Source organism: Urocitellus parryii, chromosome 9, assembly GCF_045843805.1.
Source record: "Urocitellus parryii isolate mUroPar1 chromosome 9, mUroPar1.hap1, whole genome shotgun sequence".
NCBI lineage: Eukaryota > Metazoa > Chordata > Mammalia > Rodentia > Sciuridae > Urocitellus > Urocitellus parryii.
In genome coordinates this window covers 52,429,212-52,573,390 of record NC_135539.1, presented here as the reverse complement: position 1 = coordinate 52,573,390, position 144,179 = coordinate 52,429,212, and the positions used below count along the sequence as shown (strand labels likewise).

Below are 144,179 nucleotides of genomic sequence, written 5' to 3'. Positions count from 1 at the left end.
AAATATCATGTAGACCATATTTTGAAATATTGAAAATATCTCTGAAATTCAAACACATGTCCATAACTTGAAATATTTACTTTTATGTTTTGAAACAATATAATCAAAGACTACATTGTTGAGACAGGGCTTATAGACTGAGTATATGAATAATAGAAATATGGAAGTACTTTTCAAGAGAACAGTCTAACAAGGTATGCACATTTGAAGTTAAATATTCTTAAAGCTGATATGTATAAGAAAAAGAAATTATAAATAAAATATTAAAAAATAAAATTTAAAAAGCTATTCAAAAACAGATAAGATGAAAAAAATAGAAACTATATGTAACATATTAATCCCTTAACTATCAGTACTTAATTAAATATATGTATTAAATACTCTATTTAAAACACAAAGATCATCACACTATATTTGAAAACACATTTTATTTTAAAGACACTCAGCCAAGTCACAAGAATACAAAAAATTGAAAGTAAAATCTTGAAAAAAAAGTGTGCTGTGCAAATACTTACATGAAGAAAGAGGCTATGTTAATATCTGATAAAATGGGGTAAAAGCAAAAAGTTACTACAAAACATTCATCATAAAAATTAGTTTCAGTGAAGCAAAATATGATAATTTAAAATCTAAAGATTTAGAAGCATAACAGTTGACAATACTACAAAAATATTAGAGAAATAAGTAATTACAGTAGATTTCAAATACCTTTATCATAAATGATAGGATAAACAAGAGAACTTCAATGAGGTTAAGAGCACATGAACAACATAATAGACTTGAACTACTGGAGTATATAAGAACACACACATGTAAACATACATGTTATATTTGTGTACATATTAATGTGCATATATATTACCTATAAAATTCATAATTATGATTAAATGTATATTCATGAGCTAAACTGAGAAATTTAATTAAAAATTATAATTCAATATCCTTCATAATTTTACTTCTATCAAGTCCCACTTTTCTAGCAGTACTAAGTTTCTTAATTGGAAATGGACTTTTAAGATTAAAATTCTTCTGAACTATCAGAAGAGAGACATTTAATCCAATGTAATGTGATATAGCTTTATTGTGAAGGCTCTGGATTATTAATATATACCAAGAACTAGTCAAATTTTTCTTGTCAGTTTTATAACAATTTAGGCAAACCAATACAACTGAAATAAATGACAAGGAAATCTCACCTTTAATGCATGTTCTAAAGGGACCATAAAAGTGTAAAAAGTGCTTTTCCTGAGTATCTGGATTCAACTTGACCATAATTGCCCCATAGTAACCCTAATTGGTTTTTCCTGTATAGTTTCCCAGCAAACTATAAGTAGACAAAACTATTTACAACAGGACTCTAGTGCAAAAATATTAAGATAAACCAGGTGCATTCTGGCTTAGATGTAGTGAATAAATAAATAAATAAATATCCTTCTGACCCAAATTGTGAGAATTCAAAGGGTCTTATTGCTGTCCAAGACCACATACTATCAAGATATCCCCCAGTGAATTGTGCTTTGTGTAATCATAAGTTTCTGGGCCTTTCTTCAGTTTCATGGCACCTCAGGGTGCCTCACACTGTAACCAGGTTATTCCAAAACTTACTAACTTCATGCAAACACTTTGAAGGTTGAAATTAGGTTATTATACTAAGGTTATTCACATTTTGAAGAATGTTAAAACATTTTATCATATGAGTGATTGATTTTAAAATTCCAAAATAAGGAAAGAAATGAGATAGAAAAAATTTAGATGTGGTAGGAAATATAGTACCTTCCCAAAATATTTGAATCCAAATATATCAATAAGTACAATAATTATAAATGGCTTATGTATTCTAGCAATGAACAAAGATAGTCACACTGAATTTATAAATAATTTACTTACAAATTATTCATAAGACATCACTAAATTATAAGAGTATGGGAAGTTGTAAAATAAATGGGTAAAAAAGAGATATGACATAATAATATTAACCAAAATAACTGCACAGTTACGTCAAAATATACTTTTAGTCAAAAACCCTACTGGAGACTAAGATGGTACACCTTTTCATAAAAAGAAACAACATGTTGAGTTCAAAATAACTATCTTATTTTTATATTTGTATACACCTAATTATGAATAGTACCAGGAAAATGTACAGAACTATAAAAATAAATAAATACATCCACAATAGTAGTAGGGAAATTTAAAATACACCTCTATATAATTGGCAAAACAAACAAAATTCAAGGACATCAAGATATAGAACATTTAAATGATACAATTAAAACAATATATATCTGTATATCTGTGTGTGTGTATATCTATATCTATATCTATATATCTGTAGAAAATATACATCCATAAACAAAATTCTACTAAATTAAATGATTAGTATAATTAATTTAGTAACAATTATTATCAAAGTAATTTAATAATTTTATCACATTTATTGTGGATTTTTTTTTCTTTCTAGAAGTTCCAGTTTCAAGCAATAGATTTTTCATGTGCTATCTTATCTTTGTCTGGACTATATAAGAAAGGCTCTTGAAAATACTAGAGAACCATATCCTTAGTGAAATGCCTAGATTTATAATGTATGTTGATTGCCCAACAACATTTTATCTCATATTTTAGTGATATAAATGAATAATTGTCTAGCAAATAAATATATTGGGTCTGGGGTTATGGCTCAGTGGTAGAGTGCTTGCCTAGTATGTGTGAGGCACTGGGTTCGATTCTCAGCACCACATAAAAATTAAATAAATAAAGGTCCATCAACAACTAAAAATTAAAAAAGAAAATATATATATATATATAACTATAATGTGAATGCATTTTTTACATATGCATATAAAAGCAACCTGTTACTTTCTAGATACAGAGGTATCAAAAGTATATTTAATTCATGTATGTTATAAATTATATATTCACTATTTATAACATTATTATGCTTAAACTGTTCTTTAGTTTTCTTACTGAATTCACATTTTAAATCTTTAATATTTGGGGCATCAAATATGATTAGAGAAAAACACAATGATAAAAACAGAGCAAAAAAGAGTAAAACATTTCAGAAAAAAAATGGAAAGAGCCAAGAAAATAAAATAATACATCTAAGAATATCAATAATTTAATTATAAATGAGTATAAATACAAATGTCATAAGAAATTTAAAAGTACATACAATTACAATTTTTTTACAAGAGACACAGCAAAATAATCAATACAGAGAAAAATTAAAGTAACAGATGGAAGTAATTTAGCATGCAGATACTAAACCAGAAGAAATCTTGTTGAGCAACACTAATAGCAGATAAGGTAATTATTGTGGAAAATAAACAAAAACTATAAAATGATGAGATGGTTCCCTTTATTAGTACTGTTGTATCCTTGAAGAATATGAATTTGGAGTTTGTATGCCCATAAATAATATAGCATTATAAAGTATAAAGCAAAACCTATCCAACTACAAGAAGAAATATAAGAAAATCCAGAAAATGTAATATTTAACATGTGCAACTCAGTAGCAATCATAAAAGAAACAAACTAACTATAAAGATCCAAAGTATAGTGCAAATGATTACCAAAAGATGTATATGGTTGAAGGCATATTCATGAGTCCAAAACAAAGTTCTTCGGAGTGTAATTAAAAGTGATTTATAAGATTTATAATTAATTAATTACCATTGAGATATTCATTTCTTAATCTTTTTGTACATTTAAAAAAATTACTTTTATTTTTTAAAAAAAAATTAGATACTCATTTCTGATAGTTCCAAGTTTGTTAGTTTGAGATCGACTCTGGTGGTTTCTTAGGAATGAATGAGATTGTTTGATTGTATTTGTTCATGCTATTTCTACTGGTTAACAAGCTCAACTGAACTTCCCCATGAGGCCATGTTGATCAGTCTGCAACACAATCCAAATCTTTACTGAAAAATCATGAAGATTGGGAAAAGTGACTACTACACAGATAGCAATAACCAACTAGCAGAAGAGTGATGTAAAACTAATAATCATGCGCCTTTTTCCTAGACCATTTGGAAAAGATCTCTGGGTCTGGTTATTCCAACAATTATATTTTGGTCAGCTTTTTTGTTGCTATGACAAAAAGACGTGGGGAGATGGGAGGTTGCATTTTTTGAGCCTCTTGGATATTGGTTTAAATTAACTGTGATTACAATTTAAATTATAATCCCTGACACCACGATGAGAGAGTTATGGGTTGAATTATGTGCCCTCCACACAAAATGTATTGAAGTCCTAACCTTAAGTACTTCAGAATATAACCTCAGAAAGAAAGGGGAAGGGCTACAGGGAAAGTATCTTTCGACTTAGAGCTATGCAAATATTGTCAGTGACAGAAACATGAATATAAAGGATTTTCCAGTCAAATCTCAGATGGAAATGAAGAACATTTTATTGGAAACTGAAAAAAAGTCAATTTCTATTATAAAATGTCAGAGAACTGATTATGTTCTCTTGGGTAGAAAGTACTCAAAAACAGTAAAACTTATATAATAGTACAACTTATAAGTCATGAATTCTAAGATTTAGCAAAGGATATTTCCAAGTGAAATATTTCTGGCACAGCCTGATTATTTCTTTCTGATAAAACAAGTACTAAAGAGGATCAATTAAAGAAAGAATAAAAAGTAAAAAGGAAACAAATATTTGCAAAGTTCTCAACCTATCCATGTTTAAAAAAAAAGAGAGAGAGAATACATGTTCTAGAGTGAACATCAAGGGTATGGCTAGACATATAGACTGGATCCAGTCAACCAACACAACAGAAGGACTGCCAGCTTGGACTAAAGGAGCTAGAGACTGGATGAATTAAAGGAGAGCTGTCAGACTTCTAAGAAATGGGTCAATAGAGCTACTCTGTTGTGAACTTGTGCTACCCTTCCAGAAAAGATAATTATGACCCTAAGTTAAGATGACAGTGAGGCATTTGTTGCCACCAAAGGCCCAGGAGACAGGCCAGAGAACTGACTGGCTTTTGCCTGTTCTGATGCAGGTCACTACCTAGACCCAAGGGGGCAGGCAGGGCCATAAGAGGACAGGCATCAAGCCAATTAGCATTAATCTCAAGACTTAAAAATCTAAAGAAACTTGCCCTGCCCAATCCTGGTTTGATTGAGACTTGTGATCCCCTGTTTTTCCTTCCTTTTTGGAATGGGAATATGTGTCCTATGCCTGTTTTAGGAGAAGAAATCTTGATGTATAGTTTTACAGGTTCATTGGTGGAACACATTTTTTTCCTCAGGTTGAATCATAATCCCAAGGCTCACACATAATTACTTTAATGATTTAGGTGATAAGTTTTGGAACTTAAAGTTAATGATTTTTAGATGAGATTTTAAAATTATAGCTGAACTTTGGGGGATGTTGGATGGGTTGGATGTATTTTACATGTAGGAAGGATGAAAAAATATTTGGGGGTTGAAAAATAGTTTGGGGTTGAAATGTCTTCCACCTCTTGCACCCCACTGTGAATATACAGAATTTATAAACTCTAGTGCCTCAGAATATGATTTTATTTAAAAATAGGCTCTTTAAAAAATATTCAAGTTAAAATGAAATCATTAGAGTAGGCCTTAATCCAATATGAATAATATCTTTACAAAAACCAGCTTTGGGGATTAGAGACATGTACACTAAGAGAACGTCTTGAGAGGATCAAGCAGAGATTGAGGTTCTAGAACTACAAGGCAAGGAACACCAAATACTATGGCAAACTACCAGAAACTAAAACAGAAGCTCTTAACAGATTCTCATTAATAATCTCTCAGAAGGAAACAACTCTTCTGATACTTTCCTTGAGATCTATCCTCAAGAATTCTGAGACAATGACTTTCCATTGTTTAAACCACTCAGTTCATAGCATTTTGTTATGAAAGCGCTGGGAATCTACTATGAAGGAGAAACAGACAGGGTTCTTTGGTTCAGCTGGGAGGCCAGTACTGCTAGCATCCCTACCCAGACACAAGTATTACAGATTGACAAAAGGACTATTGCTCTGTTGAGCTACATGCAGCAACACCACTAGATCAGGGATCTAATATCCAAGTGAAATTCAGGGTATGATTGAGAAAGAAACCCAAAGTCTTATTGAAATAGACCCTCTTTGAAGTTAAAAGCAACTTCACAAAAACTACTTTCACTTCCTCCATGCTGGGGACAGACACCAAGGAGTTAAAATCAACATATTCTCTGGCTAAGCACAGCCTAGCTAAATCTATATATGCATGTTTCCTGCCTTTTATCCCATTGCACCTCTTTTCTTATAAAATTTTCTGAGCCCCTGAATCCCTGAAGAGGGAGATTTGAGACAGAAAGTTCTCCTTTATCTTCCTCAAAGCTAGCTTTGAATAATCCCATTTTCCTTGTCTACTTGTCTCCAAAGTTATAGTGCAATGATGAGCAGTAAAGCCTTGTCTTCCCGGTTTCAATTTTGTTGCTTCTCCCCAATTTGATCTAACTGCATAAAATTCATTTTTTATTTGCTCATATTTGCTCATTTCTTATAGCAAGCAGCCAAGTCCAGCCAGCCAGGATTCAGGCAGGCTCTCTGGCTTGATTACTGGTAATATTACCTCAGAGAAAACAACAGTCAATAGTCTACTGTACCCAGCACAATACGAAGAAGTACCAGGACTATTTGGTTACTATTATGTCCACATTATCTAAGCAGGGATCCAGATGATGTAGATAAACTGAATTACCAGGAAGGCTACTAATTTTTATTAGTGTCCTAACAAATAGAGGCTTTCCAAAGAGCCACCCTGTGCCCTTGCTCTGAATCCTTTGAATTTACATCCTCCTTCTGAGTTATAGGACTTGGCATCTTCTCCCTTCACCAACTGGAAATTATGGAAGAACTGCCAGAGGTCAGAGTTTTTTTTTGAGTTTTTAAATTCACTATCTCCTGAATTTGGCTGAAAGCTACATTCTTTTCAAGAGAAAAATATTGGCCTATTATTGAAGTTTTATGGGTACTGATCTTATAACACTTGGCTCTGAAATAGTGTTATAAACAAAGTTCAACCAAAGATCATCGATACTAAGGCTCTTGTTCTCTAGAAATCTTAGGGTATTATAATTAGTTCAAAGCATAAAGTGTCTATAAAATTTATACTCAGCTGGCCATGGTGGCACACACCTGTTGTCTCAGTGACTCAGGAGGCTGAGTCCAGAGGATGAGAAACCTGAGGTTAATTTCAGGGACAACATCTGCAGCTTAGTGAGACCCTGTCTCAAAATAAAAAGTCAAAAAGCCTAGGGATATAATTCAGTGGTAAAGAACTCCTGGCTTCATTCCCCGTACTGGAAAAATACACATATATATGACATATACACATAAACACACACACACATTGAAATGCTAAAGAAAAAATAACCCAACTTAAAATATCTTCTAATGAGTCTAAAATAAAGTTATCAGTAATTATTATACTTAATATCAAGCCTTTCCCCTCTAGAAATTCTTAGTTCCTTTAATTGCTGTTGTATTTTCAATACTAACTCTTAATGCTCAAGCATAACATTTTCATTTGTATAAGAATGGGCTGAGCTGTATAAAGAAATGCATTTATTTCACCAAATAGAAAAACAGATTTATTGTGCAAACTCTATATTTCACATTTACAACAATTATATACCAATTTTTTTCTCATTTTGATAAAATTATATGTAGATTACCACAAAGCTAGATCTAAAATTAAAATTGTGAGAACATTTTTAACATGTATGTGTGTTGAAGAAAGCTCATTAGGGCTGGGGATGTGGCTCAAGCAGTAGCGCGCTCTCCTGCCATGCGTGCGGCCTGGGTTCGACCCTCAGCACCACATACCAACAAAGATGTTGTGTCCGCCAAGAACTAAAAAATAAATATTAAAAATTCTCTCTCTCTCTCTCTCTCCTCTCTCACTCTCTCTTTAAAAAAAAAAGAAGAAAGCTCATTATTTCATTATCCTTGGGTTATGTGCACATTAGGTTAATACATATTCACATATTCATAGATTTATATTATGAAAATGCATGTATATAAGATTCTTCTTTATTCCATTATTAATAGTTTCAAAATAGTTAAAAACTAACTAATTGTATTAGCATAGAAGTCTGATTGAATAAATTAAGGGACACACTACAAACTATAACATAGCTTATATAAATATGTAAATAAATATATAAAAATTTTAACATGACTCATGGTATATCTACAATATAAAAAAGCACATCAATAAACACATATCAAAATGTTTCTAGGAGATAATTTTAAGAAAAAGTAAAATGCTAATGTGCTAACTATTGGGAAAGAAAAAAGGGAAAATGGGAAAAATTATAAGAGAGAAGAAAGAGGTACTTATATTTACAAACTGAAATACAAGAAATATATAAGAAATCACTCTGGTTGTGGTCGGAGACAGGAGGACTGGAGAATGCAGCAGGAGGCATTAAGGAGGTATTGATACTTCTTAAAGTATACATTATTTTCATGTAAGTTTAATATTTACCATAGTCCAAAGATAAAATTAAGTTAAAAATTAAAAAGGACTAAAACTAAAAAGCAAATTAAAGAAATGAGCCTCCTAAAGGAAAAAATAAAACCACTAATCCAAGTAATCCACTAATACATCATCTGTCATAGATAATGCATCACAGCACCATAAAGCACTATTGGAGAGTTCTAATAGATTGTTTTCATAAGATTCTCAGTGTTCAGGGGAATCATTCATCCTTTCCCTATTCCAGGACTCACTAGTTGAGCTCCTGAGATGTGTCAAATTAGAAAAACAACAGAAGACCATGGTGTTCCCTCATTGTACAATGAGGGCATGAGAACAAAAGATAAGATTGTTGGCCAGACACAGATTTAAAAAAAAAATTATATATATATATATATATATATATATGTTGTAGTTGGACACAACACCTTTATTTTAGTTCTTTATTTTTATGTGGTGCTGAAGATTGAACCCAGGGCCTTGCACGTGCTAGGCGAGTGCTCTACGGCTATGCCACAACCCCAGCCACAGACACAGATTTTTAAGTTCATTTGTTTCAATCCTGCTGGTCATCAAGCTCAACCAAGCTACTCTTAAGGTCATATCATTCTATCAATGACACAATCCAGATCTTTGATAAATTTGGGGTGCCCAGGTGACATCCCAGATAGCAAACAATGACCAATGAGGTGATATAAAAATGGTAATTGTGTCCTCTTCTGGGCAGTGCAGGCAATGACCTTATGAAAGAGAACCATGGGACTGGTTACCAAACAAAACAATTAGACTGATGGATTCTCCACCAAAGACTGAAGATCGAATAATGAGCCATCGGGGTCCCAGCAGTCACAGAGATCTACATTTGAAGGCCACTACAGTTAACTACAAATGTTATCCCCACCACTCTGTCAATGGATCTTGAGACTTGAGTGGTTTGCCTCCTTGATGAATGAAGTAATCTTGAAGTAGCACCTTGTGAGGTCCTTCATACAGAACCTATTTTATTCAGACCTCTCAATATTCATAAGTGAACATAACTAGGGGTTAGGCGAAGTTCCCCAGGCAACTAAGAACCAACACCAAGTTCAAAGTTCAATGTGGAGGCAGAAGGAAATTGCATTTCCTGGATACCAGTAAATATGCATTTTTGGATACAAGTAAACAAGTCACCATGATCCTCACAATTTTTATCACAAGGATGAGGAAGAAAGTGATAATTTTTTTCTAATTATTACTCTAGGGCCTCATTCTACCTTTGTCCATTCACAAATTTGACTGGATCCTTTCAGGCCACTACAAATTTTGTTATGGCCCTTACTAATAAATGTATTACTGATTAAATGTGTTTTTCCATATGAACACACTGTGGCATTTAATCCCACCCTCTGATGAAATATGCTGCAGTTAAGATATTTTAGTGAAGCCAGGCATTGTGGTGCATGCCTGTAATCCAAGCAGCTTGGAAGGCTGAGGCAAGAGGATTATGAGTTCAAACCCAGCCTCAGCAAAAGCAAGGGGCTAAGCAACTCAGTGAGACCTGTCTCTAAATAAAATACAAAATAGGGCTTGGGATATGGCTTAGAGGTCAAGTGCCTCTGAGTTCAATCCCAGGTACCCCGCCCCATAAAAAGAAAAAGATATTTTAGTATATACTCAAATACATATTTATGAACCAAAGAAAAAAGTTATTCTAATGAATTTAGTTTACAATAATATAAAAATATCTATAATCAGTAACTTACTATTAAGTTCTTCTCTGGAAGTTTTTTGCTTCTTTGATTGCACTTGGGTTTTGGGCACTGAATCTTGATCTTTCATTTCATTTTCATGTGGTACTTCTTCATGAGCTATGTTAAGAGAGACATTTAGTCCTTCAGTAGAAATTTAGTCCTTTAATTCAATAGAAATTTAGTTCTATAATCTCCAGATTTCAAATTTATACTAAAGGGTAGCAATACTGTCTTTCATTTTATAAAGCTGTAAATAAATTACTATGATACTAGATCTGGTATAAAAACTATTAGAACATTTTCAATGTGTTGAAGATGTATTGTCACTTTGTAAATACACCTAAACATCAAATGTTTTATATTAGTACATAATTTTTTTAGGATATTTATATTTTAGGTTAATACCTGTTCACAGACCAACAAATGAAAATGTGTATGTACCAGATTATTCATTATAACATTATTTGTAATTGCAAAATATTCAAGATCAGTGAAATTTTCGAATATTAGAAATTTGTTGAGTAACTGATATGTATATCACATACTATGGCATAATATCAATTATGGTATATAATGATGCATGTGTTTGTATACATATATGTATATAAATACATATAGTATACTATGGTTTGGATCTGGATTGTCCCTCAAAGGTTCATGTGTCAAATGCTTGGTCCCCAATGCAGTAGTTTTCAGAGGTGGGCCTTGAGAAAGTGACTGGATCACAAAGCCTGACCACATTAGTTGATTAATCCATTGACAGTTGATTGAACACTGGAAGGCACCAGAGACTGTGGAGGGTGTGACCTAGTTGAAGGCTGTGATCCATAGGGACATGCCTGCAGATTACATCTTGTTCTTGATTCCTTCTTTCTCCCTCTCTCTCTTTCCCCCTTTCCCTTCCTCCTTCCCTCTCCTTCCTAATGGTGGTCATAAGGTAAATAGCTTTACAGGTTCCCTTCTACTTCTGTCTTACATTGGGTACAAAGCAATGGAGCCAGCCTACCATGAACTGCAACCTATGATATCATGATCCAAAATAAATATTTTCTCCTTTAAAATTGTTCTTGATAGGCAGTTTGGACACAAACTGCAACCAAAAGCTAACACAGAAAATAGGTACCACAAGTGGAATATTACTGTAACTATATATGACTGTATGGTTCAGGAGACTTTGGAACTAGTTTGTGTGAGGGGTTTGGAGATACAGGCTAGAGAAGCCTTAAAATGATGTAGGTGAAACAATGAGCAATTCTGGTAGAAGTCCAGATGATCAGAGTGCTGGTAGGAATGAAACCAGCAAAGACTGTGCTCATGAAGTTTCAGATGGAAATGAGGAATCTATTGGGAACTGGAATAGAGATCATACATATTACATTCTGACAAAGAGCTTGACTACTTTTTGTCCATACTCTTGGACTTTCTGTGAGGCTGACTTTCTGTGATGGACTAACTAATCTTGTGGAGGAAATTTTAAGGCAGTACAACATTCAGGCAATGGAATTGGTATGGCTGCCTGCTTTTAGTCAGATTTATTAAGAATAGGGAGCAAAAATCAGAGTAAAAAGATCTGAAAACTTGAAGTTTGATCAGAAAATTGTGTGCAAAACTGTGACCACAGAAGGTGTGGTGCTGAAGAAGTTAACATCATTAAAGAGCAACCCAGAGCTTTGTGCCCTTATAATATTAAAGATGCCTTGAGGACATCTCAGAAATCAGCAAGACCCCATACATCACAAGCTTGAAGGTATAAAAGTGAAAACTCTTTTGAGACTTCATTTTGAGAATAACAATAACACTTGGGAATTTATATCCTCATGATACATTTTATTGTGCTCAGCCATCCAGGTACTCAGAGAGGTTGCTACAGTCATGGTTCAAGTGGGTCCAGGTACTGCTCAAGCTGGTGACAGACCATGGTGTCACTGTTCATGTGTTACTGGTTTTGCAGTAACACAGAATGTAAGTTCTTGCATGGCCATGGAAGCTTCCATTAAGATTTAAAAGGAAGGGCTGGGGATGTGGCTCAAGCAGTAGTGTGCTCGCCTGGCATGCATGCGGCCCGGGTTCAATCCTCAGCACCACATACAAACAAAGATGTTGTATCCGCCGAGAACTGAAAAATACATATTAAAATATTCTCTCTCTCTCTCTCTCTAAAAAAAAAATTTAAAAGGAAGTAAAGGTTGGAATTCCTGCATATAGCCCCTCGGAGGGTTATGCATGAAGTTATGAGAGTGAAGCTAAATCTGCTAAATCCAAAGAAGTTGGAGATGACAGAAAACATTGGTCAGGAAGCTACAGACAGCAAGGAGAGTAAGCACAAGAGAAAAGTACTGTGGGCTGTAATTGGAAATATGGTAGGTAGGGGGTGGGGCTTCCACGTCCTGCCACCTTGAATGCCTGAAGTCAAGCAAGGGTTATGGTCTTACTTTGGTTCCATCCTTCTTTTCTGTTTCCTATAGCTCCCTTTGGAATGGCAATGCTCTCCCTATACCATTGTATGCTGAAAATATGTCACTTGATTTTTAATTTTTACAAAGGCTTACAACTAAAAGTTTACCTTGGGTCTCATGGATACTTAATAATCTGGTAAAAGCACTATTCTCTATTTTATTTAGTTTATAAACACTAGCATTCTATTATACTAATTCACTGGGTCCAGACAAAGGCATTACCCAACAAGAACTGGATGCTATGTTAATTCACATGTTGCAACATGGCTAGGACATTTCAAAGACCCATGGATCATGTGACATTTCTAGGAATAAACTAGGAATAGTTAGTATGTTTTACTGCAGAGAGCCATGTTTTAGCTGCTTTCAGTTACAACAAATAAAAAGGAAGCCCAGTGATTAGTGGGACTATTGGGCTACTGGTGCTCTTGCTTTTCCTACTTTGGCTACTTAAGGGCCCATCCATCACTTTATCAAAAAGACATTTATTTTTGAGTGGGGCCTACAGACAGGATCTCTACATCCAACTAACCTCAAAGACAACCTTCTCCTTGCCCTCTCTGTTATACTTTTTTGAGTTACAGTTCTCAACAAACTTTTTGATTGCCAATTGGATTCCATGGTGAAAGTATACTGTGACCTTTGATGGTACACTTGGATCCATAAACTCCTATATTTGTCAGAGAGAACTGGTTCAGATTATTGACCAGTTATTGGGTCTTCTGGACACTGAGCACATAAGTATGCCAGAATATAGTCTTATGAAATTCCAAACAAATATTATATGGTATCTATTCTCTAGTTATTTTAGGGTATTCATACTTTTTGTCAAGCTGTAAAAATTCTATAAATTATATGCTCACATGTATACTTATAAACCAAATAAAATAGATCTGATGACTTTTTTAAATTTAAAATTACCTATAATTATTATTCTTACTATTATATCTTTAATTATTATATTATATCTTTCCTCTCTGAAAATTTTAATTTTTTTACTTGCATTTCAAGTTTTAAATCATGATGTTCAAGTTTTTTGTCTGGTACTTCATCAGAATCTAATAAAGAGATACATTTAGGCTCCTAATTAAAAAAAATCTACTGAGAAATCTCTATATTTCAAAAAAATTGTAATAATTACATAGTAGAATTGTGTTTCATTTTGATAGTTACAATTACCAAAATGACAAATGTGCCTTGAAAGTTTTGAGGATATTTTTAAAGGATGTGTGTTGAGGTTCATTATTTCATAGCATTTCTAGGAATCTATATTAGCCTCTAGTTTTCTTGGGTGGTTCATACTTCAGATTAATACATTTTCATAGAACTAAAAATAAAAATGTGTATGTACAATGTTATTATAGCATATTTGTAATTGTAACATATTGAAGGCCACATAAATACTTCAAAAGAAAGTGATTAAATAAACTAAGGTATGTGCCATACACTGTAGTATAACACAAATGATAGCATATAATGAAGTACAAATAGCAGTAAATGCAGCTATAAAATGAATGATATATGTATTTATAAATTGACTTGGAGGGATCTCTAGGAATAAAGTTAAAACAAAACAAAACAAAACCTGAAAAGGAAAAAAAAACACATATATTTAGGTATTCTGACCATAGAAATATACAGGGAAATGTTCTCCTGGTGAGCAAACTCCCAGGGGTAAATGGCACCCTGATTCCTGCGATTGGAATGCCCAGCAGTTTCCCCTTGAAGCTCTTAAGATAACTATGCAGGTGCACTATCTGGTTTCCATGGTAATGTCCTTGAAGAAAAGGGAGTCTGTGTTTGTATTAAGCTGGACCTTATCTCTTAGCTAGCACGTGGGGTTAAAGGAATACTAGTAGTTAGAATGTAATCTTGGTAACAGGAGCTTTGTAACTTTTTGGGGTTAATAAATGCAGCTGTGGAGAGGAGCAGCCACTTTGTCTTCTTTCCTCTGTACTATGTGTATGTATCTCTCTTTTGTTCACTTCTTTACATTTCCTTACTAGAATATTCTTTACACATATATGCTGCCTTTGGGCAAGACAGATTGAGAAATAAGAAAACAGAAAAAATATGGCTACCTTTACAAAAAGAAACATAAGACAAGACAGCAGGCATAATGTTGTTGATGAACTACAAAATGAGAAAGGAAGCCTGTTTTTTTTTTTTTAATCTTGGGAAAAGTTTCATATTCTACAGATTTCAAAAATAAAATCAACAAAGATATGAAGATGGAATAAAAACTTAAATTATTGAAGGAAAAAAATCAAAGCAGCAACTCAACAATATAGTATTTTACATAAACCCTCATTCTTGTACATGAGAATTTTTAGTTTTGTATTTTAGTGGCATGTGCTAAGCATTTCTAAAGCAAAAGGACTGGGCAGATGACTAGGGAGAGTGATGTTGTTCAGAGCTCTAGCTATCATGTTCTCATGGTCCATAAAACAGAAAAGAGCATTTTGTTTAGGGTTCTTTTAGTTGTGAGTCACCCAACCTCCCATGCCACTGGCAGTCTGCACTGAAGCATCTGGTTCTTGTCAAGTGCTGTTGTGTTGGGTAAAATGGAATATTAATGGAGCTGGGGGCAGCTCCTGTCTATAGTTTTCAATGTCTCAGTATGTGAATAATGGTTAATTGCTACTTTGACTTTGGTTTGTTATCTTAATAGACTAACTAAAAACTGGCATCTCTCTCTTACAAATTCTCTCAGAGACTAGAGGAGTCAATGAAGCACAAAGCCTTTTTGGAAGGAACACTTTTTTGAGAGGTGCTAGTGAGTTTGCAGGATACTCTTAGAAGGGGAGTGATGGCATGATGGTGCTACTGAATATTCTGCAAACTTCCATATAAGGTGTTAATTATGACACAATTAGATCTTAGCTAATTTTTGGGCATGGGATACTACCAAGATAACAATAACAATGTTTTTTGACCAATGAACAGATTAACCTAAAACTGTAATTGTATACCCATTCCTAGATAATCTAGATGAGGATTTTCCCCCAAGAAATCTCTGTCTCTAGTTACTCAACAATGGGGTCTGAATAGTGACCTCCCTCTTTACTAAGAATCTCTATGTCAGGGAGTGCACATAGGTTCTAGCATGATTCAAATTCAAATTATGGTGATTGCTATAACAAATAAAAGTGATTTGTACTATGTACCTCCCAGTATATTGAGATGAATCAGAGAGCCTCCACAACTTTTGTTCAGACCTCTCAGCCTTCAAAATAAATAAGATTATGGGGCAGGACAAAGTCCCTATGTTATCAGTGACTATTTGAGGATGTATGTTAAGATCAGAATTAAAAGGGAGAGTTGGAGTAAATTGCACATGTAGGATTGTTAGATACAGTGCATAGGTGTTCATGGTCTTTACAACTCTGACAGTAGAAACCTGGGAAAGGTGATAATGCTGCTTTTCCTTCTGAAGTTACTACCAAAAATACCCTATAATGAGTCCATCCTTTTGAGCCACTACAAAACTTCATTTTTATGGTCTGCTTTATTGAATGTATCATTGGTATGAAAGTATTTTCTATGTGAATCCTCATATGCATTCAGTCCAAATCCTGATGGAAATGCTGAATTTAGGGTTATTTTCATAGAACAAGGAGGACTTTTATTTGCTGACGACCTAGCATATTTGTTGCCCCGAACAACTTCTTGGGATGAAAAATAGTTTTTTAAAAATCTGTTTTCATGACTGCTCCACTTGGGCACTACTTGTGTGCCTAGACCACTTATGGTGAAGGGGAAGGAAGAACTTGAAAATATTTCTCCTTTCTGACTCAGTATTCAGGGCTTTTCAATCCTAGCCCTCCTGTTGCTACCTCCCACAGATAGAATCCATAGAACAGGAAGAACTTTTTGTTTTGGGCTTTTCAGCTAATTCTCCTCCACCCACATCTTACTTCCTTGAATATTCTGCACTGATATATCCGAGGTTTACCTACTATTATTCTGAAGGGAAAAATGAAACCTTGGTATTTTCCTGTTGAAACTTTTAGTTGTGCTATCACAGTAAGTGAATAGACACTGGTTTTTTTTTTTTTTTCAGTTTGGATTAATTGACTAACTAAAAAATTGGCATTCTTCTCTGAGAAATTAGTACAGCAAACAAGAGCAGTGAAGCATAATGTGTTTCTACAAGAAAAACTTTGGGAAGCTGTAGTGAGTCTACAGGGTACTCTGGAGTGAATAGTGTTGAGAGCCACAGCCAAAGGGGCCCCAGCAAACTTCCAGCTGCCAGCAAACTTCCAGCTGCCAGCTGATGATTGGCTCACAGCGGCCCCAGCAACATCTAGCTGATTGGCTCCTCTGCGGTGATGTTCATTGGGCTGTTTCCCTGCCCTTCAGACTGCCAGCTGATGATTGGCTCACAGCGGCCCCAGCAACATCTAGCTGATTGGCTCCTCTGCGGAGCTGCTCATTGGGAGACTTCTTTGGCTCCTCCCATGCAACCCAGCCAATCGGCCTCAAGAGCAGGAGGATTGTGGGAGGTGGAGAGGCTGGTGTGGGGGTGAGAGGCTTGTGGGAAGCAAGTGGTGGCAGTTGGGCTCTGAGGGTTTTTTCCTGAGGAGCTGTTTTATTTGGCGTTTGTAGTTCTAAAAATAAAGTTAGTTTCTTTTGACAAGTGGCTCCTGAATTGTGCCCAGCCAGACTGCGGCAAATAGAGTGATTCAATTACTGGAACTGAAGATGTCTAAGAGTCTGAAATATCCTGAATGCTTGAGCAGGTAGGCTGTTTAATGGAGAAGTAGGAAAGAACCCCATTTGGGGGTTCTTTTGGTTACTGGTACACATGTATCTGTGATCTCCATAACTCCTGATATCAGGATGAGGGAAAAACACAGTAAAGTTTTTTTCACTGGTTTTGGGTCTGCGGCCAGCACCAATGGGACTCTTACCCAGACCCAGCTATGGGTGTACCCTTTCAGGTCACCACACAACTTCACTGCTGGTGGTCTCATAAACATATGAGCTATAAGAATAGATGAACTGTTGGTGTAAACTTTTGTTCATATTAACTCCTAAGCTCTGGTGGGAAATGCTATATCATGATGTCTCTTTCCAGATAATATAGACAAGCTTTGGCCTTCTCTTCTCTAACAGGTCCAAGTTACGGAAGGTGGTACATGCTTATAATCCCAGTTATTTGAAACACAGAGGCAGGATAATTGCAAGTTAGAGGCCAGACTGGGTAACTTAGACACTGCCTCAAAATAAAACAAAAGAAGTCTAGGGATGTAGATATATAGTGCTTGCCTAGCATGTGTAAGATCCTGAGTTCAATCCATCATACTAAAAAGGAGAAAGTCTAAGCAATTGGTTGAGATGATTCAGCAACTTGTATCCTCTTTCTCCCTATGTGAACTCCCTAATGTAATGGTATCTAGCTATGGAGTTACCAGAAAGGTCATATCCTTTCAGTGGAGCTACAATTAAGAGGACATTTTGGAAGACCCCCAACAGGTTATCAGGCTACCCTTCTCCTGGGTGTTCTAATCCTCACTTCCTATTTGAGTTATAGAGACTATATGAAAAAGTCACTACCATAAGACAGAGTTTTTGAATCCATAATCTGTAAGAGTGAACTGAAATGTACACAGCATTTAAGAGTCTATTACTGGCTATTATTGGGCCTTAGAGGGCTTATTCTACAGTCATGAAATAATGATAGGACCAGAAATATCAGTCAAAACTACAAATGTTTTTTCCTTTATCTTCAAGTTATATAAACACATTCACACTTTAGATCTAAGTCTAAAAAATATCTGATAAGTTTAATTAAAAATAGTATAATGTTATCTATAATTATTATACTTACTAATCAATCTTTCCCTTTTAGGAGTTTTTTTTCCCTTTACTTTTGTTTCTGTTATTGAGTCTTGATGTTCAAGCACAAGATTTTTATTTGGTTCTTCATCAAAAGCTACATAAAGAGATGTATTTAATGTACAAAATAGGATATAAATAGATAAATTGTTAAATGTCTAACTTTAAAATTTATAACAAGGATATAGTAGCATTTTTTCCTCATGTAAAAAGTTTTAAATCAATTACTATAATGTGAGATCTGACATGAACATGGTGATAAGAGCTGCAAGTATTAAAGTTTTTTCCTTAATTCATAAACATTTCTTACATTAATTTTCTAATTAAGTCCTATCTTCATTGTGCTACATATACCTTTAGATTATATATTATATATATTATATAAACAATGAAAATATATAGGTTCAAAGTTGTTATAACATTATTTACACTTATAAAATATTCAAAACCATAGAAATGTTCAACTGTGGAGAATTAGTTAAATAAAAATTTGTACAGTATAAACTATAGTATATTTTATATTCTGGTTATTAGTGTAATACAGATATCTATAAATAAACTTGGAAGAATTACAAGGAGATAATGTTGGGTGAGGAAAAAACTGATAAAGATAACTTTTATGCTACCTCTTAATGAAGAAAGGTAAATAAGATACAGAGAGAGAGGGAGAGAGGGAGTGAATTGTGGTTGTGGCTCAGTGGTAGAGAGCTTGCCTAGCACTGGGTGAGGCACTGGGTTCAATCCTTAGTACCACATAAAAAGATAAATGAATAAAGGTATTGTGTTCATCTACAACTATAAAAATATTAATAAAAAAGAGACAAAGAGAGAAAAATGAAGAGATACCTTTATAAAAGAAAATATAGTAAAGATATTTTAAAAACAAAGTAAACCCAGTGGCTTGGGAGGCTGAGAGTGGAGGATAACAGTTTAAAACCAGCCTCAGCAACACAAGGTGCTAAGCAATTCAGTGAGACCCTATCTCTAAATAAGATACAAAATAGGGCTGGGGATGTGGCTCAGTGGTTGAGTGCCCCTGAGTTCAATTCCTGGTACCAAAAACAAACAAACAAGCAAACAAAAAAATAAGGATAAATATTGGGGAAGAAATTGTACTCCTCAAGGTATGCATATCTTTTTATAAATTTTTAAAACTTGGATAGGTTGTGGTTCTAACATATTCCCAAAATTCAATAAAATCAACAAGTAGAAAAAGAGAAGTAGATTCCTGAAGCTGACAGGGTAGAGAAAAGCTGCATCCCAAGTTGTGCCATAGCTTGGGACCAAAGCAGCAGGTGTACACCTTCTCAGTGAGATGAGAGAAAGAGGGTTCTCATTAAAAATTAATATTGGACATAATGGCATCCCCTCCATAACTGTTCTTAGACTATTAGCAAGAATTTCTACAAAAGAGTTAAATGTGGTTAGGCTTCCTATTTCCTGTTACCCTATCTTGCAATAACTAAATTTGGCTGCAGGCCCAGAGGAGATTAGCATTCCAGATTCTGATTACCCCTTACTAGTTTTTCACATTTACAGGCTATCTAGTGTCATAAATTTTCTAGTATAAAATGATATATGATTGTTAGTAAGAATTTTCAGGCAGGAAGTGTGTTTACAAAAGCAAAGTGCAATAAAGGAGTCTGCCTCCTCTTAGCAGGCCTAGAGCCTTCACAGGGGCATTTACACTTCAAAAGAAAGTAGTTAGGTACTAGGGAAAGTCCTTTACAATCCAAAAGGTAAGAGTGAATGTTGTTAATTGGGTTCCTTGAAAACCAGCCTGGGGGTGGGGGGCTCCCTTTCCCTAGCACTAATTTTTACAGAGTATACTTGGTTTATTTTTGTATTCAGGCCTGGGTTAGTTACCCACTACAGTAAAACAAAAACAAAAAGTACTTTTATGTAGACTTCTGCAAATTGTGAACTTCTGAGCTCCCCTCTTCCCCTATACACTGGGTATAAAATTATAAAAATTTCTGGACTCGGGGTTCTGAGGGATGGATTGATTTAGGCAAAGACACACACTTCTGGACCAGCTGCAGGCAATAAACCTGTTTCCTTAGGGTCCAACCTTATCTGTCCTACATCAAAGTGGTGTAGAGACTCAGAAATTTGGGTATAATAAACAAAGAAGAACACATCGGAGCCACTCTACTGCTCCATGGGTGCCACCTGCACAGATTCACCACAGTCAGAGAGAGGGAACACAGTTTTAGTACAAAAAAAAGCATGATATTAAAATATACTGCCTAATCTTAGCTGATCCAGAGGCTGCATTATGCACTGGTGTTTGAAATGCTTGCTCTGTATCTCAGCTTGTTTTGGAGAGCTGAGGCAGGAGCCAGCTTGGGGTGAGCACACTGCCATGGCAACTACAGAACCTAGGAGATGGGGGGGGGGGGAGGTACAGCCACCATATCCAGGAAGGTGCCTATCAAGTACCTAGGCTGAGTCTGGAAGAACTTATATAAAAAGTACAGAGTAGAACTTACCCAGGGGGTAATGAAGAGAAGGAGAGAGAAAACTCAAAATATTAAAAGCTGTGATGAATAGGAAATATCACAACAGACACTACATAAATACAAAAGACAATTGTCAGGTTGATGGTAGTGACTTAGGAACAATGCACCAAGCAGCCCTTGCTCACAAAAAAAACACCATCAGGCCTGACACCATCTGTCAATCAGGAGGGTCTCCTGGCCAATCCTTGGATCTCAGCCAGCTCGCCCCAACCCACCAATTCCAGTGGGACAAGGGACCCTAAAAACCCCCTTTTCCTGTCCCAAACCCTCCCTTCCTGTGCTAAGTCCAATAAAAATTCCAGTTTCTCCTCAGACCCTCTCCTTATTCTGCCGGTATGATAGAGTTCCTTGCTGGAAGTGAGATCTCAATTAAGACTCGTTAAGTGGCCTTTTTAAATCTATCTCCTCTTGGTTGCTGCTGTTGCCTGACCTTACAATAATTAGAAATTATTTTTAAAATTTGTACTTTAATAAAATAGAAAATATCGAAAATGGAGATTCCAAGATGGCAGGCCAGAGGGAGGCAGCATCTTGTGTTGCTCTGTGAACCAGATCTCACCTCAAGGGAATACTGCATCTAGAAGAGTGCAAGAGGATCCCTAAACAGTCACAAGTGCTGTGACCCCTGAGCAGGGCTCAGAATCTTAGTGTTCCTGCAGGATTCCGGGCCCTTGGCTCCCCAAACCCAAAGCCCACAGTTCTAGCCCACACACAGCTCTCAAGTGGCTTAGCAGAATCACCTATCAGCACCTCTGCAGAACTCCAGACTGTGCTCTGCTCCCATGCAGGTCACTCAGCTACTACCTACCCAGAGCAAAATGCCATCACCCGGCTCTCCCCACCTCACCAGACACCCTGGCACTGGAAGCAGACCAACTCCATCTTGGCTAACCTTTTTTGCTATATTTGGTGGGGGCAGCTCTCAGCATCTGGCCAGGTGTCAGGTAACCAACTCCCCCCCCCCCAGAGGTGATAACTCAGCACAGTGACCACTCAACATAAAAACAGCTCCCAATTGGGCAGGTATGCAGTATGAACAGGGTGCTGCCCACCTGGTGTGGGCTTGGGTGTGAGAGGTCCCCTAGGTGGAAACTGCTAAGTGAGAGGGGATAGGACTAAATTTTGGAGCCTAACAGAGAGACCAGAAACTGAGAAATCTCCAGGCAAGAGAGGGAGACAATACCGGGCTCTCAAGTGAGACAAGCAATCCTAAAAAAAGACCGTGAAGTGCACTCTCCCTGCAGAGACTGGCAGGTGGCACTCCCCGCTCCCAGACACCCTAAACCAGGACCAGTCTTCCCACCCTAGTTACCTACACCATCTTGAGAGCAGAGACACCAGCTTAAAACAAAAACCCCACCTACTGGATGAGAAGAGAAACAGAAAAGATACAGATCTCTAAAACTAGCAGCAGCAACCCTGGTTTCTTCTTTCGAGCATTTTTTTTTCTCTTTCTCTTCTACCCCTCTATCCTCTGACCCTCACATCCCAACATATGTGAAACCAAGAACTCTGGATGAAATAGGATTTTGAGGACTGAGTCAACTGAATATAGAGGTGTTGTGTATTCCCTTTTTTTTTGTCTTCATTTTTCTTTCCCCCTCCAAATTTTACTATTTTAACATCCTGTATTTTTTAAAATACATATAGGTGTTTATTTTATGTACTCTACTGTCTTCCCATGTACTTGTCTACCTTAAATTACTTCCTGTCTATTCTCTTGCTATTAACACTCTTCATTAGATTTCTCTTTCACACTTCCTAAGATATATTAACTCTATACCCTCACATCTTTCCACCTCAGCATATCATCCTAGGCCCACCCCCAGTTTATTGTCCACTATCAGAAACTGTAAACCTTTTTACAAAACTACTAATTATATTTTAGATAATAATCGACTCCAACATTTCTGTACATTGAGACTAAACTGTAAATGTCTTCATAACAACAAATTGTTCATAGGTGATATATTGTTGATATTTCAATCAGTTAACATTGTCCTTCCCATAAAGGAGGGATCTTGTAACCCCACAAGAGCACCATAAACCTAGAGGGTAAAAACAATAACACCACAGACCCACAGAGCTGGAAAGAAAAACACATGAACAACATGAAAAGACAAGGGAAGAAAGTACCACAAACAAATCAAGACACCACATCATTAGAATCATTGGCAGCCACAGAAGAAAAAATGACAGAGAAAGAGTTCAGGATATACATGGTTAAAATGTTCTGTGAACAAATACAAGCAGTGAAAGATCACTTTGACAAGAAGCTACATAAACAAATCCAAGAAGCAAAAAATCACCTCAACAGGGAGATAGAGGTTCTAAAACAAAAACAAAAACAAAAAACAACCAAACAAACAGAAATCCTTGATATGAAAGAAACAATAAACCAAATTAAAAGCTCAAATGAAAACATCACCACTTGGAAGATAGGACATCAGACAATGAAGAAAAAATTATAATCTTGAAAATAACATAGATCACTCAAGAAATATGGGACAGCATAAAAAGACCAAATTTAAGAATTATTGGGATAGAGGAAAGCATAGTCCAAACCAAAGGAACGAACAATCTATTCAATGAAATAATATCAGAAAACTTTCCAACATGAAGAATGAATTGGAAAACCAAATTCAAGAAGCCTACAGAATGCTGAATGTACAAAATCACAACAGATCCACATCAAGGCACATTATAATGAAAATGCCTAATATACAGAATAAGGAGAGAATTTTAAAAGCCACAAGAGAAAGGAATCAGATTACATATTGGGGAAACCAATTAGGATAATGGCAGATTTTTCAACACAGACTCTGAAATCTAGAAGATCCTGGAACAACATATATCAAGCTCTGAAAGAAAATGGGTGCCAACCAAGAATCTTGTATCCATCCAGCAAAATTAAGCTTTAGATTTGATGATGAAATAAAAACCTTCCATGATAAACAAAAGATAAAAGAATTTACAGTAAAAAACTAGCACTACAAAACATCCTTGGAAAAATATTCCATGAGGAGGAAATTAAAAACAATAATGAAAATCAGCAGAGTGAGGTAGTACCCTAAAGGAAAAACTAATCAAAGAAGAAAATCAAGTCTAGTTAAATAACAAAAATAAACAAATATGGCTGGGAATGCAAACCATGTGTCAATAATAACCTTGAATGTTAATGGCTTAAACTCACCAATCAAAAGACATAGGCTAGCAGACTGGATTTTTAAAAATGACCCCACAAAATGTGCCTCCAGGAGACTCATCCAATAGGAAAAGACACAAACAGACTGAAGATAAAATGTTGGGAAAAATCATACCACTCACATGGACTGGGAACCAAGCAGGGGTTTCCATCCTCAGATCAAATAAAGTAAACTACAAGCCAAAGTTAATCAAAGTTAATCAAAAGACATACCAATCATAAATATATATGCCCTAAACAATGGTGCAGCTATGTTCATCAAACAAATTCTTCTCAAGAGTCAAATTCACCATAACACAATAATCTTGGGTGACTTTAACATACCTCTCTCACTACTAGACAGATCTTCCAAACAAAAGTTGAAAATAAAGAATCTATAGAACTCAATAATACAATCAATAACTTACTTAACTGACATATATAGAATATTTCAACCTTCACCAAATGGATATACTTTCTTCTCAGCAGCAAATGGATCCTTCTTTAAAACATACCATAAGCCACAAAGAAACTTAGCAAATGAAAAAAAGTAGAGATACCACCATGCTTTTTATCAGATCATAATGGAATGAAATTGAAAATCAATGACAAAATAAAAAATAGAAGCTACTCCACCATCTGGAGACTAAATACTTTGTTATTGATTGAATAATGTGTTGCAAAAGACATCAAAGAGGAGATTAAAAATTCTTACAGGTAAATCAGAACACTGATACAACGTATCAGATTCTCTGGGACACTATGAAGGCAGTACTGAGAGGAAAGAACATTGCATGGAGTTCATTCCTTAAAAGAAGAAAAAGTCAACAATTAAATGACCTAACATTACATTTCAAAGCCCTAGAAAAAGAACAAATCAACATAAAAAGCAGTAGAAGACAGGAAGTAATTAAAATCAGAGCTAAAATCAATGAAATTGAAATTAAAGTAACAACTGAAAAAGTGACAAGTTAGTCCTTTGAAAAAAATAAATAAAATTGATTAAACCCTTAGCCATGCTAATGAAGAAAAAGAGAGAAAGCTCAAATTACTAAAAACTGTGTTGAAAAAGGAATATCATGACAGACACTACAGAAAGATAATTAGAAATTATTTTGAACATTTGTACTCCAGGAAAGTAGAAAATATCAAAGACATACACAGATTTCTACAGTCTTATGATTTGCCCAAACTGAATCAAGTTAAACAGATCAATTTCAAGCAATGAAATAGACGATCCCATCAGAAGCCTTCCAACCAAGAAAAGTCCAAGACCACATGGATACACAGCTGAATTCTACCAGATCTTCAAAGAATTAATACCTATACTCCTCAAATTATTTTATAAAATAGAAAAGATGGAACACTTCCAAACTCATTCTATGAAGCCAATATCACCCTGATTCCAAAAACAGGGAAAGACACATCAAAGTAAGAAAACTTCAGACCAATATCTCTAAAGAACATAGGTACAAAATTTCTCAATAAAATTCTGGCAAATCAAATACAAAAACATATCAAAAAGATAGTGCTTCACGATCAAGGGGGGTTCATCATCCCAGAGATACAAGGTTGCTTCAACATATGAAAATCAACAAATCTAATTCATCACAACAATAGACTTACAGAATCCTATGATCATCTCAATAGATGCAGAGAAAGCATTCAACAAAATACAGCACCCCTTCATGTTCAAAACAATAGAAAAAACTAGGGACAACAGGAATATATCTCAACATTACAAAAGATATCTATGCTAAGTCCCAGGCCAACATCATTCTAAATGGAGAAAAATTGAAAGCATTCCCTCTAAAAACGGGAACAAGACAAGGATTCCCTCTTTCACCATGTCTATTTAACATAGTTATTGAAACTCTAGTCAGAACAATTAGATGAAAGAAATTAAAGTAACACAGATATGGAAATAAAAACTGAAATTATCACTATTTGCTGATGATATGATTCTATACCTAGAAGATCTAAAAAATTCCACCAGAAAACTTCTAGAACTTCCAGATTTCATTTATTAATGAATTCAGGAAAGTATAAGAATATAAAATCAACATCCATAAATCAAAGTCATTTCTGTACATCAATGACAAATCCTCTGAAAAAGAAACTAGGAAAACTATCACATTTACAATAGTGTCAAAAATTAAAATAAAATATTTGGGAATCAAAAAAAGAGGTAAAAGACCTCTACAATGAAAACTACAGACCACTAAAGAACGAAATTAAAGTTGGAAAGATGTACCTTGTTCTTGGATAGGCAGAATAATATTGTAAAAATACCAAACTACCAAAAGCACTATACAGATTTTTAAAAATCCAATAAAAATTCCAATGGCATTCCTCATAGAAATAGAAAAAGCAATCATGAAATTCATCTGGAATTAGCTAAAGCAATCCTTAATAAGAAGAGTGAAGCAGGTGACATCATTCTACCAGACCTTAAACTATACTACAGAGCAATAGTAACAAGAACAGCATGGTATTGGAACCAAAACAGACTTATAGACTAATGGTACAGAATAGAGGACACAGAGACAATCCCACATAAATTCAGTTATCTCATACTAGACAAAGGTGCCAAAAACATATAATGGAGAAAAGATAGCCTCATCAACAAATGGTGCTAGTAAAACTGGAAATCCATATGCAACAAAATTAAATTAAGCCCCCATCTCTCATCATGCACAAACCTCAACTAAAAGCAGATCAAGGACCTAGGAATTAGACCAGAGACCTTGAATCTAATAGAAGAAAAAGTAGGCCCAAATCTTCATCATGTCTGCCTAGGATCTGACTTCCTTAACAAGACTCCTAAAGCACAAGAAGTAAAATCAAGAATCAATATATCAGATGAATTCAAATTAAAAAGCTTCAATCAATACATTGGATGAATTCAAATTAGTTACTTGAAATAGACTCTCTGAAAAATATAATGGTAACTTATCAAATTAATTTTTATATAGTAAAGGAAACAATAACTTATAAGGACAGATATCATCTGATTTCACTTAAGTTTATTATATAGATCAGGCAAATTCACTGAGACAGAAAATGGAATAGAGATTACCAGGGACTGTGTGGGGAGGGAAAGGAAGTTATTGCTTAATGAGATTCTTTTTGGAGTAATGAAAAGTTGTGCAATAGATGTAGAAGTGATGATTGTACAACACTGTAAATATAATTAATGCCACTCCTGGTAAAAATTTGAAATAAACTCAGAATAAATAAAAGAAAGCATTCTGATCAAAATAACCAATCATCATAGGTGAAACAGTAGAAGCATTCTCATTCAAAAACACAATAGAATATTAATATTCTAGCACCATACATCACAAACATTCCATTCTGTTTTGAAAGTATAGTCTAGTGCAATAAAATATAAATTGAATATTAAAGTTAGACATACTATAAAGAAATAACACATTTATTTTTGTTTTATAATATATTATAGAGCAAACACTTATTTATATCAGAAATGATCTTTTTTTCTGATTTTCACCTGATCTGATTTTGATATGATATTGTTTATACTAATAAATACACCTGTTTCATTCAAGCAAAGTTATTACTTATCTCTTATACAGACTTAGTTACTTGAAATAGACTCTCTGAAAAATATAATGGTAACTTATCAAATTTTTATATAGCTATCATTATTCTTCTAAACCACTGGATGACTAACAATTTAATAATATTCTTCCTTCATTTACTTCTAATTATAGCATAGGGACATTCATATTTCATATTACATGACAGGAAATCATTTTACCTTCAAATTCTTCTGCTGTTTGGTTTTGAGTTTCTGTTTGTAATTTCTCTTCTGATACATCAACCTTCATAACAAAAGGTACAGTAAGTAATTCCAAATTAAATATCTCAGAACTCTATTTTACCTTCTTTTAGAAAGAAAGCTAGTTTTTCACTCTCATCTATAATACATTGAAGAAACTATAATTTTCCTGAATGTATCAAATAAAAAACGTGGACACAATTAATGGATCAGAGAGGCAACTGTGAATACTGAATAGTACCACAGGAAACTCGGTAATAATATGATTCTCCCTCATAGATACTTCCAAACAAATTGAGTTAACAATTATTGATTACAATTCTTGTTTAGATTTGCATTTTAATAAGCTTCAATCTTTATACAAAGTTCAATGCTTGCAAAGTTTTTAAAAATAATTCTATGATAAAAATACATAATAGACACATATCAAGTATATACAGACTTTTTACCTTTTTTTCTTTTTCCCAGGATTTTTACCATAACAATTTCATAATTAAATACTTTTCTAGCAAAAGAAATTCTTAAAAATTTCTGTCTTCTTTAAAAGTATATAAAATTGTTTTAAAACTATTACGTGTTTACAATCACCTTATTATGGAAGTTTTTGTGTAGATGAATCTGAAATTTAAAAAATGTAAAAATTTTCCTTCTTTCAGTAATTATATTACTTTTATCACAACTTTGTGTCAATACCAATTAGAAATGTTTATAAGTTAAAGGTATCATATAGATTTCCAAATATTACCTTCAACATTCTAAATATAAAACCAGTTGTGTTATCGAAGAAGACTTTTATTCTATATAAGATAATATTGATGAGTTTTTAATTAACATTTATTCAAGATACTGAAAGAGTCTAATAATTCAGAATAAATACCTTTGAGTTTCCTTCATTAAGAACAGGAGGTAAAATCAAGGATGGTATCACTGTTTCTTTCTCATCAGGTAATATTTTGACAGATGGTGATTCTTGATTTTTTTTGCTGGGTGATTCTATTTTACGTGGTTTATCATGGTTCTCTGATGAAGATGTATGAAGTAGAGCTTCATCAGTTGAAACTTCATGTGAAATCTCTAAAAAAGCTGATTTATCTTGAGAATTGAGGTTCTGTGAAAGATCTGAAATAGCAGAGCTAGATCTTTTCTTCTCTGAGCTTTAGAATTACAAAACATCTGTTATTAGATTATGTGAAGAACATTTTATTTGCAACTGAAGAATCATTTTCATAATCAATAAGGATATTAAGTATGTGATCATAACTATTCATTAATTAATGGTAATAAATATGAAATTGAAATTAGGTAACAAGTTAAAGATAGCAATCTCTCTTCTTTTTTAATTTTCAGCGGACACAACATCTTTAAGTGTTTCATTCTGACCATTCCTGAGCATGACATGTCTTTTGGATTAAGTTGTCTAAAATGTTTTTCTGTGAAAATTCTTTAGTCCTTCTATGCAACCCTTCTAGTCAAATGTCTTGGATGAAAATAGAACATGACTTGTAAAAAATGTAAAGCAAATGGGAACCCTGATTCTGTAACACCCGGTGGGAGGGAACCTCTGTACCGTAGGAGGTCCTGGGGAAGAAGAGGCATAAATCATCTCTTTGTTTTTCAGAAATGCTCCACAAGTTTCCCTACTTTCCTGTGCTGCTTAAGCTACTAAGAGCACTTCCAAGTGAATACTGAACTCAAAAACACACTTGACAATGCTGATTAGGAGACAATAAAGGGTGGCCAATTCCTGCACTTTCTACTCAGAACACCTGCAGATGTCATCTACTTGCCAGGCAGATGAACTGAGTCACTGACAAAAGGAACTGATTGATTTCAAAAAGTTTTTTTTTTGTTTTTCTTAAACAAAGAGCTCAATTAAATCAATTGGACTGGCCTAGGAGACCTAAGGGAGAGGTACCACAGTGGGAGACCCACACATAGCCTCCATTAAGCTGAAATGCCTAACATATATCCTAACAATTGTAAAGCCTTTGTTTCCAGGAGTACCACTTGTGCTCTCTGGAATTATACTTCTTGTATATGTACTCCAACTATTATGATCATACCTCACTCCTAGTCAGCTTCAACTGACCAGAGTTGCCCAGAGTTGTGCTAAGTACCTGAATTGGTGCCTTAAGTCAAATAAAAAAGGTCAGCACAGAAAATTAAGGATAAATCCACTTGGCTGTCTAAGATATGGTTAAAGGAAGTTTTTAAATTACCTAAGTCCAGGACTCCTATGGGGCATAACTGAGATCAATAATGCAGAATGGTCTCACCTTGGAGTATGAGGCCCTAGTGATAATAATTTTAATGTAAAAATGTCTTGGCCAAGAACCACAGCACATCCTATAGAGGGAGAAGATAGCAGGCCTGAGACTGCTATCCTTAGAAAGGCTTAACTGCAAAGTTGACACTTAATTGGCACCTGGGAACTTTGGAAAGGTTCCAGCTACTCCCCAAACTATTAGAGTGGCTCATGTACCTATACTGTACAAAGAATGTAGTTTATGCTAAAAACCTGTTTATCCTTCTGAGTGACTGGAAGTTTGGAACTTGGCAGATAGAAAGTTCTATTTGACTAGCCTTTAGTAAAAACCCCAGACACTGAGTCAATAGTGAACTTCTCTAGCATTCACACATTTTGTTACTTGCTGGAGAAATTAAGAACAGCTTGTGACTCCAGTGGGAGAGAACACTTGGAAACTTACATCTTGTTTCTTCTGGATTTTTTCCCCACAGACCATTACCTTTTGCTGATTTTGCTTTGAATCCCCTTTTTTCTGCAATAAATGACATTAAGTTTTCCTAGTAATGGAACTGGTCTTGAGTATCCCTGACACACAAAGCTATTATTTTGTACTCTATTTTACTGTTTGCTGTTTCTCAGGTTACATAATTAATATGTGATTTCTTAATTATTAAACTTGAAACAGATACACAGCAATACTTGTTGGACAACTAACCTGTTAGAAACATCTATAATGGCTGATCTCATACATGATAAAAGTTGGTCATGCACATGGTAAAGAAGTGTCTGAACTGGCATTATCATTCAATAATATTGCATACAAAGAGGGTAAAAATAAATTACATTCCCATTGAAATATAACATGTAGGCAGGGATTCTATGTAATGTTAAAAACAAAACAAAACAAACAAACAAAAAAAACACTGGATACTCCATAGTGGACTACAGAAGCTTAAGAAAGAAATAAATAGCTCTATTTGATGCCCTCGTCTCTGTCATTATGCAAGCTATAGAACAAACTACTACTGTTACTAATATATATATATGCAGCTAAGGATTAGGCAAAACATGTAACATACCTAATCTTCCTTGAGATTATCTGAATTCCTGTCATAATTTCAATAGATAGGACAAAAAGTACCACAATGTGAACTGCTAACACTATTGAAACATTTGATTACATTGATGACACTGATCTGCCCTGAAAATGCATTGTATATTTGTTAAGTACATCAGATTAAAGAAAACTTTAAATAAAAACAAAATCTAGGACCTGTCATTCAACTCAACTTGGAAGCAAGAAGTCATCATATAGACAGCATCAAAAACACACATTCCATATCCTTCAAAGGAAGGATATTTATGGATTCTGCAACCCCAAACACAAATGACTTTAGTGGTGACATCGCATTCTATACCTGATTGATTCTTTAAAGCATCTGTATCAATGCAACTACTTTTATATGGAAGCCCTTACACTAAAAAGCTTTAGAATAAGTCCAGGAATCATGAAAACAAGTTTTAACTTTAGATTGTTATATCCTGTCTACTCACAAAATACAGATAAGTCTAAGCAACTTATCATGACTGAAGCCTTAGAAAATAATACTTCATGTTGTTGTCACCTCCTGGATCTTTGAACTCAATGACTTCCTTCTATTGCTAAATGGTATATTTTCTTTGGAAAGTTCCTGCTATCTTATTACTGAGCCTAACTGGGCAGGTGTTCTTAGTCTTCAACCCAACATTCCTATTCCACAAATAGTTTTTATAAAACCAAAATCTCCTAAGGAGATAAAAAGCCCAGGGAAACTCTATTAAAAGGTGGAGATATCACATCCTATCAGGGGCCAATCCTGTCCCATAAGACCTTACCCAAATTCACAAAATGTGGTCTTATACTTATTCAACACAGAGATGTCTCCCTTCTGTTTTTTTTTTAAAGTGGTTTTCTTTTATTTAGAGAGAGTGAGAGAGGAGAGAGAGACAGAGAGAGAGAGAGAGAATTTTTAATATTTATTTTTTCTTAGTTTTCGGCGGACACAACATCCTTGTTGATATGTGGTGCTGAGGATCGAACCCGGGCCGCACGCATGCCAGGCGAGCGCGCTACCACTTGAGCCACATCCCCAGCCCTCCTTTCTGTTTTAACCAACCATTGTCTCAGTAAGATCTTTGCCTGTAAGACTTGACAAATGACAATAAAATACTATTAACTAATGTGATAGCCTCTCTCAAAGGTGACAAAATCTTATGGAATACTGCATTCATCTACTATAGCAATAGTAGGTTGTTGACATTCCATGGCATCTGAATATCCTTCAAAATTGGGTGAATTTCAGGCATCATTCATGTCCATAGAGCACAAACTGCCTTAGAATGACTGAATTAAATTTGTACAATGTTTCATGAATCATTGCTATTGGACAGTTTCATGGTAAGGCCATTGGGACACCTATGACAGACTTCTTAAACACGTAGTTTTCTGAGGTATCTCCTGCCAAAGGAAATAGGCACAACAAATTAGTCACAAATCGATTTTTATTTTTAATATGGAGATACCAAGAGAAGGGACTGAATCTAAAGGAAAATATGAGACATGAAAAAAGCAGTCAAGAATGTATAATGACTACCTTATTGGGTTCCTGTTTGAATTCATAGCACAATGAAGGAAGAAAATGACATCTTTCAAAGTATTTCAAAGACATAGAACCCACCATCATCTATCAAGTTTATTTCATTTGCTAATTAAGCCAGCCTTTTTGAAAAACACCTCCACAGTACTTGTTGGTCCAGCATTCCCTGATAATTTACAAGCTATAGGTTGTCATATTATTTAAAGGCCCCTCCTTCATGTTTGAACTCCAAAGCATTTAGGAGTTAGGAGTCAAGAGGAATAATATACTCTTTTTTCTTTTTTTAACCCCTTGCTTTGACCTCAGTACATGATGAATACAACATATTGTTCATTTAAAAGACAGACACCGTCTTTATATCAGATGATTTGGCAGACCTCCTCTTCTGACACTGCAATTGAACTTTAATGGTACATGGTAAGTGGTAGGACGTTGCTAAATCAATCACTTCAAACAACAATATGGCTCATTTCTTGGAGAAATAATAAATGTTTTTTAGATATGAACTTGTCTGACCCTGGGAAACAGCCCTCAAGGGAGGTGAAAAATGACTTTCTCTTTCCTATTCCAGATATTAATAGAAATTCCCAAAACACTTTTCTGTGGCTAGCCAGGAATTAGAGCACATAATGTGAGTTTATTATTATTTTTAGCTTTGCACCTTTACCTAACCCACCTGGTGATCTTATTAATAATTTTCTCCTAGACAATACTGTGGAAATTAGCATATTCAGGACCAGGTAACAACCAGAGCTAATGGAGAGACTTATCAATGAGATTCCCAATGGTGGAGAGACAAGTCTTTATTTCTGGATGGCCCTGATGGCTCTCTCTCTTCTCCCTTTTGGTTATTCAGCAGAGCAAGCTTATCAGGACTATGCTATGCCCATTCCCCCAGTCAGGAAGCTCTCACTGCTACATGGTTAAGTAGGTCTTATCTATACTCTCCCAATTCCCCTAGAATTTCTATGGTGAATCCAGCTGTCCCAGTTCAAATATACCTCTCTGTGGAATAATATCACTTTAGGAGATATTGTACCCTCTACTGCTTTTCAGATTATTAGGTTTCTTCCAAAAATTTACCATATGCCTATAATGTAGATACCAGTAATAAGCTCCTTATAAGTGTAACAAAAATAGTTAAATATTATGAGATCTCTAGAGCTTTCAATGGTAATATAACTTTTCATTTACAGGAGTTTATTCTGATAAAAACTAGAAAAGAACAAAACATTTTATGAGATATTTTATTTCAAAATTAGAAATCCTCTTTGTCATTAAATAATACCTTCAGTGACTACCCAATCTAAGTTATTATTCCCTGTGACTCTTTGATAGGTATTTTTATTATTTTCACTTATTGACTTCTAAAATTATCTTGTTCATTTATTTTTATTTATTGTCTAACTTTCCTATTAAAATATAAGCACATAAAGGAAAGGGATATTATCTGCCTTACTTATCAACAAAACTTAATATCTAGAAAATACTTGGCATTTGAAGGTGTCAAAAACATTTGTTGAATGAATAGGTTTAATGACTAAATGAATGAGTAAATTTAATAATTAATTGTCTAGTATATGGAGAAAAATAGGCATGAATTAATGTTCTGCTTTTTTTGTATGTTTTTGTGCTTTATAATAACCCTAAATAATATTGGGGGCATACAAGTTCTAACAAAAAGATTTAGAAAAGAAGTATGTTGGATATGAATATCTGAAAAATAACCCGCCAAGAAATAGTTTATATTTTTGTTTCTTAAAGGTACAGCATCGAAATTCATAAGAACACATATGATGTGAAACAATAAATTATTAAAATCTATTGTTTAAATATTTGCCACTATTTGTTCCCTATGCCAAAATAAATTGTTAAATGCTGCAAAGTGGGAAAAAAACTGTACTTTATTGTAAGCAATACCATGTGTCTGCTCAGGTTGGGTCTCCTTACTTCACTCCCATCCACTCTCTGAAGGTTAGGAGACTTTTCCAAAGTATTTCAGAAATTCTATTAGGATCTAAGAAGTAACCCAAAATGAAGGTTGATGAATAATATTGTGCTTTGTGCTTTATATTTTGAACTTTTATAATATTTAGCAATATTTAACTTAAAGCTGTTATGGGCAATTCTATAAAACCTATCAAACTAAAACAGCCTATTTCATGTCTTATTTCCCATTATCGTCCTTAATCAAGACTTCAAACAAAATCAATGACTGGCCTTTCTCTAGCCACACTGTGTAGATTCTAAGCACCCTCATCTTTGCCTTGAAACAAAGTTCTGTCCACTTGGAAAATCCTTTGCTTATATTCCCTGTAAAATCTAACCTGACTCTTTTCTTAAATTAAATGCTATGTAGCCATAAGTAATCTAGAATATCTAGAAAATACTTGGCATATGAAGGTCTCAAAAACATCTGTTGAATGAATAGGTTTAATGACTGAATGAATGAGTAAATTTAATAATTAATTGTCTAGTATATGGAGAAAAATAGGCATGAATTAATGTTCTGCTTTTTTGTATGTTAAGATACAAAAATAACCATTCTTTTTTTTTTTTTTTTTTTTTTGTGGTGCTGGGATTTAACCCAGGGCCTTGTTCATTCGAGGCAACCATTTTCCCTTTTATAGAACTTTTTGGTAACTTCTTGTAGAATGCATCATTTTATTACACTCTACTTATTCTGTACATGTCTAGCCCACTTTACCAGATAGTTAATTCATTGAAGGCAATGGCCATATATTTGCCACCCTTTATATCCCACAAAATCTAGCACAATGCCTTGTGTAGAATGAACTGTTAATACTTCCTCATTAGAGCTCAATTGAATTGAAATGAATTAAAATAATCTTCCTCCTGAGGTTAGAGAATATTACATCAATCAAGTTTCTAGAGGAATTATTTGATATTAAATCAATCAAGTTTAAGAGGAATTATTTGATATTAATTCTATGCTCTTTCCCCCTAATCTTACATTCCTTATGATCCTCAGTCTGTTGTTACCATATGAAAGGTGACTGAGGCTGCTTTATTATGTCCTTTTTAAGTGTAGAGATTCTCTTTAAAATATATATATTTTTTCAATGCTGAAGATAAAACCCAGGCCTAGTGCAGGTTAGGCAAGCATTCTCTCAACTGCGCTGTGTCCCAGTCCTAAAATGCCTTCCCCCCCCCTTAAAGGCAATGTTTATATTTTCTGAGATGCATTAGTGTACAGTCTACCAAATTCATCAGCAACAACTAAATGCTCACAATGCTGACCATTCACATATAAAATGTAAAGGAATACATTACAAGAAAGCTACACATAAGTTTGCAAAGCAAAAAAGTAAACCAATGTTCAATTTTCTTTTGAAATATAAAAAATACACACTTTAAAAAAATATAATCTCTACAAACATGAAAAATGGAACTTTTCAAAGCTTTGACCATTAATCATCACACTTACTACCTAATACTTAGTAATTCATCTAGATATATAATCTAGAAATATTAAAAATGGTAATAAAGGAGAGAAATACATATTTGTAGGTAATTCTTTTTTCTTTTCTACATGGTAATCAAAACCAAAAAAATTTACACATTAGGCTCTGTAAAATTAAGGAGTAAACAAATTCCTCATGTATATTTGATTTGAATTCTCAATAATTTATGTCAACAAAAAAGGAAACATTGACACAATTTATTTTCACCAAATAACAATGTAACTCTTAATGACAGAATTTGCTGTTACTAATACCTGTAGTTCAGGCTTACTATTTCTATGGCTATTCATATTACTATTAATATGGCTAATCATACAGACTCACAATGGAATACTACAAGTTTTCTAACTGGATGAATCAATAAACTCAAACATTTATGTACATTTGTATGTATATAATACATAAATATAAACAATATATATTTAAATTTATATATGTTTATAAATATATATTAACACATATATATTTTTCAAGTAACTGAGAAAAAAATCAAATTCAAAAATGTTTTCAAGTGAGTTGTTTAAAAATATAAGTCATGACAAGCATGGTGGTGCACATCTGTAATCACAGTCACTCAGGAAGCTGAAGTAGGGAGGACTGCAATTTAGAGGGTCAGCCTTGACAACTTAGAGAGGCCTTGGAAAACTTAGCAAGATCCTTTCTCAAAATAAAAATAAAAAGGGTTGGGGATTTGGCTCAGTAGTAAAGTGTTCCTAGGTTAAATTCCCAGTATCAAAAAAAAAAAATCCTACTAATCTAGGTCATGAATTTTGATAACTAAACTTGAAACAAAGGTCAGGGGCAGTTCCTCTCTGGAAATTTAATTGCTTATGGTCTTACTTCAAATTTTTTATTTAAACTTTTTGATTTCTCACTGAATTAAAATTGTTCAGTCTTTGACATCTAAAGTTTCACACTTTTCTCTATTTAAAATGTGTTTCAAAAAAATGTACTTCACATATATGGGTACAATATTATAAGCAAAGATGTAAATCAACAAGTTTTAGACACTGGATTTTGATTGGATATTTTCATCACAGATGTATGAACTCATAAAATTAGAAAAAGAACAAAATTTTTTAAATGTTTTACCTTTCTTCAATTGGTCTTTGATTTTGGACGATTGGGATCTGTGATAAAGATAATAATACATCTTAATATACTAAATACATATAAAATATTTACATCAGATCATTTAAAAATATCATTCAAAATACTTTTCTTAATATGACAGTTGTGTAATACTAAGGTTATCAAAAAAAAGATAATAAATTACCATATTTTGTCATTGGAATAGACATTATAGGAGAACAGGTCACCAAATGATACTTTACTTCTCTAAATTAAAAGCAAAGAGGGCTTTACACTTTTAGTAAATAAAATTACTTTAAACGTATATTAATTATATAATCATTTTTCAACATCAATTTGGAAGAGTTTGTAAGGCTAATACATACAATATACAAACATAGTACTGCTTTTTATAAATTTTTATAAAATGTATGATCTGAATGCACACTATATTTATTGAGGTGTGTGATTAAAATATATAAAACCTGTGATTTTAAAAATGTGATTTCACTAATAGACTATCTCTTGGGAACATGATACATATTTCCCTACACCATAAATGTTGATTCTAGGTTTTACTCCAGGCCTGAATTTCATCTAACTTGGTTTCTTTTATGCAGAGATTAGCGGGCTTATCCTTACCTACGTGCAAATTTGTGTTTACCAAACTAATTTTCTTTTCTTCACATTGCTAGTATACATTCCTAAATTCCCCCTGAAGTTAAATGTGGCAAAGAGAATATGAAAGAAAATGATATGTTCCACTTCCACCCTTGTCAATGAAAATTACTCTTGTTTGTTCTTCTGATAGTTGATATCTATGCCTAGTGTGGTGCAAGACATCACATTTAAGATGGTAAAGACTGCACATGCCAGGATACCTGAATGGCCTTGGAGACAACTCTCTACCTTGAATACTGACCTTTAACTTCTTAAACTATTAGCACAAGGAAATAAAGTATAATGTTTGAGCCATTATACATTTTGTGTCTATATGTCAAAATGGTTAGCCTTGATACTAATTAACATATCAAAAGGGATTTTCCTACACTCTACACAGAAAACTAGGACAGAGCTAAATAATGATACAATAAAACATTTACATAGTGCTTCACAACATAGAAAAGCAGTTCATAAACCTTATTTTATCCTCATTATGTTCTTATAAAGTATTACTATATTTCACTAAGGGTTTGTATATAATCTTGATAGTTCTTAATAGAAGATGTAATAATTAATTTTAAAAAGATGGCTCTTCTACAAAAAAAATCTTAAAAGCAGATATGAAAACAATATAAGAACTACTTTTCCAAAATGTCATATATATATATATATATATATATATATATATATACACACACACACACACACACACACACACACACACGTGTGTGTGTGTGTGTGTGTGTGTGTGTGTATGTCAGACCTTTGTATAATATAATTTAGTGTCTAGTAGAAGAAATCCAAATATTTTCTTCTTTACCCCTTTTAGATCCCTTTTAGATTTTAGGCTTCCATTCCCCATAGCACAGGGTGACAAGCTAGAATCTCTGTGAAACCCAGATCCAAGAACATTGGATGTTTCTAACCTTAGAGAAAGCTTTATTTTGATACAGCAATGTCATAGCTTCCAAAAGAGTTAAATTAGCAAAAAAAAAAAATACATTTAAATAAGTTCATATTTACAATATAAACAAAAGACTTCATTAATTATAGGATCAATGAAAGAGAAGACTCCATCTGCCTCATCAATGGTATAATTACTTTCTATGTTTAAAAACATAGATCTTACTTATTATTCATTTACCTAAAACTTTCAGTGTTTCTTCCTTTCCTGAGTATTGAAGATCAAACTGCTTAATTTAGCATTCAGTTTGGGAGTTATCACAATCTCATACCAATCTATGTTTAGTAGGAAGCCTCTAAAATAGCCAGCTTCCATTGTTCCCTGCCTCAGGGTATTCATGCCTATGGTATATTGTTATTTGTGAACTGTTCATAATGCTACTACTTCTAAACTTCTAATGAAAGTGATATGATTAAAGTGATGAGATGTCATTTCTGAAATTAGGTTTAAGGCATTCTCTTCCTCCCTCCCTCACTCTCTTTCTCTCTCCATCTATTGATCTCTATGTCTCTCTGCCCTTGCTTGTATGTTGTAAGCTTTCTTATGGAGAAACCCCCATGAAAAAGTACTGATACCTCAAGCCAGCAGCCAGCAAGGATCTGAGGCCTAATGAATGTTGCATTCAAATGTGAGCCCAGTGAAATACTTGAAGTACTTTCTCCTCTACTTGGATCTTAAGATAAATGTAGTTAATATGTTGATATTAACATATCAACATATTAACTACATTTAAGATCTACTTGGATCTTAAGATAAATGAAGAATATGTTGATTAAATCTTTATGAGAGATCCTGAGCCATAGGACCCAGCTAAGGCAAACTTAAATTCTATTTTTCTTTTATTGGTTCCTTTTAGTTATACATCTGGATCCTTAACTTACAAACACTGTGAGATAATTAATACATCTATTGTCTGAACCACTCAATTCTGAGGTAATTTTTATGTAGCAAAAGATAAGTGAAATACTACTATTTTTTTGAGAGAGAGAGAGAGAGAGAGAGAGAGAGAGAGAGAGAGAGAGAGAATTTAAAATTTTTTTTTTTTGGTTGCTTTTGGGTGGACACAACATCCTTATTTTATTTTTATGTGGTTCTGAGGATCAAACCCAGCGCCCCGTGCATGCCAGTTGAGCACGCTATCGCTTGAGCCACATCCCCAGCCATACTACTACTTTTTGATTCTCATTTATTTTTAAACAAGATGAATTTTAGAAAAGACAAAGTGAAGAAACAGGGTTTCAAGAAAAGAGAATAAAATATTCAAAATCCTGAATGTGACAGGAAACAGTAATTTAAATGAATTTAAGTACAATGTAATTAAAGCATAAAGCGTATATCAGTGTGATACAACAAAATATTTATGATATGCATTACAAAAGCCTGTACAATGGCCTGGAGGTCAAGTCTGAACAAAGTTAAAAAGAGTTTCTAAATCTATTGTCTTCACAGAAACAAAAATAAGACATTTTTAAGAGTTTTTTTCTCCATAATTTTGAATTTATATTTAATTTTATTAATTTATAGCAGGATATCATTAGTTTTCAAACCGTGTTTTCTTCTGTTTCTCAAATATCAGATGCTTAAATGATCATTCAAAATCCAAATATACATAATTTATAATTTGTTATACAAGATAATAATGAATTGATAAAACTTTAAGAAAAAAGGCAAAAGAAGTAAGTAATGATATGAAAGATAAATTTGCTACAACACATACTACTATTTCTATTTTGGTTATCTCCTCACCTCTTGGATTATATCATTTGTCCTTTGTTCACCTGAATTTGAAACAAATGCTGCCCTTTTCTCTCTGTCCAATGGCATATTTTTTGAATGTTCACCTTGTGTTTTACCAAAACCCGTTTCCATTGTTTTGGTCTTCCCTTCACTTTTAATAAGCTCCACCCCTTGATTTAGGAAATAGTCAAGTTGAAGCTTACTTCTTTCTGCTTCCTGTTTTTAAGAAAGTAAAATATGTCAAGCATTGTTTTCTGTGACATTTTCTTGACAATACTACAACCTCCAGGAATCCACATTTATTTATGCCCATATGATTTCTCAATTTTAAAATATCTAATATTATTATTTTCATATTGACAGCTGAACTCAGAGATGCTCTACCACTCAGCTACATCACAGCTCATTTTATTTTTTGTTTTGAAACAAGGTCTTGCTAACTCACCCAGTCTTGCTTAGATTCTCCTGCCTCGGCCCTCAGAGTAGTTAAGAAGATGACAGGTGAGGCTACCACATCTGACTACTAAATAAAAATGACCTGGATGTGGTAGAGGAAACTAAGTTAAACCTTTGGTATAATGGATAGTTTAAAGTTTGATAATTAAAATTAAAAGCTGTAGAGCATTGTCTACTGCCTCGACACAGGCCCCAAATCAATGGGCCAATAGATCCTGGATTGAAACCTCCAAAACCAATGCCAGTAGGCCTAGTTACAGAAGTTCTGGTGTTGGATGAAATTTGTTGTATCTAAAATGTCTCCCAGAATGACTTCAGTACTATCCATCTGCATGCTAAATCACATATTCCCAGTACCCTGAGACCCGACAACTGCCATGACACAACTGAAAAGAACCAAAAAACGAGTGAAAAGAAGTGGTACCCAGATTACCAGAAAATCTTCCCAGCCCTAACCTCATTTCATTTCCCCTGTTATCTCTAACTTCTAGATCCTCAACAGGTAGAGAAATTTATTTGCAAATTTATCTCCCACTTTTTCTATTCTTGGCCAAGAATAAATATTCCTTCACTGCTAAAAATCGAAAACTTTCATTTATTATTATTATTTATTATTTTTACTTTTTTTGGGTACCAGAGATTGAACCCATTGAACCACATCCCAGCCCTTTTTTATTTTTTATTTTGATACAGGCTGGCATTGAACTTGTGATCCTCCTGCCTCAGCCTCCTGAATTGCTGAGATTACAGTATACCACCATGCCTAGCAAAACCTTCCATTTTTAAGGGCAATTTTTTAAAACATAAGTGTTTCTCCAAGTTTCTATCTTTTAAGACTCTATTATAATGGCAAAATAAAAATAACAAGTATTTATTATTAAAAGTGGTAGATAAGCAGGACAATTACCACCATAATAACAAAGAATGAAAGAAACTGGAAACTAAGCTATTTATTCCTTCTAGAAATAAATTTCTCTTTAAAATGTCTCTTTTTATAGTTTTTATTAGAAATAATATAAATAAAAATAAAATTCAAAAAAAGTCTCACCATGAAGAGAAAAATCACTTTCTGATGCATAATTTTTTAAGTTATTTCTAAATATACTGGTATATATATATGTGTATATTTAATTTTTATTTATATTGAATCATACTATACATAGTCACATAATATGCTAATATCATAGGTATGTTTCCATGACAATAAACATACATTTACCAGAGTAGATAACTGTTGAGAGCCACAGCCGAAGGGGCCCCAGCAAACTTCCAGCTGCCACATCCAGCTAATGTATTTAGTAATATACCATAATATATTTAGTAAATTCCTTATCAGTGGGCTTCTAAATCATTTCAAAACCTTTTCAGTTAAAAAAATATTACTTTACACATTAGCATAAAATTTCTGAACACTTTTTTCTTTTTGTAAATTTTTAGAACTTGCATAACAAAATGGCTATAGCTTTCCAAGACTTTTGCTATAAATTTTCTTTCAGAAAAATACAAATTCTTAGTGAAAACAGAAATATGTGAAAGATTATTCATTTCAGCATCCATTAAGAAATATAGGTATTTCTATTCCTTAAATTTTTACCAAAATGTTAGGTTTAAAAAAACCTATTCCACTGTTACTTTAAGTTGCATTGATTCAATAATTAGTGAGGTTGAATATATTTGTATGCCTTTATTAGCATTTCTGAATTATGTCTTTCCAATTTGTGTTATTTAAATATTTTAGGCAAAGGATGTCCATATTTCTTATATGTTTGTGAAACATCTCCATATAAAATAAAAATATTTTCCTTTTATCTTTATATCTTGTTCTTTATTATAAAAAGTTTTAAATTTATATAAAATTAAATTTATTAACATTATTGTGGGGTATGGTGCTTACTTTAGTCAATACCATTTAGCTGTTATCCAGTGTTTATTCTAATATCTTCATAGTTCATTTATTACTTTTGGATCTTAAAACAATCTGCAATTTAATGTTTACGTTGTGTGGCTACTGTATCCTTCTATGAAAACTTCTAATAACTAAAAGTATATAAAATGCTAAATTATTATATTTCTTTGAATTTGTTTCTGAACTTTCCATTCAGTACCAGAACCAGAATCTCAGTGATTTAATTATTAAAGATTTATTTATATGTTGATGAGTGAGTCCTCCTTATTTGCTCTTCTTTTGTATAATTACCATTTTCTTATCTCCTTTTATCTTATATTAACTTTTAAATTGTATGTAAAAGTAATTGTTTTAAGTTGGTATATCAATTTGGGTATATGGAAATCAAAATACTAACAATATCAATTTTCTAAAACCCATTATAAATTTTTATTTCTTCACTGTTCATCTGTAAAGTTCTGTAATTTTTCTTCATATAAAGCTCTCTGCATTATTTTTTTAATATGCTATCTTAATATCATGCTATACTAATTTTTATAATTTGTTAATTATAAAGGAATAATTACGTTTAAATAATTTTGGATAAAAATAAAATCTTTTGCTTTATTATTCTCTATTCTAAATCTTATTTTGTCCCAGCCAATTTTTTAATTTATCACTGTTATTTAAACTGTATATTTTTATAAATTTATTATAGCATACAAATCATTATATTTTTGTCTATCCATTTATTAAAACATTTGTGGTTTCTTTGATTTCTCATCTTAGTAGCTAGAATTTGAAAATTAGCATGAGAGTAAATATCTTCACTTTATGGAGTTTTGGAGGGGAGGGGAGGGGGGATAGTAGAGGATAGGAAAGGTAGCAGAATACAACAGTTACTAATAGGGCATTATGTAAAAATGTGGACGTGTAACAGATGTGATTCTGCAATCTGTATTTGGGGTAAAAATGGGAGTTCATAACCAACTTGAATCTAATGTATGAAACATGATATGTCAAGAGCTTTGTAATGTTTTGAACAACCAATAAAAATAAATAAATAAATAAATATAAAAAAAAGAAAGAAATGCCTGCAATTTCAAGTATATTTTCTTTGAATTTGAAAGAGATTGCTTTGTTTTATTACTTTTGTTGGGTATGGTGTTGCATGCCTGTAATCCCAGCAGCTAGAGAAGCTGAGGCAGGAGGATTGCAAGTTCAAAGCCGGCCTCAGAAAAAGCAATATGCTAAATAACATGGTGAGACCTTGTCTCTAAATAAAATAGAAAATGAAGCTGGAGATCTGGCTCAGAGATCTCTGGTACCCTCAACCCCTGAAAAAAAAAAATCCAGAAAGTATACTTTTTTCTAGTTTACTGATTTTGATAAGAGTGAATATTATATTTTATTAATATATTCACATTGCATAAAGTAGTATTTTAAAATTCATAGAATAGTATAATATATAAATCTATTTATTTATAAGGCTGCAATTATTCATTTGAAAAGTTCATTATGAATATGTTCTTCATTTATAATAATTTTCAAGTAACGTGATATCCTCTACCTGTAAAGCCTGTTTTAGTTGTTCCTGAAGAACTCTGTTCTCAGTTTCCAGAGCATCTGCTCGTTTCTAGGAAGTAATAAGAGAAAAAGTTCTTCACATGGGTATTTTTAAATTAATTTATTTTATAATTACTACTTTTCTAAAGTCCATAGAGAGTCAAAATAATGATTTGAACACACACATTTAACTGCATATTTCTCAGGCACAGATTTGGGTAGATATTAGCTAAAGATTTCCCATAGGCAATAAATTGATCAGAATCTGGTAAATTTGATGTACATTAAATACTTTATTTCTTCTTTTCTCTAGACCTGAATATTTAAATAGAAACATTCCAAATGAGTCTTTACACACCACAACATAAAGAGTTCTGGTTTTGTTTGAATGAATGAGTTCTATTACACATGAAAGATCTCAGAAATTGTCCATCAGATGAAAAATAGAGGAACATATCTAAAGTCCCCAGTTATGCTTCTGGTATGTCAGAACAAGTTTCCACTAAACAAGCCATGCTACAGCTAACAACCATAAACTCTGGACAAAAATGCAAATAAATACTGATGAGCAATCAAGTAGTAGGAGAGTTGAATGGAACGTGATACTTGGAAGAATAGTCCTAGGTAGGATTCAGATTTTTATGATTTTAGCTTGAAAGCAAGCCCTCTTGAAGTCATGCAAGGCATATAATAGCTGAAGAACAATTCAGCTGAGCCCAGTCAATTCAAAAATCAATGAGAAATAATTAACCACTGATGTATTAAATCTCCAACTTTTAGTGTTGTCTGTTATAGAACAATAGATAAAAAACAAACATGTACTTGATCATGAAGAAAATCTTTTAAAACAAGTAGACAGGAATAATTCCATAAAAGAGAAATCAACAATGAGAATGTGAACTAAAAACATTTTGAAACAAAAACCCTCAAATATCTATGAAATACAAATAAAGTTTTATTCAGTGAAATTTGTATAGTGTTTTGCTTGGATAGTATGTTACTACTATTAAGTAAAGCTTAAAATAAATGAATTAATTATATAACATAAAACAATGCAAATTATCAAAAAATTGTGGGAAGCCATTTCTGACACGTGATTGGGTGGCTCCCATTAAGGGTCTGAGGCGCTTTGGCTGTGTCAAAGCTTTCCTGGCCCTTTCTTGATGAGAGAGCCCATCCTTGTGGGGGTGTGCCTGACCACTGACCCCGGGGACCCAATCACTGACCCTGACCTTGCAGTGCAGCCCCCCCTCAACCTTCATTGGATGGAATTCTCCCCTGAATCTCTTGTTCCCCAATAAAAGGCTACTCCCAGGCGTGTTCAAACTCTCTCTCTCTCCTGCTAGCCCTGAGTAATCCTTGCTGCCCTGCTGGGCGGTTAGAGGAGGGAACCAGAGAGGTGAGCCGTCTCGGACCTGGCAATAGAAATAAGGTAACTGAGTCTGTGTGTTTTATTTCCATCTCATCTAGCTAACTTTATGCCTAGAACCTCATTAATGAAACCATTGTGCAGGCCGCATGGTGGAATTAAAAATGAACACTAAACAAAATAAAAAAGTAAAATCAATTTATAAAGATAAAGCTGGAAATAATTAAATAGAAAATAATAACAAGAAAGACAACAGTAAAACAACTAAATGAAACCCAAAACTGGTTAACTAAAAACAAGTACAGTAGGTAATCCCCTGAGATTTATTTGTTTATTTCCCTAAATAAAAGGGAAAGAAGGGAAGCAAACAAAACAAACAAATATTTTTGTAAATCGAAAAGAAGTGGAAAAACAATATAAGTATAGATACAAAAAGAGAACACTAATACAGAGTAAAATTCTAATGAACAAATTTGTAAAAACATTAAGATGGATGAATTTATATCAAAATTTACAAAGACAAATAGATTCATCAATTATCTCAAAATAAATTGAAAGAAGAAGGCTCTCACATTACTTTATAGGTAAATTGTATATAATCTTCAAAGTATTTTTCCCTTTTAAAAAATTTCTTTTTGAATTCTGATTAGAAATGCACTATATTAGTTTTAAATAAAATTAAATCTTCCCATTGGCAATAGTATAAATTTAGATTATAAGTAATGCTATTTATAATTCTATCTTAATAAATTTATATAATTTGGGCTGGAGATGTTTAGCATGCATAAGAGCCATAAGCTGATTGAAAAATCCAATCTATACTCCAAAATTTATCATTGATATAGTTGGAAGAATAATCTCAATAAAAAATACCAAGTGGCTCATTTCTAACATTCTTCAATACGACCCCATTTCCTACTCAATCAAATTCAAACTACTGATGTCATTAGTAAATGGCACCTATTAGGCTTCCTACTACTGTTATGTTTAATTCAAAACTCCTATCAGACTCAAGTACTGAATTTCCCTTAAGTAGTATTGCTACTTTATTTCTATCTTTCCACAGTGTTACTCAAACTCCAAATTCTTAGCTACTATGCCATTTATTTTGCTGGACCTAGTTGGAAACATTATGTTTCCCATGCTTATGTTCTATATTTCAGCTTCAAAATCCTTTAGCAACCTTAAATTCAGGGGAAAAAAATCAGCATTTTTCAGTTCTGTACCTCCTATATAATATATTATGTAAGATACAGGAAATTTATTCAATTTTATTAAGGAAATATAGAATGTAATTAAAGTTACTGTTTACATTTGCATTATAGACTTCACATTTGGGAGTAAAGAGTTTTTACAGAAAAACAAAGTTCTTGGCACTATGCATAGGATATATATATAAAAGTTCTGTCACTTTAGAAAGGTGATGACCCTTGAAAACAAAGGGAAGATCACATTTCAATTTGTGCTTGTAATCATTTTAGTGCCACCTACAAAAAGAAAGAGTCCTTAGACTATTTAGTCCAACCAGAGTATACTTGATAATTCTGTACACCTAGTCTATTTATTCCATATCTCTTCTACAAATATGGAATAAAAGTAACTACATCCGGGGTGTGAAAATATGGTGTACATGATTTAACCCATGGAATATTAAAATATGTATAAATATTTCCATTTTCTAAAAGTTTTTATTAAAATTCAATTATCTTTTATCTCCACATGATAAAGCTGCAAATCATCCAATGAGATGCTTGTCTACAATAAATGCACTCTATTTCTCTAACAAATAATCTGAAAATCAAAAGCTAATAGAATAACCTAATATTTGAATATCATTTTATCTAAGGATAATTTTTGTTAGGTGCAACTATGGTTATTGACTGCTAGTCGATAGAGTGACTTTGATGAATGAGAAAAAGAACTCTTCTAGGCAGATTCATCTCTAAGCCACAGTGGTAGGGAGGGGTACCAGGAATTGAATTCAGGGGCCCTCAATCACTCAGCCACATCCCTAGCCCTATTTTGTATTTTATTTAGAGACAGGGTCTTATTGAGTTGCTTAGCACCTTGTCATTGCTGACGCTGGCTTTGAACTCACTATCCTACCTCAGCCTCCCAAACTGCTGAAATACAGGCATGTGCCACCATGCACAATCAGCCTTAAGACTTCTAATATTAATAATTTGATTATTTAAAAAAAATTTGAGGCAGGATCTCCCTGTTATTGCCCAGTCTGGTCTCCAATTTAACAACTCAAATGACTTCCTGCCTCAGCATCTTAAGTAGCTGGGACTACAAGTTCATGCTACCATGTCCAGCTAATAGATTTTTCTTTCTAAATATAGAAAATACTGTGCTAGATAAAATAAACCATAGGCAGAATTCAAGGATAGCATCCTGATCTTCAGCAATATGGTAATGCTCTGTATAATCCACTTCCTTTGAAAGTAGGTAGAACCTGTGACTTGCTTCTAGTTAATAGCATATGGGAGTGATGGAATGCTACTCTCTTATGTTAAATTATATATCAAGGGTGACGGGATACCACCCCCATGATCAGTTACATTGTACAAGATTCTGAGTTAGCAGACAAAGAGATTCCTAGCTGGCATTAAAAAAAGGCATGATGCTATAATATGACATGCCTTTGGAAAAGTTCATCTAAGCTTCGAACTGCAGACTGCCTCTATGAATTGTGTGCCTGAGTTCTACAAATGCAAGGACATAAACTTATAGAGAGTGTGTGTTACCTGGACTTGAAACAAACTTTCTTTTACTTTAAGCTGGATTCCTTGAGACAACACCCTGTAATTAAAAATGTTTTAAAATGTAAATAATATTCTAAAATTCATCACTGCTTTGCTTTCTTAAAGAGAATTTTAAAGAATTCCAAATGAATAACAATTTTAAGAATTCTTAATTTTTAAAAGCTACTAAATCAATACAGGTTAAATGATAACAATTTAGTAACACATGTCAGGCTAACTTCTTACTGGTATAATCAAGAATATGAAGAAGGGAGATAAGAGAGAATAAAACATGAAGTGCTGATATTTTCAAAAAATATTGGTCATTTTTTCTTCTCTGATCATTTTTCTTCTCTAAGTCAAAGACAAAAATCTTTTGTCCAGTGAATTTTGTTATGGTTTATATGTGAGGTGTTACCCAAAAGCTCATGCATGGGACAATGCAAGAAAGTTTAGACAAAGTTACTGGATTATAAGAGATTTATATTAGATTATAAAAGGCTTAACCTAATCAGTGCATTTATCACATGAAAGGCATTGGTGGTAACTGTAGGCATATAGGGGTTAGCTGGAGGTTGGTATCAGGGAGCATGCCTTTGGGGTATATATTTTGTCCTTGTTCAGCAGAGTTCTCTCTGCTTACTGGTTCTATGTTTCCAGCTGCTTTACTCTGCCACTTTTCTGCCACTCACATCATGCCCCAAATAATGGAATCGTCTGTCTATGAACTGAGACCTCTGAAACCCTGGGTCTCAAACTTTTACTCCTTAAAATTGTTTTTGTCCTTATTCTTAGTCACAGCAGCAAAAAAGATGACTGAAACAAATTTCTTTTTAGCATTCATGGTACTCTTTAAAAATAAATTCACAGTTTCTTTTCAAAAACTATATTTTAAGATGTGAACAAATTAAAAATGGAATGATTATTTTATAATACTAATGAAAACATTCATTTAATAAAGTCATTTTATAATAATCCATATACATAAAAGTTTACTTTTTTAATGTTTCTGTATATTTTAATCATGTTACATTTTTTAAATAGTGGAATGCATCACAATCATAATTATCCATTCACAACACCATTTTTCATAACTCTGTATATAAAGTATGTTCATGCAAAATTATGCCATTATACATAAAAGTTAAATTTTATAAAAATAAATACAAATAAAAACTCCAGTAGAAAATAATAAATTCTGGGGATTTGATTTGGGGATTTAACAAAGCACAAAGCATTAATTAGATGATTTTTCCCATAATCATACCCTGGTCTTTTTATAAAGCTATTTCCTAATTTTATATTTTAAAAAACCCGTCGTGTTTATATGACCTTAAATTATTGGTATGTAATAAAAATAAAAATTTCAATTAATAAAGAAGAAAAATATTAGCATGTATCTTTGTCTTACCTTTCTGAATCCACTGGCTTTTCTTTGTCTTTTTTCTTTTCTATTTTTACAGTTTTCTTTGTTCGATCACTTACATGTTTTTTCTGTGTAATCTTATATAAGCCAGAAATAAATGGTTAAGTACACAAAAAATTGTGGGAAAATATTTGAAAATATACATTACTAAGGTTTCCATTTTACTCCAAGAGTCACTATACTATGTTTCAAAGAAACTTATTTAAACAGAAGCAAACCAAAATTAGTGATTATAGTTGAACTGTTTGTAATAGTATTTTTTGAATACAAAATGTATATAAGTTAATATATATTGAAATAATTTAGTCACCCTGATAAACTACAGTCAGTTTTGTTGTAATGTAGTGTATGACATTCTGAAAATTACTTTACTATGCAAACACATGCAATAAAACCTGCAGGATGTATGGGGAAAATGGGTTAGAAGCACATCATACAGACACCATCAATTATACACTTTGAAAAATAGAAACAGTAGTACTATGCCCTTCTATACAGTTAAATGGTTTAGAATAAACATTATAAAAAATATAGTTGGGACTGGGCCTGTAGCTCAGTGGTAGAGTGCCTGCCTAGCACATGTGAGGTACTGGTTTCAATCCTCAGCACCTTAAAAAAAATACATAAAGGTATTGTGACCATCTACCAACTAAAATTTTTTTAAAAAAATATATAGTCTTTTAAAGAAATCCTAATAACAAAATATTTGGGGGTTATATCAGATGTAGTAAAATGTATGAAAACAATAGCATAAAGACTGAGAAGGGCTAACATATTAAAGTTCTTATATGTCAAGTGATTTAATATCACTTGAAGGTAGATTGTGTCAAACACTATAAACCTTAAGGTAACCAAGCCAATAGAAAAGTAATACAGTTCAGGAAGCCATCCGTGAAATACATGAGGAAATTCTCTCTCAGAAAGCCAGAGAGATTTAGGTTTGACCTTGGGAACTATCTGTGGCTCTCTCACTGCAATAGATTGCCGAACGCACATGACCTTTATCTCTACTCTGCTAGGAACATTGCCCATAATAGCTCCAGAGATGGACATAACCTGTTGAGACAACCCACTTTCAACTTTTTTTGGTGAAGAACATTATATGGAAGGCCTTTGATGTTTCTTGATATAAATAAAGCAGGCACAGGTTGCATTTTGTCATTAGTCTAGAAGCTCAATCCATCTGAAACTACTTTCTATGTCCTGTGATTTTTTTGTTGTTCTATTTTTCCTAGCTTTTATTTCTCAGCAAGCTCCTGCACGGGATACAAGCAAGAATACAGATTTGGAGACCTGGAAGTGGGATGGTGCTATAACATAAAATCAAAAATGGGAAAGTGGCTTTGTAGTTGGGCAATATACATAAGACAGAAAAACCTAATGAAGCACTATAAAAATAGAAAATTGAGACAAAAAGAAAATAAAACAACCAGTTCACAGTAACACTGATTAATATTTCACAAGCAAGCACAGAAACCAAATATGTTTTTTGTTATCAGGCTTGGCTGTCTAAAAAATTATTGAGAGAAACTATTAAGTTATGAAAAGAAGGTTGGAAGAAAATTGGTTGTAAAAGTGCAAAATTACAATGCACACATGGGGGGCTGGGGATGTGGCTCAAGCGGTAGCGCACTCGCCTGGCATGCGTGCGGCCCGGGTTCGATCCTCCGCACCACATACAAAAACAAAGATGTTGTGTCTGCCGAAAACTAAAAAATAAATATTAAAAAAGTCTCTCTCTATCTCTAAAATAAAATAAAATAAAATAAAATGCACACATGGGCAAATTATATGATAGATTCTCAGCCTTTTTTGTGCTGATTTTCTATTTCTACTTGGTCTATACTTGAAGAGAATTATTTCTAAATTGAATATATACAACAGTCCTGATCTTATGTTTGATACTTGTATAGAATCACTACTTCTCTGACTGATTAAATTGCTAATCTCCTAGTACTATGTTGGCTTCTTCTTCTAGGAAGGAAGAAATATCAATATCCAACATTAGTGGATTCAATAATATGTTCATCCAACCACACAACTGGTGTTTTTAAGTGGTAAATAAAAATTTACTTCTAATCAATTTGACTTTGTTGTCGGTAACTTAAATTTATAAGCTGTATAAAAACAAGAAAATACTTTTTATCCTTGATGTATCTATTCACTGTGCTTGGCATAGTGAACTATGACAAACCATTAGTTAATTGCAGAGGAAATATATAATGCAAGTAAAAGATTCTTGAAAATTCTAACTTACTGATAAATTGATGAAGTTAAATATTTGGCAGATAAATATCTTTCAGAATGTTTTCATAGCATAATTTTGGTTTTGATAATTAATGTGATAATTTAGAAGATAACATTTTATTTTTAGAGTACAACTATTATAATTTTTAATTTTGAAAATCTATTATAAAATATTTAAATATCACTTTGATTCCTATCCTGAAATAAGCAGCTTCGTTAGGTACTATGTGTCAATTTTAGACACTAAAGTTTTACCAACCTCTATATCCTTCAACTTTTGTAGTTCATTTTCCAGCACTGATTTCTCCTCTGATAATAATTCAAAATCATTTTGCATCTGTTTGTACTTCTAAAGAAAAATAATAATAATGAAGACCAAAGTTTTCATTAACTCTTTAAAAATAATGAATTATTGCTATTAATCTGTATAACAAAGCTATTATTAAGGTTAATAAAAACTAGGATTGGTAATGAATGAAAATATTCTGAAGACTATATAATATTACATATTAAGATTTCATAAATGAAGTGCTTCTGAGTAATAATAAAGTATAGTAAAATTAAAAGAACATCCCAAAGCTTTCCAGCTTACATTTTCATAGAAAACTTTTGAGTAAAGTGAGCAAACATTGTGTCTCTATTTAGGATAATGGCAATTTCTAGAGGCTATTAAAAACTCATGGACAAGGTGCAATTTCAAATTGAAAGTGACATACTCACAGCTTCTAATAAGCTTTGATCATCTTCAGCTCTGAAAAACATAATATAATATCGTATTATATCTATCAGTAATGTGCTAGACTTTTATATTTATGTTTTTATTTATGTAAAACACCTAGATATTTTCTTTGTAAAGAGTTTAAAATAATACAATCAAGGTTAGAATACATTTCTGATTACTACTCCAAAAATCCATTGCTCTACTCAGAGATATTAATGCACGGCTATTATAGTTTCAGAATACATCTACATAACAGTGAATGTACCTATTCAGTAGTATAATTTTATTGCTGGGTTAGAGTTCCATGTCTTTTTTTTAAAATACAAATTACCACTCTACATATTACTCCAAATTTATTTTTTCACTTAACATAATGTTTGATATCTAATTTATTAATAAGCAAAGATTTTTCTCATTCTTTTAAAATGCTATTCCATAGCAAAGGTTGCCAAACATTTTTTTGTAAAGAGTCAAACAGTAAATGTTTTAGATTCTGAAGGCCTAATGGTATGTACCACAACAATTCAACATGCAAAATCAAATGTAGATGATAAAGAATGAGTGCTGCTGTGTTCCAATAATATTTAATTTATGAAAATAAGCTACAGGACAGATTTGACTTAGGGGTCACCATTTGCTAACATCTGTTTAATACTATGAATAAATCATAGATTTTTGACTAAGTTGGAATTTATAACAGCTTTAGTAAGATATAGTTAATATTCCATACAATTCACTTTTTTAAAAAACATATAACTAAATGCCTTTTAATATATTCACCAAGTGGAGCAACCATCGCCACTAATCTAGAAAATTTTAGTTATCAAAAATTAAACTTCATACCCATTAGTACTCATTCTCCATTCCTCCTAGCACAGCCTATATATATAAACCAGTGGTTTGCTTTTTTTATATAAATGTTTCTATTCTGGATAGTTCATATCAATAGAATCATACAACATGTGGTCTTTTGAGACTGGCTTGTTACACTTTGCATGTTTTCAAGGTCAATCTCTGTTGTAGCATATATTAGGACTTTGTTCCTATTTATTGCCCAATAATAATCTAGTGTGTGGATAGCCCACATTTTATCTCCCAAATCCTCAGATTATGAACATTTCAATTATTTCTCCTTTTTAACTCTTATGAGCTATGACATTATGAGCATTCATGTACAAGTTTTTGTATGACTATGTTTTCATTTTCCTCAAATACAAACCTAGAAATAGAATTCCTGGGTCATACCTCTGTATTCAGCATTATGAGGAAGTGACAATTTAAAAAAAAAACATTTTCTAAAGTGAATGTTCCATTTAAATTCCTACCAGAAATGTCTGTGGGTCCTACATACTTGCTAACAGTCGCTATTTGTCTTTTAAGCCATCCTCATGTATATGAAGTAATATCTCATTATCATTTTGCTTTTCAATTTCCTAATGACTAATGAAGTTAAAAATATTCTACAAGTTTATCAACTATTTGTATTTCTCCTTTGAAGAAATATCTATTCAATTCCTTACCCATTTACATTTTTATTATTGAGGTGTGTTTTATATATGAATCCAATGCATACTGTTTGAATAAACTTTCTATGAGTTGTTTTATCATTCTTTTATATATTGAATATATAAAGAATCCTTTATTAGAAGAATAGCTAGCAAAGATTTTCTCCATTGTGTAGAATTCTCTTCACATTCCTATTTTTTTCCTTGCTGTACATCCCATTTATTAATTCTTGACATTATTTCCTGAGCTTTATATGTCCTATTGAGAAAGTCATTGCCTATGTCTATATGTTGGATTATAGATCCTACATTTTCCTCTAAAGTTGATCTAATTCCCAGGTCTTTGATCCATTTTGAGTCATTTTTGTGGAGGGTGAGAGATAAGGGTCTAGTTTCATTTTTCTACTTATGAATAATCAGTTGTCACAGCACCATTTATTAAAAACTCTGTTTTTCTCTAATTTATGTTTTTGGTACCTTTGTCAAGGATCAGGTGACTGTAGATGTGTGGGTTTGTCTCTGTGTCTTCCATTCCTTACCACTAATCTATGTGCCTGTTTTTATGCCAGTACCATTGGAATTGATTTGCTCTTATTTTTCAAGGGCCTTGAGATGCAACATTAGGTTGTTTATTTGAGATCATTGTAGTTTTCTTATGTAAGTGTTCATAACTGTAAACTGTCTTCTTAGAACTGCCTTCATAGTGTTCCAGAGGTTGTGATATATTGTATCACTATTCTCATTTGAGTCCAAGGATTTTAAAATTTCTCCTTTAACTTCTTCAATCACCCATCCATCATTCAAAAGTGTACTATTCAGTTCCTTAGCCCATTTACTGATTGAATTATTTGTTTTGTTTTGTTTAAGTTTTTTGATTCTTTATATATACTGGAGATTAGTGCTCTATCAAATGTGCATGTGGTAAAATTTGCTCCCATTCTGTAGGCTCTCTCTTCACCTCATTGATTGTTTCTTTTGCTGAGAAGAAGCTTTTCAATTTGAATCCATCCAATTTATTGATTCTTGATTTTACTTCTTGTGTTTTAGAAGTCTTGTTAAGGAAGTCAGATCCTAAGCTGACATGGTAAATATTTGGGCCTCTTTTTCTTCTGTTGGGCTCAGGGTCTCTGGTCTAATTCCTAGGTCCTTGATCTGCTTTGAGTTGAGTTTTGTGCTCGGTAAGAGATAGTGGTTGGATTTCAGGTTGCTACATATGGATTTCTAGTTTTCCTGGCACCATTTGTTGAAGAGGCTATCTTTTGTCCAATGTATGTTTTTGGATCCTTGGTCTAATATAAGTTAACAGTAATTATATGGGTTTGTCTCTGTGTCTTCTATTCTGTACCATTGGTCTACAAGTCTATTTTGGTGCCAATACCATCCTGTTTTTGTTACTATTGCTCTGTAGTATAGTTTAAGGCCTGGTAGAATGATGCCACTTGATAAGGATCTCTTCTTGCTAAGGAACACTTTGGCTATTCTGAGTCTCTTATTTTTCCAGATGAATTTCATGATTGCTTTTTCTATTTCTATGAGGAATGTCATTGAGATTTTGATTTGAATTGCATTAAATCTGTATAGTGCTTTGGTAATTCAGTCACTTCTCAGAATAAGATATGCAGTCGATCAACAAATATATGAAAAAATGTTCAACATCTCTATCAATTGGAGAAATGCAAATAAAAACTACTCTTAAGATTTTTTTAAATCCAGTCAGAATGGCAGTTATTAAGAATACAAATAACAATAACTATTGGCGATGAAGTGAAGGGAAAAGGAACATTCTTACATTGCTGATGGACTGAAAATTGGTGCAACCAATCCGGAAAGCAATATTAAGTTTACTTAGAAAATCTGGAATGGAACCACCACTTGATCCACCTATCCCTCTCCTCAGCGAGCTTATACCCACAGGACTTAAAAACAACTTACTACAGTGATGCAGCCACATCAATGTTTATAGCAGCACAATTCACAATAGCTAAATTCTGGAACCAAACTAAATGCTCTTCAATAGATGAATGGATCTTTATCTTGATCTGTGATATATACACACAATGAACTATTACTCAGCATTAAAACAGAATAAAATCATGGCATCTGCAGGTAAATGGATGAAGTTGGGGAATAAGTGAAGTAAGCCAATCCTAAAAAAAAAAAAAAGGCTGAATGTTTTCTCTGATAAATGGATGCTGATCCATAATGGGGAAGAGGGGGAGCATGGGAGGAATAGAGGACCTTTGATAGGGCCAGGGGAAGGGAGGAAAATGAGGGGGAAAGGGGTAGAAAAGATGGTGGAATGATATAGATATCATTATCCTAGGTACATGTATGAAGACAAATGGTGTACAACCAGAGTAAAACAAAATTGTATTCCATATGTGTACTATAAATTGAAATGTATTCTGCTGTCATGTATAACAAATATATGAATAAATAATTTTTTAAAAAGTGTATTATTCAATTTCCCAGTGTTCATATAGTTTCTGTAGGGTTTTGTTCTGTTGATTTCTGATTTCATTCCATTATGATCTGATAAAATTCAAGAAATTTTATCAATTGTTTTACACTTGCTATGAGTTGATTTGTAGTTTAAAATATGGTCTTTTTGCAAGAAGACTATGAGCCATTGTGAGAAAAAGAGTATCCAGGTGTTGTTTAATAAAATATTCTATAGATGTCTGTTAGGTCCTTTTTATTTGTCATATTTTTCAGGTCCAAAGAGCCTTTACTTAGTTTATGTCTGGATGCCTATCACATGGTTAGAAAGGTGTATTGAAATCACCCAGTATTATTGTCCTGGCTTCTACCTGACACTACAATTTGAGTAGTGTCTCTTTTATGTAAGCAGTTGCACCCATGTTTAGAGCATATTTTTATTTTTATTATTATTATTATTTCTTGTTAGATTGTTCCTTTTGCAAGTGTCAAGTAACATTCCTTGTCTCTTCTTATTAATTTTGGTTTGAAGTCTTCTTTTGTAAGATGTGAGAGCAGTTACTCTTGCTTGTTTGGGGGTTCCATTTAGATTGTATATTAATTTCCAGTCTTTTACTTACACCTGTGCCTATCTTGCCTGTAAGGTGTATATCTTGCAAAAAACATAAGTTGAATCTTTTAAATTTATTCTGCCAATCTATGTCTTTTCATTTGAGAGTTGTGACCATTTACATTCAATGTTATTACAGATGTGTATATTAATTCTTGCCATTTTGATTTAATTATAATGTTTAATTTGGTTTTGTTTCTCATTTGCTTAGCTACTCTTCAAATGAGGTTTGTTTATTTATGAGCTCTTCTGTTTTCTTCTATGTGGAGTATTTCATTAATTAAGCTCGGTAGTGCCAGTTTAGTTGTCATGAATTCTTTTAATTTCTGCTTATCTTGGAATGTTTTTATTTCTTCTTTGATTTTTAAGAATAGCATTGCTGGATATAGCAGTCTTGGTTGACAGTTATTTTCTTTCATCACATCATTCCAAGTCCTTCTGGCTTTTAGAGTTTGTGCTGAGAAATCAGAAGTAATTTTGATTGACTTGACTATAAATGTGACATGATGTTATCCCTGGAGGTTTTAAAAATTCTATTCTAGTTCTAGTTCTGTATATTAGTCATTTTAATTATAATGTGTCATGGAGAGGTTTTTTGTTGCTCTTGGCTGTTGTGAATGTCTCCTGTATCTGGATGTCCATCACATTCTGAAAGTTGGAAAGATTTTTTATTATTATTTCCATGAAGAGTTTATCAATTCCCTTAGTCTGCATCTTACAACTATCTTCAACTCCACTGATTCTTAAATTTGTTTCTTAATGTTGTCCCAGAGGTCTTGTATAGCCTAATCATGTTTGCTTATTTTCTTTTCTTTAATGTCATCTGAATGTTCAAGGCCAGTCACTTTGTCTTCCAGTTCTGAGATTCTGCCTTTAGTATAGTTTACTCTATTAGAAAGACTTTCAACTGAACATTTTGTTTGATTTATTTTGTATTTAATTTACAATGGTTCTTTTTTAATACTTCTATCTGCTTATTGAACTTCTCATTCATATGATATACTGACTTCTGAATTCATTCAGTAGTTTTTCTGTGGTCCCTTGAAATTCACTGATCATTTTAATGTTTCTTTTGAATTCTTTATCTGATATTTCAACCACTTAATCAGTTGCTGATAAGTAACAAACTTTAGGAGGTGTCCTTTTACCTTGTTTTCATATTTCTTGTACTCCTATGTTGTGTTTTATGATTCTTTGGAAGATATTTCTCTTCTACTCTTATATGTGGCCATTTTAGGACACATTACCAAAGTGAAGTTCTGGGAAACTACAGCTAAATTACTGTGTTCACTTACCAAAGTGTCCTAGAGTAATTTACATTGAGAACCCCTCATAAGTGTGATATCCACAGTCTTTGTGCTAATTCACCGTTTTTGCTATAGCAGTGGATATTTGAAGATGGGACCTGGGGGTCCACACTTATCCATTTTTACTTGGGACCTGGTTGTAAGTTTGTGTTTCTTTCTCTTCTGGTCATTAAAGTACAGCTGAATTTGAGTGTCATTTATTTGTGTGTGGAGCAAGGTGTGCTGTTTAGGTTGAGTTTAGTTCAATAGCAGAGTCTCTATCATGTTAACTTGTAACAGAACTTCACAGAATAGAGTAAAACAAACAATAGCTACAATCGGTGCAAATAATATATAGCATTAAAATAAATACCAAGGACCTTATATGATATGTATAATATTAATTACTACCCAAACCAAAAAATGGTGAGATTAGCAATTTTCAACAGTAAAAACAATTACCATGAACTATATATGGTTTTAAAGCAAACAGCTTGTGTTGACTATGTTATCCACAGCAGTAATAATTGCATCAGATTTAATGGTGGGGGCAGGAGTTATATAAACCAATTAGTTCTAAAAGATGGTAAAAATACAGTTAATTAAGAGAAAAGAAAATATGCTAGGAAGGTAGAAAAGAGTTTAAAATTTCAAAAAGTAAACAGAATGCAGAAGAGATGTAGCAGTTAATAGTTATAAGGATGGAGGAGAAAATGGAAGAAACAAATAGGAGAGAGAGAGAGAGATAACAATAGAACTTTTCTGTTAGAAGAAAAGAAACAAATGACAACCATACAAAAAATATATAAACAAATAAAAAACTTTAATCCTCAAAAGACAAGGCAGGGAAAAATAATGCATTTAAAAATGCTAAAAATGAGGGGGATAAAACCAAATATGTATATTAAATATGGACTTAAACCAATCAGCACAGACATCTCTCCTTCCCTCCTTCTCCCTCTCCCTCCCTCCCTCTCTCTCTCTCTCTCTCTCTCTCTCTCTCTCTCACACACACACACACACACACACACACAAAGAGAGTGAGAGAGCTGCCAGTTGGAGTGGTTTAAGACTCAAGCTGATTGAAATAAGTCTCACCTTCCCTTCTCACCAACATGAGGTAGGATGAAGTGGAAAGCACTGTCAGTTGGAATTCTGTCCACACATATTGTTGCATTCCCAAGGTGGAGTTGCTGCAGAGTTCTACAAATGGAGTTCTGAAAGTTGGGAATTAGGTCTTCAGGCCACAGGGGCGTTGTTGGTGACATCTGCTCTGGACACATCAGATCAACATACTCCTAGGGCCTTGCAGTTGCTAATCTCTATTGGGAGTCTGGATCTCAAGAGCCTCCCAGGAATTCCAGTGCTGAGGCAGGTAAGCTAATCTTCCTCACACTTTGCTGCCCAGAAACATATTTGCTAGGCTTGATCCCTGAGTGTATTCACATCTAGCAGTTCAGATTTCCAATTAGCTTCAGCTGGTCATGTGAGCTGCCAGACTAAAAAGGAAAAGCAAGTTGGTGCCCTTTTCACTTTTCCAACTTGAATTCCACTGGGTACAATCTTTTCTGTGCCTATTTTACTCATGTTCTCCTAGACCATACAGTAGGTACCTAATGGGACAGTGTGACACTGTTTGCTAGGATGATCTCTTGGCTTCTGAAGCAGCAGCTGCAGTATATTTACTTCAAAATGGCTCCCACCTCAGCTCTCTGGTCAGTTGGAAAACAGAACTTTTCAAACACCAATGCACAGAGCATCCTCTGGATCAGCTAAGATCAAGCCACTTTTCTGATCTCAGGTTTTTCCATACCAAATCTATATTTCTCTCTGTATTATTCCTCCCTCTATACTGAACCAGCACCACTACCACTACTGCTGCCCCAAGCAGCTCTGCTCTATTGTACTCTTTCTTCTTCATTTAATGAACTCAAGTTACTCTGGCTGTCCAATATTAAATTTTAGTGAGATCCCTCTTTCACCCACCCCCTGAGGAACAGTACTCCCATTGTTTGAATCCCAAGCGATGGAGCAACTAAGAATGAAGTCTTTCTCTATTCCATCATCTTGAATCTCCCAAGCATGAAGATTTAAAACCCCAAATTAAGGTGTTTTCATGGCCACACTCCTTCTGAAACATCTAGGGAAGAAACTTTTCTGCCTCTTCTATCTTCTGGCATTCCTTGAATTGTAACAGCATAACTCCAACCTCTGCCTGAACCCTCACCTGGAAGTCTTCCTTCTGTGTATATCTATACTCTCCAATTTTTATAAGGATATCAGTTATATTAGATTAATGGTTCATCCTATCTCATTATGACTTCATAATAACTAATTATATCTGCAACAGTCTTACTTTCAAATATGGCCACTCTGTAGTAGCAAGGGTAAAGAATTTCAACTTTGGGGGGACACATTCAATTTTGAACAACTAGTATATAAAAATGCAACTGATTTTTTGCTTATAGATCCTGTATACATTCAATTTGATGAATTCATTTCCTACAGGTTGGGCTTCCTTTTTACAAGATGCTTGAGGCCAGAAGTATTTCAGATTTCAGGCTATTTCAGATTTGGGAACATTAACATAGATTTTACAAATTGAGCATCACTAATTAGAAAATCTGAAGTCCAAAATGTTCCAAAATCCAAAACTTTTTGAGCATAATGTTGGCACTCAAAAAGGTATGGTGGTGCATGCCTGTAATCCCAATGACTCATGAGGCTGAAGTGGGAAGATCACAAGTTCAAGACTAACTTCAGCAACTTAGCAAGATCTTCAGCAACTTATTTAGACCCTGTCTCAAAATAAAAAATAAAAAGAACTGGGGATGTAGCTCAGTGGTAAAGTGCCCCTGGGTTCATTCCCTAGTACCCCCCCCCAAAAAAGTTTCAAAGTAGGGCAGGAGGTGGAGGAAAATGGGAACATGTTTGTGAAAAGAACAGAGTTACATAGCAGTATTAAGTTCTAGAGTTCTACAACATGGTGACTATAGTCAATAATGATATATTGCAGAATTCAACATCTCTAAGAGAGTAGATTTTTAAAGTTCGCACCACAAAAATCAATAATAAGAATGTGAGAAGAAGATTACCTCTAGATAGGGAAGAGAGGTAGGAGGGAAAAGGAGGGAGAACGGGAATTGCATAGAAGATGGAAGGAGACCCTCATTGTTATACAAAATACATGTTTGACAATGTGAGGGGGAAAAAGTGTGTCACAGTAGATTGGATAGAGAGAAGTGATGAGAGGGGAGGGGAGGAGGAGAGGGGAAAGGAAGGACAGCAGAATAAAATAGACATTATTATTGCTGTGTTATATATGTGACTGCATTAACCAATGTGATTCTGCAACCTGTACACTCAGAAAAATGAGAAATTATATCCCATCTGATTCAAATGTATGATACATCAAGATCATTGTACTGTCATGTGTAACTAATTAAAACAAATAAAAATTTTTTTAAAAAAAGAATATGAGGATGGTGAATATGCTATATTGCTTAATTTGGATATTCTACAATGTATGCACATATCAAAACACCATGTAGTACACCATCAATAAACATGATTTTATTTGCCAATTAAAAGAAAAAGTACATTTAAATAAAAGAGGAATTATATGAATTTACCACTGAAAAGACTATACACAAACTACATTTTGTATCATTGTGATTTTTCTTATTTTTTCAAACTATGGTAAAATATATATAAAATAAAATTAACAATCTTAACCATTTTAAGTACTGTTCAGTCATGTTAAGTGAATTAACATTATTTTATAACCAATATCCAAAACTATTTTCATTATGTAAAACTAAGCTTTATATGCATTAAAAAATAATTTCCCGGGCTGGGAATGTGGCTCAAGCAGTAACTCGATCGCCTGGCATGCGCGGAACGCTGCGTCGATCCTCAGCACCACATAAAATAAAATAAAGATGTTGTGTCCACCGAAAACTAAAAACTAAATATTAAAAAATTCTCTATCTCTCTCTCTCTTTAAAAAAATGATAATTCCCCATCTTCCCCTCTCCTTGTCACTTTGCAATCATCATTTTACCTTCTGTCTCTAAAAATCAGACTAGATAACTTAGGTAAGGGGACTCATACAGTATTTGTCTTTTAATGAATGGCTTATTTTACATAGTACAATGTCCTGTTATTCTTGTCATAGCATAGATAAAGCATTTTTTTAAGGCTAAATAATAATCCATTATATGCATATACCACATTTTGTTTATTCATTTATACATGCTATAATTAGGGGAAAAAAGAGTTGTTTTAAAAGTTTACCTTTTCAACATATCTGACTGTTTTTCAAATACTTTCAACATCATATTGAATTGGTTAGTCATTGAAGCAGTATCTATTATAATAAAAGTAAAGGCATTAGAATGACTGAAGTTATAGTTCTATGCTACTATAACTCATGCAATAGATATTAAAACTGAATAAGCATAATTAGGAGATAGGAGGGTGAAATGAATACTAAATAGCAAAATGCTTATGATGAATGAAAATATAATTTTATTAAATACATATTATGTGCAAGTCTTCATGTTACTTTGCATTCTCTTAATCCTTAAAATAACTCAAAAAAGAAAGTACCATCACTATTTTTAAATTAAGAAATTCAGGCACAGAGAGATTATATAATTTATCCAAAACTTGGCCTCCGATAAATTAAAAACTTTTACTGAGGTCCAGCAAATGTAAACTATATGTGATAGAGCAAATGTGTGATAGCTGCTGCTAAAGACAATAGAAAGAATATGTCTAACCTATTGTTTTCCAATTGTATCAAATAACTTAAATAGAAAACTGAGATGCTTCTTAAAAAGGTAAACAATAATCCTTTTTTAAGGATTCATAATAATCAATGGGAAAACAAGACTTTTCAGTCTGGGGACATTAAAAAGTACAAGACAGAAGACAACTGCATCAGGTTTTCTACTAACCAAGATAAGATATTACATGTACAAAGAAAATGTTAAATAATATGGAAACATATAACCTGATGCATAACTGTAGTAGTGGGGTTGTTGGATCATATAATGGTTCCTGTCGTAATTCAAAACAGTATTTTAAGAGCAATATGATAATAGCATACAACATATATCCTGAATATGATAAAGAATTATGAGGAACAAAAACTGTTATTCTGGTTACAATTTGAAAATTCAATATTCAGAAAAAATAAAATGCCATTATCTATCTATGACTCCACTAACTTAGGATCTTCAACTCAGTATTATTACAGGGCAGCAGCCTACTGTGAAGCCAAGGCAGCTGCAGAGGCCCTCACTTTGTAGCAATTCTTGCAACCATGATAAATGGATTTCAGACATGTCACTTCAATTAGCGGGCATGACTTTATTAGAAGGGATAGGAAAAGGAAAAAGGAAACACTCTCAAAGGAAAGAATGGATCATTTCATAGAGAAGAATGGCACACACTTGCTCCTGCCCTCCAATTTTACTGGAGATCCTAGGGAAATTTCAAGAGAGTCTTGCCCCAGTCCACCTCTTGACTTTTGACTGATAGCTGGATGACATCAGACTTTCAAGTCCCACTGCAACTCTAGGTCACTTTGGCTCATGCAGACCTGTTTTAATTGGAACCTGCTCTTACAGATTTTATGATTGGGATATTAGCCTTAATCCACTTGGGTTCTGGGATCTGGTCTGTGTAAAGGTCACAAAAGTTCCCTACTTCAGGGTGTCAAGAGTGGCAAATAAATTATTGCTTTGAACTCCATGGCCTTGGTCAGCTTGGGGAATATTGGGGAATCTTTTCATGCAAAGATGTAGAAAGATATGCCCATTTGCAGGCAGCCACTGTTAATGAGGCAGAATCCATGCCTAGTGTGGAATTTATTTGTTCCATAGCTTTGAATTTAGATGCTTTGGATAAAAGAGATAGAAGTGTGCCTAAACAGCCTTAACACACCAGCTGCCTGGAGGAGAAAGAATTACCATGCAAGTGTTAAGTCCCCAACCAGCCCAACTTTTCCACAGCTTCTCGATTCTTTTTTACCTTGAGGAATCCCTCCTCACAATAAATTATTTTGGTGTGTTTCACTATAAATACAGCCTTCATGGGCTTTTCCCTTTGTTAGGATCAGATCCATCAGGTCTCTTCCACCCATCATACCCCTGGCTTTGAAAACTATTTCTCTGTGTTGTTTGCTTTCTTTTTTAAAAATATTTTCAACTACAGATGAATACAATATATTTATTTATTTTTATGTGGTGCTGAGGATTGAACCCAGTGCCTCACATGTGCTACCACTGAGCCACAACCCCAGTTCCTGCTTTATTTGTTAATACTACTTTTCCAGACTTTTAATTTCAGCTGCCCCACACCTCTGATTGTTACTTATTCCATCCCCATGCAGGTTGTAGGTTACATCAGGGTAAATTTATATTCTTTTTATTGGAATTTTCAGTTTGTATTTCCTCTACAGGTATTTTGCTGTTGCTGAGGAATGTGATATATCCTGTCAACTTAAATCAGGCAGGGGTATGGGTAAATTGCTTTTGAAAAATGAAAACATATGGAGATCAACACAGTAGACCCAGGTTAGACAGTTATTCCTTCAACCTCACCACTCACATATGTCTGTTTCCTGTCATTTTCCCCTCAAGGATTTGGGGTTCCTAAATGTTTTTAGGAGATGTGGATATCAATTTGATCTGGCTGCTTACTGCTGAGAGAGGACAAAGTTATGGGGGGTAAGCAATCAAAAGTCATTTTCTATCAGGTTGGACATGGACAGTTAACAGTACTTAGCATCAGGGAAGTCCAGAGGTCCATCATGGCAGCTGACAGGTGACTGATTGGCCAAAGTATGTATAGAGCAGAGATCATGTTACTAGATGAAACTTTTGAAATTCCTTTGGGAAATAATGACTCCTTCCCTCCAAAGGAGGCAAAATTTGTGAAATTCCTGAGGAGAATGTATATCCACTTGATGATGGTTAATATATTCTATATATGTCAATTAAGTCTAGTTTATTAATTGTGTTATTGAGTTCTATAGCTTCTTTACTCAACTTTTGTTTGGAAGATCTGTCCAGTGGTGACAGAGATGTGTTAAAGTCACCCATGATTATTGTGTCTATTTGCAGTGCTGTTTTTCTAGCTGTGAATTCTTTTAACTTTTGTTTATCGTGGAAGGTTTTTATTTCATTGTCAAACCTGAAGCTTAATTTTGCAGGATACATTCTTAGTTGAAACCCATTATCTTTCAGTGTTTGAAATATGTTGTTCCAGGATCTTCTAGCTTTCAGAATCTCTATTGAAAAATCAGCCATTAACCTAATTGGTTTACCCCTAAATGTAATCTGCCTCCTTTCTCTTATGGCTTTTAAAATTCTCTCCTTGTTCTCTATGTTGGATATTTTCATTGTAATGTGTCTTGGTGTGGGTCTCTTGTGGTTTTGTACATTTGGCGTCCTGTAGGCTTCTAGGATTTGGATTTCCGTTTCAATCTTCATGTCTGGAAAGTTTTCTAAAATTATTTCATTGAACAGATTGCTCATTCCTTTGGATTGGACCTCTATATCTTCCTCTATCCCAATGACTCTTAAGTTTGTTTTTTTTATGTTATCCCAAATCTCTTGGATGTTCTGCTCCTGGTTTCTTATCAGCCTTTCTGAGTTGACTAAACTCTTTTCGAGATAATATATTTGTCTTCATTGTCTGATGTTCTGACTTCTAATTGGTCTACTCTACTGGTGATAGTCTCATTTGAGTTTTTAATTTCATTTATAATTTCCTTCATTCCCAGGATTTCTGTTTGATTTTTTTGTATAACCTCTATCTCCCTGTAGAGTTGCTATTTTGCTTCTTGGATTTGTTTATGTAATTCATTGTCAAAGTGATCTTTCATTGTCTGCATTTGCTGTATAAGGTCTTCCTTGAGACTCCAGATCATCTGAAGCATGTATATCTTGAAACCATTATCTGACATTATCTCTGCTGTGGCTACCAACTCCTCTATTGTTGAGTTGTCCTACATTGTTTGTGCTCCTTTTTTTCCTTGTTTTTTCATGATGCTCATGTTTCTTTTCAGCTCCGTGTGACTGCTATGTTATTATTTTCTCCTATGAATTTGTTTTGCTTTTGTAAAGCTCCAAGATCTCTCCTTTGTGATGGGAGACAATGTCTAGAGATGTTGAGTTCAATTGTAATTTAAAGTAAATTCATTAGTTTCATAAAAGGCATACAAATTCTGGTGGTGTATAGAGAACTGAGGGTAGGTCGTAGGACTTTATGTTTAGGGGGAAAGATGTGAGGATATGGGGGTTAATATATCTTAGCTACTTTGAAGGAGAGCTCTAATGAAGGGAGATATTAACAGGAGAATAGACAGGAGTATTTGGGGGTAGCTAAGTACTTAGGAAGACTATGAAAAGCATAGAAACCTTCACCTATTTGCATTTAGTAAATTACACATAGTAGAAGTAGTAACACTTGGGAGGTTGGAGGGGCAGAGAAGGAAGAAGAAAAGTACAAATAAAAGAAGAAGAAAGAAATAGAGAAAAGAAAATGGAAGAAAAAAAATGCACTCTTAGAGTTCTGTTTTCTTCTCTTCCAGTAGGTGTCGTTGTGCTTTCGAGGCTGAGTCTCTGTCCTCAGGATGTAGGAAGCAATCCGTGTGGGGCAGCTTTCCCTCCCCTGCTGGGTGTCTCTCAAATCCCAGTTTCTTTGGGTTGCTCCTGGTTTCTATCCCCCTCACTTCTCCTGCACACCAGGCCCCAATTACTGGGGCTCTTCTCCACAGCTCTAGTTTCACTCTGGGCGTGAGGCGCCCTGGCCACTCTGCACTCTTGATCAACTGAGCACTCTCTTTGTTTGGTAGTTACACAGTCATCACAGCTGTGGAGAGAAGGAGTTAGAAACCAGCAACCTATTCTGACTAATTCCCTCTGATAGCCATGCCCACCAAGAGCTGTCAACAAAGGTTTTGGTTATCACAGCTGGGGGGAGGGGGAATTGGAGATCAGGTGCCTTTTCAATTTCCCTCAGCTCTGATTTTCATGCCCACTGAGAGCTGGTAAGAATGTTTTTGAGTTATCCCAGCTGGGTGGAGGGGAGTGCTGGGGGTCACACAGGTGATATGTCGCCAATCTCACTGCCCTGTGATCTGCCCAAAGCTGATGAGGTAGATGCTCCAAGATGGCGATGGCCCGTTTCCACACCGGGGTGTCTGGTGAGCAGGAGAGAACAGGGCTGTTTCTCCATTAAGTCCCAACTTCAGTCCTCGGTCCAGTACCCTGTGGAGACGTGGGTGGCAGATCTTCACAGGATCTGAAACTCTGCTTCTCTAAGCTGCCAGAACTCCGCAGTGCTCAATTTCGCCCGTTTGAGGTGAGCTTCTGTTCAGCTGGTAGGGTTCTGCACACGGAACCACTCAGATTTTCTCTCATCTGGACTGATTTTCTCTCATCTGGACTGCGTATGTGACCATCCATTGTTTAAAATCCTGTCACAGGCTCCATGAAGATTAATGGGTAGGGGCTTCCATGAGGGGGAATGTCTGTCTACTAACTCAGGGTCACACCAGTCATGAGTATCCTCTTCCAAGGTAATTTAATAGAAAAATAGAAATCATTTAAATTTAGTATTTTTATAGAGAGATATTTATTGTCTTGCCATTTTGATTTATTTTTAATGCCTGCTTCAATACTAATTCTCATTTGCTTATTTACTCTTCTAATGACAGTTTTTCTCCCTTAAGTGCTCTTGGTTATTCTTATTTTCTTTTGTATATAGGTTTCCTTAAGTATCTTCTGCATGACTATCTTAGTAGTCTTTAATTCTGTTAGTTTATGCTTATCTTGGAAGATTTTTACATCTCCTTTGACTTGGAGAATAGCTTTACCGAATACAGCAATTCTGGCTGGTAGTTTTCTTTTAAGGCTTGGAACACATTACTCAAAGCCCTCCTAGGGATTCTTCTGAGAAATCTGCTGTTGTTCTGGTTGATATTCCTTTAAATGTGACCTTTCATTTCTTTCTTGCAATTTCAAAAGTTTTTAAATTTTTTTCCTAGATTTTTGGCATTTTATTTATAATGTGTTTGGAGAGCCTCTTTTTCTGGTCTTGTATATCTCAATCACAAGGTTTTGAATTTTTTCTGCTATCACTTCACTGAACAGATTATTAATGACATTAGCCTGCATATTTACTCCTTCTTCAATTCAATGATTCTTTTTTTTATTAGTTCAAACATTACATAGCTCTTGACATATCATATTTCATAAATTTGATTCAAATGGGTTATTAACTCCCATTTTTATGCTGTATACAGATTGCAGAATCACATCAGTTACACATCCACGTTTCTACATATTGCCATACTAGTGTCTGTTGTATTCTGATGCCTTTCCTATCCTCTACTATCTCCCCTCCCCTCCCCTCCCCTCCCCTCCCTTCCCATCTTCTCTCTCTACCCCATCTACTGTAATTCATTTCTCTCCCTCATTTTTTTCCCTTTCCCCTCACTTCCTCTTATATGTAATTTTGTATAGTGATGAGGGTCTCCTTCCATTTCCATGCAATTTCCCTTCTCTCCCCCTTTCCTTTCCACCTCTCGTCCCATTTAATGTTAATCTTCTTCTTATGCTCTTCCTCCCTGTTCTGTTCTTAGTTACTCTCCTTATATCAAAGAAGACATTTGACATTTGTTTTTTAGGGATTGGCTAGCTTCACCTAGCATAATCTGCTCTAGTGCCACCATTTCCCTGCAAATGCTATGATTTTATCATTTCTAGTGCTGAGTAATACTCCATTGTGTATAAATGCCACATTTTTTATCCATTCATCTATTGAAGGGCATCTAGGTTGGTTCCACAGTCTAGCTATTGTGAATTGTGCTGCTATGAACATCAATGTAGCAGTATCCCTATAGTACACTCTTTTAAGGTCTTTAGGAAATAGTCCGAGAAGGGCAATAACTGGGTCAAATGGTGGTTCCATTCCCAGCTTTCCCAGGAATCTCCATACTGCTTTCCAAATTGGCTGAACCAATTTGCAGTCCCACCAGCAATGTACAAGTGTACCCTTTTCCCCACATCCTCACCAGCACTTGTTGTTGTTTGACTTCATAATGGCTGCCAATCTTACTGGAATGAGATGGTATCTTAGTGTGGTTTTGATTTGCATTTCTCTGACTGCTAGAGATGGTGAGTATTTTTTCATGTACTTGTTGATTGTTTTTATGTCCTCCTCTGAGAAGTGTCTGTTCAGGTCCTTGGCCCATTTATTAATTGGGTTATTTATTTTCTTATTGTTTAATTTTTTAAGTTCTTTGTATACTCTGGATATTAGGGCTCTATCTGAAGTGTGAGGAGTAAAAATTTGTTCCCAGAATGTAGGCTCCCTATTTACCTCTCTTATTGTTTCTCTTGCTGATAAAAAAGCTTTTTAGTTTTAGTAAGTCCCATTTGTTTATTCTTGTTATTAACTCTTGGGCTATGGGTGTCCTATTAAGGAATTTGTAGCCCGACCCACAGTATGTAGATTGGAGCCAACTTTTTCTTCTATCAGACACAGAGTCTCTGTTTTGATATCAAGCTCCTTGATCCATTTTGAGTTATCTTTTGTGCATGGCGAGAGAAAGGGATTCAGATTCATTTTGTTGCATATGGATTTCCAGTTTTCCCAGCACCATTTGTTGAAGATGCTATCCTTCCTCCATTGAATGCTTTAGGCCCTTTATCAAATATAAGATAGTTGTAATTTTGTGGATTGGTCTCTGTGTCTTCTATTCTGTACCATTGGTCCACCCACCTGTTTTGGTACCAGTACTATGCTGTTTTTGTTACTATTGCTCTGTAGTATAGTTTGAAGTCTGGAATCGCTATACCGCCTGATTAACTCTTCCTGCTTAGAATTCTTTTGCTATTCTGGGTCTTTTATTTTTCCATATGAATTTCTTGATTGCTTTATCTATTTCCACAAGAAATGCTGTTGGGATTTTGATTGGCATTGCATTAAACCTATAGAGAACTTTGGGTAATATCACCATTTTGATGATGTTAGTTCTGCCTATCCATGAACAGGGTATATTTTTCCATCTTCTAAGATCTTCTTCTATTTCTCTCTTCAGGGTTCTGTAGTTTTCATTGTATAAGTCTTTCACCTCTTTTGTTAGGTTGATTCCCAAGTATTTTATTTTTCTTGAGGATATTGTGAAAGGGGTGGTTGTCCTCATTTCGATTTCAGAAGATTTGTCACTGATATACAGGAATGCCTTTGATTTATGTGTGTTGATTTTATATCCTGCCACTTTGCTGAATTCATTTATTAGCTCTAGTAGTTTCTTTGTAGACCCTTTTGGGTCTGCTAGGTATAGAATCATGTCATCCACAAATAGTGACAATTTAAGTTCTTCTTTTCCTTTTGTTATGCCTTTAATTTCTTTCATCTGTCTAATTGCTATGGCCAGTATTTCGAGAACTATGCTGAATAGAAGTGGTGAGAGAGGGCAACCCTGTCTTGTTCCAGATTTTAGATGGAATGCCTTCAGTTTTTCTCCATTTAGAATGATACTAACCTGAGGCTTAGCATAGATAGCTTTTACAATGTTGAGGTAAGTTCCTGTTATCCCTAGTTTTTCTAGTGCTTTGAACATAAAGGGATGGTGTATTTTGTCGAACGCTTTTTCTGCATCTATCAAGATAATCATATGGTTCTTATCTTTAAGTCTATTGATGTGGTGAATAACATTTATTGATTTTCATATATTGAACCAGCCTTGCATCCCAGGGATGAATCCTACTTGATCATGGTGCACAATTTTTTTGATATGTTTTTGTATCTGATTCACCAGAATTTTATTGAGGATTTTTGCATCTAGGTTCATTAGAGATATTGGTCTGTAGTTTCCTTTCTTTGAAGTGTCTTTGTATGGTTTCGGGATCAGGGTTATGTTGGCCTCATAGAATGAATTTAGAAGAGCTCCTTCTTTTTCTATTTCCTGAAATAACTTGAAAAGTACTGGTATTAATTCTTCTTGAAAGGTTTTGTAAAACTCCGCTGTATACCCATCCAGTCCAGGGCTTTTCTTGGTTGGTAGTCTTTTGATGGCTTCTTCTATTTCCTTCTTTGTTATTGGTCTGTTTAAATTGTGTGTATCTTCCTGACTTAATCTGGGCAAATCATATGACTTAAGAAATTTATCGATATCTTCACTATCTTCTATTTTATTGGAATATAGGGTTTCAAAATAATTTCTAATTATCTTCTGTATTTCTGTGGTGTCTGTTGTGATATTGCCTTTTTCATTCCGTAAGTTAGTAATTTGAGTTCTCTCTCTCCTTCTCTTTGTTAGCATGGCTAAGGGTCTGTCGATCTTATTTATTTTTTCAAAGAACCAACTTTTAGTTTTGTCAATTTTTCCAATAGTTTCTTTTGGTTCAATTTCATTGATTTCTGCCCTGATTTTAATTATTTCTTGCCTTCTGCTACATTTGATGTTGTTTCACTCTTCCTTTTCTAGGGTTTTCAGAGTGTGAGCTCATTTATTTGTTGGTTTTTTCTTTTTCTTTTTTTTTGAGGTATGAACTCCAGGCAATGAATTTCCCTCTTAAAACTGCTTTCATTGTGTCCCATAGATTCCGATATGTTGTGTTTGTATTTTCATTTATCTCTAAGAATTTCTTTATTTCATCCTTTATGTCTTCTGTAACCCATTGATCATTCAGTAACATATTGTTCATTTTCCATGTGATGTAGGATTTTTCCTTCCTTCTTTTATCCTTGATTTCCAGTTTCATTCCATTATGATCAGATAAGATGCATGGTATTATCTCCACACCTTTATATTTACTAATGGTTGCCCTATGGAATAATATATGTCTATCTTTGAGAAGGATCCATGTGCTGCTGAGAAAAATGTATATCCACTTGATGATGGTTGATATATTCTATATATGTCGGTTAAGTCTAGGTTACTGATTGTGTTATTGAGTTCTATCGTTTCTTTATTCAACTTTTGTTTGGAAGATCTGTCCAATGGTGAGAGAGGTGTGTTGAAGTCATCTATGATTATTGTGTTGTGGTCTATCTGATTCTTGAACTTGAGGAGAGTTTGTTTTATGAACGTTGCAGCACCATTATTTGGTGCATACATATTGATAATTGTTATGTCTTGTTGGTGAATGGTTCCTTTTAACAGTATATAGTGTCCTTCTTTATCCCTTTTGATTAACTTAGGTTTGAAGTTGATTTTATTCGATATGAGTATGGCCACTCCTGCTTGTTTCCAAGGACCATGTGAGTGGTATGATTTTTCCCAACCTTTCACTTTCAGCCTGTGTATGCCTTTTCCTACCATATGAGCATCGTGAAGGCAGCATATTGTTGGGTCTGGTTTTTCAATCCAAGTTACTAGCCTATGCCGCTTGATTGGTGAGTTTAAGCCATTAACATTTAGGGTTACTATTGATATATGTTTTGTACTTCCAGTCATGTTTGTCTGTTTGTTTATTTTAATTTGGCTTGTTTTTCCTCTTTGATTATTTTCCCCCTTTTACTGAGTTACCTCCCAGTGTTGGTTTTGGGTGCTGTTTTCATTTTCTTTTCTTGTAGTGTTTTGCTCAAAATGCTTTGCAGTGCTGGTTTTCTGGCTGCAAATTCTTTTTACTTTTGTTTATCATGAAATATTTTAATGTCCTTGTCAAACCTGAAGCTTAATGTTGCTGGATACAATATTCTTGGTTGAAATCCATTATTTTTCAGCGTTTGAAATACATTGTTCTAGGATCTTCTCGCTTTCAATGTCTGTGATGAAAAATCAGTTGTTAACCTAACTGCTTTACTCCTAAATATAATCTGCCTCCTTTCTCTTGTAGCTTTTAATATTCTCTCCTTGTTCTGTATGTTGGATATCTTCATAATAATTGTTCTTAGAGTTTGTCTGTTATGGTTTTGTATGTTTGGGGTCCTGTAGGCTTCCAGGATTTGGTAATCCATTCCATCTTTCATGTCTGGAAAGTTTTCTAAAATTATTTCATTCAACAGATTGCTCATTGCTTTGGTTTGAACCTCTATACCTTCCTCTATCCCAATGACTCTCAAGTTTGGTTTTTTTATGACATCACATATCTCTTGGATGTTTTGCTTTTGGTTTCTTACCAGCCTTTCTGCATTGACTATACTCTTTTCGAGTTGATATACTTTGTCTTCATTATCTGATGTTCTGACTTCTATTTGATCTAGTCTACTTGTAATATTCTCATTTGAATTTTTTATTTGGTTTATGGTTTCCTGCATTTCTAGGATTACTATTTGATTTTTTTAAATCTCTATCTCCTGGTAGAGTTGTTTTTTGCTTCTTGAATCTGCTTATGTAATTCATTTTCAAAGTATTCTTTCATTGTTTGGACTTGCTGTCTAATGACTTTTTTAAGCTTCCATTCCATCTGAGTCAGGTATGCCTTGAGTTCTTTCTCTGTCCATTTTTCTGATGCCTCTAGGTTCTCCTGTAAATTTAAGTTGTCCTGCATTGTTTGTAATCCTTTTTTCCCTTGTTTTTTCATGGTGTTCACGTTACTTTCCAACTCTGATTAACTGCTGTGTTTCTGTTTTCTCCTATAAATTTGTTTTGGTTTTGTATATCTATGTGGTCTCTCCTTTGTGGTGGGAGACTATGTCTTGAGATGTTGGGCTTTATTGTAATTTAAAGCTTACTCATTTGTTTCATAAAAGGCTTACGGATTATGTAGGCATATAGTGATCTGTTGTTTCGTCCTAGGACTTTATGTTTAGGTTGGGTGCTATGATGGTATGAAGGTTAGTATATCTTGGCTACTTTGGAAGATTGCTCTACTGAAGGGGGATATTAACAGGCAAATGGATCAGAGTATTCAGTAATAGCTAGGGACTTAGGAGTCCTATAGATAGCCTCAGAACATTCACCTATTTGCATTTAGAAAATTACACATAATGAAAGTCGTAATGCTTGGGTTGGAAGTTAGGGGGAAGGGGAAGGAGAAAGTCCTTAAAGAGAAAGAGGGAGAGAAAAATAGGTAGAATAAAGGAGAATGGAAAGAACAATAAAAGTTGAAAAGGGAAAAGAAAAAAAATGATAAATGAAGTCTTAGAGTTCTATTTTCTTCTCTTCCAGTAGGTGGAGCTGTGCCCTCCGAGCTGAGCTTCTCCCCTCTATATGCAGGAAGCAATCCCTGTAAGGTGGCTCCTCTTCCCCTACTGGGCCTCTCTCCAATCCTGTTAGCCCAAGGCCATTTCTCTTCTCTGGCCCCTCCCCACCTTTCTCCTGCCAGCCAGCCAGGCCCCTCTCACCGGAGGCGTTCTCCACAGATCTAGTTACACTTGCAGCCTCCTGAGTGCCCTGTTCTTCCAAACGACTGAGCACTGTCTGTTTGCCATTCACCCAGATCCCAAGGTTGTGGAGCGTGTGATCTGGGAACTGTCAGCTTATTTTGCCTGTACTCCTTTGGTGGTCACGCCCCCAGGAGCTGGCGGCTAAGGCCTTGGCTGTCGCTGCTGGTGGTAGGGGGAGTTGGAGGTCGGAAGTCCCCTCTGCTTCCCTTGGCCCCTACAGTCATGCCCACGGAGCTCTGGGGAGAGATTTTTGAGGTTTCCCAGCTGTATGTATCTGGTGGGGATAGGAGTCACATACCTGTTGAAGCCGATTTCGCTGGGAAGGGATCCCGTCTGCCGAACTCTGGTGAAGTCAGCTCTCTGCTATGGCGGGCCCTAGACTCCTTGCCAGAGTTTCCGATGGGAGGGGTGAGTCTGGCCTGTCTCTGGTCTGTCCCGGTCTCGGTTTCAGTTCTCGGTCATCTGTTTCATGAAGGCTTGGTTAGCAACCACTTCAAATGGTCTCTACGCCGCACACGGTCTCCAGCAGTGCTGAAATGCCTCCTTCTGCGGCCAGTCACCAGACAGTGGCGACCCGCACCTCCTCGCGCAGGGTGGCCAAGATTCACCCGTACCAGGGCAAGCTCCAATAATCCCAATCTCCCCACCTAGGTCTCATTTCAGCGGAATTTGCTGGGAGTTTCTCAGCAGGCAGAATCCAAACGTTCTGATGTGTCTCTCTGTCCATGTGGCTGAAGAGTTAATGAAAGCGCTGCCTCCCCGCCCGTCGCCATGTTGAGTCTCTCCCAATGATTCTTAAGTTTGGTCTCTTCATATTGTCCCAGAGTTCTTGTATATTCTAATCATAATACATTATTATTTATTCTTTAATATTATCTGAATGCTTAAGTCCTTCCATCTCTATATATATTGAAATGTTATATATCCTTCATTGTTCATTTCTTACATCTTCTTGGTTCATTTCTTACATCTTCTTTTAATTCATTGATCATTTTAATAATCAACTAAAAAGTTGATCATCCAGATTTTTATCCACTACATTATCTGTGGATTCAATTATTAGATGATTATAAACTTCTGGAGGAAACTTCCTTGTTTCCTCATGTTTTCAGAGGTTATATGTTGTTTGCACATCTGTTTTGAAGGATTATTCTTCCACTAGTATGTAAGGGTATCTTAGTAGTTATCACTTAACAATATGTCCTGATTGAAGAATATATTTTAGCATCAAAACATCCAATCAGTGTAATCAAAGTGTAAGTTCAACAACCGGCACTGCTTTGTGAGGAAAGTAATCACTAACTGAAAGCAAACCATATATCTACATATATTGAAATATTACTAGTTTTTTGTACAATTCTATTAACCAATGAGAATAGTGTGTCAAAAAATATAAATTAGGCTGAAAAGTTAAGAATTAATGACAGTGCACTTAATAATAAATTATATTGGAAGAAGAAGGGAAAAGAAAACAGAAAGAAAGATAAAAGAGAAGGGAATGGAGGTAAGAAAGAAGAAAAGAGGTATCAAGAAAAATCCAATAACTGAAAAAATACATAAAATCAGAACAATGAAAAAACAAAGAAGGATGACACAATAAAAAACATCACAGTAAATATTTAATGCAACAATAATCAATTTTGTTTTCTCTTTGCTGCAGTATTTAAATTGTAAACACTTCTTTCTGGGGCTTCAATTTAGAGTCTCCCAGCTATGAGGAAGTTTGTGGGACACAATATTCATACTTTTCATTCTCATCTCTGACCCAAAAGAAGCAAACTTGGTAGGGAATTCTGTATGTTGAGTTTTGCTCTTTCTTCCCTGCCTGCAACTGTTGAAGAAGCACTATCCATTTCAGAGCAAATTTCACCCTTAATATCACTATGATTTTATATCTGGAGATAAGGGTGTACCTTTTAGTAGGAGACGGTGGCCAGTCCTCTCACCCAGGTAGCCTAAAAGCTGATTCATATTACACCACACCTCTCATTCTAAAAGCCTCAGTTCATGTGCTGGAGGGAGGTCAGTGAGAAATGTTCAAGTTTTATCAGCAGATCTCCCAGACATTTCTGGAAATGGAGGACATGGCCAGTCCAACAGTCAGATGCTGCAGGTAGCAGCTTTTCACCCAACCCAGACCTGAATCATTTCTAATTCCTGTCAGCCTTGCTCCTTATCACAGGCTTCATATTATTCAGACCAATTTCAAATGAAAGCTCCTTCTACTTTTCTATGTCCTAAAAATCTGCAGATCAGCAGCTGAACTTCCATTGGTGCCCAGAGCTTCCCTCAATCTTGTGCAAGTCTCACTCTTGAGCTCCAAATGACTGATGAGTTTGTGTCCACCAATCCAATGAGAAGCAGAGCATAATGGTTGTTGGATCTTGAGTACACAAAAAGAAAGAAAACAAAGAACAAGAAAAAATAGACAAAGGAAGCAAAAAGAAAACTTCCTTTGCAGAAAGTTTAAAACAATTTTCCTTTTTAAGTTGGTTACACTTTCCCTACTTTCACTAAATCCATTGGGAAGTGCTAGGATCTCTTCCAAGCTAGGTCACTTTGCAGTATCTCAACTCCTTTTTCTGTTCAGATTGTGGGTCTGAGACACAAGAGAGCCTGCTTTCCTTAAGATAGTTGGAAAACCTTCTTTCAGCTTGTTGGAGGGGCATTTTTCCTCCCCAGTGAACTACTAAAACCAATATTTTGGGATTTCACCTGATTGCTGGCTCTCTTGAGTTGCATTCTAGTGCTTTTCCACATCTTCCTACCTCAACAGGCAGCTGCAAAACTGCTGTTTTGATTCAGTGTGAGGGAACATCTACTATATTTACGGTGGATTCTTCTAGTTCACCATTTTCAATTTTCTTCTCAAAACTCCACTTCCAGCAATGGACAGATCACCCAGACACCAAATCAATAAAGAAGACCTGGACTTGAAATGCATTTTAAACCAAATGGACCTAATAGATATATATACAGAACATTCCAACCAAAAACACTGCTATCAAGTGAACATGAAACGTCTTCTGAATAGAACATACCATACGTTAGGTCATAAATCAAATTTTAATTAAAAAGTTTGGTTTGAGATGGATTTTACTATGTTGCCCACGCTTGTTTCAAACTCCTGGGATCAAATGATACTCCCACCTCAGCCTCCCAAGTGCTAGAACTACAATTGTGTGCCACCATGTTGAATAAGTCTTAGTAATTTTAAGAGGATTAAAATTAAAACATAAATATTTCCTAACCACAATGATATGAAACTAGATATCAATAATGAAAGAAAAACTAAAAAATCCACAAATGTGGAACTTAAACACTACTCTCCTGAATAATGATTCAAAAGAAATTTCAAAGGAAAATTTTTTAAAATCTTCAAACAAAAATGAAAATACAATATACCAAAACTAATGAAATATAGAAAAAGTAGTACTAAGAGAAAAGCTTTAGTAAAATAAAAGCTTACATAAAAAAGAAAAAAAGATCTCAGATAAATCATCATTTTAACTCAAATAATTAAAAAAAAAACTAAGCCCAAAGTCATAAAAGGAAGAAAATAAAAGATCAGCACAGAAATAAATGATATAGAGATTCTTTTGTTAAAAAAAAAGACAAACAAAATTAATAAAACTTAACCAGGAAAAAGAAGACTCAAATATCATCAAAAAAGAAAGAGGAAACACTATAACTGTTACCACAAAAATACCTAGGATCCTAAAAGACTACTATGAATAATTATATACCTAAAAGTTGGGTAATCTGAAAGGAATGAATAATCTCTATACACCTACTATAATTGAATCATGTAGAAGTAGAATATTTGAAGAGACCGATTAATGAGTAAGAAAATCTTCCATCAAAGAAATGTTAGGACATAATAATTTCACAGACTAATTTTACTCAAATTTTAAAGAACAAATATAATCCTTTTTTTGCCTTTTTCAATGCTTTATTCACTCAAAATCATTCAATACAATTCACTCTATAGGTTCTTAATCAAGGAATGACAATCCTTAATGATGGGCATTACAATAGACAAAATACTGAAGAGGTGGGAGTACTTCCAAATTATGAGTCTTATCCTGATATGAAAACCAGAGAAGTTCATTACAAAAAGAGAATACTATTTTACAGTATTTTACTAAATTACAAGCCAATATCCCTGGTGAACACAAATGCAAAAATACTATCAAACAGCATAGAAGTGAAGCAAAATGAGTTATCAAACTACAAAAAGACATGGAAGAACTTTAAATGTATATTATGAAGTAAAAGAAAGACTATAAATATAATTGCAAACATGCTACCTTCTTGAAAATTTAATAAAAAGATTAGGGGTTGCCAGAGACTCAAGTGAATGGAGAGAGAGATGAAAAGATAGGTAGAAAACAGGGGATTTTAGGGCACTGAAACCATTCTGTGTGAAACTATAATGGTGGATATATTTCAATATGTTTATCAAAACCTAGAGAACTCTCCAACACAGAAAAGTATCCTATGTAAGCTATGGACTTAATTAACAATATATATTAAAATCACTTCATTGATCATAACAAATGTATCACGCTTACGCAAAATATTAGGAGAGAGAACTTTGTGCAAAGAAAATGGGTTAATGGGAACTCAGTACTTTCTGCTCAATTTTTCTACAAATATAAAATATAAAACTTCTCTAAAATTGTCTATTAATATTAAACAAAACAACACAAAGATAAAACTGTGGTCTGAAAATTAAAAAACAATACAGCACAATGCTGATAGAATATAGAAATGGGAAGGGACAGAGGGACTAAATTTTGGCCAAAGATGATAAAAGAAGGTTAAAAAAAAGAAAAGAAAGAAAGAAAATGAGAGTAAACAAGTGAAACATAACAACATTGAAAGAAACTAGATTTATTCTGCTTTATCCCAGAGGTTGAAGCAACTGCCATAGGAAAACATACTTAGAAATTTTAAAAAGGGTCTTTACCATATTTTTCAATGTAACCTTGTCCTCTGCTTCCCTCAAAAACCACGGAGAAAAAATTTATACCATATTTGATCCTTTAAAATTTGACTTTATGGTTGGAAGATGTGTTTGAATACCCTATAAATGGGCACAGAGACTTCTGCATTCTTCCATGATATAGTATTAGGGACCAGAATTACCCTTCCAACTTAAACCACAAAATCCTAGACAAAAAATATATTTAAAATGAAACATAGAATTCAGAAACTGGAAAACAATAAATACAGAAAAACAAAGGGCCCTAATAACTTACTAACTGGAATTTCCAGGCCACAGTATAAGAGTAAGTCAAACAGAGCCTACTGGTCTCCTTGAATGTAAGAGTCAAAGTTCAGTAGTTGTGGAGTTCAAGTTAGCTAAAATTCATGGGGCACACTATTAGAGGGAAAAGTCAATCAAATAGATTGAGAATAAGCTTCAAGAGCTCAGAGAACACTAAAGATGTGCAATGGATTACTTTTGATGCAGAAGGAGGTGTTTGTTATCCATTCTAAAGTTCTAGATACCTTCCTACACACACACACACACACACACACACACACCCAAAACGTTCAGAGTTCTCTTGGATCAAAATTCTCCATAAAAAGTGGGAATACTAAAGAATGTGTAGATTTCTTTATTTAAACACAGCAATACTCGGGTTTAAAGGTAATGCTGAAAAATGAAAAATTACCAGCAATTTCTTCCAACTAATTTTATTTCTACTTCTAAATTATATTCCATGAGGTATATTACATTATTGTTTCAAAATTCTCTTCAGTATTAATACATAAACAAAATAATTTCTCCTTTCTCTTGATAATAGTCATGAATTTCATACATGTTCTGGCTACTATCTTCATGAACTGACAAGTTCTCAGTGGCAAAGAATTAGTATATTTGAGATGATATATAATTCCTAATATTGAAATCTATAAACCATGTCTTAAATTTATCACTGTACCAACTTAAAGGCCTGCTGACTCTTCAGTGGCATGTTATAACCACAATCAAAACCTCCATTCCAAGAATCTGCATGGCTCTCCTCAAAACTCAATCAATTTTGGTAATAGCAGCCTCATCTAAGAATTTCAATATGTCCTTGACAGCCAGCTCAATTATATGGCAGTTAACTTCAGGGAATCTGTGTTGTTACCCTAATAATTATTACTTTAAATTATAGAAATAAATGTATTTGAAAAGGCTATTAACACAATGATGCTTAATAGCAACTTACGTGTTTCGGTTTCAGAAGTATCTAAAACTTCTTCTACTGAGTGGGTTTTTATGAATTCTGAAAGAATTAAAAGTGTACCAGTCATTATAAATTTTAAATAGAAATCATATGTGCTAATTGACTTTAGATGTTATAGTTTTAACAATTTATACAAGGGAAAGAAAAAGTAATAACTGCCAACACTATGGATCCTTCCAATCAGGCAATAAATGGTAGTATATAAAAAATATGTAAAAATTTATTACAAATTCATCATTTTCTCATTAAAACTTATTTTCCCTCTCATATTCATTTCTATGAGTTGATAGTAACATCATTATCTAAACTCCCTTCCTTTCATATTTAATTACCAAGTTTTTCCTTATATCAACTAAATATTTCTCAAATTTGTCCCTTTCCTTCCCTTTTAGTAGTGTTCTAATGTAGGTATTTATCACACATCTAAGATACAATAAAAACTTCCCTTACTCCCAATCCCAAATCTAGCTCCTCCAATATGGCTAAATCATTTCTCTAAAATTAAATCAACAATGTCACTTCTCTGCCAAAAAAAATCTTCAATAAATTCCTATTACATATGAAAAAAGTCCAAGCACTTTAGCACAGTACATGATCCTTCTATGTCTAGGCCTTCTTCCCTACCTTAACCCTGTCTGTCACTTTATACCAATTCAGTTGTAATTCTTTATTCATGCTGTTTATTCAAACTATTGTTATTTCTTAAAACACCAAATATCTTCCTTTAAATTTTAATAAACTCTTCCTAATGCCTCAGGTTAAACAAATCCTTCCTTTTTTGTGGACTCACTGCAAATTACACATACTTTTTAATGCATTATTCTATATTAAAATGATGCATACCAGGTTTGTGTTCCTGTAAGATGTGATTTTTCATGCGGACAACAAAAAATATATATACTATTCATTTAGTATTTTCCCAGAATCTAGAATATAAACTTGGACTGTATTCCAAACCCAGTATTGAATAGTTTTTAAATTTACTGTTGTAAGATTTTATAGCTCTCAATTTTTAATTGAAAATCTCAAAATGTTAGTATATCTAGGAAACCCTGTAAAGGCTGAAAATGTATAAAATATTTTTAGGAAACCCTATAAAAGCTAAACATGTAAAAAATATTATCACCTTCAATTTTCTGCTGTATGTTTTCACAACTTTCCACTGATATTAGTTGATTTTCTTTATTATCTCTGTTGAAGTTTCAACAAATAAAACATTTTAATATGTCAAAGAATAAGAGTTTAAATATATCCCATAAGAATTAGAATATACAGTCTAAACATAAGAAATTTGTAAAATAAAAGTGACATGTTCTTTAACCTTTGTTCAGTTATTAAGGTAAATTAGTAATAAGCATTTTAAAAGTATGAAACTGAAATTCTATAATTCTATAAGTTGTATATATTCCATTAATATAATTATTTCAACAATATAAATAACAAAAATAAATTGGGTAAAACATTAGGGTTTTTTTTGTAAAGGTGAATTAAGAGTACAAGTTTTGAAGTGAGACTATCTGCCCCAAACCTGTTTTACCTACTTAGTTATTATGTGACCTGGAGTAAAAACTTATTTTTTATCTAGTAAACTGTGGTATAATACCTTTATTATAAAATGGTTATGATGATCACATGAAATTATACATGTGGTTAGTAAAATATAGTATACACCTGTAATACCAGCGGCTCAGGAGGCTGAGGAAGGCAAATGGTGAATTCAAAGCCAGCCTCAGCAACTCAGCAAGGCCCTAAAGAACTCAGTGAGACCCTGTTTCTAAATATTTTTAAAAGAGCTGAGTATGTGTCTCAGTGGTCAAGTGCCTCCGAGTTCAATATCCAGTAACACCCCCAAAATTAACATATACCAGATCATTAAATGTCAAGTACGTATATTAACATATAGACTGACACTAATGTCATGCCTAATAATAAATAACTCAAGTGAATATACCTGAGCCTCTAAACCAAGAGTCTAGTTTTGCAATTCTCATGGCAGCTAACCCAAAGTAATATTCTTTTCATTCCTTGTTAATTAATACAAAGAAACCAATAAAGTAATTGCATGATAAATAATGCCTTCTAATTATGCATTCTTATTTTAACAATTCAAAGTACAAAGGGTTTTAAGTATGCTTTCAACTGTTGTTTGAAAATTAACTTTTAAGTTGGCTGTATAATTTTTAATATTAACACAATGGTCTCTAGTTCTACCCATTTTTCTGTAAATTACATAATTTCATTTTTCCTTATGGCTAAATAAAACTCTATTCTGTATATATAGCACATTTTCTTTATCCATTCATCTACTGATGGACTCTTAGGCTGGTTCCATAGTTTGGCTATTGTGAATTGTGCTGTTTTAAACACCAGTAAATATGTATCACAGTAATATGATGACTTTAAGTATAAGTACCAAGCAGTGGTATAGCTGAGTCATATGGTCATTCCATTCCTAATCTTTTGAGAAACTTCCATACTAATTTCCATAGAGGCTGTACTAATTTACAATCCCACCAACAGTGTAATAGTGTTCTTTTTCTCCATATCCTCTGCAGAAATTTTTACTATTTGTACATTTTTGTGTGTGCAGAGGAAAAATACAGTAAAAGAACTTTTATGCTTTTTGAGTTAATTTTGTTTTTATTGGATATAACATTAGTATCCATCTTGACATATTATAAAAGCATGGAATATAATTTGCTGTAATTAGTCCCTGGTATTTCTCTCTCTCCCTTCCTCCCCCTATTCCTTTCCCCCTACTCCACTGATATTTGTATTACTTTAAGCTTTTTTTAAAAGTTAATGTCTTTTGGATACACCTGAGGGAAAGATTCACTGTGTTTTATTCATGTATGTACATAGAAACGTTAGGTCAGCTTCATTCTACTGTTCTTCTCTTATGTCATTCCTTCTCCCTCCTCCCTTAGTCCCCTTCATCTAGGCCACTGATCTTTCTTCTATTTTGATGGAATCTTCCCTTTTCCCTCCCTCCCTCTATTCCTTCCTTTATTTTTTCTATTTATTCCCCTTATTTTGGGCTAGCTTCTGAAAATCATAGAAAACATTCAACATTTGGCATTCTGAGTCTTATTAGCATAATAGTCTTCATTTCCATCCATTTACTAGCAAATGCCATAATTTCATTCTTTTTAATGACTAACATTCTCTTTTCTCTTTCTCTTTGTGTGTGTGTGTGTATGTGTGTGTGTGTGTGTGTGTGTGTGTGTGTAACATTTTCTTTATCCATTCATTTGTTGAAGGACACTTGATTGGTTCCATAGTTTTGCTATTGTGAATTGTGCTGCTATAGACATTGATATGGCTGCATCCCTATGGTATGACTCCTTGGTATATATCTTTTGGATAATATACCAAGGAGTGGAATAGATGGATCATATGATAGTACATTTCTATTTTTTTGAGAAATTTTCATACTGCTTTCTAGAGTGGTTGCACTAATTTGAAGCCCCAGCAACAATGTATGAGTGTACATTTCCCTCCACATCCTTGCCAATATATTCTTGATAATTGCCATTCTGATTAGAGTGAGATGAAATTTCAATGTAGTTTTGATTTGCATTTCCCCAAGTGATGGAGATATTGAACATTTCTTCATCTATTTTTCTAACCAATTGTATTCCTTCTTTTAAGAAGTGTCTATTTATGGGCTGAGATTTTGGCTCAGTGTCAGAGCACTTGCCTCCCATGTATGGGGCACGGGGTTCGATTCTCAGCACCACATAAAAATAAATAAAATAAAGGTATTGTGTCCATCTACAACTAAAAAAATATTTTAAAAAAGAAGTGTTTTTTTCTTTTGACTATTTTTCAATCAGGTTATTTGGGGGTTTGATGTCAGATTTTTGAGTTCTTTATATACTCTGGATATTAATGATACCCTATCCTAGGAGAAGGTCGCAAAAATTTTCTCCCATTCTGTAGTCTGTTTCCCCATGCTTTTGTTTCCTTTGCTATACAGAAGCTTTTCAATTTGATGTCATGCCATTTATTGATTTTTTGTTTTCTTGCAATTTAGAAGTTGGTGCCTATGCCAACATGTTGGAGTGTTGGGCCTACATTTTAATCTAGCATTTGCAGAGCTTCTGGTCTAATTTCTGAGTCTTCAATCCATTTTCAGTTGACTTTTGTGTAGGATGAGAGGCCATGTTTCATTATTCTACATAAGGATTTCAAGTTTTTTCCAGCATCAATCATTGAAAATGCTGTCTTTTCTCCCACAAGTGTTTTTGATAATTTATGGAGGTTTATCTCTGTATTTATTCCTTCTATTCCTGTGTTCTTCATGTTGGTTTTGGTGCTAGTACCATGCTGTTTTAGTTACTGTACCTCTGTAGTATATTTTTGAGATCTGGAATTGCAATGCCTCCAACATCATTTTTTTTTCCTTATAATTGCTTTGGCTATCCTGGGTCTCTTACTTTTCCAAATGAATTTTTAAATTAATTTTTCTAGTTCTGTGAATAATGTCATTGGTATTTTGATGGTAATTTCATTGAATCTGTATAATGCTTTTGATAATGTGGCCATTTTAATAATATTAATTCTGCCTATCCAAGAACATGGGAGAATTTTCCATCTTCTGAGGCCTTCTTCAATTTCATTTTTAAGTGTTCTATATTTTTAATCACAGAGATCCTTGACATCCTTTGTAAAATTTATTTCCAAGTATTTTCTGAGGTTGTCATGAATGAATAGTTTTAATTTCTTTTTCAGCACATTATTGCAGAATATGAAAGTGATCGATTTATGTATGTTGATCTTGTATCCTGCTATTTTACTAAATTTGTTTATCAGCTCTAGAAGTCTAATGGTGGAATTTGGGGGGGTCTTCTAAATAAAGGATCATGTCATCAGCAAATAGATAATTTGAGCTCTTCCTTTACAATTCATATCCTTTTAATTTCCTTCTCTTGCTGATTGATCTAGAGTCTCAAGACAGATACTGAATGGGACTGGTTAGAGAGTACTGTATTGTCTTCTTCCTTTTTTAGAGGAAATGCTTTTAGTTTTTATCCATTCAGTATATTTTTGGCTTTGGGTTAGTCACATATGGTCTTTACAATGTTGAGGTAATTTCTATTTCTAGTTTCTCTAGGGTCTTAAAAATAAATGTGTGTTGCATTTTGTCAAATATTTTTAATGTATCTATTGAAATAATCATGTGGTTTTTGTCCTTAAAGTCTATTTATGTGGTTAATTACACTTATTGGTGTCAGGTTTTTTAGTTCTATGTATACCCACCCAATTTTTTCTGCTATCCATTCGTCATTCAAAAGTGAATTATTTAGTCTCCAGGTGCTAGAGTGGTTTCATTTCTTTATTTGCATATGCTGAACTATCCATGCATCTTTGGAATAAAATCCACTTGATTATTGTGCACTATCTTTTCAATGTGTTCTTGTATATGGTGTGCCAATGTTTTATTAAGAATTTTTGAATCTGTATTCATCAAGAATATGAGCCTGAAGTTTTTTTTTTTCTTTGAGGTATCTTTGTCTAGTTTTCATATCAGGGTGATACTGATTTCATAGAATTAATTTTTCAATGATCCCTTCTTTTCTATTTCATGAATATTTGAGGAGGGTCAGTTCTTCTTTAAAGGTTTGGTAGCACTTGACTAAGAATCCATCCAGTCCTGGACTTTTCTTTGTCGAAAGGCTTTTGATAGCTGCTTCAGTTTCATTACTTGATATTGATCTTTTTAGGTTTTCTATATCCTCATAGTAAACTTGGGTAGGTCATATGTTTCATGAATTTGTCAATATCTTCAAGGTTTTCTAGCTTATTGGAGTATAAATTTTCAAAATAGTCTCTGATAATACTCTGAATTTCAGTAGTGTCTGGAGTGATATTTTATTTTTCATCTCTAATTTTGAATATTCTCTCTTTAATTTAGTTAATTTAGCAAGGGGTTTACCATTCTTACAAATCCTTTTTAAAATTCTTTGTTTCATTGATCTTTTGTATATTTTCATTCTTTATTTCATTGATTTTGGCTCTACTTATTATTTCCTTTTTTTCTGCTGACTTTGGTGTTGGTTTTTTCTTCTTTTTCTGGGTCTTTGAGGTATAATGTAATAGAATTTATTTGGTACCTTTCTAATTTTTTAATATATGAACTCAGTGCTACAGACTTTCCTCTTAAAACTGCTTTCAAATTGTCATATTTTGATATGTTGTATCACTATGCTCATTGTTAGTAACAATTTTATTTCACCCAATTTTTTCTGCTATTTATTCATCATTCAAAAGTGAATTATTTAGTCTTCAGGTGCTAGAGTGGTTTCAATTTTTTCCTTGTAATTGATTTCTAATTTTATTCCATTATGCACTGATAAGTTACAAGGAATTTTCTCTATTTTTCAGTTGTTGTTTGGTTTATTGCTAAGATTTATTTTATGACCTAAAATATGATCTATTTTATTGAATGTTCCATGAGCTGCTGAGAAGGTGACTTGATGAATAAAATATTCTATGAGTGTCTATCAGGTCCATTTGGATAATAATGCTGGATAATCTAGTGGTAAGAGAGGTGTGCTAAAGTCACCCAGTACTACTGTTTGATTCTTTTTTTTTATTTTTTATTTTTATTGGTTGTTCAAAACCTTACAAAGCTCTTGACATATCATATTTCAAACATTAGTTTCAAGTGAGTTATGAACTCCCATTTTTACCCCAAATACAGATTGCAGAATCACATCAGTTACACATTCACATTTTTACATAATGCCATAATATTGACAAGAGTTTGTTTTATGTATGTAGGTGCACTATTGTTTGGGGCATAAATATTTATAATCATTATATCTTCTTGTTGGATTATTCTCTTAAAGGTAGCATGAAGTTACTTTTGTCTCTTCTGATTAATTTTCTCTTGAAATCTACTTTGTCTAATATGAGAATGACTACCTCTACTTATTTATGAGTACAATTTGCATGGTATAGCTTTTCCCATCTTCTCACCTTAAATCTCTAGATGCCTTTGTAAGGTCTCTTGCAAACAACATAATGTTGGGTCTTGTTTTTTAATCCAATCTTCCAATCTATGTCTTTTGATTGAATAGCTTACTTTTACATTTAATGTTATTACAGAGAAATGATTTTTATGTTCTGTCATTTTGATTTATTTCTTATGTTTAATTCAGACTTGTTTCTCCTTCAACTGACTAACTTCTAGGGTAATGCAGCCCTGTGCTGGTTTTCATTCTTATTTTTCATTTCTTCTTTATGAAATATTTCATTGAATATATTTTGTAGTATAGGCTTTATGGCTATGAATTCTTTTAGGTTCTATTTATCATGAAAAGTTTTATGTCATTTTCAATTCTAAAGCTTAATTTTGCTGGATATAGTAGTCTTGGTTGGCATGCATTTTCTTTCAGAGCATAGGACACAGTATTGCAAGCCCTCTTGTCTTTTAAGGTCTGGGTTGAAAAATTATTTGAAATCCAAATTGGTTTGTCTCAAAATGTGAGCAGCTGCTTTTCTCTTGTAGTTTTTAGAATTCTATTCTTATTCTATATACTAGGTATTTTCATTATAATGTGTCTTGGAGTAGATCTATTGGTATTTTGTAAATTTGGGGTCCTATACACCTCTTATATTTGAATTTCCAGCTCATTCCTAAGGTTTAGAACATTTTCCAATATTATCTCATTTGTATCCATTTAGTTTATATTTTAGAACCTTCATCAACCTCAATAATGTTTAATTTTGGTCTCTTGGTGTTATCCCAGATTTCTTGAATATTCTTATCATGGTCACTTAACATATTTTCTTTATGGTCAATTTTATCTTTGAGGTTATATGGTTTGTCTTGAGGCCTAAAATTTATCTGCAAAGTAGTCTAATCTATTTATGAAGTTTCCATTTAATTTTGTGTGTGTGTGTTTGGAATTTTCTTTTAATACTTTCTTACTCCTTAGGAACAATTAATTACTCATATTTATTAGAAAAAATTATCTACTAGAAGTTATTTTAAGCCATGTTCAAAATATTTTATTTTGTTGGATTCAGCTTAAAATATTTTACTTTATGATACTTCTACATATTTAATTTGGTTTATTAAGTCTGTCCTTTCCAGGATTTCCATTTGGTTCTTTTGCAGAATCTCTTTTTTTTTGAAGTGATCTTCACCTTCCTATATTTTCTAATTTCACTCCTTACATCTTCTTTTAACTAATTGAACAGTTTGATATAAACTTTCTAAATTCTTTCTCTGACATTTCCTCCAGTATACTGTAGATGGAGTCAGTTGTTAAAGTGTTAGTCTGTTTGAAGTGGTTTATTCCCTTGCTTTTTCATATAACAATTATGTCTACCCATCTATTGGAATTGTTATTGCTTCTTTTAAGTGAGGGACTACTTTATGAGTGCATCTTTCCTTATAAGCCCTAGATTGTATGGATATCCAGGTATTGATAGTTTAACTCAATGTGTGGCCTCTGTTGATTCCAATATCAGGTCCATTTTGGGAGATGCCACTGAAGCCTATTAACTTAAGAGCCAAGTCACATATTACTCAACCTTATCAAATGTAAAAAACTTTTTGATATTGTCTGCCATTGTTCCTGTAATTTAGGTATAAACTTGTATTAGGATTCAGGAATAGGTTGAACAATCAGTTATTATATATAGCAAAGTTACTTACTATAATATTACATGAAGGCTAAAGGGAGGATGAAGAGATTGGGCAAAAAGATTGAGAAAAAGAAAAACTAAAATGATACAGACTGAGCTAAAAAGCATAAAAATGGAGATGAGAAGTATTTGAGGTAGTAGCACACAGTATGAGAGGGAGTGAGGAGAAAGTATGATTAGGGCTAAAAGACAAAAGACAAGGATAATATGATTCCAATTAATACTTTAAACCATTATAATAAATATTCACATAGGTTGATGGTACAATGTTACCTATGAGGATAACTTAACAATCAAGATAATAAGTAACATATGATCAAAGTTCACATAAGAGTTAATGCCAAGGGGAGGAAAATTATTATTGAATTGTTGAATCATTAGGATTTGGGACTTTTAGAAGATGTCCATCACTTTTTATCTTGGATCCTTCCAGAGGTGCTGGGGCACAGGTGCCACTCCCCTAGTTGCTATGGACCTTCCACAGGTGGGTTCTAGCTTGTCAGCTCAGGGTCCTGTGGCTAATTGCTCAGAGGGTGTAGTGTTGTGTCTGTTGGTTGTTTTTATCACGTTAAGAGGTTCAGGGTGCAGCCTCTGGTCTGTGGTTATGATTGCTGTAGGTTTTCTTGTACCTCCACCCCCCTCACCCCCGGAAAAACAGGGTTCTTTCCTTGGTTATAGATTCTCTGCAGGTAATCTGTGATGCAGAAACAATTCCCCTGGTCTATGGAGCTCACTGAGGTCATTGCTACTGATTATAGGGCCTTAGTTGGTTCATGTGGGTTCTCATTTCCACTGCCCCAGTTATAAAGATCAGGTGCCAATTCCCTTTTATGATTGTGTCTGAGGCAGGATTCAACCAGTATCCAAACAGTGTCCTATCACTCAACATTTGTGGGTAAGAGTCAGGCTGGGGCCAATGCTTTTTGTTGCAGGGAAATGTCTGCCTTAACTGACTTCCAGCTAGCTGTAGCAATGGCCTGGGCACTTTTCCTTTACACTTTCTGGGGACTTGAGCACCATCTTGTCATGGCTTTCTGCCAGCTGCAGCCAAAATCTGGGAATTCATACCTCCATGCCACTGGATATTCAGGTAGCTTTTCTCCATGTCAGCCCCATGTTTGGGAGACTGTCTCTCTAGGAGCCTTAGCACTAGTGCAACTTCCTGCCATGTTTCCCTCTAGTGTCAGCAGGCAGCAGGAACCATTCTAAGGGCCCCCTTTTCCCCTTACCTCTGCTCAGTGCCTAAACTGCCTTGCCTCTAAGACCTGATCTCTGAAATTCACCACTATTAATTGTGGGCACCTGCTTTGTCTCTACCCAGGCCTTAGCAGCCTATATACCTACAATTTAGTAGTCCATTAAAAATGGATTAATCCACTGATGAGATTACAACCCCCACGATCCAGTCATTGCCTGAAAGCTCCATCTCTGAATCTTCCTGCATTGAGGACACACTTTCAACAAATGATTTCCTGGGGGAAAAATTTCAAATCCAAATCATAACAGCATTTTTATTGGGTTACCAGGTTATTGTAAATGGAATGTTTTTATAATTGCTTTTCAGTGAATTCATGATCAGTATATAGAAAAGCTATTTTTGTATGTTTATTTTGTATCCTGATCCTTTCCTAAATTTGTTAATCAGTTCTAGATATCTGGTGAAGGTGTATGTGTGTGTATGTGTGTGTGTGTGTGTGTGTGTGTGTGTGTGTGTAGTTGTTTTATGCCTCTTCTAAACAGAATTATATCTTCTGCCAACAGTGATAATTTGACTTCTTTATCTAATTCTATGCCTTTATTTTCTTCTCTGGTCTACATTGCTTTGGCTAAAATTTCAAGTAATGTATCAAATAGGAGTAGTGAGAATAGATTTCCTTGCCTGGTTCTTTTTTTTTTAAGAGGAAATGCTTTCAATTTTTCCCCATTCAGTAAGTTTTTTTTTCTTTAGTCTGTCATACATACCCTTTATGATGTTAAGTTCCTCCTATTCCTAGTTTCTTCAGGATTTTTATCATGAGTACACACTGAATTTTGTCAAAGCTTTTTTTCTGCATCTAATGATATGATCATTTCTGTTTTGTCCTTAATTCTACTTAAGTGATATATTACATTTACTGTTTGATGTATGTTGAACAATTCTTGGATCTGTGTAATGACACCATCATGGCATATAATATTTTTGATGTGTTACCACGATTGATTTGCTAATATCTTAGTAAGGAGTTTTGAATGTGTATTCATCAAGAATATTGATCTTTAATTTTCTTTCCTTGATGTGACTTTATGTAGTTTTGGTATCAGGATGATATAGGCATCACAAAATAAGAATAGAACTGTTCCCCCTGGGTCTATTTCACAGAATAATCTGTGGATCATTAGCATTAGTTCATTTTTAAAGGTCTGGTAGAATTCAGCTGAGAATCCATCTGGTCCTGGGCTTTTCTTTGTTGGAAAACATTTTATTATTGCTACCATCACACTGCTTCTTATTAATCTTTTAACATTTTCAAAATCTTCTTGGCTTAATTTTGGTAGGTCGCATATGTCCACAAATTTATCCAATTTTCTAAGTTTTCCAATTTATTGAAATATAAATTTTCAAAATAGTCCTTAATGATCCTCTGGATTTCAGTGGTATCCTTTGTGATATCTCCTTTTTTGTTTTTTTTATTTTATTAATTTTCATCTTCTCATTCTTTTGGTTACATTGGCTTATCAATCTTCTTTGTTTCAAAGAACCAACACTTCTTTATGTTGATTCTTTGTACATTTTTTGTTGCTGTTATTTCATTTCTTTGAACTCTGATCCTTTTTTCTTCCTTTTACTAGTTTTAGAATTGGTTTGCTTTTGTTTTCTAGGACCTTAAAGATGCCTCATTAGGTTGTTTATTTGGAATATTTCTGATTTTTTTCCTTTTTCCTTTTTCTTAAAACTGAAGATTGGATCCTGCCGCAGTCTGGCTGGGCACAAAGTCACGAGCCACTCACAGCCTTGTAGATTCAAACAGCAACTCTTTATTCCTGAACTCACACCGGCACTCCACACAGGTTCTGGGGAAATCCACGTTCTCAATCCCAAATACTCTGGGAGTGGTCTGGGAGCGGGCGTGCCTGAGGCAGCAGGGTACACCTTAAACCTGGAACCGCCCTAAACCCAAGGAGCAGGATACTCCCTATTCCCAGCAGGATACACCCTAAACCGGGATCTGCCCTAATCCAGTAGGATCCTCCTTAAACCCGGATCCACCCTGGTCCTTGAGCAGGGTCACCTTTCTCAAACATACATGCAATGTCACTGCAAATGTCCAAGGCAAGTCCATTTCCACGAGTCCTTCCTCTAAGCAACATGGGGTATGCTGGCAAGAAAACTGTCATACCTACTTGGCTAATGGCTCTCAGCAGGATCCAAAGGTGATTTACCACAGAGCCACCTCCTCAGCCTTTTGTTTCTTTTGTTCTTTGTTTTTGTCTTTTTGAGACAAGATCTCATTAAGTTGCTTGGGGCTCACTAAGTTGCTGAAGCTGGACTTGAACTTGCAATCCTCCTGCCTCAGCCATCTAAGACACTGGGATTACAGGCATGTACCATTGTGCCCAGCTCTAATTTTTTCAAATTGGGCACTCATCAGCATAAACTTTTCTCTTAGAACCACTTTCCCCAGGTCACAAAGATTTTGAAATGTTTTATTTCAATTCTTTGGGAGAGTGGAGATTGAACCTAACCTAACCACTGAACCACATCCCCAACCTTTTATTTATTTATTTAGGTACCAGAGCTTGAACTCAGGGGTACTGGACCACTAATCCACCTCTCCAGCCCTATTTTGTATTTTATTTAGAGACAGGGTCTCACTGAGTTACTTAGCACCTCACTTTGCTGAGGCTGGCTTTGAACTCACAATCCTCCTGCCTCAACCTCCTGAGGCCACTGGGATTACAGGCATGCACCATTGCACCTGGATATTTTTCATTTTCAGTCAGGGTTTTACTGTTACCTAAGGGTCTTGCTAAGATGCTGAGATGGCTTTGAACCTGTGATCCTCCTGCCTCGGCCTGACAAGCCACTAGGATTACAGGCATGGCCACTGCACCCACCTTTTCTCATTTTATTCTAAGAATTTTAAAAATTTCTTCTAAGATTCATTTATCATTCAAAACTGTGGTTTTAATTTGTTATGTATTCATGTACTATCTTTAGTTTTTCTTGCTTTTGATTTCTAATTTTACCCCACTATAATCTGATAAGATGCAATAAATTATACCATTATTTTTGTATTTGCTATGACCTACTTTGTGGCCTAAAATACAAACCACTTTTGAAAATTTCCATGAGCAGCTGAAATGAAAGGTGTTGTTGGGTTGAAATATTCTTCAGATGACTGTCAAGTCTTTTGATCTGTGTTTTTAACTATGTAGCACCTTTGTTGATTTAATGTCTGGATGACTCATCTATTAGTGAGAGATGTGTATGAAATAATCCAGTATTATTGTACTGGTATCTACCTGAGCCTTTAGGTCCAGGATGTGTTCATTTTTATGTAACTGGAGGGCATAAATACAATTTTATCATCTCACTGGATTGTTCCCTTTATCAGTTTGAAGTGACCTTCTTTGTCTCTTCTGATTAGTTTGGCTTGAAGTCTGGTTTATCAGATATGAAAGTAGCTATTCTTGCTTTTTAGGGGGATTCTACCTACACAGAATATCATTTTCTATCCTTTCACTTTTAGTCATTGATATCTTTGACCAAGAGTTGTGTCTCTTCAGACTACAAATGGTTGGGTCATGGTTTTTAATCCAATTTGCTAGTCTTTTAATTGGAAAGTTCAGGCTATATACATTCAATGTTCTTATAGATATATTTGAATTTGACTTACTTCTCATTTTGTTTCAATACTAATTCTCATTTGCTTATCTACTCTTTTAATGAAAAAAAATTCTTTCCTATGTTCTCTTGGCCATTTTTATCTTTTCCGCCTTCTGTTTGTAAGATTTCTTTTAGGAACTTCTGCAATTATGGCTTGGTAGTCATAAATTCCTCTTGGAAGGTTTTTATTCTTTGATTCTAAGGATAGCTTTGCTGGATAGAACAAACTAGGCTGGCAGTTATGTTCTTTCAAGTTTTGAAATATATTGTTCTAAACCCTCGTGAATCTTAGGATTTCTCTTGAAAAATCATAGGTTGGCTTGATTGGTTCACCTTTAAATGTGTCCTGACATTTTTTGAGGATTTTCAAATTCTGTCTTTATTCTATAATATTTGGCATTTTAATCATAATGTGTTATAGAGAGGCTCTTTTTGATGTTGTATATTTGATGTTCTGAATTCATCCTGTATATTGATGTCCCTTTCATTCCCTAGGTTTGGAAATTTTTCTGCTAATATTTCACTGTAACATTATCAATGCAATTAGCCTATTCCTGTATTCCTATTCCTTCCACAATGCTTGTGATTTTTAAGTTTATTTTCTAAATTATCCCATAGTTCTTATAAATTCAGATCATAGGTTTTTTTCTTTAATACCTTTTAAATATTTTAGGTGAGCTTCCTTGTCAAAGTTCTCAGGATCTGTGTTCTACTTGTTCTAATACATTTGTGAGACTCTCAACTAAACTTTTTATTGAGTCTTTCAATTTTAAGATTTTTACTCCACTTCTTTTTAGAGTCTCTCTACTGAAATGCTCTTTCACATTTGGTATTTTTCTCCCTTAATTCATTCCTTAGATCTTCTTTTAATTTCATTAATCATTTTAACAATCAACTTTTAAAAATTCTTTGGAATTTTACCACTTCAGTGTCTGTGGATTCAATTACTAGGAGCTTACTGACTTTTGGAGGTATTCTACTTACTGTTTCCTTATAGGTTCTAAGGTCCTCCTTTACTAGTACATCTGTTGATATACATTCCTCTTTTTTATGTGGGAGGTCCCTTAGTGGGTAGTTATCTATTTATAATAATCCCTGGGCTGTGGGTATAACATAGCTTCAACATATATGATCAGCAAAATAAAAGTGTTAAATTCAATCTCTAGTACGACTTTAAAAGGAAGAGTAATCCTCAGTAATAGAGGTAATTTAAGAGTAAACCATATCAACATAGGGTATAAAAGTTATTACTAATTGATCTCTGCAGCTCTATTAACCAAAGAGAAAAGTGGATGAAAAATAAGTAGAATAGACTATAAAGATTAAGCATTAATGATAGTACAGTAAATTGAACTAGTATAAGAAATATTTTTAAAAAGAGAATAGGGAAAAAAGAAAAACACAAGAAATAAAAGGGACATGGAAAGGAAAGGAGACAAAATAAAATGAGAGGAAAAAATGGAAAGGGATTGAGAATGGAGATGAGACAGAAGAAAAGAAGTATAAAAGAGGACCAAATTGACATAGTATATAAAATTTGCACACTGGGGGAAAAATAATATGTGAAAGTTACTAGAAATCAGTTTACATTGAGCAGTTAATGCAACAATAGTAATAAAGAGATTCAGTGTTCTTCTTGCTGAGTTTTTTAGAATAGAGACATTTCCTTCTGAGATTTCAATTTCAGAATCTCCCAACCATGAGGAAGTTTGTGTGACACAAATATCACATTGTTTGTTTGTCTGTCTAATCTTGTTAGGGTGATATGTATTCTGAGCTACACCTCCTCTTTACTTGGCAGCATCTATTGAAATAACACTGTCTGTTTCAGAGGAGATTACAGCCTCAAACTAACTTTGTTATTATGACAAGGGTGGGAGTGTAAGTGTGACAAGGACTCCCACTCAGCCCTGATCCAATCCAATTTTACATTCTTTCAGCTACTTTCCTGATCCCAGAGTTTGGACAGCTAATTTCAAATGAAAACATCCTTTGTTCTTCTCTGCTCTACAGACTTGTAGACCAGAGCTGTGGCTCCCACTCCCCAGACCTTCTCCCAAATCTGTGTTAGAATCTCACATTTCTGTACTCAGACTGACTCATGGCCTGAACATCCACGGATCCAGAAAAAAGTAAAGCCTAAGTGGCTGTTTTGTCTTGGGAATTCAAAAAGCATGTATACCAAAGATGCAAATATGGTTTGATATATATCAATGTAATTCATCACATAAATATAATTAAGGATAAACATCATTTATCATCTCAATATATGAAGAAAAGGCCTTCAAAAGAATACAAATAATAAAGACTGAAGAGGACATGAAGAAAAGGAAACACTTTTACACTGTTGGTAGGACTGTAAGTTGATACAACTGCTATGAAAATCAGTATACAGGCTCCTCAAAATAGCAGGCATGAAACCACAATATTACCTAGCTACACCACTACTCAGTATTTATCCTGAAGAATTAATGTCATCTTACTATAGTAATACATCCACACACTCATGTTTACAGCGGCTCAATTCACAATAGCCAAACTATGGAACCAGTCCAGGGTTCCATCAACAGATAAATAGATATAGAAAATGTGGTATATGTTCAAAACGGAGTTTTATTCAGCCATACATAAAATTAAAATTATATCATTTGCAGGAAAATGTACAGAACTAGAGACCATCATGTTAAGTAAAATAAGTGAAACTTAGAAGGTTAAGGATCATATGTTTTCTCTCATAAGCAGAAATTAGAGAGGAAAAACAAAAACAAAGGTGGGAGTTGATCTCCTAGAAATCAAAGAGAGACCAGTAGAGGAAAGGATCAAAAGATGAGAGGTCAGGATGGAAGTAGGAAAATGCCAGGGAGTAATAGTAGCCAAATTATTGTGTGTATGTATAAATATGTAAGAAAAAAGTCCCACCAATATGTATAACTATAATACACCCATTAAAAGTATGAAAAAAATAATATAAATAATAATAAATGCTGGAAAGGATGTAAAGGAACCTCCTGTAGTTCTTTAACACTCTTGGTGGGACTATGAATTAGTACAACGACTATAAAAATCAGTATGGAGTTTCCTCAAAAGATTAGGCATGGAATCATCACATGACCCAGCTGTATTACACCTTGGTATTTTTTTTATTTTTTTTTTTAGTGTCAATAAACATTTATTTATTTATTTATTTATTTATTTATTTATTTATATGTAGTGCTTAGAATGGAACCCAGTGTCTCACACATGCTAGGCAAGTATTCTACCACCAAGCTACAACTCCAGCCCCACTCCTTGTTATTTATCTTAAAGAATTAAGGTCATCATACTACAGTGCATATCCATGTTTATAGCAGCACAATTCACAATAGGCAAATTATTAAACCATCCAAGGTATCCATCAACAGATGAATGGATAAAGAAAATGTAGTGTGTATCCATATAATGGCATTTTATTCAGCCATATAGAAAAATTATGTCATTTGCATAAAAATGGATGGAGCTATATACATTGTTAAGTAAAATAAGTTCAACTCAGAAGGTCAAGCATTGTATATTTTCTCTTATATGTGGGTGCTAGAGAGGTAAAAGGAAAAGAAAGGTGGATTGGAACTAATGAAAATGAAAGGGAAAAATTATGCAGTAGAGGAAATTGACCAAGAAATGTGATGTGGGGAGACAGAAGAGGAAGTACTTGAGAATGATATCGCCAAATTATATTGTTATATTGTGTGCATATATGAATATGTAACAACAAATTCCACCATTACATACAACTACAATGCACCAAATAAAAATGTGGGAGGAAAACATAAAAAGGCAAGTATACCAATAAGAAGACAATAAAGAATTTTAAAAAGAGAGAAATAGGAAAAGCAAAGGTACTGAAAGCATTGAAGGGATTTCTAGTTTCTTCTCAGTAAGTCCAAATGAAGAATCTTTTTAAGTTGTCACTTCCCCACTTTCATTATCTCCCTAAAGAGTGCTGGGACTTTCTCCTGAACACCCTCAGCTCATGCTATCTGATCTTATTTTCTGCTAAGATTACAAATTTATTGGGACAGTAGCACCTGTTTATCAAACTGGGCTGGAGAATTTTTTGGCTTGTTGGAGGGGAGCTTCCCTCTCTGACTGAGACACCATGTGCCCAGTGCTGCCACAGTCCATTCCTTTTATTAATTCTCTTTCTAATTTAGAAACTTGATATTTTTGGGTTTTACCTAGTTGATAGATATCTGGGTTGCCTATTAGAATTTTCCCAGTCTTCCTACCTCGTATCCTGCTGCTGCAAAAATGTTATTTTAACTCAGTCTCTTGGAGCTGCTACAATATTGTGGGTTCCTCTGATCCAACATTTACCAATAGACTTTCTAATAGCCATAAATGGTTAATAAACATATGAAATGTGGCTAGTATAACCAAAAAATGATTTTTTAAATTAAATTTGAATTTGAATTTGAATAACCATGTGTGGTTAGTAACTACTGTAGTATATACTGCCACTCAGACTAATAAAAATTTTAAATAGAAAAACTAAGTAGGGGACTGGGGTTGCATCACAGTGGTAGAGCACTTGCCTGGCATGTGTGAGGCACTGGGTTCAATCCTCAGCACCACATAACAGTAAATAAAATAAAGGTCCATCAACAACTAAAAAACAAAAAAATTAAAAAACAAAAAACTAAGTAGGCCTTCTGATTTGATTTAGAAGTTGTGTGTATAGCAATACTATGAGACTGATTATACCCATTTTCCTCCCACTTCTCAATAAGGATGTTTACATGTCAAAACTGATATCAAATGCTAATCATATCACCCTCTTATTGCTTTTAATTCAATTAATTATTATATTTCACTTACTTGGGTTTACATGGCATGTTTTTCAAGGAGTATTTAGGCATCTGTGTAAGCTGATTTTTCAGTTCTTCAAGCTTTTGCATTTGCATTACTACTTTTGAAATGTTTAAAGAGACTGTTTTCTCAGGTGCTAGAATATCTGCTTCTGAAAGACTATAACCTCTACTTAGCTAAAATAATAAAAATAAACAAATTATTTAAGAAATACCCATTTTCCTCCCACATCTCAAAGAAATTTCAGTTTGCTTTATAAAATCTGATTTTATCTACATCTATTATGTCAAATGATGATACAATAGTTAACAAAAATATGAGCAATTATCTATCAATAGAATCAGAGCCCAATAAGGATGTTTACATACCGAAACTGATATCAAATCTTCTGTTTACACTTTTTATATCCAGAAATTTGAAGCAAGCACAATAATAGTAAGTACAACTTAAAATATTTACAAGAGTAATTCTAAAATAGTTGCTTCACCTAAATTCTTTCAAAAAGTATCCCTACTGTGATAACACAATAATTTGCTCTCAAAGACTTGTATATCAAATCCCAGAAGTTCACATATAAGTGTCCATGGAACTGTCATTTATCAATCTGTATGAATAAAATCTTAGATCACCTTGGGAGTCTCAAGTTTTTTGGAATAGACCAAGCTAAAAAGCAACAGGCAATAGAAAGAATCAATAAGATTTATAGAATAAGATGACACATCATTATTAGTATTATAAGCAATAGGCCTACTCAAAGGAAGTCCAGCAAAAAGGAGCATACAAACCATACAAACGCCACAGTAAATGTTTTAATATGCTTTTTTGCTGCTTGACCAAAAGACCTGAGAAGAACAATTAGAAAAGGAAAAGTTTATTTTGGGGCTCATGGTTTCAGAGGTCTTAGTACATAGACAGCCAACTCCATTCTTTGGGGTCCAACATGAGGCAGAACATGGTAGAAGAGTATGGCAGAGGAAAGCAGCTCAGAATATAGTTCCAGAAAAAAGAGAGAGAAAAAAAGGGAGACAGACAGACTCCACTCTCCAGAGACAAGATACATACCCTTAAGGCACACCCCCAATACCTTACCCTAGCTGCTTTCAGTTACCACTCAGTTAATCTCTACCAGGGGATTAACACACTAATTAGGTTAAAGATCTCATAAACCAATCAATTTACCTCTTAAACATCTTACATTGTCTCACATTTGAGCTTTGGAAGCACATCTCATATTGAAACCCTAACAGTGAAAGAAACAGCAATACATAGAGTTAAACAAGCATAAAAGCAATTGGTCTGGGTGGGGAAGAGTAAGAAGTTTTGACAGGATAATACCAGAGATCCATCCATGTATATACCTCTAATGATGGGAGGAAGATTGGTCAGGGAAGAAGTCAAGGACTAACAAAGAGAAATTCTAGCATTAAGTATTTAGAACAAGTTCTTCATTATGGTAATGACTACCTAGAATGGGATTAGAATACAGCAACAGGAAATGCTGAGCAGTATACTGCAAGTCTGAGATATTGATAAGGCTATGGAACTGGGGAAGAGAAGTCAGAAACTTACAAAACCCTACTGGTAAAGGCAAGATCCCAGAGAAGAGCCATGACATGGCACATTCTTTTGGGCAGTTTCTCCCAGACCTCCTTAGCAAAATTCCCCAAAGCAGAACCCTTATGCTCAATGTCCCAGCAAGAGGTACAACATCTCCCTGGTCTTTTCCTAGGACCACAGATTAACTTTCAGGGTACCACCCTCATGAGTACCTTCCAAGTGAGTTTAAGTTCTACCAGCATGGCACCCAAGCAAGTTTCTACCACTCAGTGATGACAACTACTCCCTCTTCAAAAGGTCTGAATCTTAGTCCTGAGTTGGGAGAAGAGGATCTGGGGTATTTAGATTTGTTCCTTCCTTGAGTGTTCTTTTTCCATCCTGGGTGTTGAGGATACTCTCTATATCTATTGCTATATTCTTTTAGATTGTCTTTACCTATTTAATAGGTATTTTCTCTATTATAACAATTCTCTATATTAAGCATTGCCTAATCAAATTAGTATGTGGTTTTTGTCTCTTGATTAAACCATAACTGATACATTACATTTCCTAGTATGAACTTAATGTGAATAGAAGTTATTCCTAGGAGAAGGAATGATGGCCCAGAACTAAAGTAAGAAATAGTGAGATTATCAACTATAAGACTTCACCAAAAATAACTATGGGTATAGGTTCCAGTAAGACAACTTTGAAAGGGCTCATTCAATATTTCAATGGCAATTCACCATACACTCTGAAGGCTTTAACACCTCTGTTAAAGCATCATAGTCATAGGCATTAACCTCATCAGCATGAATGGGCAATAAAACCTATTAGTAAAAATATTATTCAAACATTTTCAAATTTTAGTAAGCATGAGAATCTCTTAAGAGAGCCTAGCTTCCTCACATACAAATTCTAATCCAGTAGTATATTCTTATGACAGGTATCTTGTGTTAAACATGATCCATCAACTAAGAAACAATCCTTGAAAGGCAGAAGAGAGTAACTTAGACAATTAACTGATACACCAAAATTAAGAAAATACTCAAGAGAAGTAACTACAGATTTAAACATTGAAAAACTTTGAATTCCAGTTCAGAAATATACTTTTTATAGTGAGGATTCCTCCTAGAGATTATGAATGCTTACGTTGAATTTCAAGAATACTGAACAGTTGCTAACTGGCACTAAGGCACAAACAATATATAAAAAGACAAGCAGACACATTTAGGAAGGAAAATCAAAAGGACTCATGAATGGATTGAATATTTAGGATATTTAGGAAGTGAGTTTCAAGGATGTTTACCCCATTTCTGATTTACTCAACTGGATGAATTACCATTAACTAAGATAGAAACACTAGAAAATGAGTACAAAATTCTTGTTTTTGATCCACTGAATTTGAAGTGAAACAAGTCTGGAGTTGTTTCTAAATTACCAACATCAAAGTAAAACTGAATGAGATTACCTAAGGAAAGTTCAGAGAAAAAAAAAAAGGCATGCCAAAATTTATTGCTTAAGTAGTTGACTGAAAAAGAAATAGTCGAAGAGGTAAAACAATAGCCAGTACAGTATAATTCACAGAAACCAAAAGAATATTGTTTCAAAAAATGAGAAAGTGATCAATAATACTAATTATGGTTGAGATAAAGAAACATGTCTATTAAGTTTAACAACATACAAATTACTGGGAACCATACGCGGACAGTCTGAATAATTTGAAAAATATATGGGAATTAAGGACATAGTTATAGTAAATTAATATACAATCTGGCTCTGAACAGGTAACATATGTTCCACAGAGAAGGTTGTAAAGACAGACATATAACCCCAGTTACAAGGGGAAAGTGACATTAAATAAGAAAGATAAACAGTTTTAAAAACCAAAAAATAAATGAGAAAAGTTGAATATATGAGAGATAAAGTCCTTAAGAGGCCAAGAGGAGATGGAATCCAAAACAAAAGTGAAAAAATTATTCCTTTGTATAGGCAGAAAGATAAAATGTGTATGCATGTAAATATTTTGTTTGGCAACAGGAATTGATATTATAGCTATTTTAGTTTCTGTAAGTGTACCCTGTGATGACACAATTTCCTGATAACACATTGTTCAGAATATATCCTTGTCATTAAGCAATGCCTAACTGTAAATAGAAAGATAGAAATCTATAGTTCAACAATAAGTTACCTGCATTCGAAATTTCATTAATGATAAAGTTCAGAGTGTTACTTGATATACAGTCCAAGGGTAAAAAAGAACACTGATCTTTATAAATGCAGAAGTCAAGGAACTGAGAAACTGGATTTTTAGATAGATCATGTACATTGACAGGAATGAGTACCCAAAAAAAAGAAATACAAATCTATAAATAAATCAGAAAAAAATATTTCTAGTTTCAAAAATAAGAAGGCAGAAGACAGACTGAAGTTCCTAAATTATGAAGAAGAAATTTTACAAGCAAGTAAATGAATAGTTGACTTCACCCAACCTTACTTCTCTAGAAAGATAATAATCATTACGCTATAGTCAAAGAACTTCTAACATTTCTCCAATGTCAGCCACATCTATCTAAAAGAAAGCATGTATAGAAAATGAAAGTCTTCTACTCTGCTAAAAAAAATAGTTATAGTTCATTTTCCCTTTAATTTTGTATTCCAAATAAGTCAGCCTCTTTAAAGAGCTTAGGCTTCAAAAGTAATTTGAGTGGACCATAAGCATGACAAAGGTAAAACTGAAATAATTCTATAAACCACTAAAAGCTACTTTGGAAATCATTGTTATTAATGGTAAGTATGAAGTTTTTTCCAAAATAGATTAAAAGCCCTTAACTCAGAGGCCAGTAGTTCTCAAATTGATAAAGTACTTGAAAATCAGAAGTATAAATTACTCTAGCATTATTTAAATTATTTAATACCATTAAAAGAACATATTAAACTTAAGAGAAAAATAATAGATAATTGTATGTCTGTGAATATATTATGCATGATTTTTAAATATAGAATTTTCAAATTGATAGAAAAAATTAATTGATAATAAAAATTGATAAATTCTACCTTATCATTTTACTACTTTCTGTAAATTAGGAAAAGAAAAATAGTTCAATATCCCTTATTCAATTTTAGGAAACAAAATGTATCAAATTTTGAATATAGTAGATAAATGCAGGAATATAGGGTATAAATCACTAAAAAATATTTTTCTACCCACTAATTCCTCTTATATCAAAATCAAATGATAACTTTATGACCCAAACTTTAAACATACCTCTAATTGATTTTTCAAATGAGTCAAAATATTGATTTAATTAACAATTAAGAAATGTTATGGAGCTGGGGTTGTGGCTTGGTGGTACAGTGCTTGCCTAGCACGTGTGAGGCACTGTTTTTAGTTCTCAGCACCACCTAAAAAAATAAGTAAACAAATAAAAGCACTGTGTCCATCTACAACTAAAAAAAAAGGAAAAAAAAAGTCATACTTGCCTCCTCCATTTGATTGACCTGTAGCTGAAACCACTTTACAAGCAAAACATAAAGGAGCAAAGAAGAAAGAATTAATGACAAGTTGAATTACTTCAGTAAAATTAATGTACATATACATGTGAACTTTCATCTGGCAAGCATCAGTTCTTAGGGTTCATAAAAGGGCCCAATGCAACATACAACTGAAAATAAAGTTTTAAATATAGCAGCAAGTTTGAAAGTCCTTTAACTTCCACAAGACTTAGAAAACTTTTTCATTTAGATATATTTCTCTATTAAGTTTTAGTATGTAAGCTTCAATACATTTAGCATACCTTAAAAAGAGATTCCAAAATCTGGAAAATAAAAATTTAAAGAATATATTTTAAAATAAAATCCTTCACAATGTATAATATTTAATTCATATCTTATTATTTTCAATCACAAAAGTATAATAATTGCTAAAATAGGACATAAATCTATAGTTCAAAATCATAATTTTAAATTCAGAGACAGTGTTTCAGTCAATTTTGTGTATACAACTTACTTCAAGAATAAAAAGTGGGGGATCCAACATGGCGGCCGTCGAGGAAGCAGCGATTCCAACATCTCCACTTTAACGGGATAAGAAAGACCCACCTGAACAGATGCAGCCTACCTACGGAGGAACTTCTAGCATAATTCCCTTAAGAGGAGAGCAGCCGTGAACTGGTAGGTTTATTGGAAGCGACAGTTCGTCCCAGAGAAGTGGATCTTGGACAGCCTCTTGGGCACAGAGGTATAGTCCCCCAGCCATCAGCCGCTCGGCAAGCGGCTCCCCCGGGAGGCCTAGAGCTCGCTCTAGGAACAGCCACTTCACCTGCCCGGTTCCTAATCATGCGGCCACAGTTAACCGGCTCCACAAGTGGCCCAGCGGCGGGTGCAGAAGTCGAGTCCTGAGGCCAGCGGCCACTTTTGCAAGCGGCTGACACCCGAGGGGTTTGGCCCGCCCCGCCAGAAACGGCAGTCAGCCTCCGCCATCAGGGTTCCCCTGGGAGGCATAGAGCTTGCTCTGGGAGCAGCAGCCTCACACGCCAGGTCCCTAACCACGCGGCCCGTTCCTAACCACGCGGCCGGTTCCTAACCACGCGACCACAGCCACCTGGCTCCACGGGTGGCCCCCCGGCGGGTGCAGAAGTCGAGTCCTGAAACCAGCGGCCACTTTTGCAAGCGGCTGACACCCGAGTGGTTTGGCCCGCCCCGCCCGAACCGGCAATCAGCCTCTGCCATCAGGGCTCCCCTGGGAGGCCTAGAGCTCGCTCTGGGAGCAGCCACTTCACCTGCCCGGGTCCTAACCACGTGGCCACAGCTACCTGGCTCCACAGGTGGCCCCACGGCGGGTGCAGAAGTCGAGTCCTGAGGCCAGCGGCCACTTTTGCAAGCAGCTGACACCCGAGCGGTTTGGCCCGCCCCACCCGAACCGGCAGTCAGCCTCCGCCATCAGGGATCCCCTGGGAGGCACAACCTCATTTGGAGTAGGGGCTGTGCAGAGCTGCCATCTGAGCAAGCAGGGCAGGCAGACCTGCGGCCCACTGGAAAGACAGGCCAGGTAGCTTGCCAGCGTGGTGGACACGCAACACCGAGGCAGTCGCGTCACACTGGTTGGAGTGGGGGTGGAGCAGGGTCGCCGCCCGGGTCCGGAGGGGGCTCAGCGACCCGTTCGAGAGGTAGTCAGGTACCCCCATTGGGAGTGGGGGCTGTGCAGAACTGTGACCCACCGGCCTAGAGGCCTGCCAGCGCGGTAGACACGTCACACCACTTGGAGTGGGGACCCAGCAGAGCTGCCACCCACATCCAGACCAGGACCAACGACCCCAGGGCGTGGTAGTTACGTCACCACAATTGGAGTGGGGGCAGAGCAGAGCCGCCACCCGTGCCCGCAGGGGGGGCAGACCTGCGACCGATTAGCGGGGTAGACAGATCACCCTAATTAGAGGAGGAGCAGAGCCACTACCCGCCCTGCAAGGGAGACTTCCCAACTATACAAGAGCAATATAAATAAATAGGGGGTAAAAATCAAAAACACAACAGTTGCACCAAGCAGAAAGAAACGCGAGCAGTATGAAAAGACAAGGAAAGAAAGGACCACAAGCAATGCAGGTCAACTCAACTTTAGAAGAGGTAATAGCTGCAACAGATGGAATGTCAGATAAAGAGTTGCGGATATATATGCTTCAGATGATCTGGAGTCTCAAGGAAGACATGAGACAGCAAAATCAGACAATGAAAGATCACATCGACAAACAAATCCAGGAAGTAAAAGGTCAATTTCACAGGGAGATAGAGGTAATAAAAAACAAACAAATAGAAATCCTAGAAATGCAGGAAACAGTAAACCAACTTAAAAACTCAGTTGAGAATACTACCAGCAGAGTAGATCACTTAGAAGAGAGAACATCAGACAATGAAGACAAAGTATTTCAACTGGAAAAGAACATAGACAGCTCAGCAAGACTGCTAAGAAACCATGAGCAGAACATCCAAGAATTATGGGACAATATCAAAAGACCAAATTTAAGAGTCATTGGGATACAGGAAGGCACAGAGCTCCATACCAAAGGAATAAACAGTCTATTCAGTGAAATAATACGAGAAAACTTCCCAGACTTGAAGAATGAGACAGAATCCCAAATCCTAGAAGCCTACAGGACCCCAAATGTGCAAAATCATAAGAGATCCACACCTAGACACATTATAATGAAGATGTCCAACATACAGAATAAGGAGAGAATTCTAAAAGCTGCAAGAGAAAGAAAGCAGATTACATTTAGGGGTAAACCAATCAGGATAACAGCTGATCTCTCAACACAGAATCTGAAAGCTAGAAGATCCTGGAATAACATATTTCAAACTCTGAAAGAAAATGGGTTCCAACCAAGAATCGTGTATCCGGCGAAATTAAGCTTCAGGATAGAAGATGAAATTAAAACCTTCCACGATAAACAAAAGTTAAAAGAATTCACAGCTAGAAAACCATCTCTTCAAAAAATCCTTGGCAAAACATTACAGGAAGAGGAAATGGAAAATAACATTGAAAACCAACAAGGGGAGGTAGGACAGTAAAAGGGGGAAAGTAGTCAAAGTGGATAATAAATCAGGTTTAGTAACACCAATAAACAAATATGGCTAGAAGAACAAACCAGATCTCAATAATAACCCTAAATGTTAATGGCTTAAATTCACCAATCAAGAGACACAGGCTAGTAGAATGGATCACAAAACAAGACCCAACAATATGCTGCCTACAGGAGACGCATCTGATAGGAAAAGATATTCATAGACTGAAGGTGAAAGGTTGGGAAAAATCATACCACTCATATGGACCACGGAAACAAGCAGGAGTGTCCATACTCATATCTAATAAAATAGATTTCAAGACAAAGTTAATCAAAAGGGATAAAGAAGGACACTGCATACTGCTCAAGGGAACCATACACCAACAAGACATAACAATCATAAATATATATGCCCCAAATAATGGTGCAGCTTTGTTCATCAAGCAAACTCTTCTCAAGTTCAAGAGTCTAATAGACCACCATACAATAATCATGGGAGACTTCAACACACCTCTCTCACCACTGGACAGATCTTCCAAACAAAAGTTAAATAAGGAAACTATAGAACTCAATAACACAATTAACAACCTAGACCTAATTGACATATATAGACTATACCACCCAACATCAAGTAGTTACACTTTTTTCTCAGCAGCACATGGAACCTTCTCAAAAATAGACCATATACTATGTCACAGGGCAACTCTTAGACAATATAAAGGGGTAGAGATAATACCATGCATCTTATCTGACCACAATGGAATGAAACTGAAAATCAATGAGGAAGGAAGGAAAAATCAAGCATCACTTGGAGAATGAACAATAGGTTGCTGAATGATCAATGGGTTTTAGAAGACATCAAGGAGGAAATTAAAAACTTCCTAGAGTTAAATGAAAACACAGACACAACATATCGGAATCTATGGGACACATTGAAAGCAGTTCTAAGAGGAAAATTCATTGCTTGGAGTTCATTCCTCAAAAAAAGAAAAAACCAAAAAATAAATGATCTCATACTTCATCTCAAAATCCTAGAAAAAGAAGAGCAAAACAACAGCAAAAGAAGTAGAAGGCAAGAAATAATTAAAATCAGAGCTGAAATTAATGAAATTGAAACAAAAGAAACAATTGAAAAAATTGACAAAACTAAAAGTTGGTTCTTTGAAAAAATAAATAAAATTGACAGACCCTTAGCCATGCTAACGAAGAGAAGAAGAGAGAGAACCCAAATTACTAGCATACGGGATGAAAAAGGCAATATCACAACAGACACTTCAGAAATACAGAAGATAATCAGAAATTATTTTGAATCATTATACTCCAATAAAATAGAAGATAGTGAAGGCATAGATAATTTTCTTAAGTCATATAATCTGCCCAGATTGAGGCAGGAGGATATAGACAATCGAAACAGACCAATAACAATAGAGGAAATAGAAGAAACCATCAAAAGATTACCAACTAAGAAAAGCCCAGGACCGGATGGGTATACAGCACAGTTTTACAAAACCTTTAAAGAGGAACTAACAACAATACTTTTCAAGCTATTTCAGGAAATAGAAAAAGAGGGAGAATTTCCAAATTCATTCTACGAGGCCAACATCACCCTGATTCCGAAACCAGACAAAGACACTTCAAAGAAAGAAAACTACAGACCAATATCTCTAATGAACATTGACGCAAAAATCCTCAATAAAATTCTGGCGAATCGGATTCAAATACATATCAAAAAAATTATACACCATGATCAAGTAGGATTCATCCCTGGGATGCAAGGCTGGTTCAATATACGGAAATCAATAAATGTTATTCACCACATCAATAGACTTAAAAATAAGAACCATATGATCATCTCGATTGATGCAGAAAAAGCATTCGACAAAGTACAGCATCCCTTTATGTTCAAAACTCTAGAAAAATTAGGGATAACTGGATCATACCTCAACATTGTAAAAGCAATCTATGATAAGCCACAGGCCAGCATCATTCTGAATGGAGAAAAATTGAAGGCATTCCCTCTAAGATCTGGTACAAGACAGGGATGCCCTCTCTCACCACTTCTGTTCAACATAGTCCTCGAAACACTGGCCAGAGCAATTAGACAAACGAAAGAAATTAAAGGCATAAAAATAGGAAAAGAAGAACTTAAATTATCACTATTTGCAGATGATATGATTCTATACCTAGCAGACCCAAAAGGGTCTACAAAGAAGCTATTAGAGCTAATAAATGAATTCAGCAAAGTGGCAGGATATAAGATCAACACGCATAAATCAAAGGCATTCCTGTATATCAGCGACAAATCCTCTGAAAAGGAAATGAGGACAACTACTCCATTCACAATATCCCCCCAAAAAATAAAATACTTGGGAATCAACTTAACAAAAGAGGTGAAAGATTTATACAATGAAAACTACAGAACCCTAAAGAAAGATATAGAAGAAGACCTGAGAAGATGGAAAAATATACCCTGCTCATGGATAGGCAGAACTAACATCATCAAAATGGCGATATTACCAAAAGTTCTCTATAAGTTCAATGCAATGCCAATCAAAATCCCAACAGCATTTCTTGTAGAAATAGATAAAAGAATCATGAAATTCATATGGAATAATAAAAGACCCAGAATAGCAAAAACAATACTAAGCAGGAAGTGTGAATCAGGCGGTATAGCGATACCAGACTTCAAACTATACTACAGAGCAATAGTAACAAAAACAGCATGGTACTGGTACCAAAACAGGCGGGTGGACCAATGGTACAGAATAGAGGACACAGTAACCAATCCACAAAACTACAACTATCTTATATTTGATAAAGGGGCTAAAAGCATGCAATGGAGGAAGGATAGCATCTTCAACAAATGGTGCTGGGAAAACTGGAAATCCATTTGCATCAAAATGAATCTGAATCCCTATCTCTCGCCATGCACAAAAGTTAACTCAAAATGGATCAAGGAGCTTGATATTAAATCAGAGACACGGTATCTGATAGAAGAAAAAGTTGGTTATGATCTACATGCTGTGGGATCGGGCTCCAAATTCCTCAATAGGACACCCATAGCGCTAGAGTTAACAACTAGAATCAACAAATGGGACTTACTCAAACTAAAAAGTTTTTTCTCAGCAAAAGATACAATAAGATAAACAGGGAGCCTACATCCTGGGAACAAATCTTTACTCCACACACTTCAGATAGAGCCCTAATAACCAGAATATACAAAGAACTCAAAAAATTAGACAATAAGATAACAAATAACCCAATCAATAAACGGGCCAAGGACCTGAACAGACACTTCTCAGAGGAGGACATACAATCAATCAATAAATACATGAAAAAATGCTCACCATCGCTAGCAGTCAGAGAAATGCAAATCAAAACCACCCTAAGATACCATCTCACTCCGGTAAGATTGGCAGCCATTAGGAAGTCAAACAACAATAAGTGCTGGAGAGGATGCGGGGAAAAGGGCACTCTTGTTCATTGCTGGTGGGACTGCAAACTGGTGCAGCCACTTTGGAAAGCAGTATGGAGATTTCTTGGAAAGCTGGGAATGGAACCACCATTTGACCCAGCTATTCCCCTTCTCGGTCTATTCCCTAAAGACCTAATAAGAGCATGCTACAGGGACACTGCTACATCGATGTTCATAGCAGCTCAATTCACGATAGCAAGACTGTGGAATCAGCCTAGATGCCCTTCAATAGATGAATGGATAAAAAAATGTGGCATTTATACACTATGGAGTATTACTCTGCATTAAAAAATGACAAAATCATAGAATTTGGAGGGAAATGGATGGCATTAGAGCAGATTATGCTAAGTGAAGCTAGTCAATCTTTAAAAAACAAATACCAAATGACTCCTTTGATATAAGGGGAGTCAACAAGGACAGGGTAGGGACGAAGAGCTTGAGAAGAAGATTTACATTAAACAGGGATGAGAGGTGGGAGGGAAAGCGAGTGAGAAGGGGAATCGCATGGAAATGGAAGGCGATCCCCAGGGTTATACAAAATGACATATAAGAGGAAAGGAGGGGTAAGACAAGATAATACAAATGGAAGAAATGATTTACAGTAGAAGGGGTAGAGAGAGAAAAGGGGAGGGGAGGGGAGGGGGGATAATAGAAAATAGGTCAGACAGCAGAATACATCAGACACTAGAAAGGCAATATGTCAATCAATGGACGGGTAACTGATGTGATTCAGCAATTTGTATACGGGGTAAAATTGGGAGTTCATAACCCACTTGAACCAAACCGTGTAATATGATGTATTAAGAACTATGTAATATTTTGAAAGACCAATAATAAAAAAATAAATAAATAAATTTAAAAAAAGAATAAAAAGTAATTCTACACCCTTACAGAACTATATTAAGAGGCCCCCAAAAAATCCATATGAGTCATTTCATATATTTTCTTAATATAGGTAAGGAATAAAAATATATGCCAAAGGGCATATATTTCTCTTCATAGAACAGCAAGTTAAATAATTGAAAGCATTACCTTTCAATACTATCAATACAATTTTTTCTTGCTAAGGGAACTAAAATATCAAGATAGAAAATATCTTACTGCCACTTTTGTTTTTTATGCAAAATACAAAGAACTGGTTTGGGAGCTTTAAAAATATATGAAAAAAATTACACAGATTAAAATATACTTATTCCTTAAAAATCTAATGTGAAATTATTAGATCTTTTACCCCCTATCCCCACACTTTCACCTCTGGGTAAAAGTTTTGAATTGCACTATTAAAAGAAAAATATTTCTACAAGCATTTGGATAGAGGAAAAATGTTATTCACAATGAATCAATATAGACTAGTCTATACTGTCTCTGCTTCAATATTGACTCTACATCAGTGGTTCAAAAATAGTGGCTCCACAACCAATAGTAGCAGCACCACACAAGCATGCTACTTATTAAAGCAAAACCTCAGGCCCCACCCCAACATACTGAATCAGAAATTCTGGAAGAAGCACCAGCAATCATCTGTTCCTTTAAATGATTATTTTTTATGCTAAAGTTTGATATTCACTAAGCTAAATAATAAAATGCATAGATCTACTCAAAAAAATATGAGGCCCTCCAGAAAATAAACTAATATATATTTTATATAATAAATATAAAATAAATATCCATGTTTGAAGAAAAATATTTTCAGCTATATAAGGGTTTAGGAAATAATATCCATTAAGTCACACTATCTTAGAATAACATCCTTCTTTGCATTATTAAGTGGATTCTGAGGTTCATAAAACCACTCTTCTGCCCCGAAAACTGATGGGAAACACTAACAGATTCAAACACTCAATGTAGCTTGAGTTCTACAATTATGTACACCACTAAGAACTAGGAGAACAGTGGCTTCCTAAGTTCCTGTGAAATTCCACATCAGTAGTTGCTAATACTGCTAAATCTAGAACAGTACTGATAAAAACAAAGATGAAAATTGAATAAAAGTGAGAAAAAGCAACATTAGACACACAATAATTAAATAGGGAAAGTACTGTTAAATTATGGAGTAATACCTACAAACTTTTTGAGAAAAATATTAAACTGCCATTCTAAATTAAAAGATATTGAGGACTGCCTCCACCAACCTGCATGGGAACCCAGGCCCAGGCTAGGCCCAGTACACCCCTGCCGACCAGCAGACCCATGCCAGAGCTCAGTCCCTGGCCCAGGACTGCCCCTCGTACCTGCACAGGAGCTCATGGGAGCCCAGGCCTAACCTGCCTCCACCTTGGGACACTGCAGCCACTGCCATAGCCCTCCCCACGCAGTAGTCTTCACCTTGTGACAACAGATAGGGTCTAAAAGCAGCAGCATCTCAGAACAGGCAGCCCAAGCCACTGTAAGGCCCACCCTTTCAGCCTCATTTCTGAAAGAGGTTGCATCCATCTTGGGACACCCCCACTGCTATCCTGATTTACCTCCACAATTGCTGCTACCACCTATAATTCCAGTAGCATCCATCCAGAGTCACTGGCAGGGTCTGGAAGCCCAACACCAAGATGAGGTACAGATAATCTGCACAGATACTATAATATTATAGGGTAGGAACTGTAATACCTCAGATCTGCACTGCAAGAAAGGAAGACACATAGACAACATGAAAAAACAACAGAACCCATGGACAGTGCAGTTAATGAAATGTCAGAGAAGGAGTTCAGAACATACATGATTAAAATGATCTGTGAATTAAAGAATGACCTAAATGAGCAAATATAGGCAGAAATTGATCACTCTAACAATGAGAGAGCAAATACAGTCAACAATGACATACCAAGAACCTTACATCCAGCAAAATTAAGCTTCACATTTGAGGATGAAAGCCTTTCATAACAAACAAAAGTTAAAGAATTTACAGTGAGAAAGCCCAAACTACAGAGCATCCTCAGCAAAATATTCCAGGAGGAGAAAATGAAAATCAATAAAGGGAAGAACTCTACTAAAGGAAAGGCCAATCAAAGGAGAAACCAAGTCAAGTTAAAAAAACAAAATTAAACCAAAATGTCCAGGAATACAAATAACATTTCAATAATAACCCTAAAGGTAAATAACCTAAACTCATCAATTAAAAGAAAAAGATTGATAGATTGGATTTTAGAAAAGATTCAACTATTTGTTGCCTTCAAGAGACTCATCTCACAGGAAAAGACATCCACAGGCAGAAGGTGAAAGGGTGGGCAAAAACATACCACTCACATGGAACATGTAAATAAGCATGCATTTCCATCCACATATCAGATAAAGTGGACTTCAAACCAAAGCTAGTGAAAAGGGATAAAGAAGTACATTTCATACTGCTTAAGGGAATCAACAAGACATAACAATCATATAAATTGTTTAAAAAATCTAAAAAAAACTAAAAAACACTAGAAATTTCTAGAGGTATATGATAAACCCCAAATGGGGCATCTGTATATGTCCAACAAACCCTTCTCAAATACAAGAACCAAATAGAACACAACACAATAATACTGGGTGATTTTAACCATACATTTTTCACAACTGGATAGATATTCCAAACAAAAACTAAACAAAGAAACTATGGAACTCAATAATACAATCAATAATTTGGACTTAACAGACATACATAGAATATTCCATCCATTAATGAGCAAATACACTTTTTCTCAGCAGCACATGGATCCTCCTCCAAATTATACTATATGTTATGCCACAAAGCAAGTCTTAGCAAATACAAAAAAAGGGAGATACTACCCTGCATTCTATCAGACCATAAAGAAATGAAATTAGTATTCAATGATAAAAATTAAAGAGAAGCTACTCCAATACCTGAAGACTAAACAATATGCTAATGAAAGATGCATGGATAACAGAAGACATCAGGGGGGATATAAATTCTTAGAGTCAAATAAGAACTCTGATACAACTTATCAAAATATCTGGGACACTATGATGGCAGTAGTAAGAGGAAAGCTCATTACATGGAGGTTATTCATTAAAAGAAGAAAAAGTGAACAAATAAATGACCTGACATTATAGCTCAAAGTCCTAGAAAAAGAAGAACAAACCAAAAGTTGTAGAAGAAAGGAAATAATTAAAATCAGAGCAGAAATCAATAAAATTGAAACTAAAGAAACAATTCAAAAAGTTGACAAAACAAAAAACTGGTTCTTTGAAAAAAATAAAGTTGACAAACCCTTAGCCACTCTAACAAAAAGAAGGAGAAAACTTAAATTACTAAAATTTGTGATGAAAAAGGAAATATCATAACAGACACTATTGAAATACAGAAGACAATTAGAAACTATTTTGAAAATGTACACTCTAGTAAAACAGAAAACCTAAAAGACACTGAGAAATTTCTAGAAGTATATGATAAACCCAAACTGAGTCAAGAGAACATACACAATTTAAACAGATGAATTTCAAGCAAGGAAACAAAAGACACTATCAAAACCCTTCCAACCAAGAAAAGTCCAGTACCAGACAGATTCATAGCTGAGTTCTACAAAACCCACAAAGAAGAATTAATACCAATACTCCTCAAATTACTGCATGAAACAGAATAGGAAGGAACCCTTCCAAACTCATTCTATGAGGCTAATATCATCCTGGTACCAAAATCAGGCAAAGACACATAAAGGAAAGAAAATTTCAGACTTATATCCCTGATGAACATCAATGCAAAAATTATCAATAAAATTCTGGCAAGTCACATACAAAAGCATATTTAAAAAAAATAGTGTACCATGATCAAGTAGGGCTCAGTCCAGGGATGCAAGGTTGGTTCAACCTAAGGAAATCAATAAATATAATTCATCACATCACTAGACCTAAAGATAAGAATCATATGACTATACCAATTGATGAAGAAAAAGCATTTGACAAAATACAGAACCCTTTCATGTTTAAAATACTAGAAAAACTAGGGATAGTAGGAACATACCTCAACATTGTAAAAAAGTTTATCTATGCTAAGCCCCAGGCCAACATCATTCTAAAAGGAGAAAAATTGGAGGCATTCCCCCTAAAAACAGGAACAAGACAGGATGCCCTCTTTCACCACTTCTATTCAACATAGTCCTTGAAACCCTAGCCAGAAAAATCAGAGAGGTGAAGGAAATTAAAGGGATATGGATAGGAAAAGAAGAACTCAAACTATCATTATTTGCTGATGACATGACTCTATACATAGAGGATCCAAAAAACTCTATCAGAAAACTTCTAGAATTAATGAATGAATTCAGTAAGGTAGCAGATACAAAATCAATATCCATAAATCAAATATATTTCTGTACATCCGTGATGAATCTCTGAAAGAGAAATTAGAAAAACTACCCCATTCACAATAGCCTCAAAACAAATAAAATAAAATACTTGGGAATCAACTTAACAACAGAGGAGAGACTCTGCAATGAAAACAGCAGAACACTAAAAAAGAAACTTAAGAAGACCTTAGAAGATGGAAAAAACTCCCATGCTCCTGGATAGGCAGAATTAATATCGTCAACATGGCCATACTACCAACAGTGTTAAACAGATTCGATGCAATTCCAATTAAAATACCAATATCATTCCTTATTAAAAAAAAGAAAAGGTAATCAGGTAATTCATTTGGAAAAATAAGAGACCCAGAATAGCTAAAGCAATCCTTAGCAGGAAGACTGAAGTGAAGCAGAAGGCATCACAATATTGGACCTTAAACTACACTACAAAGCTATACTAACAAAAATGGTATGGTATTGGAACCAAAATAGACATGTAGACCAATGGTACAGAATAGAAGACAGAGACAAACCCACATAAATTCAGTTATATCATACTAGACAAAGGTGCCAAAACCATACAGTGGACAAAAGATAGCCTCTTCAACAAACGGTGCTGAGAAAACTGGAAATCCATAAGCAGCCAAATGAAACTAAACCCTATCTCTCACCATGCACAAAACTCAACTCAAAGTGGATCAAGGACCTAGGAATTAGTTTAGAGACCCTGCACCTAATAGAGGAAAAAGTAGGTCCAAATCTTCATCATGTTATTAGGCCCCAACTTCCTTAACAAGACTCCTAAAGTGCAAGAAATCAAATCAAGAATTAATAAATGGAATGGACTCAAACTAAAAAGCTTCTTTTCAGAAGAAAAGAAACAATCAATGAGGTGAAAAGAGAGCCTACATTTTGGGAGAAAATTTTTGCCATACACACATCAGATAGAGCACTAATCTCCAGGATATATAAAGAACTCAAAAAACTTAACACCAAAACAGCAAACAACTCAATCAACAAAAGGGCTAAGGAGCAGAACAGACACTTCTCAGAAGAAGATATACATTTGATCAACAAATATATGAAAAAAATGTTCAACATCTCTAGTAATTAGAGAAATGCAAATCAAAACTACTCTTAAGATTTCATCTCATGCCAATCAGAATGGCAGTTATCAAAAATATAGACAATAATAAAGGCTGATGAGGATATGGGGGAAAAGGTACACTCATACATTGCAGGTGGGACTGCAAATTGGTGCAACCAATTTGGAAAGCAGTATGGAGATTCCTTAGAAAGCTTGGAATGGAACCACACTTTCACTCAACTATCTCACTCCTTGGTCTATACCCAAAGGACTTACAAACATCATCCTACAGTGACACAGCCACATCAATGTTCATAGCAGCATAATTCACAACAGCCAAACTGTGGAATCAAACTAGATGCCCTTCAATAGACAAATGGATAAAGAAACTGTGGTATATATACACAATGGAATATTACTCAGTGCTAAAAGAGAATACAATTAAGGAATTTGCAGGTAAATAAATGGAGTTAGATAATATCATGCTAAACAAAGGAAGCCAATCCCAACAAACCAAAGGCTGAATGTTTTCTCTAATAAGTGGATGCTAATCCATAATGGTGGGGGGGGCACAGGACAAGTGGAGGACCTTTGGATAGGGCAAAGCAGAGGGAGACATGGGGGTAAGAAAGATGGTGGGATGAGACAGACATTATTACCCTAGGTACACGTATGATTGCACAAATGGTATAACCCTACTTAGGTACAACCAGAAAAGTCAAAATTAGTGCTCCATTTAGCCTCTCTAGTCTTATTTAGCATGTGTACTTCCTATTTTGGAAAGCCATAAATAAAAGAATTGAAGAACATTCTGCTATCATGTATAACTGATTACTTATAAATAAAAAATAGAGAAAATACCTTGCATTCTATCCAATCATAACAAAATGAAATTAAAAATTAACAATAAATTTAAAATTAAAAGCTACTCTAACCACTGGAAACTGTCGGGAGCCACTCTGGAAATACACACCCTTAAGTACTGAGCAAGAGATACTGAACAACTATTACACCCCACAATAACTTGGGCTTTACCTCCGCTCAGATAATGAGGCATGGCTCCAAGAGTAGGCATTACCTAAGAGGTTGAGTTACACTCACCTGTTCCTTTGTAATCTTATCCCTTTGCCCTTTGGGGGATAAAATATTCCACAGAACCTCCCATTGTGTGTCCCCTATATAAGAATAAAGAATTTCAGTGGCTTACTCTTTTTCCACAGACCCTTAAGGTTGGAGAGCCTTCCTGAATTTTGAAAAGTACTTCTGTGTGTTTGAGTGCTTTCTTCACTATTTTCTTAAGTTATTGGAATAGTCATATTTGTGAACCCAGCATAGGTCACAAGCTAGGAAAGCGAAATAAGCCAATCCCAAAAAATGACTCTGAAGGTAAGTATTCCTAAAATAAGACAGACAGCCATAAATAAATCAGCTCAACAGCCAATAGTTTATTTCAATAAAAAATTTAACATGAGGGCTGGGGATGTGGCTCAAGCAGTAGTGCACTCGCCTGGCATGCGTGTGGCCCAGGTTCGATCCTCAGCACCACATACAAAAACAAAGATGTTGTATCTGCCAAAAACTAAAAAAGAAATATTAAAAATTCTCTCTCTAAAAAAAATTTAACATAATAGACCTTTTCTTAACTTTAATAATATGAGACAATGCCCTACCTACACTGATATTTTTAAAATTGGTAAAGTCACAAATTATTCATAATTATTAGAGCTAATCTTGCTACATTAAGTTATTAAGGATGTTCATGCAGCTGTTTCTTTATACACAAAGATTGGTTTGATACAGATCCCTCACTGTATCAAAAGCCTATACTATCAGAAGCCTACACAACAAAGAAAAGATACTATCAGAAGCCTACACAACAAAGAAAAGTCCAGCACCAGATGGATTCTAAGCCAAGTTCTATGAAAGCTTCAAAGAAGAACTTACACCATACTCTTCAAATTGTTCCATGAAGTAGAAAAGGAAGGAACCTTTTCAAACTCATTCTATGAAGCTAGTATCAGTAACAGAACGGTAGCTTGAAAAATTCCACGATTTTTGGAGATTAAGCAATATACTTCTAAAAAATGCATGGATCAAAAAAAACTTAAGAAAAATTTAAAATATTTTGGACTGAATCAAAGAAAATATGACATTAAAATTGTGAGATATGATGAGATCTGTGCATAGAGAGACATTTACAGCATTAATGTAGTCCATTAATGTAGTGGTGCTTTGAGGATTTGGTGGGAACTTTACTTGGTGAGGGCTTAGATCATTAGGGATGTATTCCCAAAGGGGATCATGGGACTCTAGCCTATTCTCTTTCTTATTTTCCTTTGCTTTCTGGCTTATAATGTAAGTGGTTTGCTCTACCCATATATTCTTGCTATACGCCTAAAAAAATGGGGGACAATCAATCATAAATGGGAACATCTAAAAATATGACTCAAAAAAAACCATTCCCCTTTATAATTAGTTATCTTAGGAACTTCATTACCATGATGGAAAACTACTCATGCAAGCATTGAATGTACATATTTTTTAAAAAAGAAAAACCTAAAATTTAAAAATCTAAGCTTCCACCTAGAGAGCAAAAAAATGTGAAGTAACCAAAAGAAAACAAATAATAGGGCATAAATCAATGAAGTCCTAAAAAAAGAACAAATCAATACCAAAAGCAGAAGAAGACAGGAAATAATTAAAATCAGAGCTAAAATCAATGAAACTGAAATGAAAGAAAATTTCAAAGAGGTTTCTTTCTCTTCTGTCAGAAGTTCAAGCGGAATTATCTCTGTCATTCAGGTAAGAATCTGGTAGAATTCCTAGAGATAAAATTCCTAAAAGTGTGGGTGTCCATTGATAATGGGTATCCCTAATGTTTTCCACAATGAGAATCACCAATTATATTTCATGTTTGGGGAGGGTTTTGCTAATTAGTTTCTGCTCCTGTAAGTTGTGATTCTCTGTATTTGCCTGCTGGTACTCTCCAACTTAAGAGTAACTCCAATTTTAGGGTAGCACAAATTTACCTCACCTTTCATAGAAAGAATTATTGATTTTTACCTTTGTTTAGCCTTTACTCGTTGTTTGGATCTCTTAAATGGTTGTGTAAATCTCCTGTTCTGTTTTTAAGCCGGCTAATTTTAAAGTTCAATTTGATTACATAGTACCCACAACAAATGGTTGCATTCTAGTTTGGTTTGCTCTGGTCTGTTTTGGCCTGATGCAGAAATTCAGCCAAAAACAAAAACAATGACTTCCCATAATTTTTTTTTTTTTTTGATACCAGAGATTGAACCCAGAGGCACTGAACCACTGAGCCACATCCCTAGCTTTTTTTTTTTTTTAATTTAGAGACAGAGTCTTGCTAAATTGCTTAGGGCCTTACTAAGTTGCTAAACCTGACTTTGAACTTGTCATCCTCCAGCCTCAACTGGGATTACAGGCATGCTCCATCACACCTGGCCCATAATTTTTTTAACACATAACAAAACATAACAACATAGCAATCCTAAAAATTCCTACAAAAAATATAACTAAAGAACCAATGATATGTGTACAAAAAAAATGTTACCACAATGTTTACAATAAGTAAGATAATTTATTTAAATGTCTATAAATTTTAAAGTTGATAAATGTCATTGAAAACCATGATATAGGAGCTTACAGATGGTGGAGTTGCAGGTTGCAAATCCTACTTTTTTCTGCTGCAGCAGGCAAATACAGCAGAAATTGGAATCAAAACAATCAGAGAATAGCTATGCAGCAAGGTGAGTGACAAAGAGTACACAATGAAGGACAATTATAGATAAGCAGAGGCTTAAGACTATGGTTACTAAAACAGAAAGCAAGAAAGAATTCATCAATCCCAAACCTGCACCTGCAATGTCAGGAAAAATCTGGGGAAGGTGTGAAAAACAAAGAAACAGAGGCAAAGCTAACACCTTTGCCTCAGAAACACTGGTAGAAATGAAATGCACACCAAATTAAGCTGGAGCAGAAGCTGCAAAGTGTGCTGATGCATGAAAAGTGTTCTTTTTCTCAGTTTGTTGGTGAATTGGAGCAGGCAGTCATTTTATAAATACAATGCCTAAACTGGCAGCTCTAAAATGATTACATTTACATAGTTTTGTCCCACCTAGAGATACCAGCAAATATTTACATGGGAAATGCCTTTAAGCCAGGCATCTAATTAACTTATGTAGTGGGATCAATATGAGTCAAAAATTTCCTGAGCCCCACCACCAGCAAGGGAATGGAGCAAAGCAATCAAAGAGGAGGTGGGGCACTGAAACTGTCCAAGTGTAGTACATTTATACACATGCCACAGCCCAACAGAACTTAATTTGCCCCCAGGTTGGAGAAATCTATCAAGAGGATTCACTAAGGAGCTCATAGGCCCTGGCACCAGGGCCAAGGATAAATCAGGCTGCTGGGCCACAGATAATATAGGCCCTTTCCCTCAGGGCCTCCAGAGAGCTCGTAGGAGCCCAGGCACACAATGGAACCACTGAAGTCATCTACATTTGTACTACAGGTAGGCAGAATGAAGTTTGTATGAAGAAGCATCAGACCCTGAATTTTGTGCAGTTTGTGAGGTAGAACTCTGTTAGATTATGGGGTAGGGGGAAAGACTAAATATACAGTTCTCCCAACCAGCACAGAGACAACTGGTATTGTCACTACCTCCATGCCCAGAGACACTCAGAGGTCATGCAGCCTCTAGGTAAACAAATGAGAATAAGGATAGAATAAAAACATCAGAAATAAATCAAAATGGCAAGATTATAAATACCTGTGTATAATGATACTGTATGTAAACGGTCTCAACTCCTCAGTTAAAAGACAGAATTGTCTAAAAAAATACACTACATAAATAGAGCCAATAACATAAACCAAATAATCATCTCAACAGAAGCAGAAAAAGGCTTTGACAAAATTCCATACCTACTCATGATAAAAATCCTGAAGAAACTAGGGATAGAAGGAACTTACATAAGCATTATACAGGCTACATATATGGCAAACCCAAAAAACAAAATCATACTAAGGAGAAACCAAAGTCATTTCCCCTTATACCAGGAACAAGACAAGAATATCTACTTTCACCATACCTTTTCAATATAGTACTTAAAATTTTAGCCAGAGCAATTAGGCAAGAGAATGAAATAAAAGGGATGCAAGCAGGAAAAAATAAGCCATCACTGTTGGCAGATGATATGATCTTGTTCTCAGAAAATAAAACAAACATATAAAAGAACTGCACCAGAAGATTTCTAAAGCTGATAAATTCAGCAAAGTAGCAGGTAAAAAATAACATAAAAATTAATAGCTTTTCTATATACTAATAATGAATCTACTGAGAATCAAGAAAATAGTTTCATAGCATATTATTTTTACAAAGTAAAATAAAATATATTACATTTGAAAATACAAATAACTCAATTTATTACATAAAAGAAAAATTCAGATATATAAATGTCTGTGTGAAAAATAAAGGAAAATAAATAATGCTTTCCAATGCCTTTTATAACTCATATTGAATCTAGGCTAATATTGCTAAATGTATATCACATTCGAGTTTCACCAAGCAATGAAAGTTTTAATATTTTACATTTTGCAGTTTACACAGAATACATACATCATGTTCTTCTTTAACTGCTTCTTCTAGCTGAACTGCAAATTGTGAACAATTTACCAAGAACGAACTCATATCATCCCCAACCTTTCAGAAAAATAACAAAACAGAAAGTTACTTTTATTTTTCATAATCCATTTGCATACTTTTCTTAGTACACATAACTATATTTTGAAAATATTTCAATTTTTATGTAACTTATATTCCTTCAAACATGTAAGGCAAGAAACCATGCTTCAAATGCAAATTTTCCCAGAAAGAAAATGTGGAAGAAAGTACAATCTGGGAATTGGTCCATTAATGACACACTGATTCTCCTCTTCTCATTCTCCTCTACACATCTGCAGAAAATCCAACAGCCCAGCTTTACTCTCCTGAAATTTCAGGTGGTCTAAAAAATGTAACCACTGTGTGTATAACTTAAAAATATCTCTTTCTGATTGGCAGCCATTATGAAGTCAAACAACAATAAGTGTTGGTGAGGATGTGGGGAAAGGGGTACACTTGTACACTGCTGGTGGGACTGCAAATTGGTGAGGCCAATTTGGAAAGCAGTATGGAGATTCCTGGGAAATCTGGGAATGGATCCACCATTTGACCCAGCTATCACCCTTCTCGGACTATTCCCTGAGGATCTTAAAAGAGTGTACTATAGGGATACTGCCACATCAATGATCATAATGGCACAATTCACAATAGCTAGACTGTGGAACAAACCTAGATGCCCTTCAATAGATGAATGGATAAAAAAAAAATATGGCATCTATACACAATGGAGTATTATGCAGCACTAAAAAATGACAAAATCATAGAATTTGCAGGGAAATGGATGGCATTAGAACAGATTATGCTAAGCGAAGCTAGCCAATCCTTAAAAAACAAATGCCAAATGTCTTCTTTGATATAAAGAGAGCAACTAAGAACAGAACAGGGAGGAAGAGCATGAGGAAAAGATTAACATTAAACAAAGATGAGTGGGGGGAGAGAAAGGGAGAGAGAAGGGAAAGCATATGGAAATGGTAGGAGACCCTCAATGTTACACAAACATTGAGGGGAAAGGGGGGGGGGGAACAGGGAGAGAATTGAACAACAGCAGATGAGGTAGAGAGGGAAGATCGGAGGGGAGGGGTGGGGGGATAGTAGGGGATAGGAAAGGCAGCAGAATACAACAGTCACTAATATGCCATTATGTAAAAACGTGAGTGTGTAATCGATGTGATTCTGCAATTTGTATTTGGGGTAAAAATGGGAGTTCATAACCCAATTGAGTCAAATGTATGAAAGATGATATATCATGAGCTTTGTAATGTTTTGAACAACCAATAAAAAAAAGAAAAAAAAGAAAACAATATCTCTTTCTGTTAGAGAGTGAATATGACACTAGGACTGTACCTCAGTGGTAGAATGCTTACCTAGCATGGACAAAGCTCTGAGTTTAATCACCAAAATCACACAAAATTTAAAAAAAAAAATGTGAACTACAACTTTTGACTAAAAGTACACTTAGAAAAAACTGTAGTCTTCATTTTTACCTATTAAGCAACAGAAAACTTTGAGGAAGAAAATAGTTACAGATTAACACATCACAACAATTTAAGCTTTTGTAGTAGGAACAGTGATTTATAAATCAGAAAACCGACCCATGATAAACAAGTATTAAATGCACATATACAGTTAAGATTCTCACAGAATGGTTCTCCATGAATGGTATATTCCTTGAACATTACATTTTAAACATACTCAAAGAGAAAAAAAAACTGAAATAATCATCCAAGAGAGTGGGAAATGCACAGATTAGAGTTTCTAATCAAAAATATAAAGCAAGACCACCAGCATACTTTAAGATTTTCCATACACTCATATTTCAAGTGCACAAACACAGAAGATGGAGATCAGTCTCACTAAGTTTGCAGTTTAACCAAATAACATCTAAAAAGGAGACAATACAGGGCAAGAGGGTTAAATACATGTGAAAAGAAGTGTTAATAATAATGAATCATGCAATTAAAGCTGGGTAAGAGGACATAAGGCCAATAAAATGGGAGTAGAACCAACAGATTACAGCTCCCAGTGAAATCAAAGAATTTCTGGACTCAGAATATTAAATGTACTAAGTAGGAAAGATAGGAGGTAGTGGCTATAGATTAGATGATTGAAATTCTAATTATAAAACACTAATAATGACAAGGATTAGAGAATGCTACTTCTCAGTAGTTGGATAGAAGATACAATCACTGGGGGGAAGAAATTCAATGGAATAAAGGCTAAATTATTTGGAAAGCTCTTCTGCATGAACACTGAAATAATCGAGAATAATGACAATAGTAGATGTTGTGAGAAGTAGATTATATAATAATTCAGACTATAATGGTCTATCATATATCAACTCTTCTTTTCTTCCTTACTAATAGAAATTTAACTTTATTGGGCATGGTAATACATACATAAAATGATAATAATGATGATAAATTTTTAGCCTCATTTACCAATAACGGTAATCATGTGTCCCAATCAGTCCAAAGAAACAAAAGTAAATTATTGTCAAAAACATCCAGTAGTGCTATAAAGCAGTCAAAAGTGCCACTTAAAATTAGGATGTAAGAAGACACAAAAGGTCTTCACTCCAGTGTTGATATCATGAAAAGAAAAAGAATAATCTTCATGTTTTTCCTTGAGGATATTGAAAAGGCAAGAACTGAATTCCACAGGACAAGCTCTTTATAAATGAACAAAGAACCAAAGCCATATCCATACCTAATGGGGCCATAGTAGATATAGGATGGTAGTTGACCCAGTGTATACAGTCTAAAACCAAACATGGCATTGACAAACAGAATTTGAAGCAATGAAGAAATATCAACTGAGCCTTTGACAGTCAGTCAGCCTGATAGATGAACAGGAATGAGAAAAAGTACCAAATGCAAAATAGCTACTGGATTCAACCATACAAATTCAACCCAACAAGGTTTCTCCCACGGATCCCTCCACGTTTGAATTTTTCTAAGAAGATAGCAGAAAAGGATGTCTACATATCCACTGGGAATGACCAAAATTAAAAGGACTGACAACATCAAGTTTGGTAACAAGGTGGTACCACTGGAACTATCATACAGGCTCTTAGAAACTCAAAATGATACTGCCCTGTTAGGAAACAGTTCAGAAATTGTTCACAAAGTTAAACATACACTTACAGTATAAACTATTAATTGAACTCTTTTTTTTCTATTTTTTTCTAATTGAACTCTTAATAAAACATATGTTCTCCAAAAGAATTATATACAAATGTTCATAGAGTTTCATTCATAATAGCCAAAATAGCTACTGGATTCAACAATACAAATTGTTTATTAACTGGTAGGTAGATAAACAAATAGTGGTATGGCATGCAATGTAGCACTCTTCAAAATAAAAGGAACAAACTACTGATATGTGAATACAACAACATAAATAAATCTCCAAGATGTATGTAATAAGGGGGAAAAGCTGAATAAGCAAGTCTACATACTATGTGATTCTATTAATATGAAATTCTCAAAAAAGCAGAACTATTTGAAGGACCAATGACTGGAATCAAGATAGGAGGAAAGAACTGAACACAAAAAGGCATAGTGAAGCTTTTTGAGATAGTGGAAATGTTTCAGATTTTGATTATAGTAGTGACTATAAACGACAAAAAAAGAAAAAATTAAAATAAGAGAAATTCTACTCTGTATATTCTTGTGATGGTCACATTTGAAGCTCTGCCAGATTTAACCAAAATGTAACCAAACCTATTTAAAATTGAATTCCAAACTCCTGCCAGCTCAAACACTGGCAAGATCAAAGAAATCAATCCTTCCAGGAAAGCAACAAAAAGGAAAGGTTGTAGATTATAGAAATCAAATGAGAATCAATTAAATTAAAAGTTAATGGTTCCAGCTCAATTCAATTCTTAGGAGAGTGCAAATGGTTAGCTCTTCAGTCTAAATGCCAAAGAAAAGAATAAGCATTCTCCAGAAAATAAATTATATCTCCACTCCCAATTTTCAGAATATTATAATGCTCAGAATTCAATACAAAAATATATAAAATATATGAAAACCAGGAAAAATGTAATCCATAATCAAAAGAAAAAACAGTATAAGAAAACACTCTGATGACCTAGACATTAGAATAAGAAATCAAGGAAATTTTAAAATCTATTATTGATAAAAAGCATTTTCCAAGAAAGAAAAATAGAATAGGTAAAGAGGTGTAGAAAATAGCAGAAGAGATGTAACAATATCTTCAAAGAAACCAAAAGGTAATCCTAGATATGAAAATTATAATATTTAAAATAAAAAATTATCAGATGGAGCTTAAGAGCCAATCAGACAGTATAAAATGGATTGAACTTGAAGATAGTCTAAGATATATTGTCCAAATTGAAACACAGAGTTCTCCAGCATTATACAAACCTTTCTGAGAATACTTATCTGAGTCAAATACCAAAAAGCATTCTTCACCACCACTCCTGAATGTCAGCAGGTCTGAAAAACAGTGTGGCAGTAAAAACTGGCATTCCATTTTCCTCAAGGTATTGTCAGTAGGGTTGAATGGAGAGCAAATTTTTACCATCTCTCTGGTAGATACAGATGGCAGCCCACAACATACCAGTGTTATGTTGGTGGGGCCAACCCAGAAACTTCTCTTTTACCCTGTCTGAAAAAGCTAGCAGTAGAATGCAGCAAGGATATCTCCTCTTACTACATTTGATGCAATACTGGAAACCACTGCTAGCACCAGAAGTCAAGCTAAGAAAATAAAAAGCATTCAGATTGCAAAGAAAGAATGAAGTAAAACTCTCCTTTGAATATGACATAATTATCTATACAGAAAATTCCAAGTAATCTATAGAAAACTTCTAGAATGTAAATGTATATTGAACAAAGTTGCAAGATACAAAATCAGATGCAAAAGCAACATATAAAAATCAATCATGTATATACACTCATACAAAACATGGAAATAAAATTAAATGCCATTTATAATTATTTCAAAAAACATAAAATATCAATGTATAATTAAAGAAATCATCTACAGTATCTAAAGGATATAATTTTTTTGCTGGTGAAAGAAATCAAACAAGACCTACATAAATGGAGAGAAAAACTAAATTCATGGTTGAAAGATTCAAGTATATCATTACACAGAATCAAACTCAATCCCTAATAAAAATAAAACTAATTATATAATTAAAAAGTATTACTCCATGTATCAAGTGTAGTGAAGTATGGTTGAATGTTAAAAAATATGTAAAATAACTCATCAATAAGCTGAAGGAGAAAAACCATATAATTATCTTAATAGTTGAATTATTCCAATATTCAGAATGAACATATTTGTTAAAACTCAATAACCTCCTTTATTCTTTTTTTAGCAAGATAGAAACACCTTTCCAGTACTTTCTCAATATTTTGATACAAAACATGTATCTCAAACTGACACCAAGTCCATCCTTGAAAATTAAATAGGAGAAGCATTATTATTAAAAGTAGACTCAAGATATACCTTAATTAAACTTTAAGATAGGGGTTGACAGGGGATGAAAAAACTAGTACACTTCTGTCAAATTTTCCAAAACTATTGTTTTCATGCATAGGGAATTCATTCTGAGAACATATGTGGATGCAAAAAGAAAACCTTATCACTTTTCAGTGTTAATTTCTCTACATTAGGGTTATATACTTACAGATAAAGATAATTCTTTCTCCCCAGGCTTTGCTACTGGTTTTGCTCCATCTTCAACACTAGATCCATAGGATTCTTCTAAATTAGAAACAACCTGTGAAAAAATACAATCCAAATTAAATATTTTAATACTTTAAAATTAATTATATTAAATGTAAAACGTAAATGTAAAGCCAATAATGCCAGGATCTTTTTAGCGGTAAGACATTTCTGCCAGTGTTATAATCTTAAACTTTCCATTCCATGCCCCATCATATATCATCAAGATCATATCATCAAGCCATCACATATCATCAAGCCGTAAGGAATAGTCCTTGATTTTACTCCCTAGCAATGGAGAGATGCCCTGGCTACCATTTCTGTGTTGATAAACATCTGAAAGAGAAAGGATGTGTACATACATGATGGTTGAAGCATTAAGTAGGGTTTTCTTCAAAGTATGTTTTGACTTTCTTCTCTGAAGGGCGTAAGAAAATAGAAATGTGGAGACAGAAATCAATAAAGATTTAGAGGAATTTCTCTATGCTAACACTTCAAACTTTGAACTAGTATTGTGGAAGTTTGACAAACTATATTGTATTCTTCCTCATTCTTCTCACATATATTTGGTACTTTTACAATTCAATTCTGAATCATTATACCAAAAAAAAAAAATCTCAGAGAACAAGGGCTACTTTTCCAACACTATGAACTAATTTTGAAGTGTAGAGAAGAGTTAACATAGCAGACATGAGACTCAAAAGTGTGTTGTTATGAATTTCCGCTTGCAAAGGTGGCCTTAGCCTAGCATTAGATAAGGTGAATTTCAGAAAGCTTCCTACTGTTCACTAATGAGTAGCTCCTATCCCTAAACTGTTTGTACAAACAATGATTTATGCTGCACACCTGATTTTCTTGTCTGATTGGAATTTTTGGTACATGCTAGACATAAGACACCTAAGTGACCACACCCAATAAAACTCTGGGCACTGAATTTCTAATGATTTTCCCTGGCAGATATTTCACTTGTGTTGTCACAATTCATTGTTAGAGAAATTAAACATGTTCTGCATGATTCCAAAGGGAGAGGATTCTTGTAAGCTTGGACCTGGTTTCCTCTAGATTTCCCTTCATGTGTCTGCTATAATAAATCTTACGAACAGTATAACTATATGCTGAGTTCTATGCATCCTCCTAGAAAATCACCAAACCCAGGAGTCATTATAGGGACTTCCCAACATGGGAACCAGCAAGTGTCTTACCACCTTCAGATGTTTGGTAATCTTCCTGATCATTTCATCCTCTGCTATTAACTCCTTTGTCTTACTTGATGGAATGGGCAAAGCATAGCGTACAACGGATTCTCCTGTTGGTGGAGATCTTAGAACCATTGGTTCAATTTTATCACGTACTGATTTTGCACCATGTTTTTCTTTTGGATTAGGTAACAATGGTAAATTAAGTTGTCCTTTTTTCTGAGACAATTCTGGAGCACTTGCTAATTTGTTACTATTGGATGACAGATTGATTGCTGACTTCATTTTGTTATCAATTTAGCTTCCAAATTGTAGATGAAAAATTTAATTTCTCCCTGAGAATAAAACATTAAGACATTCATAGAAATCTGTACATCATTTAATTAATCAATAAAAACAGAGTCATTCTAATCAAACCATATGTTTCTATTGGTCTGATATTTTAGCAATTTGTTCAGAATACATCAAGCAACTTCTAGGAACTACAATTACACTTTTGACTCTTCTGAGTTATAATTATTTAAATAAAACAATGAAAAAAGAACATAGTTATCAGTGTATCTAATTTACAAAAAGTAGTTATTTAAACCTAAGTGTAATAACTATAACAGTAAAAGCTTCATCATGTTTAAACTAAAATATACCATATATATATATATACATATATATATATCTCACTCTTCCAATTTTACATCTAATTAAACTGAACTCAAGGAAGTTAGTTAACAGCTACGAATCATAAAGATAATTAGTATTAAGTTTAAAATTTCATCATAGATCAATTTTGCTACAAATCATGTTTCTTTCCTGTACTATTCGCTTTCAGAGTGTTGACATTTTTATCTATACACTTTATAGTATTTTGTATTTTATTCATGTGGGGGCAAATAAATTAAAATATTTCAGAATTTAAATGACGGAAGAATTATCAATTCATATGAAAATGGCAAATCCCAAAACCAACTCCAGAGAAATTACAAAATGGAGAAGAAAATGTTCCTAACAACAAACAATATGTTTTTAAAAAACTGAAAAAGTGGAGCACTTGTGTGTTGTTTGGAATGAGAATGCAAGAGGAAAGAAGGCAGAGGCAATAGTGAAGAAATATATTTAGAAAAAAATCAAATTCTGTTCTTACCTTTTCCCCATATTAATCTAATTCATGCCCCTAATATACATCATTACTCTGAGATAAGAAGTATAGACTGGATAGACCCTTGACTTTCATTCTTCTACTCCTCTCTCCCTCCAAAACTGATTACAAATCCCAGAATAATGGCTCCTCCTAATGAACATTAAACTGTGAATAGAATGGCAAATTGAAATAGAATAACATCAGTTCTGCTACTTGACTCTCACCACATGTAAGCTAGACCTAGTGGTCCTTAAACTATGTCTCCCAAAAAGATGTTTTTGAGTCCTATCCCTAATGCTATAAATGTGACATTATTTGAAAACTGGTTGTTTCATATATAACCAAGCTGAAGTCTTACTGAACACTGGTGGGTCCTAAATCAAATGACTAGTTTCACTACTTTTAAAAAAAGCCATGTGGGAACAGGCAGAGATTGGAGTGTTATATGGGCAAGCCAAGGGATTTCAAGGACTACAAGCTTCCTCTAGAAGGAAATGAGAAAATATAGACCTGCCTTTGTTGATAACATACTAAACATTATAAATTCAAATTTTGTAAAGTCAGTATCTAGTATTGAGAGGATCTCCCAAAAATTTGAAGAATCTGACAATAAAAAGATTTCATTTGGCAAAAATCATAATAAAAGATGATGGAATTCTATCAGCATATCTATGTAAAATATCAACACCAAATAACAGGCTATTGTAGGGAATAAAACACAAAACCAATGATAGGAATTACTAATGTTATAAATTAAGTCATTTTGTTTATAAAAATTCAGAATTGAGCCTGATCTCTCCCTTACTGCAATAGTTTTGGTATCTATTGCAGTATACCTGAATAAAATATTTCTTATCATCTAAAAATTAATTAAATCACTTTGAATAAGGTTTTTAAAAATGTTACTATTTCTCAAGAATTTTGATGCAATCCCTAATATAAAAAAATAATAATTTTTGATATAATTGTGAATTTTCAAAATATTTGGAAATATTTGCATTTCTGCATGTGAACTTTTTTTGTATTTTAACTGTTAAAGGATCATGCACATGATTTACAAAGAAATGTTTTTAAAATACACATGCTTACCCACTCCTCCAACACACACAAATGGAGCCAGAGATACATGCCTTAACAGAAAATTCTCAAAAAGAAAAATTCTAAACATTTTATACAACTTGCTAATACTTGCTGGATTGTGAATAATACAGCAAAAAAATACCTTGACTTCACTGAAAACTTTTACTTCATCTAAAAACTACAACTGCTTTATTACTACCCATAGACACAGTATAGTTAGTTAAAAACAAAGCTGCCAAATAAGTTTTAAATGTAGTCAAATATGAGTTAGGAAAGATATTTGATGACAATGTCCCACAAAAAAATCATTTGAAGGAAGAACACAATGCTCTTTTGAAAATTGTTGATGACAATACCAAATGTGTGCTTTATAAAATTTAAGTCGCAGGCTTCCATCCCAACTTTTAAATATTTCTCACACTAATTGTGACTTAATGCTTCAAGTAAAATTAATGTTATAAGAAAAATGATGCAGAAACTAAAGTTAAGCTTATATAATTGTAATGCATCAAAAAGTGTTAAAGGAATTATATCGCCAAAGAAAAAAACAAAGTCAGAGAGAGGAGGACCTGAAACAGTATTTAAAATGAGTAGCCCACTATCCATAAAGTAAAACTAAGAGGGGATATGTTGAAAGCGAAGTGAAGAAAACATCACACAAGAATGAGTGATGAACTATGTCAAATGCTGAGAAAGGTAAAATGAAAATAATTGACTCTGGATTGTGAATATACACACTCTAGAGAAAATTTACTATAAAAAGGGGTAAACAGTTTCTTACTAGAGGGAGGAAATATGTAGTCAAAGGGAGGGGATTTTTTTAAATATAAGAATATTTGTATGCTGTTGGAGTTGAATTGTGTCCTTCCAAAAACTAAATTCACATCCCAATTCCGGAACCTGTGTGTGGGAAGAGGGTCTTTGCAGATGTAATCAAGTTAAAATGGGCTCATGAGATTAAAATGGGCCCTAATCCAGTGACTTTATTATCCAAAGAAAAAACATGGACCCAGACACACATGTAAAAGAATGCATGTGAAGACTAAGGCAGATATTGGAGTGATGTGTTTAGAAGCCAAAGGACAGCAAGGATTGCCAACCATCACTAGAAGCTAGGAGAGAAGTTTTGGATGCAGTCTCCCTAAACACCTCCAGTAGGAACCAACCCTGCCAACACCTTGATTTGGGACTTCTAGCCTCCAGAACTATGAGATGATAAACTTCTGTTTCAAGCCACCAACTTAGCCCCACTTTGTTACAGCATCCATCCCTCACACATACATGCGCTGATGAAAATGATCCAATGGAAAGTTGTCTGGTAGAGAGTAAAACGTTCAGATAATATCTTTGAGTAAACAAGGAAGGAGTTTTAACACAAATGGAGCAACTTGCTTCAGATTGGTACAAAAAAGTTTTTATGTATGCCTGATTACAGGCAGGAAGGCAGAGATGTAAGATGTGATTTGCTTCAAGAAACCAGTAAAAAAAGAATATAACATTTGCTTGGTGCAAAAGAATACAGTCTAAAAAATGCACCCATGAAGTTCACATAAATACAATAAACAGTAACATGAGGTGTATTAGCAAGAAAATAAGAATTTTACATATTTATTACATTTAGCCCCATTTAGTCCTTCTAACAACCTTAAAAGGTAGATTTTTTATCACCATTTTTTATGCCCAAGTTTATTGATCACTTTCCACCATTACCACAAATATTTTGTGGTCTTACCCTTCAGGATTAATTGTATATTCATTTCAAACCCTTTAATCAAACAGGAAGGAAGGAAGGAAGGGAGGGAGGGAGGGAGGGATGGATCAAGAAGCACTGTTTAGGGAAATAGGTGATTTGCCTTAGATCTTCCATCATTTAAAAACGACTAAGCCCATACACTGTAATCCCAGGGGCTGGGTAGGCTTTGGCAGGAGTATCGCAAATTTGAGTCCAGCTTCACCAATTGAGAGAACCGGTCTCAACATTAAAAAAATAAATAAAGTAAATTAAAAGGGCTGGGGATATAGTTAACGGTAAAGTGCCCCCCCCCCCCCCCCCCCCCGGCTTCAAGAGAGGAAGAAGAGATGGGGAGGGGAGAAGATCAGCACAGCTGCCAACTGCTTCACGCGTCAGGAAAACTAGGGGAGAAAGACCGACGCTCCTCCCTTGCAGCCAATGAAAACCTTCTGTGGCTGGGGAAAGGGCCTCACCGCCGCTCCCCTCCCGGGCGAATACCTGCAGAGGCGGTTGCAAGTCCGGGTTACTGGTAGTTTTACTTCGGCGAGGCTGATTCTAAAACGGGAAACTGTCTAAGATAAAGTTGGAAATTGCGAGCTTCCTAGATTTCCTTGAGGAAGGAAGCCAACAAACCCCTCAGACGCCGGCGCCACCCTTTACAAACCGACATTTGTGCTGAAAAGAAAGGCCGGGCCTTTGTGTCCCGTCCCAGGGCGGCAACAACAACCGCAGGGCGCGGGTCCCCGACCTGCCTAGACGCCTTGGCAAGGCGACTGCAACGTCCTCAAGGTCGCGTGCTGCGGGGCTCCTTGGCGCACGCGCTCAGACGCCCAAACCGCCAGAACCGCGGATGCCCGGATGCCCGGGCTCCAGCTTCGCGGAAAGCCAAGGACCTGGTGAGAAACCCGCCCAGGGGTCTCTGAGAAAAAAGTAAAATAAAATGGGCTGGAATGAACACTGAGTGGCATACGCAGTCTCGTGCCTTTGACAGTGTCCTCTTGAGTAGCTCTGATTATCAGCTGTTATCGGTTTAATAGTTGTTTAGATGTGGGGCAGGGAAAAGGGATAATTTTGTTTCATTACAGTGACAATCTTGCCCGGATGATTACTGTTAGGTTGTAGGGTCCAAAAGTATAAAAGCCTCGTTTCCGTGCGTCAGCGGTGTCATTGGCATGTATTGTGTGCTCAATAAATATTTGTTGAATGCATGCTGTTGGTGAATTTCTTCAGGAAAAAATAAATCTTTAGTTTATTGAAAGTATGTTTTCCAAAATTGCCTAAGCATTTTTATTTCAAAAAAAGCATTTGCAAGATTCAGAAATTATTACTTGTTGTGAATGATAAAATGGATTCATCTGCCATTATATCACTTAAAAACACTGAAAGATAAATATTACTTTCTCAGTGTTTTTTGAAACACGTTGTGGAGCCAGAATTCCTAGGTTTTAATTCTGGATCTAGTTCTATGGGCATGGGCAAGTTACTTGGTCTTTACCTAGTTTTTTTTTTTTTTTCCTTTATAAAATACCAATGTTACCTTCCCCAGAATTGTGAGAATTAAAATGAGTTTAACACACGCACAGTTTATAGTAATTGCATAGTAGGTCCTGGAAAAGCTAATAATTCCTCTCTATCATTATTAGAAAAAGCCTTCTTCATATAAGGACTTAAGTATAATTTTCTAAATAGGTTTTCCTGCCTGAAAAACTGTGTTCTTATTGAAAACTATGGTGATTAAACCTGTTTCTAATACATATGAGAAACATGTTTTTGTTGTTGCTTCTGTAGTAGTAGCAACAACAAAAATGATGGTGTATTTCTTTCTATCAAATATTGAAAGTTACATGTTTTTCCTTTTGCGTAAACTCTCAAAAGTTTGATTTAAATTTAATTCTTTACTATATTGATAATATTATTCATTGTTCCTTAATTTCATATTTTCTGTTTATAGTTGAATCCTCCTTGTTAAAATTATTTTTATTTTAAATAGCCTGTAAACTTATGAGTACATTACAAATACAGAGATTTTATGTAAAAAGACAATAGTTTTAGACATTCTTGGTATTTTACATATTTAATATTTACCTGAAAAGATTTTGTGTCTTTTTAGGCCCAAAAAGAAAATGCCTAATAAAAAGAACAAGGTATTGTAAGAAATAGCATTTCTTTGAAAATGTATATTTTTAAAGGCAAAATGATATATTATAAAAATATAAATTTAAAAATCTTATAAAAAATAAAATGAAAAACTTGGAGAATCTTTTGCTATTTAAGGACATTTTCTTTGGAAAAAGCTATTAAGAAACAGTAACTATTGATAAAGGTATCCTATTGACCCAAAAAAAAATTTTTAAAAGTACCTATGCTTCTGCCTATTATAAAAAAGCTGAATAATTATCCTGTACAATTAATATATGGTATATATATTTGGGGAACATTTTGAAATAGTATTATTTTCATAGGTAAAAAACAAGCAAATGAATGCTATGGATGACCTTGATGATGTAACTCAGTCATCTGAAACAGCTTCAGAGGATTGTGAGTTGCATTACCATAATTATGAGAATATTTTGCTGCTAATTGAACAACACAGAATGGAGTGCAAAGGTAGGACTATTGCAAAACGTAAGGCCTTTCATTTAGATATAGTAATGTATGCACACGTTCTTATCACAACACTATAAAACACTGATCTGTTAGAGTACTATTCATGTCAGAAATGTGCTTTATAGGAAAATAGAATGAGAAGTACTGAACAGTGTCAGCCAAAGAGCTATGAAAATTCCCCATGCACTTTTGCCCAGTGGGAATAGCACTCTCAGTGTTTCTGAAGGCTCTGCTGCTCCCCTGTGCCTTCGCCATCATCAGATCAGGTTACCATTGACTGAAATACTGCAATATCCTTAGAACTGTTTCACACTGCTGTACCACATCTTCAACCCTGATCCACTCTGCACCTATTATTATACATGTTTTAAAATCCAGATCTAATTGTTTTAACTGCTTACTTAACACAATTATCACTTCTCATTACTCTACATTTAAAAGATCTAAATTCTCTTGCTGTATCCTTCTCTGTGTGGTCCAGTCATTACATGCTCAGATGTTTGTTCTTGCAAAAGAGCTTTCTGTTTTCAATAGTACTAGTAAGGTATTATGGATACATAATGAATTGCACATGTATAGTGTTCAATGTGATAAGTTTTGACATATGTATAAAAATAGGTTTAATCACCATAATTAAGATAGTTAACAAATCTATCACCCACAGAAGTCTAGTATGTGACAGGTCAAATTCCTCCCTATCTTCACAAATACATAGTATAGTCAGCTTTGGTTTCTTTTTTCTTTTTGTAATTTTAGTTGTTCTAATAGGTGGCTATTATGTGTATCAATATGGTTTTAATATACATTATACTAATGATTATTGATGTTCATATCTTTCCACATTCTTATTTTCCTTTTGTATATCTTCTTTGGTGAACTATCTTTTCAAATCTTTTGCCATTTTAAAAAATTAATTTGTGTGCTATCTGTTGAGTTTTAAAAGCTCATTATATACTCAGGATACCACTTTCTTTTTCAGCTATTTTTTTTCTGGCAAATGTTTCTTTCCCTAGTTTGTGCTTGATTATTTTATCCTCTTTATAGTATCTTCTGAAGAGCACTTTTTAAAATTTTGATGAAGCCCAATTTATGTATTTGTTCAATTATGGTTTTTAGTTTTTGTGTCTTATCTAAAAAAAACTATGTCTAGTACAAGATATTTTCTTCTATGCTTTCTTCTAGATGTTTTATAGTTTTAGGCCTAACTTTTAGACCTGTGACCCATTTTAAGTTTCTTTGTATATATGGTGCCAAGTTTCTTTTTGGATATGAATATCTAGTTATTCCAGCACCATATGTTGAAAACTGTCTTTTCTCCCCTGCATTGTAACTGTGCCTTTATCAAAAATATGTTGCCTATTTATGTGTGGGTAGAATTCTGTATTCTCTGTTGTATTGCATAGATCTAATTGGCTTTCTTTATACAAGCATTATACTGTTTTGATTTCTATCAACTTATAATACGAAAAATAAGCCTTCCTATCCCTTTTATTTTGTTTTTGTTTTTCAGAGTTATTTTGACTATTCTGGATTAATCTACTACTGAGATATATACCTAGCCTTCTATGTGAATTATAGAATCAGCTTGTCATTAAAAACAAACAGAAAGCCTAGCGGCTTTCTGGGAAACAGATTAAGGAGAATTAACCTCATAATAATGAATCTTTTGACACCCAAAGTCTGTCTTTCAATTTACATTGGTTGCTTTAATCTTTTCAGTAGTATTTTATAGTTTTTAGTGAATAGATATTTTCATTTTTTTCATTTCAGATTTATCTGTATTTCAGATATTTTGATGAAGTTGTAAATTGTTTTCTCTTTTTTAAATTTATTTTACTTTTAAACGACACAGTAAGTGTACCTATTATGGAGTACACTGTGAAATTTCAATATATATGTAAAAGGTGTAATGATCTGACTAAGGTAATGGCATATCTGTTACCTCAGATAGTTATTATTTCTTTGTTTAGAGAACTTACTGTTTTGAAGGAATGTAATTATCAACTACAATTATTCTAAATAAATAAATAAAAGTTAAAAGTGATTCCTACTACCCAGCTGCACCTGCCAGTCTCCATTCCCCATCTTCCCAACTTCCTTAGCCTGTTTTATTCTCTAGTTTCATAAAATCAATATTTTTATATGGAAATTAGGTAAGTTTATCATTTATTGATCTCTGTTATGGTTTCAATATAAGGTGTCGCCAAAAAGGTGTCTCATATGTGAGACAATGCAAGAAGATTCAGAGAGGAAACCATTGGGTCACAACAGCCTTAATCCAATCAGTGAGTTGGTCACCTGATGGGATTAATTGACTGCTAACTGAGGGAGGTGGGGTGTGGATGGAGGAAATGAGGCCTTAGGGGTGTGGCTTTAGGTATAAATTTGTGTTTGTCAGGGGAGATTCCTCTCTCTCTGTTTTCTGAACATGATGTAAGCTGCTTCCCTCTACCACACTCTTCCACTATGATGTCCAGCCTCATCTCGAGTCCCAAGGAATAGAGTCTGCTTTCTATGGACTGAGACCATAGAAACCATGAGGCCCCCAATAAACGTTTTCTCCTTTACAATTGTTCTGGTTAGGAAAAACCTCACTAAAACATTCTCAAACTGTTTGATTTCATTGGTTTTCTGTATCTTTTTCTGCTTTCTATTTAATTTTATGCCCCGTCAGAGCTCAGGCCTGGCTCAGATCTGCCTCCACCAACCTGTGCAGGGCCTACCCTGGGCCATCATGACACCAGAGAACCCTGCTGGAGCTCAGACCCAGGCCCAAGACTACCTCCCCAATCTGGGAGTCCAGGCCTAACCCATTTCCATCTTGGGACACTGCATCCATTGCCATAGCCTTTGTCATGCAGTAGCCTCTACCATGCAGTAGCCTCTACCTTGTGACTACAGATAGGGCCTAGAAGCAGCTTCTCTAGGAACAGGAGTCCCAAAGCCAGTGTAAAGCCCACCCCTTCAACCCCATCTCTGAAACAGACATTGCATCCATCTTCCACTGCAATCTCAATTACCTCCTCTACTGTTGCCACTACCTTTAGTTGCAGTAGCATCCATCGTGGAACACTGGCAGGGTCTGGAAACCCAACACCAAAGTGAGGTACAGATAATCTGCACAGATACTACAAGATTATAGGGTAGAAACTGTAGTACCTCAGATCCACACTTCAAGAAAGGAAGACACATAGACATCATGAGAAAACAAGAGAGGAAAGTGCCCCAAACAAACCAGGACACTAAAATAACAGAACCTATGGGCAGTGCAGTTGATGAAATGTCAGAGAAGGAGATCAGAATATTCATAATTAAAATGATCTGTGAATTAAAGAATGACTTAAAGAGCAACTACAGGCAAAAATTGATTACTCCATCAAAGAGATAAGATAGCAAATAAAGACAACCATTGAGGTCACCAATAAAAAGATATGGGAGCAAATATGGGCAGCCATTGATCACATCAACAAAGAGACAAAGGAGCAAATACAGGTAGCAAAAGATTACTTCAAGGAAGAGAGAGATTCTGAAAAAAAAATCAGAAATCCTTGAATTAAAGGAAACAATAAACCAAATAAAAAAATTCAATAGAAAGCATCACCATAGACTAAATCACTTGGAAGACAGAAATCAGATAAGACAAAATATACAATCTGGAAAATAAAGTTGTCCCACACAGTGAAGATGGAAAGAAACCATGATCAGAACATCCAAGAATTATGGAATAACATAAAAAGACCAAATATAAGAGTTATTGGGATAAAGGAAGGCAAAGAGTTTCAAACCAAAGGAATGCACAATCTCTTCAATGAGATCATATCAGAAAATTTCCCAAACACGAAGAATGAATTGGAAAATCAAATACAAGAGGAGCCCAAATTTACAAAATTACAACAGATCTACACCAAGGAGCATTATAATGAAAATGCCTAGCATACAGAATAAGGATTGAGTCTTAATGGCCACAAGAGAGAGAAATCAGATCACATATAGAGAAAGACCAATTTGTATCTCAGCAGATTTTTCAACCAAGACCCTCAAAGCCAAGAGATCTTGGAACAACATTATTAAGCTCTGAAAGAAAATGGATGCCAACCAAGAATCTTATATCCAGCAAAATTAAGCTTTAAATTTTATGATGAAATAAAAACATTCCATGATAAACAAAAGTTAAATAATTTACAACTCAAAAGCCTGCACTACAGAACATACTCAGCAAAATATTCCATTAAGAGAAAATGAAAAACAACAATAAAAATCAGCAGAGGGAGGTATTACACTAAAGGAAAAACAAAACAAAGGAGATACCAAGTCAAGCACAAAAAATAAACAGAAATGGCTGGGTATACAAATCATGTCTCAATAATAACCCTGAAGGTTAATGGATGAAACTCAACAATCAAAAGAGGTAGGCTGGCAGATTGGATTTTTTAAAAAGCCCCAAAATATGCTTCCTCCAAGAGACTCATAGGAAAAGACATCCACAGACTGAAGATGAAAGGTTGGGAAAAATCAAACCACTCATATGGACTGCAGAAGCAAGCAAGGGTTTACATCACCATCCTAAATAAAGTAGACAACAAGCTAAAGTTAATCAAGAGGGATTAACACTTCATACTGATCAAGGGAACCATACACCAACAAGACATAACAATTATAAGTATTTATGCCCTAAGCAATGGAGCATCTATGTTGTCAGACAAATTCTTCTCAAGTTCAAGAGCCAAATAGACCATAACACAATAATTCTGGGTGACTTTAACATATCTCTTTCACACTGGATAGATCTACCAAAGGAAAAAAAACTGAAAAAAGCAACTATGGAACTAAATAATACAATCAATAACTTAGACTTAACAGACATATATAGAATATTTCATCCTTCAATGAAAGAATACACTTTCTTCTCAGCAGCACATGGATCCTTATCCAAATTAGACCATATGTTATGCCACAAAGCAAATCTTAGCAAATACAAAAAAGTATAGATACTATCCTACATTATATCACATCATAATGTAATGAAATGAGAAATTAATGATAAAATAAAAAATAAAAGCTACTCCAACACCTGGAGACTAAATAATATGCTACTAAATGAACAATGGGTTGCAAAGGACATCAAGGAGGAGATTAAAAATTCTTAGAGGTTAATGAGAACACTGATACAATATATTGAAATCTCTGGGACACAATAAAGGCAATACTATAGAGAAAAATTTATTGCATGGACTTCATTTATTAAAAGAAAAAAAGTCAACAAATAAATTATTTAACATTACATCTCAAAGCCCTAGAAAAAGAAGAACAAATCAACACCAAAAGCAGTAGAAGAAAAGAAATAATTAAAACCAGAGATTAAATTGAAACAAAAGGAAGAGTTGAAAAAAATTGACAAAACACAAAATTGGTTCTTTGAAAAAATAAATAAAATTGACAAACCCTTAGCCATGCATAAAAACTCAAATTACTGATATATGTGATGAAAAAGAAAATATCACAACAGACACTACAGAAATACAGAAGATAATTAGATATTATTTTGAAAACTTGTACTCCAATAAAATAGAAAATATCAAAGACATTAACATATTTCTAGAGTCATATGATTTGCCAAAATTGAATCAGGATGATATACACAATTTAAACAGATCAATTTCAAGCAATAAAATATAAGATGTCATCAGAAGCCTGCCAACCAAGAAAACCCCAGGACTGGATGGATACACAGCTGAGTTATAAGACCTTTAAAGAAGAACTAATAACAATACTCCTCAAATTATTTTATGAAACAGAAAAAGAGGTAGCACTTCCAAACTCATTCGATGAGATCAATATCACCCTGATTCCAAAAGCAGGCAAAGACATATCAAAAAGAAAAAGAAGAAAAGAAAAGAAACTTCAGACTAATATCTCTAATGAATATCGATGCAAAAATTCTCAATAAAATTCTGGCAAATCGAATACAAAAACATCAAAAGACAGTGAACCACGATCAACTGGGGTTCATCCTAGGGATGCAAGGATTGGTTCAACATACGGAAATCAATAAATGTAATTCATCACATCAATAGGCTTAAAGATAAGAATCATATGATCATCTCAATAGATTTAGAAAAAGCATTTGATGAAATACAGCACCCCTTCATGTTCAAAACACTAGAAAAACTAGGGATAGTAAGAACATACCTCAACATCATAAAAGCTATTTATGCTAAGCCCCAGGCCAACATCATTTTTGAAAGAATTCTCTCTAAAAACTGGAATGAGACAGGGATGCCCTCTTTTACCACTTCTATTTAACATAGTTCTTGAAACACTGGCCAGTACAATTAGACAGATGAAAGAAATTAAAGTGATAATGATAGAAAAGATGAATTCAAATTATAACTATTTGCCGATGATATGATTCTATACCTAGAAGACCAAAAAAATTCCACCATAAAACTTTTATAACTAGTAAATGAATTCAACAAAGTCGCAGGATATAAAATCAACACCCATTAATTAAAAGCATTTCTGTACATTAGTGATAAAACTTCTGAAAGGGAAACGATAAAAACTACCCCATTTACAATAGCCTCAAACAAAAAATAAAGTACTTGGGAATCAATTTAGAGGTAAAAAACCTCTACATGGAAAACTACAAAACACTAAAGAAGAAATTAAATAAGACCATAGAAGATGAAAGATCTGCCTTGTTCTTGGATAGGCAGAATTATTGTCAAATATGACCATACTATCAAATATTGTCAAAATGACCATCCTACCAAAAGCATTATACATATTTAATGCAATTCCAATCAAAAATCCCAATGACATGCCTCATAGAAATAGAAAAAGCAGTCATGAAATTCATCTGTAAAAATAACAGACCCAGAATAGCTAAAGCAATCCTTAGCAGGAAGAGTGAAGCAGGTGTCATCACTATACCAGAATTTAAACTATACTACAAGCAATAGTAACAAAAACAACATGGTATTGGCACCAAAATAGACTTGTAGATCAATGGTACAGAATAGAGGACTCAGAGACAAATCCACATAA

At 34.4% G+C, this 144,179-nt stretch overlaps 1 protein-coding gene across 1 annotated transcript; it reads right to left on the bottom strand.

Moving 5' to 3' along the window:
* Positions 1 to 28,889: 28,889 nt before the first annotated feature.
* Ccdc7 (coiled-coil domain containing 7) lies at positions 28,890 to 135,048 on the bottom strand. The gene is made up of 18 exons (XM_026405166.2): positions 135,024 to 135,048; positions 130,585 to 130,913; positions 129,345 to 129,437; positions 123,638 to 123,721; positions 105,405 to 105,425; positions 105,091 to 105,123; positions 100,081 to 100,247; positions 82,825 to 82,889; positions 81,681 to 81,737; positions 63,391 to 63,463; positions 53,254 to 53,284; positions 52,793 to 52,882; positions 50,272 to 50,363; positions 48,864 to 48,918; positions 44,749 to 44,814; positions 40,847 to 41,053; positions 37,495 to 37,532; positions 28,890 to 29,187 (listed from the first exon to the last, which is right to left on the bottom strand). The coding sequence occupies exons 2-18, from the start codon at positions 130,861 to 130,863 to the stop codon at positions 28,890 to 28,892; spliced, it is 1,749 nt and encodes a 582-aa protein (XP_026260951.2). The 5' UTR covers positions 130,864 to 130,913; positions 135,024 to 135,048.
* Positions 135,049 to 144,179: the final 9,131 nt, after the last annotated feature.

What these genes read in the sequence shown, in the direction of transcription:
- Ccdc7 (XM_026405166.2), bottom strand. Translation starts at nt 130,863, where the DNA reads ATGAAGTCAGCAATCAATCTGTCATCCAATAGTAACAAATTAGCAAGT. An exon ending in AAAGTTTGTTTCAAGTCCAG is followed by an intron (nt 44,815 to 48,863) that starts GTAACACACACT and finishes ATTACTTCCTAG; the next exon opens with AAACGAGCAGATGCTCTGGA. An exon ending in CAAAGACCAATTGAAGAAAG is followed by an intron (nt 29,188 to 37,494) that starts GTAAAACATTTA and finishes GTAATTCTAAAG; the next exon opens with CTCAGAGAAGAAAAGATCTA.